At 39.4% G+C, this 110,804-nt stretch overlaps 4 protein-coding genes and 1 pseudogene across 4 annotated transcripts; all 5 read left to right on the top strand.

Annotated features, from left to right (window-relative positions):
- Nucleotides 1-11,079: 11,079 nt before the first annotated feature.
- On the top strand, nt 11,080-23,742 carry LOC117057604 (vomeronasal type-2 receptor 26-like). Its single transcript, XM_033168448.1, has 8 exons — nt 11,080-11,119; nt 14,047-14,138; nt 14,241-14,425; nt 15,412-15,703; nt 16,712-17,578; nt 18,036-18,263; nt 21,867-21,993; nt 22,838-23,742. Exons 1-8 carry the CDS (start codon nt 11,080-11,082, stop codon nt 23,740-23,742), a joined length of 2,736 nt encoding a protein of 911 aa, XP_033024339.1.
- An 11,039-nt stretch (nt 23,743-34,781) lies between these two features.
- LOC117057603 (vomeronasal type-2 receptor 26-like) lies at nt 34,782-36,951 on the top strand. The gene is made up of 2 exons (XM_033168447.1): nt 34,782-34,800; nt 36,050-36,951. The coding sequence occupies exons 1-2, from the start codon at nt 34,797-34,799 to the stop codon at nt 36,949-36,951; spliced, it is 906 nt and encodes a 301-aa protein (XP_033024338.1). The 5' UTR covers nt 34,782-34,796.
- Nucleotides 36,952-41,387: 4,436 nt separating this feature from the next.
- On the top strand, nt 41,388-50,767 carry LOC117057602 (vomeronasal type-2 receptor 26-like). Its single transcript, XM_033168446.1, has 6 exons — nt 41,388-41,536; nt 42,769-43,060; nt 44,555-45,421; nt 47,996-48,223; nt 49,168-49,294; nt 49,866-50,767. Exons 1-6 carry the CDS (start codon nt 41,388-41,390, stop codon nt 50,765-50,767), a joined length of 2,565 nt encoding a protein of 854 aa, XP_033024337.1.
- Nucleotides 50,768-59,351: 8,584 nt separating this feature from the next.
- On the top strand, nt 59,352-68,623 carry LOC117057601 (vomeronasal type-2 receptor 26-like). The gene is made up of 5 exons (XM_033168445.1): nt 59,352-59,500; nt 61,293-61,584; nt 65,796-66,023; nt 67,025-67,151; nt 67,722-68,623. The coding sequence occupies exons 1-5, from the start codon at nt 59,352-59,354 to the stop codon at nt 68,621-68,623; spliced, it is 1,698 nt and encodes a 565-aa protein (XP_033024336.1).
- Nucleotides 68,624-71,850: 3,227 nt separating this feature from the next.
- Nucleotides 71,851-82,156, top strand: LOC117057600 (annotated as a pseudogene).
- Nucleotides 82,157-110,804: the final 28,648 nt, after the last annotated feature.

Here is a 110,804-nt window from a genome sequence, read left to right as displayed (position 1 = left end):
AGACACACCTACCCAGATGTTTAGAATGTTGGTGCATGTTTTCATCCGTTTTTAGTTTATGGTGGTTTAATGGTGTTAATTCATTTTGTCAATACTTTCATTATCTTATCTTTCTTATAAACCACTTTGAATATTTGTCTTTACAATCAAGTGGCATATAACTTTTCTGAAATAAAATAAAATAAAATGTTTTTTTGAATATTAGGTGGTCTACTTTGAATAAAATATAAAAATAAATACCATTTGGAATTAATTATGAACTGCTGTTTTCCCCCCACACTCAGATTGCCAGTTGTGTATTAGCTCCACTGATGAGACTTGGACCCCAGTTCCCTTCTTTCTATCGGATGGTCCCCAATGAAGCATATCAATATAAAGGGATTGTCTACCTACTTCTGCATTTCCATTGGATTTGGGTAGGGATTGTTGCATCAGGTGACGACAATGGGGAAATTTTTGTGCAAACCTTGATGCCAATGCTTTCACAGCATGGTATCTGTACAGCCTTCACTGAAAAAACACCCCCCGTATCTCAAACAGCAGAGAACCTGGGTTCATTAGGACTATTCCGGGCCAAGTCCTTTTCTATGACCATCTCAAAAATCAAAGTATTGGTTGTATGTGCAGAACAACAGACCATTACAGCTTTAATATGGATGATATATTTCTTTTCATTATTAGAAGGTACCACTGAAACTTCTATGGGTAAAGTGTGGATTATGACTGCCCACTGGGATTTCTCCTTAGAAAGTATGCACAGAGCTTCCGATATCCAAGTCTTCAATGGTGCCTTGTCTTTTGTAATAAACTCAAAGGAAGTTCTGGGGTTTACACAATTCCTGCAGAACCTGCATCCTAATTCCGCCAAAGGAGATGGTTTTATCAGAATCTTCTGGCAACAGGCATTCAACTGCTTATTTCCTGATTCCAATGAGCACAGGGAAGAGGCTGATTCTTGTACTGGACAAGAGAATCTCAAGAGCCTCCCTGGAACTTTATTTGAAATGAGCATGACAGGCCAAAGTTACAGCATCTATAATGCAGCCCAGGCCATAGCATATACCTTAAACAGGTTAAATCTATTCAGGATAAAATATGGAGCAATGGTCAATGGAAGACTAGATCCTCAAAATTTCCAACCTTGGCAGGTGAGATTGGACATTCAAAGCCACCTTCTTGTCATGACTTTTCTGATATTTGCACAGAGTGCTTCAATAGAACAAAATTGCATAGACTATCCAACTTTCCTAAAGTTATGCTCCTTTTGTTGTCAGACACATACAAGTCTTATCCTGTTACCATGCCTTGGTACACTGGCTTGTACACAGCCTTGTGCACTGATTGAAAGGGAAATTAGCAATACAACATCCAGACTGGCCAAAAAAGTATAATTTGTATAAAACAGAAGATCAGACACCACCCTTTCTGCAGTAAACCTTTATTTGACCAGTTCTTTAGAAAAACAGAGGTGAGATGCAGATGGAGGTGGGAAATTATGCTGCTGCTGTTTGAGGAAAGCAAAGGGATTTAAGAAATCTGACAGACTGCTTTGGAAACCCAAGCAAGATTGGGTACCTCATGATGTAAGCGAAATGGTTTTGAGAATTAAGACAGTGATCACAGGAAAAGAAAAATAAATAAAGAGCTAATGCCATGGCTGAAGAATTTATTGCCAGCTTTTCCAGGATGGACAGAAGGAATTGTGAGGAATTTCCAGGGATGCATCCAAATTGACATACAGCTAAGATTAGTGTTAAATACTGGTACCAGGATCCTTGGAGAGCTTCAGTATAAATTAAGAGCATAATAATAATTCCTTTATGTATCAAATTTCTATACTGCCCTTCATCCGAGGTTCACAGGGTGGTTTATAATATAAAAACACAAAAATACACAGCATAGTAACAAAAAAATGAAATATCCCTCCCACAGTTTAAAAGGCCATAGATTCTCGTGGGTTGGAACCAAGAGCCATCTACTGCAGCCTAGTGTTCTGCTGAAATAATGGGCAGATACCTATGAGAAGCCGACATACAGGACTTCAGCAGGACATAACATTCTTCCATTTGCTAACCAAGGTGCTGTCACTCAGCAGCAGCATTCTTGCAATATACAGCCATTGTGAATAAAAGCCAATGACAGCCCATAGATTTATCTAATCACCACCTAAAGCTGTCTATGTTTCTTTCTTTTCATGTTTCTCTGACTATCCCCTCTGAGTAGTACTGAGAGGTTTTTCTGCTAAGACAAAGTTGGATAGCCAAAATAGGAAAATATGTTTTCCACTTTCATCTTTTTACAAAACGTACGTTTAATTCTTTCAATTTAGCTTAACCTTTTCCTGAAAAGCATCTCATTTAACAACAGTGGAGGTGATACCATTTCTTTTGATGAGAATGGTGAATTAGCATCTGGATACGATATTGTAAATTGGGTGATTTTCCCAAATCACTCCCTTTTCAAGGTGAAAGTAGGAATGATGGACCCATGGGCATCACCAGGCCAAGAATTCAGAGTGAACGAGAAGGCCATCACATGGCACAGCGCATTTAATCAGGTGGGATTATTTGCATATTATATGCATTATATGCATATTATATGTATATACATAGAAATGTCTACCCTCCACTAGTTCCTAGAAACTTGGGTCCTCGTGTGTAGAAGCCGAAGCCCATAATCTCAGATGCTTGCCCTAGTGCATGAAGGGAGGGTGTGTAGCAGAGATCTGTGTTATTACAGATGGGACCAGAAACAGCCCCTTAAATTAAAAATAAATCCACCATTCCACAGTCTGTCCATACCCCATCTCCCCAGTGGAAGAACACCAGTTTTAAACTTGTTGCTAAAGACATCTTAAGCATTTAGATTACAATCAAGGGAATGATTCTTTTGAATCCTAGTTTTGATTTCATACTGATCCCCCCCCCCATCTTCATTTAACAACACGGGGAAATGTTTTCAACAGGGAATCTATGTTAGTATTTCACCCCCTCCCTTTGTGAGAATCGTGTGACTTATGGTCTGAGAGAAGGGGGAGGGAACTGAGTCTTTGATCTCTTAATTAACTTCTCTGTGCCAGACAGAATGTGACCTTCACTGTGTGTGTTAGACAGGGTTCGTTCTGTAGATAAGATGTGTGGAAGAAAACCTAGCCACACAAGCTGTATAGTTATGTATATATTGTAGCTTGTAGAAAAATAAAGAAGAACTGTTTCAAGTTAAAATAGCCAGCGCTTTATTCGACCTCTGAGGAAGTGAGGGTGCTCATGACAGACAGTCTTGAGTCCAGATATTTATGATTGAGCTGTAGGTGTTCCAGTCTTATCGCCTGGCCCAGTCGGGGCACGAAGTGGGGCACAAGACCTGGATAGATCCTGGCTTAAATCAACATATGGTAGCAGAGGCGGATGGCTTCGTTCCTCCTATGGTGGCAAGCGGCTGGTTGGCGTTCCTCCTGTGTTGCAGAGCGGCTGGTTTTCGTTCCTCTGCAGATGAAGGCGGACAGTTTGCTGTTTGGCTGCTTCATTTGGTGAGACAGTTCGGCTGCTTCATTTCGGAGCTGTTTTCAAGCTACAGAATTGATTTACAATGGTATGCTGTTTAGCTGCCAGAACAGATAGCAGAGACGCTTTTCCAGATTCCTGCTAATTGCGCTGAGTTTGGGGGAGTGAAGTTAAAGGGAGTTAAGGCTTATTTTATTGCATGAAGAAGTGGTGTTTGCTACAGTTAAAAACGCAAGCATGTCTTCTGCACAGTTTGGCCAGATATCTCTCTCTTTTCCTCCTCTTACGCCAGAGACTTACCCTACCTGGCAAGTTAGAATGAAAGCGCTTTTACAAAGGGAAAGGCTTTTCCATACCATTGAGGATGATCCCCCACAGCAAGATGACGATGATTGGGCTGCCTGGCATGAAGCTGATCAAAGAGCCAGGGGGACTATTGTTCTGGGCGTTTGTGATACCCTGTTGGTTAGTTTAGAAGATGCTGAAACGGCAAGAGCTGTTTGGGACAAACTTCGTAATTTGCATCTTAGGCAGGGAGCAGGGAGCAGTATTCTTTTTTTCAAGAAATTGTGTAAACTGGAGTTGCAGAAAGATGGCGATTTGCCCAGCCACCTGTCCCAATTACAACGTCTTAGACAAGACCTCATCCAAAGAGACTTGACTTTTTCTGATGCTGTTTTTTCTATGCTAATGATTAATAGCCTGGATGAGTCATATGATGCTATTGCTTCTCAGTTATCAGCATTGCCTAATGATCGTTTAACACCGGATCATGTATCTGGCGTGCTCTTAAATGAGTTTGACCGCAGACAGACTGTTAAAGAAAGCCGGGGCAAAGCTGTTGAAAATGTTTCTAAGCCTTCAGCAGGAGAAAGTGAAACTACTGCAAAGGCACTGAAGTCAGTACGTTGCTATGGCTGCGGAGAGCTAGGTCATTATCGGAGTAATTGCAAGAAAGCTTCAAAGAAGAAGGGCAACTTCAAAGGTGGTGGAGGACGACGCAGACCTCAAGGGCCAGCTGCACAAAAGGCTTTGATCTCTCGTTGTACTGATAAGGACGCATACTCTGTTTTTGTTGTAGATTCTGGGGCCACGCGCCATGTATCTAACGACAGGAGTATTTTCATTAATTTGCAGAGACAGGAGGGCCGAATTCAACAGGCCGATGGGTCAGAGATAAAGTCTCCTGGCCAGGGAACGATTTCTCTGCAGAATCTTAATGCAACAGTTAAGAATGTTATGTATGCACCTCATTTGCAGGACAATTTGTTGAGTGTTTCTCAGCTTACTTCTCAAGGTCTCAAGCTGGTGTTCACAAAGTCCCGATGTGACATTATTAGAGACAACAAACTCATTCTTTATGCCAAATGTGTTAATGGTTTATATGTATTGCCTTTTGTTACAGGTGCAACAGCTGGTACAGCTAAGAAAACTAAACAGGCCCACTGCAACATATCAATTGATAAGAATGAGAAGTTGCATAACCATTGTATTCATGATTATCATCGCTTGTTTGGCCATCTTCATTTTCAGGCTTTAACAAAAATGCAAGATTTGGTTGATGGTATGAAGGTTAAGAAGTGTCCTTACCACATGAAATGTATCTCTTGTGCAGAGAACAAAATCAAACAGGCCTCCAAAGGTGCAGAATCAGGAAGAGAGGTTACAAAACCTTATGAAGTAATTCATGCTGATTTGGTGGGACCTCTAGCGCCCTCTAGAGGAAATTCACGGTATTTTCTAGTTCTGATTGATTCATTTTCCAGATATGTCTGGGTTTATGTGTTGCAAAAGAAATCAGAGGCTTTTCAGAGATTTAAGCAATTCTGTGCATGGCTTAAGAATGTGCACAATGAACATGTACGCTGTTTTTTTTACTGACCGGGGTGGTGAGTTTTGTTCAGAAGAATTTGAAAGTTTCCTCTCTGAACAGGGAATTGAACATTTGACCGCCACACCCAGGTCACCATGGCAAAATGGCCTGTGTGAGAGAATGAACCAAACGTTGCAACAAGGGATAAGAACTCTGTTGCATGATTCAGGCCTCTCTAACTCTTTTTGGGGGGAAGCTCTGTCTTGCTTCACTTATGTCTATAACAGGAGATTCCACTCAAGTATTAAGAGTACTCCGTATAAGATGCTGTTTCAGAAGAAACCATTTGTAAAACATTTGAAAATTTTTGGTTCAGAAGTCTGGGTACACACTGTGAAAAATGACAAATTGAGTAAGTGTGGTCAACATGGTATCTTTCTAGGATATGAGAAAGGTTCTTATCGTGTTCTGATGACAGACACAAAAGCAATAAGGTTGACCAGGAGCATAGACTGCAATCCTAAATGGGACACAGTTGGTATTTTCCAATGTTACCCACTGTCTGATGATGGAAATGTAAAACCAAAACCAGAAAAGAAAAAGGTTGAGTCTGATGATGCTGATTCTAGTGATGGTGGAGAGTCTGATCCAGATACAGACCTTCACAGTGCCCAAGCCTCAGTTAAAGATGAGCCAGAGGCTGGTGCAGATGAACAACCTTTGTTCACAATAGATCCTCATTCTCCTAAAGAGGAAGTGGATCCAGATGATCAGGAGACTGTAAGAAGGTCCGAAAGAACCACCAAGGGAAAACCACCAAAGCGTTTTTCCGTTGAGTTTGCCAAAACTGCTGTTACTGCCAGTAATTCAGATTCTGTGTTTGAACCAACCAGTTACAAAGAGGTTCAAAACATGTCAGCCAAAGACGCAGAACCTTGGCTTAATGCCATGAAATCTGAATTGAATTCCCTCAAGCAAAATGAAACGTGGGAATTGGTTCCACAAGAACCAGGCATGAAATTGGTAGATAGCAGGTGGATTTTCAAAGCCAAAACTGACAAACATGGTAAAGTGGTCAGACACAAAGCTAGACTAGTAGCTCGTGGTTTTTCTGAAATTCCTGATCAAGACTATCACGAGACATATTCACCAACAGTTAGGTTTGAAAGTGTCAGACTGTTGATGAAACTTGCTGCTGAGGAAGGCATGACAATTTCACACCACGATGTGAATACCGCATTTTTATACGGTGTTCTAGATGAAAACATTTATATGCAACCACCAGATGGTGTACAAGTAAAGCAAGGAATGGTGTGCAAGTTAAAAAAGTCTTTGTATGGCCTCAAACAAAGTTCTCGCTGTTGGTACACAAAACTTACTGAAATACTGTTTTCCTTAGGTTTTGAACAAGGGAAAGCCGATTCCTGTGTTTTTGTAAAAGAGCACAAGCAACAGAAGTTGTATTGCATCTTTTACGTTGACGATCTCTTATTCTTTTGGAAAAATGTAAATATTTACAAAGACACACTCACGAAGTTGCAGAAACATTTTGATATGAAAGATCTGGGAGATGTGACTAATTACTTGTCATTAGAAGTTGAAAGGAATGACAAAGGTGATGTTCTGTTACACCAGACATGCAAAATTAATGATTTGGTCCAGAAATTGAGACTCACTGAGTCAAATGCAGTGGACACTCCCATGGTCACAGGGTACCAACATGACACAACTGCTACAATGTTTCCTGATGTCACATTGTTTCGGAGCATATTGGGCAAGCTAAGTTTCATAGCTAGATGTACCAGGCCTGATATTGCCATTAGTGTAAATCTGCTCAGCAGATATTCAAACAATCCCACAGTGCAAGACTTTAAAGCGCTCAAACGCATTGTGAACTACCTTAAAGGTACTATGCACTATCGCTTGCGTCTTTCTAGCCAGAAGTCAGGTGGTCTAGAAATTTACACGGATGCCAGTTTTGGAAGTGACGCAGTTGATGGAAAAAGCACTTCAGGTATCTGTTATATGTACAACCAATGTGTTTTTGATTGGGCATGTAAAAAGCAAGCGACTGTAAGTTTGAGTTCATGCGAAGCAGAGCTCAATGCATTAACTCACTCACTTATGGACATTGAGTGGTTACTGCAGCTATGCCAAGACATTAGACTGAAAGTTACTTGTCCAGTTAATGTATACCAGGACAGTAAATCTTGCATAGCACTGATACATTCTGAAGGTTGCAAGCAAAGAACAAAGCATTTGCAGATAAAATTACAACGCGCCAGAGAATGTATTCAGAAAAATGTTGTGAAGGTTTCATATGTACCAGGGAAGGAAATTCCTGCTGATGTGTTGACTAAGGCTGTGAACAAGGAACAACTTGGTATATATGTTAAACAGTTAAAGTTATGTTAGATTCTCCCAAACCTCGGGATGAAATGGGGGAGTATGTTAGTATTTCACCCCCTCCCTTTGTGAGAATCGTGTGACTTATGGTCTGAGAGAAGGGGGAGGGAACTGAGTCTTTGATCTCTTAATTAACTTCTCTGTGCCAGACAGAATGTGACCTTCACTGTGTGTGTTAGACAGGGTTCGTTCTGTAGATAAGATGTGTGGAAGAAAACCTAGCCACACAAGCTGTATAGTTATGTATATATTGTAGCTTGTAGAAAAATAAAGAAGAACTGTTTCAAGTTAAAATAGCCAGCGCTTTATTCGACCTCTGAGGAAGTGAGGGTGCTCATGACAGACAGTCTTGAGTCCAGATATTTATGATTGAGCTGTAGGTGTTCCAGTCTTATCGCCTGGCCCAGTCGGGGCACGAAGTGGGGCACAAGACCTGGATAGATCCTGGCTTAAATCAACAATCTATGCATAGCCCTCTTGAGATCTATGGGACATCCTTGGCTGTTTTCTTTACGAAACTACTTAGTAAAAATAATTTACAGGACCATTGAGACAAAATAATTCTCTTTTTATGAATAGGTGCTGCCCCTTGCCAGGTGTAATGACCACTGCCATCCTGGCTACAGCAGAAAAAAGAAAGAGGGGAAGCCATTTTGTTGCTATGATTGTGCTCCATGTCCAGAAGGGATGATTTCAGACCAAAATGGTAGGAGATGTACTGCAACCATTTCCCATAGCAGCAACTCAATTCACCAACACATATTGCATAACTACAAACATTTGTTTAATTTATTTGCTTGTTTAATTCAGACCTGAGTACTTGCTTCAAGTGCCCAGAAGATTGCTTTCCAAACAAGGAACAAGATCAATGCATTCCTAGGCTCCTGAATTTCCTCTCTTTCTCAGAACCTTTCGGTATCACTTTGTCTCTCTTGGCTCTGTCTTTTTCTTTGATCACTGCTTTTGTGCTCAGAGTCTTCACTAAGTATCAAGACACTCCCATTGTCAAGGCCAACAATCGGGACCTCACCTATGCTCTGCTCATCTGCCTATTGTTCTGCTTCCTCTGCTGCTTCCTATTCCTTGGCTGGCCTCACACAGTGACCTGCTATTTAAGACAAACAGTTTTTGGAGTCATCTTCACTGTGGCTCTTTCAAGCATATTGGCAAAAACTATCACTGTGGTTTTAGCATTTGAAGTCACCAAACCAGGATCCAGGATGTTGAAATGGGTTGGGAAACAAATTTCCCACTTCATTCTCTTTGGTTGCTCCTTTGTTCAAGTGTGTATTTGTACTGTATGGCTATGTACTGCTCCTCCCTTCCCAAATTTTGATATGCACTGTCTGGCAGAAGAAATAATAGCAGAATGCAATGAAGGTTCAGTTTTTATGTTCTATTGTGTCTTGGGATACTTGGGATTTCTGGCCATTGTCAGCTTCACTGTGGCATTTCTGCCAGGAAGTTGCCAGACAGCTTCAATGAGGCCAAGTTCATCACTTTCAGCATGTTGGTGTTTTGTAGCGTTTGGTTGTCCTTTGTGCCCTCCTACTTGAGCACAAAGGGGAAATACATGGTAGCTGTGGAGATCTTCTCTATCTTGGCCTCTAGTGCTGGGTTACTGGGTTGCATATTTGCCCCTAAATGCTACATAATAATTCTGAGGCCTAATTTGAACACCAAGGACCAGTTAACTTGGAGAAAATATTAAGAATCTAATCATTTTTAAATACTATATGATCTTAAAATGGTGGTATTTATTAAAGAAAACAAAAATACTAAAATATATAACTTACTCCTTTGTTTTTTCCAAATATTATTTACCTCACACTTAGCCAAGGCTTTGATAGCTCAGTTGGTTAGAATATGGTGCTGATAACTCTTTGATTCTATGATTCAATGCTTCCTTTATTCTCCTCTTTATGTGGGCTTCTGAAACTGTATATGTCATACAAAGTTTATCTATGATGGGTGAAGAGGCTCCCCCATTGACACCCCATTGGGTGACATCCACTGAGGCAAAACTTCATCTGTCCCCTCAACTACCTATGATAGCTGAATTTTGTAAAATTGTGATAGCCTTGTATAGTATTTTCAAAGCATGAGAATCATAATACTGGACTGCCACATGGCCAAAAATCATTTTGGAAGGACCTAGTTCTGCCGTGATTATAGTGAATGATAGTGAACTTGTCAGAAAGTAAATGTACTGTGACACACTTTCTATCTTTTATAATAAAACATTGTTTTAAGAATATGTACTGCACATGAGTTTTTGTAATTTTTAAAAGTTATGTTAGTTTGAAAATGTAATAAGTACAAAAAATATTTATTTGTTTATTTATATTATAATTCATCAGCATCCATGAAACTTCTATTCCAAATAAGCAGGCTTTCTGTCTCTATCCTGGAGTTCTTCCCTTCTTTTGCACATCTCTCTCTGGGCTCCTTTGAGAGGGGGTTGGCAGGGGGTTGGACTGGATGGCCCTTGTGGTCTCTTCCAACTCTATGATTCTATGATTCTATGAGAGCTCATGTAACTTGTCTCACTATCTTAAAGTGAGACCTGATATTATTTTCCAGGCAGGGAAAACATATTACATCTTTCAAAACAAAACAAAACAAAATCCTTCCCGTAGCACCTTAGAGACCAACTACCGTATTTTTCGGTCCATAAGGCATTCCGGACCACTAGACGCACCTGTTTTTCTAAAGGGGAAAAACCAGGGGAAAATATTATCCTGGTTTTCCTCCTCTAAAAGGCAGGGAGGGGTGCGCTGGAGGGGGAGCCCTTCACAGCGGCTCATCCCCGCTTGCTTTAAAGGGACATGGGGACGAGGGGAGAACGCTCCGTTTCTCCCCTCGTCCCTTTAAAGCATGCGGAGATGAGCCTGCTTTTGGCATCAGCACGCAGGGTGGTGGAGAAAGCAGCAGCATCCCTGCTGTTTTCTCCACCACCCCGCACCTTTGGAATCGGAGGGCAGCGCGTGGGGTGGTGGAGGAAATCCTCCACCAACCTCCCTGCTGCCCACTGATCCCCAAAGCAGGCATCGCAGCTGCCTCCCCGCACCTCCCACCGAACACGGTGGGGGATGGGGAGAGGCAGCAGGAAGAGAAGGGGATGTTGCTGGATCGTGCCCAGCACCTGCTGCCTCCCCCCATCCCCCGCCGCGTTCGGCGGGAGGTGAGGGGAGGCAGCGGAGATGTTGCTGGATCGTGCCCAGCATCTCTGTTCGCCAAAAGAAGCTTCTTTCAGCGAACGGAGGTGCTAACACTATCCAGCAACATCCCCGTCACTTCCTGCTGCCTCTCCCCATCCCCCGCTGCGTTCGGTGGGAGGTGGGGGAGGCAGCGGAGATGTTGCTGGATTGTGCCCAGCACCTTTCAGCGAACGGAGGTACTGGTACGATCCAGCAACATCGCCGCTGCCTCTCCCCACCTCCCACGAAACACGGCGGGGGATGGGGGAGGCTGCGGGAACGAAGCCTTCGCTCCATAAGGCGCACAGGGATTTTCCCTTCCTCTTTAGGAGGGAAAAAGTGTGTCTTATGGAGCATAAAATACGGTAAGTTTGTTCTTGGTATGAGCTTTCGTGTGCACGCAACTTCTTCAGATACATTGAAACAGAAGTCACCAGACCCTAATATAGAGTGTGAGAGTGAGGAGGGGTATTACTCAGAATTGCATACACACACAATTGTATGCAATCAAATGCCGACAGTGCCCTTCAGCTCTCTATATTGGACAAGCAGGCCAAACCCTACGCCAAAGGATAAATGGACATAAATCTGATATCAGGAATCACAAGACAGAGAAACCAGTAGGAGAACACTTCAATCTCCCAGGACATTCTATTGTTGTTGTTGTTCAGTCGTTCAGTCGTGTCCGACTCTTCGTGACCCCATGGACCAGAGCACGCCAGGCACGCCTATCCTTCACTGCCTCTCGCAGTTTGGCCAAACTCATGTTAGTAGCTTCGAGAACACTGTCCAACCATCTCATCCTCTGTCGTCCCCTTCTCCTTGTGCCCTCCATCTTTCCCAACATCAGGGTCTTTTCCAGGGAGTCTTCTCTTCTCATGAGGTGGCCAAAGTACTGGAGCCACAACTTCAGGATCTGTCCTTCTAGTGAGCACTCAGGGCTGATTTCTTTGAGAATGGATAGGTTTGATCTTCTTGCAGTCCATGGGACTCTCAAGAGTCTCCTCCAGCACCATAATTCAAAAGCACCAATTCTTCGGCGATCAGCCTTCTTGATGGTCCAGCTCTATACAAGATCTCAAAGTAGCTGTCTTAATACAAAGGAATTTCAGAAATAGACTGGAAAGAGAAGTTGCTGAATTGCAACTAATTACAAAACTTAAAACCATGGAGAGACCTGGTCTGAACAAAGACATTGGATTCTTATCTCATTATACAGGACAAAGCTATCTTTAGCCATCTCAGCCCTTGCTTTTTCCTTTAAGACTAATTGCAGTCGTTAACAGTCATCAACAGGTTTTCCACACCTATCAGCCGATCACCCATTCCCACCACCCTTCTGAGTAATACCCCTCCTCACCCTCTCACTATATATAAGGGTCTGGTGACTTCTGTTTCAGTGTATCTGAAGAAGTGTGCATGCACATGAAAGCTCATACCAAGAACAAACTTAGTTGGTCTCTAAGGTGCTACTAGAAAGGATTTTTTTAATTTTTAATTTTTTAATTTTGTTTTCACTATGGCAGACCAACACGGCTACCTACCTGTAGCTGAACATATTATATATTTGTTACTCTACATACACTGCTTTGCTTTATTAGTTCCTCAGATAGCATAGAATGTCATCCCCGCTGCCCACCAACCACTTGAAACTTTTGGGGAAAAACTTTCTTTTTCTAGGCATTTATAATTAGCAATAATCTTAACTGGGGTCAGGAAGAGTCGGACACGACTGAACGACTGAACAACAATAATCTTAACCCCATCCCTGACCCCTATTGTACATTTCAGATGCTGAAGCTCCACAGATGCTCATGTAGAATGACCTACTTGTTTGTTGTAAGAATGTTGAAGAATTATATTTGTTATAATTAAATCCATAAATGCCATTCAAATGTTTGAACCCCTAATTTCAGATTTGACCTTTTCACTTTGTGACCCACCCTGAAAACCAATTGGTCACATTGATCATATGTTCACTGGATGGCTGAATAAGTGTTTAGAGGTAAAGGTAAAGGGACCCCTGACCATTAGGTCCAGTCGTATCCAACTCTGGGGTTGCAGTGCTCATCTCACATTACTGGTCGTGGGAGCCGGCGTACAGCTTCCGGGTCTTGTGGCCAGCATGACATAGCCACTTCTGGTGAACCAGAGCAGCGCACAGAAACGCCGTTTACCTTCCCGCTGGAGCGGTACCTATTTATCTACTTGCACTTTGACGTACTTTCAAACTGCTAGGTGGGCAGGAGCTGGGACCAAGCAACGGGAGCTCACCCCGTTGCGGGGATTCGAACCGCCGACCTTCTGATCAGCAAGCCCTAGGCTCTGTGGTTTAACCCACAGCACCACCTGCATCCCAGAATAAGTGTTTACAGGAATATTAATAATTTGATCTCAAGTATCATTGATGTACTCATACTAGATCAAGTTTTTCATTTGGCTTTGAACCAACATCAGTTTTATTTCAACCCCATGATGATGGGGTGTGTGTTTTTGAGTTGGTAGTTAAATAGTATTTTAGAGCAAAGTGGGCTGGAAAGAAGAAGGGGAGACCAAGGGGGAGATCCATCTTGGTCAGGGTGCCTGAAGGCTGGCTGGGAGAGATACCTTGTACTCCAGTGCTGCACTGCTGTGGGGTACAAATTCCTCTTGAAACTACCATGCTGTAAGATTAGGACTCCATGCAGATTGAAGGTGTAAATATGTGAATAAATTATATTTCTTAATGCTACAACAGTTTCTGCCTCATCTTCAATTGTCCAAAGGAGCACAAACCCCAGGAGAGTGCCTGCACTCCTTTGGGGAAATTCATATCCTAAATAGACAGTACCCTGCCCTATTTCCATCCTAGGGCCCTACACATCTCTCATCACTTTTGTCTCATAACCCTACTGAGTGCACATGCAACATTTGTCCCACATACATTGAAATCTGCTAACTTTTTTCTGTTCCTGAAAATTATGTTTGTATAGGAAAGTACTCTGAAAAAATTACTTTGGACCCTGTCATTTATACTAAATTACTATGATTCCTCCTGTACTTTAGCAAACACCCCATGGATTTGTCAAGCTACAGTGGTAATCAAAAACAATCTGAAACCCATATAGACTATATCTTTGTACAGAGCTCGATGACAGGAAGAACCATGCCAGCCTAATTGACAAGTTCACCTTATCAAAACAATCTGGAGCCACAGAAAAAGACTGTGACAACGAAGTGGAAGGTTCATAGCAGACAGAAAACACAATTCTTCGTTGATATTTACCCTAAGAAACAAGAATGTCTATGTGGTTACTATTCCTCTTTCTGTGGCTGCAGTTGCCCTCAGCTGATGGAAAGGAAGACAGTGTTATGTGTAGCACGACTGATCTCTTCCAGCTCCCCTATGAGTATTATCGGAAAGGGGATGTACTTATTGGAGAGATGACTTCTCAGCTTGGTTGTATGATGGATGAAATATCTTTTAGTGAACACCCTAAAACAAAGTTTGCAGATCAACTTCTGTAAGGACTCTCCCCCACCCACCTGCCCAAATTGACACAAGATCAGGTCATATACAATCTAAAGAAGCCATACAAGTACCTGCACTTAATATGAATGGATTGTTCAAGGGTGCATAATGATATCCCACCTACACTATATTACTGGTATTCATTTGCATCAGTTTGCTTTACCACATATGAGTGGAAAGCACTTTTGCTGCACATTGCCTTAGAGCAGCACACAATGGAGGAACTGGGTTTTTTAACCATTCCCCCCTCCTTTTTTAAGTAATGCAGGTTTCAATTGGCAGACAGGACTCATATTTTTGCACCATTGAAGTCTGGGCATTAGGATTTTTGCTCGCAAAATAAAGAGAAGACAGGCTGACAGACTGAGCTCGGCTACTGAATGTGAGCAACCTATGGCCAGTACGACATATCCCAATATTGTTTGCTCTCATCATCTTGTCATCTGCAGAAAACAATCTATGTGCTGTATTTATATACTAGTAATGCTTGGGTACTGAGCATATTATATACTCAATCATCATTGCTAGGACGGCTTTTTAAAAAAACAAAAACAAAAAACCCACCCTCTCTGAGTTCAGTGTGAAGCAAATTACTTCTATGGTACTCCAAGTTTGGCTAAATGTTTTTCCTCTCTTACCCACCCATGATTGCCTTATTTTGTTTGCTGCACTGATGCATGTTTGCTGGCCATAGCAGATGCCTTGGCAGCATGTTCCAGTATTAGATAAATTGTGCAACTGCACATTTTGTATCAGATGTAAGTAGAACTTATGCCATATTATAATGACAACTGCCAGAATGTTTATCTACAGTATCAATATATACTTATTTTTCTTGTAGATTTGAAAATGTGGCAACTTAAGACCTAATATGTTTGCTGAAAAATGATATAAGCAAGGTAATTCTCACAGACAGATGATAACATGAAGGGTTGGGGGTTAGATATCTGTCTTACGCAAGATGCAATTTTAATTTAGTGCCACACCGAAGAACTATCAGCATGTCCTATCCTTGGCACTTGCTGTGGAAGAGATCAATGAGAATCCAAAGATCCTATCAAACGTCAGCCTGGGGTTCCACACCTATGATAGCTACACAAATGAAAGGATGACCCATCAGAACACCCTGAAGCTTCTGTCCAGCACAGAAAGAATTGTCCCTAACTTCATATGTGACAGGAAAAAGAATATGATTGCTGTTATTGGGGGACAAGACTCTGACATCACCCTTCACATGGCTATTATCTTAGACATCTACAAGATTGCACAGGTAGGATGAGTGTGTGTGCAATGAAGCTTTTTTTGAATCTAGTAGAATAGCCCTTCCCTGGCATTTTCTAAACTTTATTTCTATTACATTCTTCTTTTATGAGTGAGAAAAACATTACATGGGCAAAACGTGTAATTGATTCCAAAGCCCAAGTCTTTGCTTATATTTTATCACAGCATCTATGGAGTAAAAAAATAAAAACCATGTATACTTCTTTTCATTGTGTCCGTATATGTTGAGCAAGGAGCTATACATTTCTTTCATGTTGTTTGCAGCAGCATATCCAGCAATGGAAATAATTTCTAAGATGTTTTTATCTTATGATCTGCAAAGATTATGGGGGATTGATTCTTACGTTTTTTTTAATAACCAATTGATTTGCTGTATGCATGTTTCTAATATGGATGCCTCAAACCATACATATATTGTCCAAGGTAGGAAGGAATTATGTGGAGAGAAATGATCAACATTTAATTATGTATCTGTAACCTTCCTCCAAAAATAAAATATCTAATGGAGGGTCTCACATAACTTTTGGTGTTGTAGTTCTGCAGGCCAATAAGAGAAAGCATATAAATATTAATGAAGGGATAATTTGAAATTTATTTTGTCACATGGGGAAATGTTTGAGTGGCAGGGGCAACCCAGTCAGATGGGCAGGGTACTAATAAAATAACAAAAAAAAATTATCACAACACACACACAAAAGTAAGGCAACATACATTTTGCACAGGTTGCCAAGAGACCAACATAATTCAAAATAAATATTTCCTATCTGATATTTTGACAAAATAAAAAGAAGATGGAGTTTAGTAATGGCAAAAGTACATCAGTATGCAAAAATTGAAACAAAGCTTTTTACATTTTCACTTCTTATATTATGAGAATAAATACTGAAGAATATTTCTATTTTGGAAAATTATCCTGCCTTCTGATATTTTGATTAAATCTTGGCAGTGTAGTTTGACTTCTGATCATCATGTTGAAATTAATCCAATTTGCCCTTAGGTGGCCTACTGCGTACTAGCTCCAGTGAGGAGTATTAAAGCCCAGCTTCCTTCCCTCTACCGAATGGTTCCCAAAGAAATCTATCAATACAAAGGGATTGCACAACTACTTCTACATTTCCAGTGGATATGGGTGGGGATTATTGCAACAGATGATGAGAGTGGAGAAACATTTCTGGAGATCTTGATCCCATTGCTCTCTCAGCATGGAATCTGTACAGCCTTCTATCAAAAAATGCCATCCTTATCTCAAGCTATGGAGAATTTCAGTTCATTAGACGTCATTCGGTCCACATCTGTTCGCTTCATCACTTCAAAAGTCAAAGTACTGACTGTATGTGCAGAACCTAAGACCATTGCAGCTTTGATATGGATTATATATTTATTTTCCTTATTAAAAGGCATTAGAGAGACTTCTATAGGAAAGGTATGGATTATGACAGCACAATGGAATTTTTCACCAGAATTACTGCACAAAGATTTTGATATACAGGTCTTTGATGGCACATTGTCTTTTGCAATCCACTCAAATGAAAGGCAGACTTTCACAAGCTTCCTGAAGACATTGAATCCTAATACTGCCAATGGAGATGGTTTTCTCAGGATCTTCTGGGAGCAAGCTTTCAACTGCTTCTTTTCTGATTCTAATGAGTACAAGGAAAGGATAGACAGTTGCACTGGCCTGGAAAAGCTGGAGAGCCTCCCTCAGACTCTGTTTGAAATTAGCATGACTGGCCAAAGCTACAGCATCTACAATGCAGTTCATGCCATCGCACATTCTTTGCATAGGATGCACTCATCCATGTCAAAACACAGAGCCATGGCAAAGAAAAGTAAACTAGATCATAAAAATCTTAAATCTTGGCAGGTGAGATTTCACACCCAGAACAATCATCTGGTCAGTTGGAATACATCAACAGGAAAAAAAAAACCAGCACACAATATTCACCTCTGTTTAAAACTGCTACCACTTCCAGCTTGTTCATTTTTGTTTGCTTGAACATATTTTATTTTAACTACTGTTTTGTGTTTGTGTATTTATCCATTATGTTTTCCTTGAAAGGCAGCATAAAAATATTTTAATAACAAATATATAAATACATATTATCTATTTCTGAAAATTGTAGTGTAGACACACCCCTTTTCTGAAACCTATTTAACGAAGAAACATAACTTTGTATTGCTTGATTCTGCATATTATTTACTTTGAAAATTCCATTGAGTGAACTTTGTAGTCCTCTTCCCCACCATAGCAAGAAAAATGTATTCTTGTGTTGTCCCTTTTGGTCATTTAATAAAGTCTGCTTTTTCTTCATTCTGCATAGCTTCACTATTTCCTGAGGAGCATCTCATTTAACAACAGTGTTGGTGAGACAGTTTCATTTGATGAGAATCGTGAACTAGCAGCTGGGTTTGATATTATGAACTGGGTTACTTTCCCAAACCAATCCTTCTTACGAATGAAAGTAGGAAGAATGGATCCACAGGCATCACAAAACCAAGAATTTACATTGAACAAGGAGGACATCATGTGGAACAGTGTGCTTAATCAGGTGAGACTGGACTGCCAATTTTTTTAAAAGAGGGACATGTATTTTAAAAATGTGGATTCTAAAATACAATATTCTATAGTAAAGCATTCCAAAATTTTGCTACACTGAAAAAAACAAACTGCATTCCATAGGACTCGAAGCCAGCAGATTATTATGCCACCCAATGTTTCTTATGAAATAGATTTGGATAATTGCTTGGTTCTACAAAAATATGAGTTCCAAATATTTGTACATTTACTAAAAACTAAAAACTAAAAAAGTAAGCACTCTGTGACATAAAGCTGCAATCCAGGAGTTAGTTTACTTGAATTGAATCTGCACTATACATTTATAACAGTATCGTACCACTTTAAGCAGTCATGGCTTAAACCACTGACTTGTGATGTGACCAGAAACCAAAACAGTGGCTGACTGCTGGCCAGTTTTTCTCTTTTCTGCAGATGGCAAGGTTATTTATATGCTCTGATAACCCCTAGCAAGCAACATTGTAAAATATTATGAGGCCAGGATTGTAAATTACCCTAACTAGCTAATCAGCCTCACAGCCTCTGTTTTGACCTCCTGGTGACTATATCTCTGTGCTTCAAAAAAAATGTTTGCAGCCTTCTCTCCTTTTAAAATTATAAATCTATTTAAAGTTTCAAAGCTTATACACCTCCTCAACCCTCTAAACTTTTTACATAATACAAACTGTAGGAGTGGTGCAATAGAGTGCCAAATTCATCCAGAATAGTTACTATTCCTACATAGTAACACAACTCTGTTGAATAAGGAGTCAGGCTATCTGGTTTAACTGGAAGTAGCCTTTGAAGGTCACAGGAATATATCTTACCCAGCTTTTTCTGCCTGAGAGTCGTCTCAGTGGGGATTGAATCTTCCTGTTTGTGCACCTTGAACTTTGGTGCTCCCCACCACACCTTTGGAATACATCCTGAATCAGAAGTAAAGGTAAAGGCAAAGGTACCCCTGACAGGTCCAGTCGTGGACGATTCTGGGGTTGTGTGCTCATCTTGCTCTATAAGCCGAGGGAGCCAGAGTTTGTCTGCAGATAGGGATGAACAAATATGGCAATTTTGGTTTTTTTTGCATGTTTAGACCTTTTACCTTTCCCCAAATAAATTCACACAAGGGTCAAATATTTGGTTTGGATTTTGGCAGAAATTTAGGCCACAACTTTACTGATTACAACCAAGTGAGTGGTTGCATAGGTTCTGGTTCGACTATCTCCCTGCGCTTTTGCAGGCAGTTCTGCAGTGGCGGTGTAAGGCTCCACGGTACCCGGGGCGGCAAAGGGAACGCCCCGGGGGCGGGACGCCATGACATCACATTGTGACGTCACAACACCCCGCCCCCGGGTGTTTCCAGGAGTGCCACCGCTGCTTCTTCAGCCCCCTTTTAAGCCGAAGAGCCCCCTTTTAAGCTCTGCGGCTCAAGAGGAGGCTGTGGAAACGGCGGTCAGACGAAAGAGTGCGACTGCGCGAAATGTTGCTGAGGCGCACTCCGTCGTCAGGCTGTGCACTGCCGCTCCCAGGGTGATGGAGGGAGCAGCGGCGTGTGGGAATGGTGAGAGGGGTGACACGCGCCGCCGTTCGCTCCGTCCCCCCGGGAGCAGCAGCGCACGGTGTGTGCGGTGCTGCTGCTCCCGGGGCAATGGAGCGAACAGCGGCGCATGGGGGTGACAAGCAGCAGCCCCTCCCGCCACTCCCCACACATGGCCGGACACCCCGGGAGCAGCAGCGCTGCACAGATGGGGTGCTCCCTCGGCCGTGCGCTGCTGCTCCCGGGGCGACTGAGTGAGCGGCGGTGCATGGGGTGACAATTGGCGGCCCCTCCTGCCACTCCCCATGCTGCCGGTCACCTCGGGAGCAGCAGCGCTGCACGGACGGGGTGCTCACTCGGCCGTGCGCTTTTGCTCCTGGGGTGACGGAGGGAGCGGCAGCACTTGGGAATGGCGGGAGGGACTGCCACTTGTCACCCCCACGCGCCGCCGCTCGCTCCGTCGTCCCGGGAGCAACAGCGCACGGCCGAGGGAGCACCCCGTCCGTGCAGTGCTGCTGCTCCCAGGGTGACCGGCGTTGCATGAGGAGTGGCGGGAGGGGCCGCCGCTTGTCACCCCCACCCGCCGCTTGTCACCCCCACCCACCGCTTGTCAACCCTGTCACCCGGGGCGTACCACCCCCACCGCACCCCCAAAGCGACGCCCCTGCAGTGCTGTCCCAGAGCCACGTTCGTAGGGCAGCCAAGAATGAACACCAGGGACAGCTGCTGGTAGGAGCGCCAATCAGCCTACCTGATGTCCCCTGGACTTGGGCACGGGCCGGACCCCTTTTGGGGAACGCCAAACCAGTGAATCCCTGGATTCCTCTACCAGAATATCCTTCATTTGCATAGGCGTGGCCACGTCCCGTGCCATGCCTATCACCTGAACCAGAGCCTATCCGCAACTTATAAGTTGTGACTATTTGCTACGTGGCAGGCAAAACCTGAATGGCACCAGCCAATCAGCGAAGTGGGGAAAATTCTTGCCGTACCCCTGCCCCAACGGCAGACACACAACAGCATAGCAAGGTCAAGCACAAGCCCTAAATATAGGGAGAGGTGGGTGGGTGTTCCGATGCAAAAGTCCCAAAGAGGAAGCTCAGTAGCCTCGCATGGGCTTAAATAGGTCCTGCTCCGCTGCTCTTTCACAACACCCCATTGGTCAGATTGCACTCCAGCAACCCGGGATCGACCTATCGGGGTATTGGCTGATTCCAGATTACCCCCCACAACACCAGTCAGGTGGCCAGGTCGCACCGCAACACGTGCCCTCTTTTATGGAGGACACGCTTTCTCAATATCTCATATCTCCAATCTTGAGTTCAATTTTCCTCATTTTCATTCAGTTTGCTTTTAAAAAATTCTCAGGAAAACAGTTTATAAGTAAATTTGTATTAATATACATATGTGCATTCTTGCCAATGTAAATATTTTGGAAACAAATTTCCCAAATGCCATGCACTTTAATGTTATTTTCACTTATGTAGCATTTATATGCAGAATTTACATTGGTATATGTCTTATTGTACATAAGTCATGGCCTGTGAAACTGCATTGCAAAATTCAGAGAAGTGCAAATGTCTAAGGACTTCTGTGTGAGAAGTAAACTTAATTTTCAATGCAAATTAAATTTATTCATCATCCCTAATCAGGACTCTTTGCTATCACTTGGTTAGATCTTAACAAATGTTATTATAATTGGAAAACCTGTTTCCATTTATACTATGAATACAATGAAATATTTATAATTTTGGCATTGTTGTAAACAATGTAAATATGTAGCCTAAAGGAAACTTGAAAACTTGGCAAGTCCTCTGCCTCCCTTTTCTGGAGAATCTTGGGGGGGGGGGGAATTCCACACACTTTCACCTGAAACGAAACTCCAATTTTTATTATTAGTTACTTGTCCAATCAATAATTTTCCAGGATTCTGCCCATCTGCCTACTGTCTAATTCATGATTTCTTCTCATCAGTCCCAATACCACTTCTCAAGATCAGAAACATTGTTGTTGATTGCTTTGTTTAAAAGCTAAAAACACACATTATCACCTTCTTATGAATAGGTGCCGCCTTTTGCTCTGTGTAATGACCACTGCCATCAGGGATATGTGAGAGAAAAGAAGGAAGGGAAGCCATTTTGTTGCTATGACTGTGCTCCATGTCCGGATGGGATGATTTCAAACCAAAAGGGTAGGAGATATCATGTTTAGTGGTATAAGATACTCCATCTTATATTTAATATATTCTCGTGTAAAAGAGGCTCAAGTTTTTCTTTCACATTTTCGGAGTACTTTCCATTTTTCTTGACTTTTATTCAGCATGTTGGTGAGTCCAGTATTGAGCTTACTTTTTCACTGTGAGCTAGGTTTGGATAATGGATGCATTTTTATTTTTATTGAACATTTGTTCTGCATTCTGCAGCCACTTTCAAACACCTCTTTTCAACTTTGAAAACAGTGGAGGCTGGTAAATTACAATAAATAGGGCACTGCCCTACGAACCTTAGTTTTCCCTTAGTCAGCCCCCCACCTGCCTGCCTTCTAACTTCCCTCTAGTCCAGGGGGTGGTAGCACTAGTTGTCCATGTCCACTTAGTCTCAGTGTTGCTATTGTAGAACACAGCAAACATACAAGTTGTGCATTAGTGAAAGCAATTTATGCAATCTCAAGCTTTTTGGGATGTAATCCTAGACATGTTTACTCAGAGAAACATACTCCAAAGTAAGTGAGTATAGGGTTGCATTCTACCTTACAGATACCCACTGCGTTGTTTTTTTAGTTTATTTTATAAAATGTCTAGGGTATTTAACTGATTTTCACTTACCTAATATATATATTTTCTTCTTTGCTATAGTTCATGTATGTGTCTTGACTAACTAAAATGAAAATGAAAATCAAACACAGACCTGAACAACAGAGCTGAAATTGGAAATTGATGTAATTCACTTCATTTTGCACTGGGCAATAAAGGTCAGAAGAAGAAGAAATGAAAAATGCTTCTGAGAATTAATGCCTCTTTTATTTCATTTTTTCAGATATGGATAATTGTTTCAAATGCCCAGAAAATCAATTTCCAAACAAAGGCCAAAATCAATGCATTCAAAAGGCCTTCAATTTCCTTTCTTTCTCAGAACCTTTAGGGCTCACTTTAGCTTTCATGGCTCTGTCTTTTTCTCTGATCACAGCTTTCATACTTGGAATCTTTACCAAGCATCAAGACACTCCCATCGTCAAAGCAAACAATCGGGAACTCACATACTTTCTCCTCATTTCCTTATTGCTCTGCTTCCTCTGCTCCTTCCTATTCATTGGGTGGCCTCATACAGTGACATGCTACTTACGACAAGCTGCTTTTGGTATCCTATTTTCAGTGGCTGTTTCATGCATATTGGCCAAAACAATCACTGTGGTTCTGGCTTTCTTGGCCACCAAGCCAGGATCCAGGATGAGGAAATGGGTGGGGAAAATACTTACATATTTCGTTCTTCTCGGTTCCTCCTTTATTCAGATGAGTATTTGTGCTGTTTGGATATGCACAGCTCCACCATTCCCAGATTTTGACTTTCACTCTCTGACTGAAGAAATTGTAGTTGAATGCAATGAGGGGTCTGCCACAATGTTTTATTGTGTCCTGGGTTACCTGGGTCTCCTGGCCTTTGTGAGCTTCACCATGGCTTTCCATGCCAGGAAGTTGCCAGACAGTTTCAATGAAGCCAAGTTCATCACTTTCAGCATGTTGGTGTTTTGCAGTGTTTGGTTGTCCTTTGTGCCCTCTTACTTGAGCACCAAAGGGAAGCACATGGTGGCTGTAGAAATCTTCTCCATCTTAGCCTCCAGTGCTGGGTTATTGGGATGCATATTTGCCCCTAAATGCTACATAATTCTACTGAAACCTAATTTGAACAGAAAAGACCACTTATTTAGGAGGAATTGGGAATGATCTACTAATTTCACATCCCCCCAATTAATTTTTATTACATAATTTTTTTGAATGTAAATTGTGATGCTTCCTGGAAGAAATACATAAATAAGCACTTCTTTTTCCTGTTCAATGAACTTTTGATATTACATCTCTTTCTAATTAACTTTGTCTTGTGGAATAATATACTTCAGTCTTTTGAAAAACAGCAAATCTCATATGCAAATTATAAAATCATAGAATCATACGTGGGTTTCCACCCTCCCTAGCTGGGATTATAGTTTAAAAGACAATATCCATGTTTTAGGGAAGGGGACATTTAGAATGGTAGTTGGGAGTTTTGCAACATGGTTAGCAAGTCATGAACTGAAGGGAGATGTGGTGGCTCCATGTTTGTGGAATGCTCTCCCCAGGGGGGGCTCTCCTGGTGCCTTCATTATATACATTAGGCACAAGCATCAAAGGGAAGCACATGGTAGCTGTAGAGATCTTCTCTATCCAGGCCTTCAGTGCTAGGTTACTGGGTTGCATCTTTACCCCAAGTGCTACATAATTATCCTGAGGTCATATTTTGAACAGCAAACATAATCTAATTGAGAGAAATTAGATTACATTTACTAGTAATTGAGATCCTTTTATTTGACTTCATAGGTGACACTGTGGGATGCGGGTGGCACTGTAGGTTAAACCGCAGAGCCTAGGGTTTGCCAATCAGAAGGTCAGCAGTTCGAATCCCTGCGACAGGGTGAGCTCCTGTTGCTCGGTCCCTGCTCCTGCCAACCTAGCAGTTCGACAGCATGTCAAAGTGCAAGTAGATAAATAGGTACCGCTGCGGCGGAAAGGTAAACAGCATTTCCGTGCACTGCTCTGGTTCACCAGAAGAGGCTTAGTCATGCCTGTTTAGCGAGGCTTTTAATGTTTAATAGATTATTGCATTTTAGTGTTCTGTTGGAAGCCACCCAGAGTGGCTGGGGAAACCCCGCCAGATTCCTGGGGTATAAATAAATCATCATCATCATCATCATCATCATCATCATTACTATGCTGGCCACATGACCAGAAGCTGTATGCCGACTCCCTCGGCCAATAAAGCAAGATGAGAGCCGCAACCCCAGAGTCATCCACGACTGAACCTAATGGTCAGGGGTCCCTTTAGCCTTTACCTTGTTTTTGAAAAAAGATAACAAAAATATGCATATGCTAATATGACTTCCATGCGAGCAATATTGAGTGGCTTTCCAAAATTACTTAAGCTCTATACCACATCAACAATTTTTTATAAAAAAAAATCTGGATTCCATTCAACGTCTACAGCACCTATGTCAGTCTTATAAAACATATGTAGGAGAGTGGAGTGAGGTCCTTCCATCAGTGGAACTGCCATAAGCTCAATGCAAAACAGATAACCTGAGCACAAATATCTTTTGACTACTGAGGAAGATTTGGCTTGAAATTCTCTCTCTCTCTATTTAAAAAACCCCTAACAACAATAGTGTTTCAACCCAATGCTACTGCTGTTTCCTGGATAAATATGGAGGTAAGGGATATTGATATGTTCCTACTTCTATCAAGAAATAAGTGTACTGAAAGAAGTGGACTGCTGCCTGAAAATGGAAATGAAGTTATAAATATTAACAGAACAACTAAAGCTGTTGAATGTATGAGATCCAACTGAATATGAATATACAGCATTACTGAAATTCATTAACAGACGTGGTTAAAATTGGAAACAAAAAGACACAATATAAGACATCAATGTAACTAATTTCCAATTGTGTGATTATATTAAAGTAAAAGTTAAACCCAATGACATCTGGGCATCCAACTGAAAGCTTTAATATTTGTGTACCACTTTTACTATGGGCCTGAATAATCTCTACACAATAAACACTGCCCACTCAGTTCCAGTGAAATCTGACAAATACATACAATCATTTTGCTCTGTTATTTTACACATAACAATGCTGAAGGCTAAGATGTTGAACCCTGTCATCATCTCAGATTGCTAGGATTCATTCCCCCTCTTTTCAAATCCTATGTGGATTATCTGAGTCAACAGATATCAATAGTGCAGTCAGAAAACTTACATAAGGTATATCTGTGCTATTCTGAAGTAGGGTGAGAAGCTTTGAACAGGCAGGGCTGCTCTGATTTGAATTTCAGCAGGATCCCTTTCCAAAACAAAAGCAAAACCCAGAGTCACTGAATTGGAGGGCCTTTTAACCTGGCTGATGGTGAATTTCAGGTAGAAACAGGCGCTTATGTGACAAACATTACCCCAAGATGGCATGGATATTTCTGCTGCTGCTGCTGCTTTCACTGTGGCTAAAGTTGTCTCAGGCTGCGTATACTGTACATTCTGTTATGTGTACCATGACTGATTTGATCCATATCCCACACAGGTATTATCAAACAGGAGACTTCATTATTGGAATGATTGCTTCACAGTTTGGCTGTGTATTTGATGAAATACCTTTCAATGGACATCCCGGAAGAAGGTTTACAGCTGAACTCATGTAAGGAGATATTTTGTTCTCTGCATAACGTGCACTAAATTAGAACTATATATTTTTGATAAAAGAAATGGTATGTTCCAGAAACAGCCAGCTTCTGACTTTTTTAAAATTGCATTTAGACTGATTAGAATTACATACTGAATACATATCATTGTGTATTGGTTGCATTTTCCTCATTTTAGATTTATTTTCTTTATCTATAATCTGCTTTTGGCTGCTTACCCAGCATCCAGGTGGGCACTAGTTGCAGCTTATCATGTCAGACCTCCAGCCTCACAGTACAAAGGCCTTTCCATCATGAGACCAGACACCAGGGGAATTCCCCAGCCAGCTGCAGAGGTGGCTGGGATATTCTGCCACTCATTGGTCTGAAAATAAGTCAATCTTTTCTCTTGCAAGAAATGGGTGTTGGCTGAATTACCTATGTAGGGGCATCAAAATTGGTTGCAGCTGTAGGTTGGTTTGACGGTGAGGTGGCAAAGGAGCTGTCTTGAGTAGTGAATAAGGCATTGGGTGGAATTCTTAGTCAGGGTGAAGTGGTACAACACCTCTATCCCAAAACAGGTACGATCACGGTTGACAATGTTGACTCTACAAATGATACTTGCAGACAAGGCCATCAACACATAACACATATAAGACTTTGGGCTGGAAGCTGAAGGGACTTAGGGCACAGGTGGTTTTTACGGGAAGAGAGTCAGTAATACTGGAAGTAACCCACTGGCTGCACAGACGCTGTCATCAGGAAGGGTTTGGCTTCATGGACCATGGTCTCAGCTTCCTTGAGGAAGGACTTTTGGCAAGAGATGGCCTGCACCTCACAGCAATTGGCAACAATGTGTTTGCTAAGAGTTTCACAAACCTGTTTAGGAGAGTTTTAAACTAAAAAGAGGAGGGAAGGAGATAATATGACAGACAACAGAAGAACACCTGGTACTGGGGTTCTGGTACTTCATTGAGGCACGGGAAACTGAGGCGGTGCTCCAGAAATCTGCTAAAGAGCAAGAAACTAAAAGAAAGAAGCAGCTGGAGGGAATGACTCATGGTTTCTGTTGTCTTCTTGCACAGAGTATGGGAAATAAACAAATATGGCAAGTATGACCTGGTAGACATTACTGAAACCTGGTGGGATGAGATTGATGACTGGGATGTTGAAACTGAGGGGCATAACCTCTTCAAAAGGAACAGACCAAACGGGAAGGAAGGAAGAGTAGTATCATATGCACATGATATGTACAATTATGAAGAGATCCGTGACCTGGATCATGGAATGCAGATTGAGAGTATATGGATAAAAATTGTAGGAGAAAGAAACAACAGTGACCTTACTGTGGGTGTCTGTTATAGACAGCCAAGCAAGACTGAAGACTTGGATGATGTCTTCCTAGAGCAGATTATGAAACATTCAAAAAGGAGAGAGATAGTAGTCATGGGAGTTGTTAAGTACCCTGATATCTGTTGGAATTCAAACTCTGCCAAGAATATGAGGTCTAACCAATTCCTCCATTGGCTCACTAACAATTTCATTTCCCAAACGGTAGAAGCAGCAACAAGGGAATCATCCATCTTGGACCTGGCCCTCACCAACAGGGAGGAACTGATCAATGAAGGGGAAGTACAGTACTGGGGAACTTGGGAGGAACCTTTTATTAAGGTTTTTGGTACACTGAAGTGGCATGGACATAGATGCTATCATCCATCCGTATAGAAAACAAGAATATATTTTCTCAGTAACTCTTGGTTTTGTTTTATTACAACATGTAACATTGTAAATGTAATTTCTTCAGAATGCATTAACAGGGCTTTACACAGATTCTTCTCTGCCCTTCAGACAATTATCCCACAACATTGCCTTTCGGTTATCCATATTCTTCTGTTCCCCTTCTTGAGTTCTCTAGTTGAATTATAATGTCACAACATTAGTTTAAGATATTACTGGAAATTGTCACATAATGCAAAATCCCGGCTTGAATTAAAACTCATTTGTCATAATTGCAATATAAGATTGTCTGTAAACTATGCTGAAATTCAATAAACATGTTTTCTTTGCTTCTTTTGCTGCAAAAGGTATCTTGAACAATGCAACTCTCTTGGGAAACAGACCAAATAGTTAATTATAACTATTTACTTGGTATCATCCATTTTGCCAGACCCTTGTGAATTAACAGCACAGATTGAAGGTTGACGTAAAATATCCCAGAAAATTTGAAGGGAAATTCCATATATCAGAAGCATATAGACCTATTGACAAAAGGTGTTTGTACCAAGCTGCTTGCTGAATTATTGATAAAAACTAGATATTCCTCACGAAGAAGTGGTCAAAGATGATTAGGGCATTTCTTTTGCTAGGGTTCAGTTTGTGGCTCCCTCAAAAGGTGTGCAAGGCATACAATGCTATTTGTAGCTTGAGTGAACCCTTCCAGCTCTCACATCAGTATTATCAGACTGGTGACTTTACCATTGGAACAATTGCAACTCAGTATGCCTTCATATTCGAAGAAATAGGTTTCAAAAAAATCCCCACGATAAAGGATATTGATCGACTTATGTAAGGGAATTTTCTTTCCCTCTACATGTGTTAGAACAGATTGGAACAGCAGCATGTAGATTATATGCAGTGCTTTTTCCCCAGGGGGTACTCATGGGTACTCAGTACCAGCACGTCTTTGTTGTTGTTAAAAAGTGTGGCACTTACTGTAACAACTTCATGGTAGGTACCAGCACCTATTTTTTCTAGGGGGAAAAAGCACTGATTAGACATATAACCACTTTCATGAGCTATGTGAGGATGATTTCTTTAAAGATATAACTAACAGGTTTCTTGCAACCCTGCATACTCTCTTCTACGTTATTTGCTTAGCATTTCTTCAATATACTCCCCTCTCCACCTCACTCTGAGTGGTGTGTATTTTTGTTTATACATTAAGTAGTAGTGATGAAAGAAGTAGTAGAAGAAATATTAGCCAGCTTAGCTTCTGAATCACTTGCTTATTTGGGGAGGGAAGAGCCTTCATTAGGCATTTCTAAGTGATGCTAAAGTCCTTTTACCTTTTACAAAGAAAAAAAGAAAACCTCTTCTGAACCCCCCCCCCTTTATTTTTAAAATAATAGGAAGGTCCAAGGACATAAAGGAACCCAGGCATACTGATATAACACACAGAAAAACACAGTGACACAGCAGTACAAAGCATTGTGGTGACCCTTATCCAACTTGGGTTACTTAGTTGGCATTGTAGCTCAAACTGTGTAGGGATACAGTCACCCCATATTTGTGTGGTTGCACACTCCTAAAATTAATCCACACTCTATTTTTGTCATTCTGCTGGATTCTGCTGTGTTTTGTTAATTTGCATTGTATTTTTAGCAGTCTTTATAATATTCCTTTTTGTTCTAATCAGAAAGGCTTCTTATATGGGTTTACTACCTGATTTGACAGGTCACCTGGATTTTTGTACATGCAGTTATAAATCAAAATGAATCAAACCAACCAAATTTAAAGGCTTCTTGGAATGATTAATTTAATGCAGAAATATGTGTCAATTCCTTTATGTTCCCTCTGAAATAAAAATAGTAAGATGTTATATAGTATTCATTTCGTATATCGTTGAATGTACTGAAATGAACTGATATATGGCTCAATATATTTCTTAAACATAACATAACTCTTCCTTTAGAGCAAGGCCTAAGTATTACCAGCATGTTCTGTCCTCAGTATTCGCCATCAAGGAGATCAATGAAAACTCCCAAATCTTACTGAATGCAACCTTTGGCTTCCACATTTACGACAGTTATATCAATGCAAGGATGACTCATCAGAACACCCTGAAACTTCTTTCCAGCCAGGAAAAGATTATTCCAAACTTCAAATGTGATAAGCAAAAGAATCTGATAGCTGTCATTGGGGGACTTGACTCTGAAATATCCCTTTACATGGCTACTCTGTTAAGCATCTACAAGATTCCACAGGTAACATGCATGTGTCATACACCTTAACCTAGTGTAATGTGATATTTATTCTTGTACTGTTTAGTTTAAAACTCAATGTCTATTGTCTCCATTTGTTTTCTTTTTTGTAAGCAACTATTAAGCCCGTGCGAGAAATAGATAATTGTGTTTTTTAATCTATTGTACATTTAGATGGAGATAGTGAGATATTTTGAAATCACCTGCCAAATAAAATGGTCATATGTGGGTGTGCAGGTGTGGGAATTTACCAAGTCAGATTACAATCAGAAAAACAGTTAAGGGGTAAGAAATGGTGTCCCAAGACTTGCCTTAGGCGTCTTGGGCTAGAATCCTACAACACCTTGAAGGCTACAGGTTCTCTATGTTTACAATACTTTCTTAACAGGGAAATGTGATATCTTCATCCAAAAATAATGGAGTCATTTAGAGACTTGAAGACCTGGATATTTTCTTAGTTTAAAAAATTTCTATAAGTGGCATGATTAATACTTATTCCATTCAGTAGTGTGGGAACTGAGACACAATGTTAAAGGTATGTGAAGTACTTTCTACAGTGCTCAAGTACACCACAGAACCATATTATACATTGCAAAAAGCTGGTTTAAAGGATGCCAGTGTAGACTACGCTGGTGTAAGGTTGTAGTAGATCCAAACCCCATTAAGCTGTTCCAGCTGCTGGCAGATGGAAATCAAGACTTTAACATAGTGTTTTATGCTGGGTTGCCATTTCACATGACATCATTTATGTAATTGCACTATTGTGTTGATTTTTAAAGATTTTCCTCCTTTTGCTTAGCTTGCCTATTGTATAATTGCTCCAGTGATGGATGTTAAAAACCAGCTGCCTTCATTTTATCGAATGGTGCCGAGTGAAGAATATCAGTATACAGGGATTGTCCAGCTTATTCTGCATTTCCAATGGACATGGGTTGGGATCCTTACAATGGATGATGATAATGGAGACCAATTTGTACAGACATTGATGCCAATGCTTTTGCAGCATGGAATCTGTATAGCCCTCAATGAAAAAACTCCACCTGTATCTCAGGCTATAGAGAAGCTTTCATTTGATTCCATTTTGAAAAGGGCTTGCTATCTATCCAACTCTAAGATCAAAGTGCTGATCGTAAATGCAGAAAATCCCACCATAACATGTTTGACATGGACAATATATTTATATGTTACACTGAAAAGCATTACAGAGACATCAGTAGGCAAAGTATGGCTTATTACAGCTCAGTGGGATTTCTCATTGGATACAATGCTCAGGGCTATTGATATACAAGTTTTTGATGGTACCTTGAGTTTTGCAATACATTCAAATGCAGTGCCAGGGTTCAGAAAATTCCTTCATCATCTACAACCAAACTCAGAAAAAGGAGATGATTTTATTAGGATCTTCTGGGAACAGGCTTTCAGTTGCTCGTTTTCTGGTTCTAAGGAGGTCAAGCAAACGTCTGATAGTTGCACTGGTGAAGAGAAGCTGGACAGCCTCCCTGGGACACTCTTTGAGATGAGTATGACTGGCCAAAGCTACAGCATCTACAATGCAGTCCATGCCATAGGACATAGTTTATATAAGATGTACTCATCCAGGTCAAAACACAGAGCAATGCAGAACAGAGCTAGACTGCATGTTTCAAATCTGCAATCTTGGCAGGTAATGTTTCAAATAAAGAGTACTCTTCTAATAGCCAGTTTAGTGTATGATGGCACACAATTCAGTGCATACCTAAGAAAATGTTTCACTAGCTGGCTTCAGTACTACCAACTAAATGATAAATTTGTGCATGATAAGAAAATTTGCTTCTTGAAGGAAGAGTCTAAATTTCAATCAGAAATTCTACAAAACACAAAGAAAAAACTTGCTAAAATGTGTAATTTGTTTCTTGAGTGGGAATTAAAAGATGAACAAAAGAATTTATGATAAAATGGGGACAAGATCTGGGCTATGCAATTTGGTTTGAGAGATGGGAAAAGTTATGGAAGAATGATATAATTTTTTCTGTGTGTACTATTATTAAAGAAAATACCATGAAGATGTTCTATAGTTGGTACATGACCCCGGTTAAATTGGCAAAAATCTATAAATTGCCTTCAAATCTATTTACAGGTAGCTAGATGTGTTGGTCTGCCATAGTCAAAACAAAATAAAATAAAAAATCCCTTCCAGTAGCACCTTAGAGACCAACTAAGATAGTTCTTGGTATGAGCTTTCGTGTGCATGTATCTGAAGAAGTGTGCATGCACACGAAAGCTCATACCAAGCTCATACCAAGAACTAACTTAGTTGGTCTCTAAGGATTTTGGTCTCTGGAAGGATTTTTTTATTTTATTTTGTTTTTTCTTCAAATCTATGCTGGAGATGTAAAAAGGCCGAAGGCTCGTTATACCACATTTGGTGGAACTGTGTCAAGATTAAGTCCTTCTGGAACAATATTTACAATGAATTGGGGGGGGGGATCTTTAAAATAACCTTCCAAAGAAGACCTGAGGCGTTTCTTCTTGGACTAGTCTCAGAAGACATTCCCAAGGATATAGTTAGAGGTTTTTTTGTATGCTACAGTGGCTACTAGAATACTGGTGGCCAAAAATTGTAAGAGTGAGGAGACTCTTTCATCTGAGAGTGGCAAATTAAATTTTGCGAATATATTGAACTAGCCAAGATGACAGCATCACTCAGATTGCAATCAAAACAAAAATTAAGAAAGGAATGCAAATGTGTTGAAGAATATATTGTACAAAATCATTCTATTAGAAATCTCTGGCTATCACATGGCACTACATAGACTGAACCCATTAAGTTAAGAAGTTATGTTTTCTTCTTTTTAAATAGATGAATGACTATTGCAATGAACAAAAGTGAACACAACGTTAGAGGTTTTTATTAAGTAATAAGTTGGATATCATGCATGTGGGTAAAGGAAGTCACATGGGTATTTGGGTGTAAGGGGAGGTGGTTGCAGGGTTAGATGTGGGGAATTTGCAGAAATAATATATTCATGTTATGTGCAATGTTGAAGGTGTATGGCAATTAACATGTAATGTGAATTAATTGAAAATAATAATAAAAATATTAAAGTGGGAAAAGAAAAGAAAAAGAAATCAAAAAAAGAAAAATGTTTTTTTTCTTGAATGGCTGATTTAGAGCCCTCCAGAAGTTACCTGACTTTAACTCTCCTCAGCCCAGGGAAGAAAGGTCAATGGTCACTAATGATGAGGATCATAGTTTCAAAAGATATCCCCCCCCAAAAAAAAATCACTCTGTGAATTATTATGGCCAAATAGAATACTCTGTTATTGTCATTGACATCTAATGGCATCTAATGATTTCAGGAATGACCATGTTTACAGGCAGCAAACATAAGGACACCCCATTCCACTCCATTCTGCACTTTTTGTGTCATTTTCATGACATTTTCAGGTGATTTCTGGGATTGGTGCCATGCACACATGTGGTCATGCACATCTCAGACATGCCTAAACTGGTCGCTGCCTGTATAGTCTGCATTTTCCCTCTACAGAAGGGACTGGAGCATATTAGAATTAGAATGATATATTAAAATGATCTTGTTCCATGTTTATTATTTTGTAAAATCTGCCTTCAATTGTTTTCATTCAAGATTCACCCTTTCCTGAAAAGCAACATATTTAACAATAGCGCTGGAGATAAAGTGTCTTTGAATGAGAAGGGTGAATTAGCAGCTGGATTTGACATAATAAACTGGGTTGCTTTCCCAAACCAATCGTTTGCAAGTGTGAAAGTAGGAATGATGGATCCAGAGGCTGTAACAGATCAAGACTTCACAATCAATGATAAGGCTATCACATGGCACTACACATTTAATCAGGTGGGATTCAAACATAGTTATTGCAGAAAATGTCAACAGGGAAAGAGTTCAATATTTAAAATTTCCCCCATGGTGGTGATCAATTAGAGGGGAAAGCAAAACAGCAGACAAGAAAAAGCTTATGGAATACCAAATAAAAACAAATTTAAATGCTGTCCCCTTACCTTCTGACCAGCTGACAAGAGTCCAGCAGGGATATGGGTTTGATAGGCTGTCTATAATTGATCCTAGCTGTTCCCTACCTTTCTGCTTTCCTTTGTCTAAAATTTAAATTATACTTTTCTATATTTTCTTGAAATATGAGCTAAAATGGGTTAAAACCACTTTTCTCATGCTAGACAGCCATTCTATCCATCCTTGAAATCTCACTAAATATGAAAGTTATCTATAACAAGATGCCTTTGCAACCTGAAGCCTTTTCGTGAGTTCTTTTTTTCAGTAATGAGCAAGGTTAGAAACTTTCCATTTACTTACAGTGAAGTGCTGTAAAAGCATTAAATGTGTATAGAATGGCAGCCTCAAAAACCTCACTTCTATTATAAACAAATTTCTTTACACCACCACAGAGTACTTGAATACAACAGCAATTTGTTTCCCCCCACCCTCTTTTTATCAATAGGCGCAGCCCCTTGCAGTGTGTAATGACTACTGCTATCCAGGATACAGCAGAAAAAAGAAGGAAGGGGAGCCATTTTGTTGCTATGATTGTACTCCATGCCCATATGGGAAGATTTCAAACCAAATGGGTAAGGGCACACAATGTCTAATGACATAAGTAATGCACTGCATCTTTCAATAGATTTACTTTCAGCTCTGCAAAACAGAAAACAGATTATGATAATCAAGTTATGAGGCAGATTCCATACATGTTACACCAGATAGACATAACTCGATAAAATTGTGTTTATAAAGCACAAGCTATGGTAATCTTTGCTATCTATTGTAGAAAGAGAACACTTAGCAATGTTATGACATGGTATTGTCTAAGGAAATTCTGAATCCTGGAAAAGTCATTGCATGGCTGAAACGTAGACCTCTGAGTCATATAACTGCACCCCCTCTGCTCCCCACTTCCTTGTATTTTACTTTTACTTTTCAAAAATGAAAAATAAACTTGGACTAAAATAAAGCAAAATTTAACACCATTGGAAGGGCCCACTTTTGTCTGGAGTGCTTTAAAACAGAGTTTGGGAGGAGTCCACATATCCAAAGATTTCCACATTTCATCATCATTGGGCTGTTCATTGGGCTGTTATTCATCAGCTTTCACACTTCCCCAATCTTCGGTAGCAGACCTTAGCTCAATGTCAAAATTATTGAATCAAATTGAATCCAATAAAGTTTATTGTGAGGACTAAGCCTTTACATATATATATATATACATAATAATGTTAAAAATTTATTACATGTAGCCTAAACAATGGCTTTGTCAGATAAAAAGGTACAATATAGACAGATTATGGAGACGAAAAAGGGACCTTATCCTTACCGACCAAAAATCTTTCTCTGGCATTCTGGTCCACTTCTACTCTTAGGAAAGCTGCTGGGGTTCCTTGAGGGAGGCCTGGGATTTTTTTTTTTAAAAAAAAAGTTCTGTAAGGTTTCGAGCCGATCTAGCAGCTTCTGGTTCCACCCCAGAGTTCTACCCCGTAGAGCATCTGAGGAATCACCTTACCAACGAAGGCTTTTAGTGCCGGAATCACTAGTTCTTCTCCCCTCTTATTAAAAAATAAATAAATTAAGCAATGCACCGGAAGTCCTGTGTGTTAGGAGGGTTATGGCCTTAATATGGTCAAGCCAGCTTGATGTAGCCTGAAAAGTGACGCCAATATATTTAAAGAAAAGACATTGTTCAATGTCAAAATTAGTTGGCTTACAAAGTGTTCTTTCAAATAATAATAGTTAATTACCCATTCCTGTATTTTAGTGAACGCAGCAAAGGCTATCTTCCTCTGAACAGTGAGGAACTAACAACAAGTTTGCTTCATTTTTCAGATATGGATTACTGTTTCCAATGCCCCAAAGGCCAATTTCCAAACAGCAACAGAGATCAATGCCTTCCTAAAGCCCTAAACTTCCTGTCTTTCACAGAACCTTTGGGGATCATTTTAACCTTTTTGATTTTGTCTTCTTCTGTAACCACAGCTTTGGTGCTAGAAATTTTCATCAAGCACAAGGACACACCCATTGTCAAAGCCAACAACCGGAATCTCACCTACACTCTACTCATATCCCTCTTGCTCTCTTTCCTCTGCTCTTTGCTATTCATTGGCTGCCCTCACAGAGTGACCTGCTGTTTACGACAAACTGCCTTTGGCATTATCTTCTCTGTGGCTGTTTCTTGTGTTTTGGCAAAAACTGTCACTGTGGTCCTGGCTTTCATGGCCACCAAGCCAGGATCCAGGATGATGAAATGGGTGGGGAAAAGTCTGGCCAATTCTGTTGTATTTAGCTGCTCCATTATTGAAGCCATCATTTGTGTTGTATGGCTATGTACTGCTCCTCCATTCCCACATTTTGACATGTATTCTCTCACGGAAGAAATCATAGTGGAATGCAGTGAAGGATCTGTCATTGTGTTTTCTTGTGTTCTGGGATACTTGGGATTTCTTGCCATTGTAAGCTTCGCAGTCGCTTTTCAAGCCAGGAAGTTGCCAGATAGCTTCAATGAAGCCAAGTTCATCACTTTCAGCATGCTGGTATTTTGCAGCGTTTGGTTGTCCTTTGTTCCTTCTTACCTGAGCACAAAGGGGAAATACATGGTGGCTGTGGAGATCTTCTCCATCTTGGCCTCCAGTGCTGGGTTACTGGGTTGTATCTTTGCCCCCAAATGCTACATAATTATCCTGAGGCCTTCGTTGAACAGCAGAGAGCAGCTTATACGTAGAAATACCTAGGAAATAAATTGTTTTGCTTTGTATGTATTATTCCATTGAAATGATTATTCAAAGGTACCCCTGAAAACACGTTAAATAACTTGGCCTTTTCAAGTAACATGCTTCTGTGACCCTCAATATTCTACATTTCTTTTCTTACTTAGTTTGATATTCCAAATCTCCCTACTCCCCTTAAATGGAAGAGTGGGGTATACATTTTTCTGAGGGTCATGTTTTCTCTTGTCCATTCGTTTGAATGTAGAGTTTTGTGGCATATATTGCTTATTCGGATACAGCAATCCTGCCTCTCATTGCCCCCCCCCCAGTGTTTTTACTGAATACATTATTTTATCAAAACAGGCCAAAACTTTATTGGTTACTTGTGTATAAGTGATTTTGACTGAGGCATTGGTTGATTAACTACATAGAACGTCTGCTGACTGCTTCTCAGGGGGGTCACTTCTGGGATAGAATTGCCCTAGGAAGTATATCAAACAGTAGCAGCCCACCAAAACCACTGCTTTGGGGCTTATGGACTTTTCATTGCATCCTTTTAATGAAATACCCCAATTCCTGGAAGGGGAAGGCACAACCATACAATTCTTCCAATTAAATATCATGAATCCTACCCAATGCCTAACCATCAAAGTTGTGATGAAAGCTGTGAGGGAGTCAAAAACCGCAACACTTGCCAATTTGTTAGGAGATAAAATTGCTTCCTGATCCCAAATACAGTGATTCCTTGGCAAGATCAAGAAGCAAACAACAAAGCATCACAACAGGTAGCCACAAAATTTTAGGGTTGGAAGGTAGGAGACAAAATGAATCCAAAATTTAGTTACAAACAATAAATAACAATAACATAACAGAGTGTAATAAAACATCATAAAACCATCCAAAACCTGAGTACAATATTTCCTTTAAATTGACTTTTTTAAAAAAAAAAATCCTTCCATTTTCCAAATCATGTGGGAGATAACTTTAAACACTTTCATTATCACAAATTGCAAAATGTCATCATTCATCTTGCCAATTCCCACATGGATTTTTGTGAAATCGCAAGCACAATAATTAACAGAAATCTAATATTAAGTGTCTGTGAGTTTCCCTTTATCAATTTTTTTATAGCCTTTGAAAAGTTTTGTGGTGTATAACAGATTGAACATGGGCATTCTGCATAACAAAGTATCTCACAATGATTGTGGTATTTCTTTTGCCTCTTCTCATACTGTTACTGCATGTACCTCAAACTGAGTGTGAGCCACATGCTGTTATGTGTGCTGTGGTAGATCGTTTCCAGCTCCCATATCAATATTATGAGATAGGTGAGCTAACCATTGGAGCAATTGTTACTCAGTATGGCTGCATATTTGGAGAAATATCATTTAGTGAACACCCCACGACAAAATTTCTAGATGAACTGAAAGAATTTGCATAAGGATGTGTTCCCCCTCTGCATGTGTTCTGTCAGATCATAAGTACTAAGGAAGAGGTAATGGAAGGGAATGTAGTGGTTGTAGACTAGGGATTGAGAGCAAATTTATGGCCCTCCAAACTACAATTCTCATTGTCCCTGATGATTGACAAACTGTCTGGAGCTGTTGTGTGTTTGAGTCCATCGACATCTACAGAACCATAGGTTCCTTCTCCCTGTTGTAAACACATATGTAGGTCCATAGCAAATTCATAATTACCTTTGAGTAACTTCTACAAATTTAATTCTTAGGAAGGAATGAAGAACAGTATGATATAATGCTATAATCTTAGGAGACTGTATAAAACCCTAGTACGTTGTAATCAAAACAGCTTCCTACCATACATTTATCAATAAAAATGAACCAGGAATTCAAAGATTTCCCTACTCATAACTAACACTGAAGAAGTGGCTAAGCAGTTACAGGTGATGAGCCTAGGACTCCCTGAACACTGGAACGATGCACTAACAGGACTAGCAATCAATTAATCTGTTAATATGCTTGCACCATACAAGCATTGACAGTTACAGGAACCAGTACATTGACCCTTTGGATAGTAATTTTGGCTTAGTACCAGGCAAAAAGATGCATATAGTCTTTCTTCTATGTAATACACTTTATATTTGCTTGTTATTTTGGTTTGACTTGGTTTGGCATGTTGTTGTTTTTTGTTTCTCCTAATCATGCTGATTCTATATTCCACATGTTGCTTTGTCACATCATAGAATCATAGTATTTTAGAGTTGGAAGGGACCATGAGGGTCATGTTGTCCAACCCCTGAAATGTAGGAATCTTTTGCAAAACATGAGGTTCAAACCCATGACCCTGAGATAAAGAGTCTCATGCTCTACCTGACTGAGCTATTCTATTATTTCATGTAATTTATCACTTACTTCTTTCTCCCTCCTCTCAGTCTTTCCATACTTTCCTGTCCAGCCGTATTATTATTTTTTGTATCTTCCCTTCGAGTTCATTTCTTTCTATCTCCATTTCATTCCTCACAACACCCAAGATTTCTCCCCATTATTTTTCTCAACCAAAGAAACATACTGTGTAATGCTCATATCCATTCAATTTTATGGGCAGCTTTTTAAATAACATTTACTTATTTATATTGATTGATTGATTTAAAAATGTTCTATAATAGTAATTTCAGCTGTATCTCTGATTTTGCTGTTTAAAGAGGTCCATTGCTATTGGAGTGTGACTTTAGATGTGGATTTAGGCTATTACTACTGGATCCACCACACTGGGCACCAAGCTTAGGGTGCATTGGAATGCATCACAACTAGTAATAGTTTATTGGTGTCTGGGTGATAGATTTTACCGAAAGTTGGGTTCAATGTGGATTTCTTGAGCACCATATTCACAGGCACCACAGTCTGTCCCACTGTCAAACATCTCTTACCATCAGAAAGTTCTTCCTAATGCTTAGTTGCAATCTCCTTTCTTTTAATTTGAAGCCATTGATTTTTGTCCTACCCTCCGGAGTAGGAGAAAACAAGCTTGTTCCATATTCTGTGTGAAAGCCTCTGTAGATATTGAAAGATGGCTATCATATCTCCTCTCAGTCTCCTCTTATCCAGAGCTTTCACACATCCTGCATTTTTCAGCAATTGGTTTGGAGAAGCCTTACTGCCTCCAACCATGGAGGCTGTGTATAGACATGACGAGTGGCCATTTTGATCACCTAATTCTCCATGAATTTGTTTAATCTTCTCTTAGAGCCATTCAAGATACTGGCCATCACTGCCTCCTGTTCCTTGAAACCATGCAGGATGTGGGCTGGGCTGGGGCCTGCTCTTGTGCTTAAGTCCCGCTTGTGAGTGTAAAAAGTCAAGGACACTTCAAGGAATAAGAAGAGAGGTCCTCTTGTGGATTACACATTCCTTAAGTTTCAGCGAGCGAAGAGTAGGAATTAATTGAGAGTTCACCAAATGGACAGAAGTAAAAAAAAACTGGAGTCCCCCAAGGATCAGTATTGGGATCTGTGCATTTTAACATAAATTATCTAACTCTAGATTAATGATCTAGAACTTTGGAACATACACCCTTAGGAGGCAGCAATGAACACAAACTTGGAATACCTTTAAAAGAGGATTGGACAGGTTTTGGGAGGATAAGTCTATCAATGGCTGCAAATCAAAATGGCTATGCTCTGCATTCATGGGCAGAGTGAGTAAAGATTCTAAATATCAGTTTCTGGAAGCTACAGAAAGGGGAGAATGCACTTCCAATTGAATCTTACCTACTAGTTTCTTCCAGGCATGTTGTTGGCTACTGTCAGAACAGCATGCTGGATTACATGTGCCATTGATGTAATCCAGAAGGCCATTCTTATGTTCTTTGCTCTTTAGCTAATTAATCATCTACCCAAATGACCTCAAAGTTGGGTTATGCTATCATAAAATTGTCATAACAGTCCTTGAAATAGAGTGGAATATCTCCCTAGAATGCAGAGTAATCCAGAAACTCCAGTAAAACATAAGTTATGCTCAGTATCCTAAAGCTATCCAGCTGTCATAACAAGCAGGTAGGCTTATCTATTGAGTCATATTTAATGATAATATTTTATTCTATTGTTCAGCCACAAGCAATGTTTTGCACAATGCAATACACTGAGGAGACATCATTGAAAACTTTGATTATCACAAATTGTTAGTTGTCCTCATTCATATTGCCCAATCCCATGTGGATTTTCACAGAGCAAAATCACAATAATTAACAAACTCTGAAAGTAGATATTGAATATTCAGTGCTGAGATGTTGGGTGGGGTAGAGGCAGGGTTACAGGTGTCAGATTGCCTTCATCAGAAAGGGTCCATAGCCACTGAACAGGCTGGAGGTTTATTTTGGATTGATGCTGGGCATTCTGCATGAATATGTGGCTCAAGATGACAGGGTTGCTTCTGTTGCCTCTGCTTCTCTTGTTTCTGCGACTCCCTCAGACTGATTGTGAGTCACATGCTGTTATGCGTACCATGGTTGATTCCCCCCACTTCCCACATCAATATTATCAGTCAGGGGACCTAACGATTGGATTTATGGTTACTCAGTATGGCTACTTAATTTATGAACTATCATTCAGAAGAAATCCCACAACCGAGTATCTGGAAGAACTAAAACTTATGTAAGGAGTATGTTTTCTCTGTGTACTTCAGGCCAGGTCATAACTATTACTCCTTGAAAAAGTGGTTTTAAAAAGTCCTTAATGAATTCTGGGTATGTTATTCACATATATCACCAGCTTGATCTACTCAACAAACCCCTGCAATGCCCTCCATATTAGCACACAGGGTTTTCCCTTCACATTACACCTTTCCAGTTGCATTTCTGTAGCCACTTCTATCTTCTGTAATGTAGCCCTACTTTGCACTGATTCTCACGTATTCAAAACCAGGTTTGCGTGTGAGGGGTGGGGAGAAGCTGCTTTTCTCAGCTAAAGACATTTGAGTAAATGGAGGTGAAGTGAGGCTGAGAAAAAATTGTCTTAAAACAACATGTGGGGAGGGGGGGCACTTAGGGATTTTTTAAAAATAAATAAATCAAACCAACCACTTTTGGCCAGGAGAAATAGCAGCTATGGGTAGAACACAGAAGCTGACACTGCAAAGCTATTGCAACAGAACTTTTCCAAGTTGCTTTCTCACTGCACTCATATTTTGTTTTAAACTGTTGCTCCCCAGCCCGTTGAACCCTGTTCAGTCTACTGAAACCTCTGCTTTCGTTTAAAATCACCAGATAGTTATTCAGTGTTCCCTTCTGATTGCACTCAGACTTCTCTGTCTTTCATTCCTCAGCATCTTCGTCTTTGAGAGATAACTAATGCAGAGCAGCCAAATATTCCATAGTACTCAAACCTATGTCTTTGGCAATTTTCCGCACAGTTCCTCCCAATCCTGCTTTATTGAAACTTCTACCAGTGTTTAAAACACAGCTTTCCCCCTTGCCGTTTTTCTCCCTTCTTGCTCCCTTGCCAGGGCCACTGCTGTTGTGCAACCCGCCTTCAGCTTTGTTTCCCAACCCCACTCTGGTTTCATGCAAAGCTAGGATTGTAAAACATTGGGTGGGGCAGTTGTTGGAAAAATAATATGCATATTTAATAAACATTTATTAATAAAAAGGGGAAATGGATCCATAGATATTATACCAGTGATCAACATTTATTAATTGCAAAGTTTTCCGATTTCTGGCTATTACCGTGCTAGCTGCTGTTAGTAAATTTGTTAGTAAATTCTTAATTACTAAGCAGGCAGGATTCTTTCCTAATATTCCTTCCAATTAGATGTAATCTAGCAAATGTTTTAAAAACTGATGGTTGATGAAGTGCTATATATCTGCCTTAATTAACTCTTTCTTCAGTTCTAGGACAAAGAGCTACCAGCGGATCTTGTCCTTGGCATTTGCTGTCAAGGAGATAAACGAGAACCCCGAACTTCTACCAAATGTCACCCTTGGCTTCCACATTTATGACAGTTATACAAATGCGAGGATGACTCATCAGAACACCCTGAAACTTCTTTCCAGTCATAAAACTGTTGTCCCCAACTTCAAATGCAATAAGCAGAAGAATCTGATGGTCGTCATTGGAGGACTTGACTCTGAAATCTCCCTTTACATGGCTACTCTTTTAGGCATCTATAAGATTCCACAGGTAAAATATTTGGATTGGCTATGCAGCTTACCCACATGGAAACCCAGCAAGATGGGTGGGATATAAAAAATAAAGTTGTTGTTGTTTTGTTGTTGTTGTTGTTGTTGTTGTTGTTATTATTATTATTATTATTATTATTATTATTATTATTATTATTAGAGATAATATTTACCTTTCTACTCTTGGCCTTTGAAGTTTCTCTTTTGTTCTTTTTGGAAAGAAAGTGTGAGTCAGCAAATAATGCATGTGTAGTTAACACAACTGGCCCCCTTTTCATGCAAGAGGAAAAGTGAACAATTAATCCAATTCTTTATAGGAAGGCAAAAGTGGTAACCCTCCCACCCTCCCAAAAACAACTACAAAGAGAATTGCCACCACTCAAGGGTATGTCTTGCCGCTGGGCCATGCTGCATTTGTAAGAACTTAACTATTTAGTGTGACAACACCTACGCTCAGGAACACCCTATCTATTGAGATCAAGCAGGAATCTTCACTGTATTCTTTTTGGCACCTGCTAAAAACATTCTTGTTTAGACAAGCCTACCTAGATGCTTAGAAAGTTGAGGAGATTTTAATGCGTTCTAGTATTTTAACTTTTCCATATTTTAAAGTAGGCTTGTAAATTTTCTTGTTTGAGATTTTATTTAAAAAACAACAACCAAGCAGTGTATAAATCTTGTGAAATAGATAAAAACAGGGACAAAGTGTAGCCAACCAAAATTGGGCAGGGATTCTTTATAAAGTGCATGCAATGTACCTACACAAAGTGCAAATGCACAATTACAACATGACATTTGGTAGAAGTTCAGGGTTCTCGTTTATCTCCTTGACAGCAAATGCCAAGGACAAGATCCACTGGTAACTCTTTGTCCTAGAACTGAAGAAAGAGTTAATTAAGGCAGATATATAGCACTTCATCAACCATCATTTTTAAAAACATTTGCTGGATTACTTCTAGACAAATGCTTCGTGCCTCACTCAAAAGTTCCATCTACCAATTCTACCCTTTAGCCCACAAAAATTACCACAAAAGCGTTCATTCATTGGAGAACACTGAAAGGAAAGAGCCTCTTTCATGTTCTCTGAAGAGGGTATCTTTAGCATTATAGCATTTGGTGGGAAGCTGTATACCATTTCTGGACAGCAACACTTCCAAGAATGCTTTGACAGGAGTGCAGCATAATATAAGGCGATGTTTTTCTCAAGTCAACCCAGCATATGTGCGCAGTGGAAAGCTGAGTAACAAAGCTTGAACTTTGCAATGCAAGGTGGTTTTTTAAAAAAGTAAAATAAAATAAAAAACAAGTAAAAAGTGGAAACTATTTGGCTACTTTGTAAGGTAAATGAAGGTCAGTGGCAAGTCCCTGCTATATAGTTTGAAGACATTTGTTTTCTCCATTATGACTTTTCAGGAGTATCTTATGTCACCCCCATGAACTCTTGAAAAAAGACTTTTCTGACATTTTACTGAAATTTACATGTCTTTTTACTTAGATTGCCTATTGTATAATTGCTCCAATGACCGATGTTAAAACCCATCTCCCTTCATTCTACCGGATGGTGCCCAATGAAGAATATCAGTATGCAGGGATAGCTCAGCTTCTTCGGCATTTTCAATGGACCTGGGTTGGGATCCTCACAATGGACGATGATAATGGAGACAAGTTTATCCAGACCTTGATTCCAATTCTTTTGAAACATGGAATCTGTATAGCCCTCAAGGGGAAAATTCCAGCCACTGCTCAAGCGGCAGAGACATTTACTTCCTTTGAATCCATCTTGGACGAAGCTATTTATCTATCAAACACCAGTGTTCAAGTGTTGGTTGTAAATGCAGAAACTATTACTATCTCTTTTTTGATAATTAAAATATATGCCTATGCAGAAGTGAAGGATACCCCACTATTGGCTATAGGGAAAGTATGGGTCATGACAGCCCAATGGGATTTCTCAGTAGACACAACACAGATGGATATGGATATGCAAGTCTTTGATGGTGCCTTCACTTTTGCAATACACTTAAATAAAGTGCCGGGGTTCAGAAAATTCCTACAGACCCTTCGTCCTAAATCAAAAAATGAAGATGGGTTTATTTTGCCCTTCTGGGAAATGGCATTCAGATGCTCATATAATGATTCTATCGATGGCATGGAAAATAATAATGGCTGTAGTGGTGAAGAGAAATTGGAGAGCCTCCCTGGGACACTTTTTGAAATGAGCATGACCGGCCAAAGCTACACCATCTACAATGCAGTCCATGCCATAGGACATAGTTTACATAAGATGTACTCATCCAGGCAGAAACACAGAGTCATGCCAAACAGAGGTAGAGTGAGTCCAGTAAAAGTACAAGCTTGGCAGGTAGTGTTTCCCAACCAAAGTTAATTTCTTTAAAAGCTATATGCACATATCTGCTAACAATGTTCTGTGTTCCTTGAATACTTTGCCCACTCACGTGACTTCTTTTCTCCTTGAGATTTTTAATTCATAATACAAAAGGTGGATAGAATTCCAGAGTTAAAAGATAACGGGGGGGGGGGGTTGCTGGTTTATTTATTTGGAGCAAACAAACTTTCCTACCCTATTATAGAGAAACATAGTTATTATATTATATAATCCATATTAGGTCAACATATTCATTAGGCCAACTAAAATGTTGCAAAACATGATCGCCTAATAAAGTATTGGCCTACTATGGATTTTGAGCATTGGTTTTTCTTTTTATAATTGTCCCACACAAGTAGCTTTCTTTTTTTTTCTTTTTTTTATTACTTTACATGTAATGATTTAGAGTCGCTAAGTATAATATTTTACTGCTGAAATATGCTGGATGTGATTAATTCTACAAGTGCCAATTGTATGCACAAATTGAAGAAGTTTGCAAAAAGAAGCAGTAAACTCACTATTTCCTTTCCATTCACATCACCAGGCAAGGAAGGCAAGACAATGGCAACAGAAATCTCTGGTTAGAGAGAGGGTTGAAAAGTCTTACCACATTTATGAAAAGGAAATTACAGTTGTCTTTTATTATTTTATTGAAATTTATTGACATAAGCATATACAAAATGCAGTAAAAATGATGAGTGTAGCAAATAAGAATAAATATAGTGTTTCAAAAATAAAATGAAAATACAGGGGGAAGAGCATAACCAAAAGCAAATAACAGTGCAATGCATACAACTATCACATATGAGAAGTTAGGCAGTTGAATTCATTGTATTCATTCTCATCTTAGAAACTCTGTCCATCCTATTCTTCCACAAAATACTATTGGATTTTTAAGAACGATGTCCCGCACATATTATTATTATTATTAGAATTTATATATCTCCCTATACCCAGAGGTCTCAGGGTGGTTCACAGAAAACATCAACATAAAAACCACTATATATATATGTAATCAAAATAAAAATAGCACCCCAATAACATCTCCCCATTGTTCCCATTGGTGCTTGTAACTTTACAAATGGCAAAAAAATTTAACTTCCGTTTTGACGTACAGGAGACGTAATGGGCTGCTGTTTAGGAACTGAAATCTCCTTATAATGTTTATCTAATTTTATATCCTTAATAAGTCTTTTATTGTTACCAATTTTAAATCAAACAATGCGTGTGTATTTGCCTTGTATTTTTTCCCCGTTTTTAAGAAATAAATTTGATTGATTGATTGTTCCCATTGGTGCACTGGTGGGCATTGTTATTTTGTAGGATGTTCAGAAGAGTTGGGTTTGGGGGCATTCCCACCACATGTGGAGGTATATGCCTGTGGAAGTGCAGCCTCTCTAGCAATTTGGTGAGGTTCTTGGGGGTACCAGGGCCAGTTTCTGTGGTCTTAACCACGATCTGTAAGTGAGTTTCATAGTGAGTTCTTTTATTTTCACTGGCATGGATTCAAAGGGAGGTTTAGACCACATTCTAGTCCATTGGGTGGTGTTAATTTCATAGCCTATGCCATCCTCCCATTGTTTTTTTTTATTGTGTTGTAATCATATAAATTCTTTAATGAGATTTTTTTCAATTTTTTAAGACAATCAATGGATAATAATAATAATAATAATAATAATTTATTCAGACCCACCGATCTGGAGTAAGGAATGAATAAGAAGTGATTAAAATATAGATGAATAATGAGTGATAATGGTATTAATTAAATAAAAGGGGCCATGTGTATATAACTAAAAAAGAAAAAAGAATGTGGGGAGGGGGGAGGGAACAAGAAATAGAGGCAGTTTTAATTCTGCTGTGGAGCCCCCGGGGCTTGGTGTTGGGTCCCTAGATCAGGGTTGAGACCGCAGTTCCAGGAAACGGCCCCAATGGTTCAGGTCTCCTACATGGGCACTGCCATTACAGTTCTTCAAAGGGTTTTGAAAATATTGATAATAAATGAAATGAAAATTAAAAATTAAAATAAATTAAATTAAATGAAAATAAATGAAATGAAATGAAAATTAAAAATTAAAATAAAGTAAGTTTTTTGTTGTGCCTGTCTGCACTTCTCGGTTGGCGGGGGAGGGCCCATGACTGGGCCCCAGTCTGATCTTTTGCACCATTTTTCAGGGATATTGGCTTGGCGCCAGGCCTGGGCTAGGCCGCACATTCCCTCACAGCCTCACGGACTTTCTCAGTCCCCTCCTGACATTCTCACATGGCGGTGGTGGTGGTGGTGATGGCAGCAGTAAGTTGGAGGCCTCCAGTCCAGGAAATACATTCAAGATTGTCGGGATGTGGGTGTGTGAGGCTCCGAGCTGCCTCTTCACTTGTCATTTTAGAATCCCGAGTCTCCCGTTTGAGTGACAGTGGTGTGGGACTAGACAAGCAGCTTGGTTGGTTCTGGTGGTAACTAGGAGTTCAGTGTGGTTATGGCGCTCAATATCTTGTCTTGCCAGAAGTCCCTATTTTTTAAAATTTTTGTTTGCATTTTTTTTTTCATTCCAGCTTCACTCTTTCTTGCGAAGTATCTCCTTTAACAACAGTGCTGGTGACAGAGTGTCATTTGATGATAATGGTGAATTAGTATCTGGATTTGATATTGTAAACTGGGTACTTTTCCCTAACCAATCGTTTTTACGAGTGAAAGTAGGAGGGATGGATCCACAGGCTTTACCAAATCAGAAATTCACAGTGAATGAAGAGGCTATCACATGGCACAGAACATTTAACCAGGTGGGATCCAATTACAGAAATAAGATAAAACTTAAATTAGTAAGGGGTACAATAAAGAACCATGCCAGGTGATTCCATTCATTAGGAGAGTCAATCTATCTGTCTACTTATTTATATGCATATGGCAAACGTAAGAGAAAGTGCTAAATGGGAAGAGTTCCAACAATGAGCCTTGATAATTCTTCCCATCCGGATATATTATTATTCTCAGTAACATATATGCGTGACTAAATCATAGAGCAGAGTGATTGACTAAATGATTATTTTCTCTCTTATTCATTAAGTTATATACTGCCCATATATACATTTAAAAAGTATAAAGGCCTATCCAAATTTTAAAACATTGTAATAAATAAATGTAAGTCAGTGCAAGAGAATGTAAATGTAAAACTGCTGCCATACTGTATTATTTGGACAAATTGATTTTGCATATGTGGCTTTCAGACAAATTGATTCAAGCTCATTATCGGCCAGCTCTTGAAGTTGCTGATTTCTTCACAAGTTGTTTCTTTTACCTTTCAGTAAGATTAGAAATGAGAATGCAAGACCAGTGAAAAGAACAGAGCAAGGATACAGGACACTAGAAACATTTTTTGATATTCTGTTCTTAATTATGGTTGGTTGTGTCTAAGAGAACTCCTAACATAGAACTAAGAATGGCGAGGAGATCGCACCAGGACTTTATTATAGAAAAAAAATATGCTCATTAGGAAAATGGCCCTTTGAAGTTGATGACTTGTTCACTTTTTTCATTTCCCCCCATTTCCCCTTTCTATCTATCCAACATTAATGTACAAAATTCTTGTGGGATTTGATGATTTTGAATCACTTAAATCTCATTTACCGTGGGACCCAATGTTCTCAACAGCAGCACTGAGTGTGTGTGGTTTTTTCCCTTTTTGTAATGGTACATCAATGTATTTCTCTTCATTTTTAATTGATAGGTGCTGCCACTTGCCAGATGTAATGATCACTGTTATCCAGGCTACAGCAGAAAAAAGAAGGAGGGGGAGCCATTTTGTTGCTATGATTGCACTCCGTGTCCGGATGGAAAGATTTCAGACCAGAATGGTAGAAGACATAGTGACCTAAATGATGGATTGAACCATTGAAAGCCCTTTTCCCGCTGTCAATCTAGTTCCCTAAAACAGAACGTGGATTACAGTTGTCTATTTCTGACATAGATCCATAACATTTTACATCAAGTACAGATAATGTGTTTGGTATACTGCCAAATTTCATTACCATTGCCATGTTTTTCTAGAAGGGATTTCCATCTCTTATTCCAAGTCAAATGATCTGTGTGTTTTGGATGTATATCTTGATACAAAACAAAACATTCATATCATGGGTGTAGTTTTAGTCTCTGGAAGACAGAGATTTGTGAAAATACAACAAATAAGGTCTACTCTGATGTGTGTGTGTGTGTGTGTGTGTGTGTGTGTGAAAGATGAATGCTGAAATGATGTAGCTTGCTTAATCCCAGCTGGATGTTCTGAGACCAAAAGAGCAATGGCACCAATGTAGAGGAAGAAACTTTCAGAAAGTGTTCCCATTTACTCTTATTTAATCACCCAGTTCTGTGCTGAATTTGTAGTCTTTGATTATTGAGCGATTGATACAAACTTTCTCCCATTTTCAGATATGGACAACTGTTTCCAATGCCCAGAAGGTCAATTCTCAAACAAGAACAGAGATAACTGCCTTCCTAAGACCCTTAACTTTCTCTCTTTCATGGAGCTCTTGGGGACCACTTTAGCCTTCTTTATTTTGTTTTCTTCTCTAATCACAGCTGCAGTGCTGGGGATATTCATTAAGAACAAGGACACCCCAATCGTCAAAGCCAACAATCGGGAGCTCACCTACTCTCTTCTCTTCTCTCTGTTGCTTTGCTTCCTGTGCTCCTTGCTATTCATTGGCCGACCTAACATAGTGACCTGCTATTTAAGGCAAACAGCGTTTGGTATCATATTCTCCGTGGCTGTCTCCTGCATTTTAGCAAAAACCATTACTGTGGTTTTGGCTTTCATGGCCACCAAGCCAGGATCCAGGATGAGAAAATGGGTGGGGAAAAGACTGGCCATTTCTGTTCTTCTTGGCTGCTCCACTATTCAAGCCATTATATGTGCTCTTTGGTTATGTACTGCTGCTCCATTTCCACACTTTGATATGCATTCTCTGACTGAAGAAATCATACTGGAATGCAATGAAGGGTCTGTGACTCTGTTTTATTGTGTTCTGGGGTACTTAGGATTTCTGGCCACTGTCAGCTTCGTTGTGGCTTTTCAGGCCAGGAAGTTGCCAGATAGTTTCAATGAAGCCAAGTTCATCACTTTCAGCATGTTGGTCTTTTGCAGTGTTTGGTTGTCTTTTGTTCCTTCTTATTTAAGCACAAAAGGAAAATACATGGTGGCTGTGGAGATCTTCTCCATTTTGTCCTCTAGTGCTGGGTTACTAGGTTGCATCTTTGCCCCCAAATGTTACATAATTATCTTGAGGCCTTCCTTGAACACAAAGGACCAGCTCATAAGGAGGAATATCTAGGAAAGTAATTGTTTGGATATTTATGTATACAAAGATATTCAACTGAGACATTTATTCAAAACAAATATATGTTCTAACTTCTTCAACTTTTCAAGTCTTCTCCATTGAGTGCTTTTGTAGTTCTCAGCATGAGGCCTAGAGAGCCAGTGTGGTGAAGTGGTTAAGAGTGGTAGACTCATAATCTGGTGAACCAGGTTCGTGCCTCCACTCCTCCACATACAGCTGCTGGGTGACCTTGGGCTAGTCACACTTCTCTGAAGTCTCTCAGCCCCACTCACCACATAGAATGTTTGTTGTGGGGGAGGAAGGGAAAGGAGAATATTAGGGGCTTTGAGACTCCTTCAGGTAGTGACAAAGCAGGATATCAAATCCAAACTCTTTTTCATCATCATATTGTACTTTTGATCTGTAAATTGTTGTTGTTGTTTGTAAAAAAAAGATTGTACAACAATTAGGGATTTTTAAAAATGCTAAGCAGTTTAAAAATGCTTTGGAATAACTAAAATATTGACCTAACGGGTCAAGTGTTTCACATATGTTATAGTGAATTCCAACAAGCCTAATTTCCTCAGCAGTAGACACCCTTCTTGCAGACATGCATTTTTCCATTATGCCAGTAAATTAAGTGCAAGCCAAGTTATGCTGGCAGTACAATTTTGTCATGTCCTAGGTGCTATCTTATCTTTAAACTAACTGATTGAAATTACCTTCCTAGTTTTTTATTCATCTGAAAATTCAAATAATTTATAAAGTATTTTGATATTGTGTTGGTAATCTGTTTAGGGTGTGGGTAGGAAATGTGGTGTTCAGGCAAAAAGGCATCCCAAGTATTTTCAGTCTGTCATTGGAGAACACTCAATGAAGGGAGCAATCACACCCTCTGTGTTCCGTGAAGAGGAGACAATTAACCTTCATAGCATTTGTCAGGAAGTGAAACTGGTGAGAAATTGGGAACCCTTTCTGGCCAATGACACATCCAAGAATGCCTTGAATTGCCCTTTGAATTATATGATATAGTAGCAGCTAAACGAAACCACTGCTTTTGGGCTTTTGGACAAAAAACCTTTTCCTCAGATCTTTTTAATGAAATACTCCAGTTCCTGGAAGGGGAAGGCACAACCATACAATTCTTCCAATTAACTTTCATGAATCCTACCTAATGCCTAGCCATCAAAGTTGTGATGAAAGCAGTGAGGGAGTCAAAAACCACAAGACTTGCCAATTTGTTAGGAGATAAAATTGCTTCCTGATCCCAAATACAGTGATTCCTTGGCAAGATCAAGAAGCAAACAATAAAGCATCACAACAGGTAGCCACAAAATTTTAGGGTTGGAAGGTAGGAGACAAAATGAATCCAAATATGTCAGGGGCTGGTCTGGATCGGACGATTGGAGAATGCAATCGCAGGAAGATCAGCTCCTAACAGAAGAGTAGGGGGAATATTTGCCCCACTCCCTCTGCTTGCCAAAATGAATCCAAAAGTTAGTTACAAACAATAAATAACAATAACATAACAGAGTGTAATAAAACATCATAAAACCATCCAAAACCTGAGTACAATATTTCCTTTAAATTGACTTAAAAAAAAATCCTTCCATTTTCCACCAAGGAGTGATGTCTTACAAAGGACAAATCATGTGGGAGATAACTTTGAACACTTTCATTATCACAAATTGTGAAATGTCATCTTGCCAATTCCCACATGGATTTTTGTGAGATCGCAAGCACAATAATTAACACAGTCTGAAAGGTAATATTAAGTGCCTGTGAGTTTCCCTTTATCAAATTTATTAGAGCCCTTGAAAAGGCTTATGGTGTATAACAGATTGAACTCGGGAATTCTGCATAACAAAGAATCTCACAATGATTGTGGTATTTCTTTTGCCTCTTCTCATACTCTTACTGCATGTACCTCAAACTGAGTGTGAGCCACATGCTGTTATGTTCGCAGTGGTAGATCGTTTCCAGCTCCCATATCAATATTATGAGATAGGTGAGCTAACCATTGGAGCAATTGTTACTCAGTATGGCTGCATATTTGGAGAAATATCATTTAGTGAACACCCCACGACAAAATTTCTAGATGAACTGAAAGAATTTGCGTAAGGATGTGTTCCCCCTCTGCATGTGTTCTGTCAGATCATAAGTACTAAGGAAAAGGTAATGGAAGGGAATGTAGTGGTTGTAGACTAGGGATTGGGAGCAAATTTGTGGCCCTCCAAACTAAAATTCTCATAGTCCCTGATGACTGACAAACTGTCTGATGCTGATTTCTTAGGAAGGCATGAAGAACAGTATGATATAATGCTATAATCTTATAAACTGTATAAAAGCCTAGTACGTTCTAATCTAAACAGCTTCCTACTTTCATAAGCAATTTGCCTTATACTTGCTTAAATGTCACTGATTGAACTTTGGACTTTTGAATGCTTTTCCACTGAACTGATAAGATCTAAGCTTTGTAACAAAACATGCTTAAGCACTACTTCTTATCTTAGGCTAATATTTACTTTTGATATTTATGGCAAATAAATATTTATGTGTGACTTCAGAGGTGGGTTTAGGTTAGTACTACTGGATCCACCACACTGCGCACAAAGCTTAGGGCGCATTGGAATGCATCACAACTAGCAATAGTTTATTGGTGTCTGGCTGACAGATTTTACTGAAAGTTGGGTTCAATGTGGATTTCTTAAGCACCATATTCAAAGGTACCACAGTCTGTCCCACTGTCAAACATCTCTTACCATCAGAAAGTTCTTCCTAATGCTTAGTTGCAATCTCCTTTCTTTTATCTTGAAGCCATTGATTTTTGTCCTACCCTCCAGTGTAGGAGAAAACAAGCTTGTTCGTTTGGAGAAGCCTTACTGCCTCCAACCATGGAGGCTGTGTATAGACATGACGAGTGGCCATTTTGATCACCTAATTCTCCATGAATTTGTTTAATCTTCTCTTAGAGCCATTCAAGTTACTGGCCATCACTGCCTCCTGTTCCTTGAAACCATGCAGGGTGTGGGCTGGACTGGGGCCTGCTCTTGTGCTTACGTCCCACTTGTGAGTTACCTTCAGGTATCTGGTAGGCCACTGTGGGAACAGGATGCTGGACTACAAGGGCCATTGGCCTGACCCAGCAGGCTATTTTTTATATTTTTATATTGTCTTATATTCTTAAATGGACCGTTCTTTGAATTAACTGTTGTGTAAAAAGTCAAGGACACTTCAAGGAATAAGATGAGAGGTCCTCTTGTGGATAACACATTGCTTAAGTTACAGCGAGCGAAGAGTAGGAATAAATTGAGAGTTCACCAAGTGGACAGAAGTAAAAAAGTGGTGTCCCACAAGGATCATTATTGGGATCACTTCCTTGAATAACTCTGAGAAGCTATGAGCTATGACGTGCAGGGCCACCCAAGACAGACAGGTCATAGTGGAGAGTTTTGACTAAACGTGATCCACCTGAAGCAGGAACCGGCAAGCCACTCCAGTATCCCTGCCAAGAAAACTCCATGGACAAAAACAACAGGCATATAAAAGTTATGACACTGAAGATGAGCCCCTCTGGTCAGAAAGCGTCCAACATGGTACTGAGGAAGAGTGGAGGACAAGTACAAGTAGATTCAGAGCTGATGAAGCAGCATAGCCAAAGCTAAAAGGTTGCTCCGTTGCAGATGTGCCTGGAAGTGAAAGTCAAGTCCAATACTGTAAAGAAAAATATTGCCTAGGAACCGGGAATGTAATATCCATGTACAATGGTAAGCTGGATGTGGTCAAAATTGAGATGGTAAGAATAAATATTGATATCCTGGGCATTAGTGAACTAAAATGGATGGGAATGGGCAAATTTAGTTCGGATGATCATCATATCTACTACTGTGGGCAAGACTCCCATAGAAGAAATGGAGTGGCCCTCATAGTCAACAAAAGAGTGGCCAAAGCTGTACTGGGATGCAGTCTCATAAATGATAAAATGATCTTGATATGAATCCAAGGCAGACCTTTTAACATCACAGTAATCCAAGTTTATGCACCAACTACCGGTGCTGAAGAAACTGAAATTGACCAATTCTATGAAGACTTACAACACCTTCTAGAAATGACACAAAAGAAGGATGTTGTTCTCATTATAGGGGATTGGAATGCTAAAGTAGGGAGTCAAGAGATAAAAGGAACAACTGGCAAGTTTGGCCTTGCAATTCAAAACGAAGCAGGGCAAAGGCTAATAGAGTTCTGCCAAGAGAACAAGCTGTTTAAGACTGTAATTCTTTACAGAATTGATATTACAATTGGAATTACTTACGAGTAAACGTATGCTTTTTGGTTAAAACTTTAGGCCAGAGTTCTTATTTGGATTCATTACAGTATAAGAGAACAAGCTGATCATCACAAACTCTCTTTTCCGACAACACAGGACATCACCAGATGGACAGCATCGAAATCATATTGATTATATTCTCTGCAGCCATAGATGGAGAAGTTCTATACAGTCAGCAAAAATAAGACCTAGAGCTGACTGTGGCTCTGATCATCAGCTTCTTATATCAAAATCCAAGCTTAAACTGAAGAAAGTAGGGAAAACCACTGGGCCAGTAAGTTGCAATCTAAATCAAATCCCTTATGAATACACAGTGGAAGTGAGGAACAGTTTTAAGGATTTAGATTTGGTGGACAGAGTGCCTGAAGAACTATGGATGGAGACTCGTAACATTATACTTGAGGCAGCAACGAAAACCATCCCAATGAAAAGGAAATGCAAGAAAGCAAAGTGGCTGTCCAATGAGGCCTTACAAATAGCGGGGGAGAGAAGGCAAGCAAAATGTGAGGGAGATCGTGAAAGATACAGGAAACAGAATGCAGATTTCCAAAAAAATAGCAAGGAGAGACAAGAGGGCCTTCTTAAATGAGCAATGCAAAGAAATAGAGGGGAAATTATAGAATGGGGAAAACCAGAGATCTGTTCAAGAAAATTGGAGATTTGAAAGGAACATTTTGTGCAAAGATTACCATAATAAAGGACAAAAGTGACAAGGAACTAACAGAAGCAGAAGACATCAAGAAGAGGTGGCAAGAATACACAGAGGAATTATACCAGAAAGATATGGAGGTCTTGTACACCCCAGGTAGTGTGGTTGCTGACCTTGAACCAGACATCCTGGAGAGTGAAGTCAAATGGGCCTTAGAAAGCACTGCTAATAATAAGCCCAATGGAAGTGACGACATTCCAGCTGAACTATTTAAAATTTTAAAAGATGATGCTGTTAAGGTGCTACACTCAATATACCAGAAAGTTTGGAAAACTCAGCAGTGACCAGAGGATTGGAGAAGATCAGTCTACATCCCAATCCCAAAGAAGGGCAGTGCCAAAGAATGCTCCAACTATCGCACAATTGCACTCATTTCACATGCTAGCAAGGTTATGCTTAAAATTCTACAAGGCAGGGTTAAGCAGTATGTGGACCGAGAACTCCCAGAAGTGCTGGTATTGGTAGGTTGGGAAATCCCTGGAACTTTACAGTTGGGAACCAAAGCTTTGCAGGCGACACTTATTATAACAAAGTGCCTGAACAGCAGGAGATCCAAGTAAGAAGCTAATCCTTCTTTGAGAAGTAACTGTTGAAGACCAGGGAAAACAAAAGACCTGCATCTGAAACATCTCCTCTGCTAGGAGGCAGATCTCATTGGTGTTTGGATTTACAAAATAAGGCAATATAATCGGAAGAAAATTTGACTGCACTTCTTTTATTTCTGACAACTACCTTATTGACCAGAAAACTGGAGAAGTTCTTAAAAAAAAAAAAAAACTTCTTTATGTGTTTGATTGAGCTTTCTTTTTCTTACCTTTTTATCATTATTTTAATTTTCATTTGTAAAATATTTGAATATGGTGTTAAGAATTTAGAAGGTTTAAAATAAGTATATATATTTTTGGCCTATTGGTTTTTATCATATTTTAATGCTGTTGAGAAATTAGGCTTGCACTGGGGGGGGGGGTAGGTTTGTAAATTTTACTACATGTACAAAGCAATAGAGGGCTAACTCAGGGGTGGAATTTCACAGTCACTGAGTAAGCCTGGGAAAGAGACAAGTAGTACTAAGCTGACCTTGACTGTACAGGAATAGAGATATCTATGAGTAAAGACATAGCAACGCCATCCATAGCGACAAGAAAAAGAGCAGCTGCTGCAGTTGCTGCTGCTGCTGCAGAAAAACAAAAGGCCACTTGCTACAGGATGATCAAGGTGCCTCAGATAGGATTGGGAGGGCTGAATTGAATGAAATTATATCTTCACTATTTGATAATTTTAGAAAAGATATGTTAGAAGCGATGAAAGAATTGATGAGAGAGTTGATGAAAGGGCTCTCTCTGCAAGTTAAAGCTGATATTGAACATAGTATGTCTGTTATCACTGAAAGATTTGGAAAGTTAGGAGGGTACAAAACTTAGAAGGTAAAGTGGAAAAATTAGACCATGTGATGGCACCAGTGAAAGAGCTGAAAATGGAGCAAGAAAGCACCATGGGAGCTGTGGGGGGCATCACTGAAAAACAGATAGACCTGGAAGATTTTGATGGGATAGTTGAAACAGAATGACCGCACGGTGAGAATAAGAGGTTTGCCGGGGGGGGGGCTAGAAATCTGACCTTATATTTAGCCAAAATTCTTGCAGAATGGATGGGTCAGGAGGAATTATGGTTAGAGGAAGTAATAGAAAGCTGTTTCAGATTAAGAACAAGGGAGTCCAGAGATCAAAGACAGCCAGGAGACATTCTTATGACATTTGTGACAAAAAATGAAAGATGCTATCCTTCAAAAAAAACTATGAGGAAAGTCTCCTGGTGGATAGAAGGAGAGTGGATATTTTTAAAGAAATTCCATTTAAATTGAGTTAGGAGCATAGCTGTCAACTTTTCCCTTTTCTTGCGAGGAATCCTATTCGGAATAAGGGAATTTCCCTTTTAAAAAGGGAAAAGTTGACAGCTATGGTTATTAGACAGAAATTCAAATTCCTGGCAGTTGCACTTAAAAAAGCAAACATAAACTACAGGTGGAAATTTCCTTTACATTCAAGAAAAAAAGAACTAGAATAACATCAGAAAGCCAGGAACATGACTTTTGGGAGAAAAATAAGAGAGACTTTGAATCTGGACAGGCAGATAGTTCTAAGAGCCCTCTAAGACAACAAAAAGAAGCAGTAGTACTCCTGGAAGAAGCAGTGGGAGGTGTAGACAGCCAAATAGGAAAATTAACAAAATCTCCAAAATGGAAAACCTTAAAATAATTAGATGGAATATAAAGGGCTTAACAGCAAGGCCAAGAGAAAAAGAATTGAGCATGTAATCCTCAAACAGAACTTTGACATAATTTGTTTACAGGAGACACACACAAAAACATAAAAGAATCCTAAGTAACAAAAAATTAGGTTTGGACTTTATAGCAGCAGATGATACCAAGAGGGGGGGGTGGTATTTTATATAAAACCTGCACTTGAACCAAAACTGATTTTAAAAGATGAGAAAGGAAGAACGTTAATAGTACAAATCAAAGTAAAAGGAGAGAATTTCATATTAGTAGGTATCTATGCACCAAATGAGAATAAATTGGAATTTTTTAAAAAGTTGGAAACAGAGTTGTTAGATTATGCAGATGAAAAGATAATATTGAAGGGAGATCTAAATGGTGTTCCCTCGTTAGATTTGGATAGGACAGTTAGAAAATTGAATCAACTGCTAATCAAAATGGCTATGTTCTGCATTCATGGGCAGAGTGAGTAAAAATTTTAAATATCAGTTGATGGAAGCTACAGAAAGGGGAGAGTGCACTTCCAATTGAATCTTACCTACTAGTTTCTTCCAGGCATGTGGCTGGCTACTGTCAGAACAGCATGCTGGATTACATGTGCCATTGATGTAATCCAGAAGGCCATTCTTATGTTCTTTGCTCTTTAGCTAATTAATCATCCACCCAAATGACCTCAAAGTTGGGTTATGCTATCATAAAATTGTCATAACAGTCCCTGAAATAGAGTGGAATATTGCCCTAGAATGCAGAGTAATCCAGAAACTACAGTAAAACATAAATTATGTTCAGTATCCTAAAACTATCCAGATGTCACAACAACCAGATAGGTTTATTTATTGTCAGATTTTTTTAAAATAGTATTTTATTCTATTCTATTGTTCAGCCACAAGCAATGTTTTGCACAATGCAATACACTGAGGAGACATCTTTGAAAACTTTATCACAAATTATTAGTTGTCCTCATGCATATTGCCAAATCCCATGTGGATTTTCTCCGATCTCAATCACAATAATTAACAAACTCTGAAAGTAGATATTGAATATTCAGTGCTGGGATGTTGGGTGGGGTAGAGGCAGTGTTACAGCTGTCAGACTGATCTGTGTCAGATTGCCTTCATCAGAAAGGGTCCATAGCCACTGAACAGGCTGGAGGTTTACTTTGGATTGATGCTGGGCATTCTGCATGAATATGTGGCTCAAGATGACAGGGTTGCTTCTGTTGCCTCTGCTTCTCTTGTTTCTGCGACTCCCTCAGACTGATTGTGAGTCACATGCTGTTATGCGTACCATGGTTGATTCCCCCCACTTCCCACATCAATATTATCAGTCAGGGGACCTAACGATTGGATTTATGGTTACTCAGTATGGCTACTTATATGATGAACTATCATTCAGAAGAAATCCCACAACTGAGTATCTGGAAGAACTAACACTTATGTAAGGAGTATGTTTTCTCTTCGTACTTCAGGCCAGGTCATAACTATTACTCCTTGAAAAAAGTGGTTTTAAAAAATCCTTAATGAATTCTGGGTATGTTATTCATATATATCACCAGCTTGATCTACTCAACAAACCCCTGCTATGCCCTCCATATTAGCACACAGGGTTTTCCCTTCACATTTCACCTTTCCAGTTGCATTTCTGTAGCCACTTCTATCTTCTGTAATGTAGCCCTACTTTGCACTGATTCTCACCTTCATCTTCAAAACCAGGTTTGTGTGTGAGGGGTGGGGAGAAGACGTTTGAGTAAATGGAGGTGAAGTGAGGCTGAGAAAAAAGTAGTAGTCTTTAAACAACATGTGGGGAGGGGGACGCACCGAGGGATTTCTAAAAATAAATAAATAAGTCAAACCAATCAATTTTAGCCAGGAGAAATAGCAGATATGGGTAGAACACAGAAGCTGACACTGAAAAGCTAAGTCAACAGAACTTTTCCAAGCTGCCTTTTCACTGCACTCATATTTTGTTTTAAACTGTTGCTCCCCAGCCCGTTGAACCCTGTTCAGTCTACTGAAACCTCTGCTTAGTTATTCAGTGTTCGCTTCTCATTGCACTCAGACTTCTCTGTCTTTCATTCCTCAGCATCTTCGTGTGTGAGAGATAACTAATGTGGAGCAGCCAAATATTCCATAGTACTCAAACCTATGTCTTTGGCAATTTTCCGCACAGTTCCCTCCAATCCTACATTATTGAAACGTCTACCAATGTTTAAATCACAGCTTTCCCCCTTGCCGTTTTTCTCCCTTCTTGCTCCCTTGCCAGGGCCACTGCTGTTGTGCAACCCGCCTTCAGCTTTGTTTCCCTACCCCACTCTGGTTTCATGCGAAGCCAGGATTGTGATGTGTGTCATTACAATTCTGCCATAGGGGCTGAAAAATGGCGTTTGTGTGTGTGTTTTTGGGGGCAGTTGAGTTTAATTCTTTGAAAATGTATATGAGCATTGCAGTTTCTAATCAAAACTGACTGAGAATACATCTTGTGTACCTTCTCGTGTGCATATTGGCATATTCTTGTTTGTACACAACTAATATGATTTTGGATTTATTAATGCTTTCTCTTTGGAATCTTAAGAACTGTGGTTCAGAGCAATAAATGTTTAAGCACTACTACTGCACATCTTAAGTTATTATATTTATTTATTTATTTATTTATTTATTTATTTATTATTTATTATTCCTCCAATACTGCAAAGTCATATAAAGTGTATATAAAGTATATATATATATATATATATATATATATATATATATATATATACTATATATATATATATATATATATATATATATATATATATATATATATAGTATATTGTGCACAAGATCTCATTTAAAACCAGTTCAACATAGAAAATATAATACATCATATTTCATATATTAGAGAAACAAGCATACATAATGTATTACCTGACAAGAAAGTTATTAAAATATTGGGTGGGGCAGTTGTTGGAAAACTAATATGTATATTAATAAACAATTATTAATAAAAAGTGGAAATGGATCCATAGATATTATACCAGTGATCAACATTTATTAATTGCAAAGTTTTCCAAGTTCTGACTATTACCGTGCTAGCTGCTGTTAGTAAATTTGTTAATAAATTCTTAATTACTAAGCAGGCAGGATTATTTCCTAATATTCCTTCCAATTAGATGTAATCCAGCAAATGTTTTTAAAAAATGATGGTTGATAAAGTGCTATATATCTGCCTTAATTAACTCTTTCTTCAGTTCAAGGACAAAGAGCTACCAGCGGATCTTGTCCTTGGCATTTGCTGTCAAGGAGATAAACGAGAACCCCGAACTTCTACCAAATGTCAGCCTTGGCTTCCACATTTATGACAGTTATACAAATGCAAGGATGACTCATCAGAACACCCTGAAACTTCTTTCCAGTCATAAAACTGTTGTCCCCAACTTCAAATGCAATAAGCAGAAGAATCTGATGGCCGTCATTGGAGGACTTGACTCTGAAATCTCCCTTTACATGGCTACTCTTTTAGGCATCTATAAGATTCCACAGGTAAAATATTTGGATTGGCTATGTAGCTTTCCCACATGGAAACCCAGCCAGATGCGTGGGATATTAATATATTATTATTATTATTATTATTATTATTATTATTATTATTAATATTTACCTTTCTACTCTTGGCCATTGAAGTTTCTCTTTTGTTCTTTTTGGAAAAAAGTGTAAGTCAGTAAATAATGAATGTGTAGTTAACACAACTGGCCCCCTATTCATGCAAGAGGAAAAGTGAACAATTAATCCAATTCTTTTTAGGAAGGCAGAAGTGGTAACCATCCCTCCCTCCCAAAAAACATCAGGAACACCCTGTCTATTGAGATCAAGCAGGAATCTTCACTGTATTCTTTTTGGCACCTGCTAAAAACATTCTTGTTTAGACAAGCCTACCTAGATGCTTAGAAAGCTGAGGAAATTTTAATGCATTCTAGTATTTTATCTTTTACATATTTTAAAGTAGGCTTGTTTGAGATTTTTTTTAAATCAAGCACTGTATAAATTTTGTGAAATAAATAAAAACAGTGCCAAAGTGTAGCCAACCAAAATTGGGCAGGGATTGTTTTTAAAGTGCATACAATGTACCAACACAAAGTGCAAATGCACAATTAGAACATGTAAATGGGAACAGGAATAACACGCTAGACAAATGATTCCCTACTTACTCAAAAGGTCCCTCTACCCCCCTCTACCCCTTAGCCCACTCTCATTCCCTAGATAACCACAAATGTGGGCAGTGGAAAGCTGAGTAAAAAAGCTTGAACTTTTTTTCAAAGTAAAATAAAATAAAATAAAAAAACAAGTAAAAAGTGGAAACTATTTGGCTACTTTGTAAGGTGAATGAAGGTCAGTGGCAAGTCCCTGCTATATAGTTTGAAGACATTTGTTTTCTCCATTATGACTTTTCAGGAGTATCTTATGTCACCCCTACTCACCCAATGAACTCTTGAAAAAAACTTTCCTGACATTTTACTGAAATTTACATGTCTTTTTACTTAGATTGCCTATTGTATAATTGCTCCAGTGACCGATGTTAAAACCAATCTCCCTTCATTCTACCGGATGGTGCCCAATGAAGAATATCAGTATGCAGGGATAGCTCAGCTTCTTCGGCATTTTCAATGGACCTGGGTTGGGATCCTCACAATGGACGATGATAATGGAGACAAGTTTATCCAGACCTTGATTCCAATGCTTTTGAAACATGGAATCTGTATAGCCCTCAAGGCGAAAATTCCAGCTACTGCTCAAGTGGCAGAGACACTTATTTCCTTTGATTCAATCTTGGATGGAGTTAGTTACCTATCGAACACCAGTGTTCAAGTTTTGGTCGTAAATGCAGAAACTATTACTATCTCTTTTTTGATAACCAAAATATATGCGTATGCAGAAGTGAAGGATACCCCACCATTAGCTATAGGGAAAGTATGGATCATGACAGCACAATGGGATTTCTCAGCAGACACAACACAGATGACTTTAGATATGCAAGTCTTTGATGGTGCCTTCACTTTTGCAATACACTTAAATGAAGTGCCGGGATTCAGAAAATTCCTACAGACCCTTCGTCCTAAATCAAAAAATGAAGATGGGTTTATTTTGCTCTTCTGGGAAAGGGCATTCAGCTGCTCGTTTTCTGATTTGATGGATGGCATGGAAAATAATAATGGCTGTAGTGGTGAAGAGAAATTGGAGAGCCTCCCTGGGACACTTTTTGAAATGAGCATGACCGGCCAAAGCTACACCATCTACAATGCAGTCCATGCCATAGGACATAGTTTACATAAGATGTACTCAGCCAGTCAGACACACAGAGCCATGCCAAACAGAGGTAGAGTGAGTCCAGTAAAAGTACAAGCTTGGCAGGTAATGTTTCCCAACCAAAATTAATTTCCAAAACAATTTTGGTTAATTTCATTGTACACAGGTTGTACATTGACAATAAAGGTATTATTATTATTCTATAAAAGCTATATGCACATATCTGCTAACAATGTTCTGTGTTCCTTGAATACTTTGCCCACTCACATGACTAATTTTCTCCTTGTAATTTTTTTTATTAATAATACAAAAGATGGATAGAATTCTTACTATGGATTTGGAGCATTGGTTTTTCTTTTTATAATAGTCCCACGCAAGTATATGTCTTTATTTTTGTTGTTGTTATTTTTATGACTTTACACGTAATGATTTGGAGTCTCTAAGTATAATATTTTACTGCTTAAATATGCTAGATGTGATTAATTCTACAAGTGCCAATTATATGCACAAATTGAAGAATTTTGCAAAAAGAAGCAGTAATCTCACTATTTTCTCTCCATTCACATCAGCAGGCAAGGAAGGCAGCACAGTGGCAACAGATGGACTGAGAAATATCTGGTTAGAGAGTGGGTTGAAAAATCTTATTACATTTATGAAAAGGAAATTACAGTTGACTTTTTTATTATTTTATCAAAATTTATTAACATAAGCATATACAAAATGCAGTTAAAATGATGAGTTAGCAAATAAGAATAAATACAGAGATTCAAAAATAAAATAAAAAATACAGAGGGAAGAGGATAACCAAAAGCAAATAAAAGTGCAATGCATACAACTATCACATATGAGAAGTTAGGCAGTTGAATTCATTGTATTCATTTTCATCTTAGAAACTCTGTCACTCTCATTCTTCCACAAAATACTATTGGATTTTTATGAACGATGTCCCGCATGTATTATTATTATTATTATTATTATTATTATTATTATTATTATTGGAATTTATATACCTCCCTATACCCAGGGGTCTCAGGGTGGTTCACAGAAAAGATGAATATAAAAACGGCTATATTTATAATCAAAATAAAAAATAGTACCCCAATAACACCTTCCCATCCCATTGTTCCCATTGGTGCACTGGTGGGCATTGTTATTTTGGAAGATGTTCAGTAGGGCCCATTATGGGGTGACCTCTAGTACCTGTTTAGTCATTTTGCTTATTTCTTGTATGACTGTTGTCCAGGTTTTGGGGCATTCCCACCACATGTGGAGGTATATGCCTGTGGAAGTGCAGCCTCTCCAGCATTTTGGTGAAGTTCTTGGGGGTATCATGGCCAGTTTCTGTGGTCTTAACTACGATCTGTAAGTGTTTCATAGTGAGATCTTTTATTTTCACTGGTATGGATTCAATGGGAGGTTTAGACCACATTCTAGTCCATTGGGTGGTGTTAATTTTATAGCCTATGCCATCCTCCCATTGTTTTTTTATTGTGTTGTAATCATATAAATTCTTTAATGAGATTTCCCCCCCAGATAGTCAATGGTTAATAATAATAATAATAATAATAATAATAATAATAATAATAATTTATTCAGACCCCACCAATCTGGAGTAAGAAATGAATAAGAAGTGATTAAAATATGGATGAATAATGAGTGATAATGGTATTAATTAAATAAAAGGGGGCTTGTGTATATAACTAAAAAAGAAAAAAGAAAGCAGGGAAGGGGGAAGGGAACAAGAAAAAGAAGCAGTTTTAATTCTGCTGTGGAGCCCCCGGGGCTTGGTGTTGAGTCCCTAGATCAGGGCTGAGACAGCAGTTCCAGGAAATGCCCCCAATGCTTCAGGTCTCCTACATTGGCACCGCCATTACAGTTCTTCAAAGGGTTTTGAAAATATTGATAATAAATGAAATGAAAATTAAAAATTAAAATAAAATATTATTTGTGTGTGCCTGTCTGCACTTCTCCGCTTGCAGGGGAGGGCCCGTGACACCTTTGCCTTTCCCCCGTGTGGTCCCCACTGGGACCCAGTCTGCTCTTTTGCGCCAGTTTTCAGGGATACTGGCTAGGCGTCAGGGCTAGGCTAGGCTGCACATTTCCTCACAGCCTCCCTGCCATTCTCACTTGGTGGTGGTGGCGGTGGTGATGGCAGCAGTAAGTTGGAGGCCTCCAGTCCAGGAACTTCATTGAGGCTCTCTTGGTCCCAGTGGGATCAAGATCGTCAGGGTGTGGGAGTGTGAAGCACCGCGCTGCCTCTTCACTTGTCATTTTGGGCTCCACAGTCTCCCGTTTGAGTGACAGTTGTGTGGAGACCAGACAGGAAGCTTGGTTGGTTCTGGTGGTCCCTAGGAGTTCAGTGCGGTTATGGCGCTCACTATCTTGTCTCGCCAGAAGTTCCTCTTTCAAAAATAAAATAAAAAATTGGTTTGCATTTTCTTCCACTCCAGCTTCACTCTTTCTTGCAAAGTACCTCCTTTAACAACAGTGCTGGTGACAGGGTGTCATTTGATGATAATGGTGAATTAGTATCTGGATTTGATATTGTAAACTGGGTACTTTTCCCAAACCAATCGTTTTTACGAGTGAAAGTAGGAGGGATGGATCCACAGGCTTTACCAAATCAGAAATTCACAGTGAATGAAGAGGCTATCACATGGCACAGAACATTTAACCAGGTGGGATCCAAATACTTACTTATCAAACCTTTATTAGGCATTTACAAGTAAAATCATGAGAAATAAGATAAAACTTAAATTAGTTAGAGGTGCAATAAAGAACCATGCTAGGTGATTCCATTGAGTAGGAGAGTCAATCTATCTGTCTACTTATTTATATGCATATGGCAAACGTAAGAGAAAGTGCTAAATGGGAAGAGTTCCAACAATGAGCCTTGATCATTCTTCCCATCCTGATATATTAATATTCTCAGTAGCATATATGCGGGACTAAATCATAGAACATAGTGATTGACTAAATGATTATTTTCTCTCTTATTCATTAAGTTATATACTGCCCATATATACATTAACACCTCATTTAAAAAGTATAAAGGCCAATCCAAATTTTAAAACATTGTAATAAATAAATAAATGTTAGTCAGTGCAAGAGAATGTAAATGTAAAACTGCTGCCCTACTGTATTATTTGGACAAATTGATTTTGCATGAGTGGCTTTAAGACAAATTGATTCAAGCTCATCATCGGCCAGCTCTTGAAGTTGCTGATTTCTTCTCAAGCTGTTTCTTTTACCTTTCAGTAAGATTAGAAATGAGGATGCAAGACCAGTGAAAAGAACAGAGCAAGGATACAGGACACTAGAAACATTTTGATATTCTGTTCTTAATTATGGTTGGTTGTGTCTAAGAGAACTCCTAACATAGGACTAAGAATGGCCAGGAGATCGCACCAGGACTTTATTATAGAAAAAAATATGCTCATTAGGAAAATGGCCCTTTGAAGTTGATGCCTTGTTCACATTTTTCATTTCCCCCCATTTCCCCTTTGTATCTATCCAACATTAATTTACAAAATTCTTGTGGGATTTAATATTTTTGAATCACTTAAATCTCATTTACCATGGGACCCAATGTTCTCAACAGCAGCATTGAGTGTGTGTGTGTGTGTTTTTCTTTTTGTAATGGTACATCAATTTATTTCTCTTCATTTTTGATGGATAGGTGCTGCCACTTGCCAGATGTAATGATCACTGTCATCCAGGCTACAGCAGAAAAAAGAAGGAGGGGGAGCCATTTTGTTGCTATGATTGCACTCCGTGTCCGGATGGAAAGATTTCAGACCAGAATGGTAGAAGACATAGTGACCTAAATGACGGATTGAACCACTGAAAGCCCTTTTCCCGCTGTCAATCTAGTTCCCTAAAACAGAATGTGGATGGCAATTGTCTAGTTCTGACATAGATACATAACATTTACATCAAGTCCAGATAATGTGTTTGGTATACTGCCAAATTTCATTACCATTGCCATGTTTTTCTAGAAGGGATTCTCTTATTCCAAGTCAAATTATCCATGTGTTTTTTATGTACATCTTGATACAAAACAAAACATCCGTATCATGGGTGGAGTTTTAGTCTGTGGAAGACAGAGATTTGTGAAAATACAACAAGAAAGGTCTACTCTGATTTTGTTTGTTTGTGTGTGTGTGTGTGTGTGTGTGTCAAAGATGAATGTTGAAATGATCTAGCTTGCTTAATCCCAGCTGGATGTTCTGAGACCAAAAGAGCAATGGCACCAATGTAGAGGAATAAACTTTCAGAAAGTATTCCCATTTACTCTTATTTAATCACCTGGTTCTATGCTGAGTTTGTCCTCTTTGATTATTGAGCAACTGATACAAACTTTGTCCCATTTTCAGATATGGACAACTGTTTCCAATGCCCAGAAGGTCAATTCTCAAACAAGAACAAAGATAACTGCCTTCCTAAGACCCTTAACTTTCTCTCTTTCACGGAGCACTTGGGGATCACTTTAGCCTTCTTTATTTTGTTTTCTTCTCTAATCACAGCTGCAGTGCTGGGGATATTCATTAAGAACAAGGACACCCCAATCGTCAAAGCCAACAATCGGGAGCTCACCTACTCTCTTCTCATCTCTCTGTTGCTTTGCTTCCTGTGCTCCTTGCTATTCATTGGCCGACCTAACATAGTGACCTGCTATTTAAGACAAACAGCGTTTGGTATCATATTCTCCGTGGCTGTCTCCTGCATTTTAGCAAAAACCATTACTGTGGTTTTGGCTTTCATGGCCACCAAGCCAGGATCCAGGATGAGAAAATGGGTGGGGAAAAGATTGGCCAGTTCTGTTCTTCTTGGCTGCTCCACTATTCAAGCCATTATATGTGCTCTTTGGTTATGTACTGCTCCTCCATTTCCACATTTTGATATGCATTCTCTGACAGAAGAAATCATACTGGAATGCAATGAAGGGTCTGTGACTCTGTTTTATTGCGTTCTAGGGTACTTAGGATTTCTGGCCACTGTCAGCTTCGTTGTGGCTTTTCAGGCCAGGAAGTTGCCAGATAGTTTCAATGAAGCCAAGTTCATCACTTTCAGCATGTTGGTCTTTTGCAGTGTTTGGTTGTCTTTTGTTCCTTCTTATTTAAGCACAAAAGGAAAATACATGGTGGCTGTGGAGATCTTCTCCATTTTGTCCTCTAGTGCTGGGTTACTAGGTTGCATCTTTGCCCCCAAATGCTACATAATTATCTTGAGGCCTTCCTTGAACACAAAGGACCAGCTAATAAGGAGGAATATCTAGGAAAGTAATTGTTTGGAGATTTATGAATACAAAGATATTCAACTGAGCCATTTATTCAAAGCAAATATATGTTCTAACTTCTTCAACTTTTCAAGTCTTCTCCATTGAGTGCTTTTGTAAAAAAATACTAGGATAAAAATGTAATAGATTTAAACATCTTGTTGTGTACAAAATGTGGATTACAGTTTAGAATAGTGGTTAATTGCCATTGGTTATAAATCTGACTCAATTCACTAGCCATTGTCTGTTGCAAACTATTGTCTGTAATTTGTGCAAGTCAGCATTTTTGAAGAAGTTCTCCTCTAGGCTATACAGCAGGAAGTGGAAAAGTGATGAAGCAATAAAAAGGCCAATAAGCACAATAACAATTATTTATGGTCATGAGAAGTTTACTGGAAAATATGTTAATATAATACAGCAACAAGCCATTTCCTCTCATTTGAAAAAATCCAGTACTTGGTATATTGAAGTGCTAGTTTCATAAACAAAAATAAGAACTGTTGTTGGGGGCATTAACAGTGATGCTAAGTTGTATTTTTGTTTAGAAGAAAGATGGGAAAAAAGTTTATTTACAGACATGCTTACATTATGTTTCTTCATGTATGATAATATTTCCAAGGACAAATTCAAATTTTCACATAGTTATTATCATAAATAACAAATTCCCCAGATCTGCCATGTATTTTCTGCTATATAATCTCAAATTGCAATAAAAAAATCTGAATTAAATTATCGTTATTGTTATCATCACCATCATCATCATTTTTCACACACAACTCTACCCTTTCTCCTATGGTTTCATTTTATTACCACCATATTCTTCCTTTCCCCATTGAATGAAAGGGTATGATATATTTTTATCCAAGGGTCAGGTTCCCTTTTGTATGAACTTCTTGATGTAGATTTTCAGATGCACATACTCCTTCATTGGAAGAAACACAATTCTTCATCCTCTGGTTAGAGTAAAGCTCTAACCAATACTACGTTTATTTAGACATGGCAATTGCATTGGAGAAGACTCCACCCCCATCAGCCAGAATCTCTTATAAACCCATCAATGGGATGTTCTGCCTACATGCGGAGCTAACAGCTTCTTTAAGGGATGATAGCTTTTCCACAACCAGCTTAATAAGAAACCACAATAAGCTAACTTTAGAGGGAAAACACAAGAAAAACAGCATTGCTGAAATCAAAACCTCCAACATTCTGTACATCCTTTGTTCTTTTACCTTCTCTGACACCTTCATGCTAACTTTCTTTTTGCATCTAAGAGAAACATGCCCTTAAGATGGAAGCAAGCTCAGGCCTATTACAGGCCCAGTTTTTTGCAAACCCAAGACCCATATATTCAGCTTCCACACTTTACAGTGCCATGTTGCAGGAACGTTTCTCGCAATGAACAGTGATTTTTAAAAATTATTCCTGGGATCATATTCCCTAATTTTTTGAACACTTTCCCACCCTATTATATTGTCTTTAAACTGTATCTTTCAATCATATTGTACTTTTGATCTGTAAATTATTGTTGTTGTTGGTGATGGTGTTTGTAAAAAAGATTGTAGAACAATTAGGGATTTTAGAAAATGCTAAGCAGTTTAAAAATGCTTTGGAATAACTAAAATATTGACCTAACAGATCAAGTGTTTCACATATGTTATAGTGAATTCCAACAAGCCTAATTTCCTCAGCAGTAGACACCCTTCTTGCAGACATGCATTTTTCCATTATGCCAGTAAATTAAGTGCAAGCCAAGTTATGCTGGCAGTACAATTTTGTCATGTCCTAGGTGCTATCTTATCTTTAAACTAATTGATTGAAATTACCTTCCTAGTTTTTTATTCATCTGAAAATTCAAATAATTTATAAAGTATTTTGATATTCTGTTGGTACTATGTTTAGGGTGTGGGTAGAAAATGTGGTGTTCAAGCACAAAGGCATCGCCAGGATTTTCAGTCAGTCATTGGATAACACTCAATGAAGGGAGCAATCACATCCTCTGTGTTCCGTGAAGAGGAGACAATTAACCTTCATAGCATTTGTCAGGAAGTGAAACTGGTGAGAAATTGGGAACCCTTTCTGGCCAATGACACATCCAAGAATGACTTGACAGAGATTTAGAATGATGTGATGCTCCTCCAAGTCATTCCAACTGCGGAACGCTGAGGAACACATATTGAGCTGCTTGAAACACAAAATAATTGTATTTTATTTTTATTTTTTTAAAAAAGGTTGAACAGGAAGTAAAAAATCAAAAACACTTTGCCACTATGTAAATTTGTCACATGTCCTTGAACTTAATATCTTTTCAACATGTTTCACTTCAGTTCCTCAGACTCCATTACTGAGAAAGTGAGTAAAGTCATAGGAATCTTTTAGCCAACATGTCACATGTGTAATATAAAAATTGTGTTTATAAACTGCACTGGGTGATATTAAATTAAGTTTTAGAGTAGAACCATTAAAGTAAATGGCCCTCTTGTTTATTAACTTCAGTGACTCTATTCTGGGTAAATTTTAGTTGAAGTTTAATTGTTATCCACAATTTTCTGCCTCTTGGCTTTCAACATAACCTCATAGGCATCAACTTTTGCCACCACATTATTCAGCAGTCACATAATGTTGCCATAAAATTACAACATTGTGTCCCTGGTATTACATTGGCAGGTATTCCTAGATGCTGCCATATGCTAAGGCTACACTGGAGAAAAGTACTTGGTCAGTATCCTGAGGCTCTCCAGCTGTTGTAACTGGAGTATAAAGTTGCTTGGGAAGCTATGCTGAGCTAAAACAAACATTATTTTTTCTGCTGCAAGTGTTAATGTGCACAGTGCAATACAGTTGGGAGGTGGCTTTCAAACCTTCAATTATCACAAATTACTAAATGTCACAATCTAGTTTGCTTAATCCCAGCTGGATGTTCTGAGACCAGAAGAACAATGAATAATAGAGACTGATTGCTATTCAAATATCCTGGTCACAATTAGTACTGGGATGTGGGATGGTGGAAAAATAGGGTTGCAGCATTCAATCTGATATTTTGGGGGTCCTTTTTATCGAAAGAATTCAGAGCCATTGTTGTAACCAGGCTGATGGTGGATAGTAGATCCAAGTGGACATTCTGCATCAATAAGTGTTGTGGGATGACAGGGGCACTTGTTCTGCTCTTGCTCATTTTGTGGCTGCAACAGCCTCACACGGAGTGCAGGGCAGACCCTTTTATGTGTACCATGAATGATCCTTTCCAGCTGCCATACCAGTATGGTCAGATAGGGGACCTCACTATTGGAGCTATTACAGCTCTGTATGGCTGCATTTTTGATGAAATATCATTCAGTGAGCACCCGACAACGAAGCTGGTAGATGGACTTTTGTAAGAAACAATTTTTATCCTATGCATGCATGAGTCCCGGTCATAATTGGTGCACATAAGTCCCATGAGCATTGGCTTGGTCAGAAAGAACTGTAGTTATCAGATTACCTTTTCTGAACGTGTGTTTAGACTTATTTGTAGGCTTTAAAAAAATTCTGGTTTTTCTTCTGCCTGATGTACTTTATATATCAATTGTGTTTTGCTTTCCCCATTTTTATTCCTTGTGTTCATTTTTTATTCCACATTTCACTTTTTGAAACATTTATAAATGCATATAACAAGAATTGTGACTGGGCCACTAGATTTTATATCTGCTGATATGAGTCTATGGATCAGAATGAGTTAATTCGGCCAAGATAAAACACTTTTTTAAAACCAATCATTTCAATTGTGGAGGTTAAGAGTTTCCTTAAGCAATATGATTTAATAATATGTAATTATAAATAATATGCAATAATATGATTGAGATGAAGTTGTCTTTATCTGCATTGTGGCTACGCACTTTGTTTAAAAACTTTGTTTAAAAACCACAGTTCTGCATTCCTTATGTTGCAGCAACAACTAAAAAGAAAGCCCAAGAAGAAAAGTAGGCCAGATATTGTCCCCCATACTCCAAAATGGGGATGCCAAATAACAGTTTAATAAACTGCAACTTTATTTCCCACCCAAGTGATCAGAGGGAAGAGGCTTCATGGGTGGAAATACTGCACTGAAAGTATTTCCCTCTGAAGGTGGTTTTTCTATGTCTTAACACTTAAAAATGTGGTCCTAGTTCAACACCAGCTTGTATTTCTGTCTCTTTATTTGGCCATCTGGTCACAGTGGAATGATTATGCTATTCAGTCAGATGAAATTTAATAGATGCATTTAATAGGGATATGCTTGTATCCAGATTAAGCTAGCTGTCCCAAGTTCTCTTTAAAAACAATGGTATATGACTAAATCGTGAATTGCTTTTCCTGTTGATTTCAGTGGGATTTATGTATTTTAATCCATCATTCTTTCTGAGGCACAGTCCAATGTATATAATCCTAATAACAACTGCAGTGTTGGCCGTGTATAAAGTGGCATCCTGTCAAATAATTATTATGAAACAGGTGGTTGATGAAGAACTGTATATCTGTCTTATGTTTAAGGTAATTCTTTCCTTAGGGCAAGTCCAAAGTACTACCAGCATGTTCTGTCCTTGGTATTTGCAGTGAATGAGATGAATGAGAACCCCAGACTCTTTCTGAATGTCAGCCTTGGAGTCAAAATTTATGACAGCTTGCTAAATGCAAGAATGACTCATCAGAACACCCTGAAACTTCTGTCTGCCTCTGAAAGGACTGTTCCCAACTTCAAATGTGATAAACAAAATAATCTGATAGCTGTCATTGGAGGCCCTGACTCTGAAATCTCCCTTTACGTGGCCACTCTCTTAAGCACCCACAAAATACCACAGGTAGAGTGAGCTGGCAGGCAATGTAATTTTTAATCATTTATATCATTTAGAATTATTTCTCTTTTATTTATTTTTTAAAGTGACTGTGAGCTAGCAAGAGATGTAAGTTTTTAAAATGTTTTTCCATGTTTTCTTTTATGTTTTGTGTTACGTTTAATTGTATTGTTTTATTGCTTTGTTGCTTGCTACATTGTGTGCCTTGTGGGGGATGGGAGGCATATAGATGTAATAAATAAATGTACAAAATATATGAGGCTGATATACTGTTCATGTTCCCTAAGAAAGAAAAAAGTCCAGGGTCAGGAAAATTCAAATTGTCCAGTTCTTGTCACTATGTGCTTGTAAGGCAAGCAGTTTATTGTGATTTTATTTCCAAGATTAGCAACACATCTAAGAACATATTAACAACACATCTGAGGTGCACAGTTTTAAACCGAGACCACATAACACCGGTCTTGAAAGACCTACATTGGCTCCCAGTACATTTCCGAGTACAATTCAAAGTGTTGGTGCTGACCTTTAAAGCCCTAAGCAGCCTCGGCCCAGTATACGTGAAGGAGCATCTATACCCCGATCGTTCTGCCCGGACACTGAGGTCCAGTGCCAAGGGCCTTTTGGCGGTTCCCTCGCTGCGAGAAGCCAAGTTACAGGGAACCAGGCAGAAGGCCTTCTCGGTAGTGGCACCCACCCTGTGAAACGCCCTCCCACCAGATGTCAAGGAAATAAACAACTATCTGACTTTTAGAAGACATCTGAAGACACCTGTTTAGGGAAGATTTTAATGTTTGACAGACTATTGTATTTTAATATTTTGTTGGAAGCCGACCAAAGTGTCTGGGGAAACCCAGCCAGATGGGCAGGGTAGAAATAATAAATTATGTTGTTGTTGTTGTTGTTGTTGTTGTTGTTGTTGTTATATAAATAACTATAACAACTGATATATATACAATCAACCTGCTGAAAGTGCAGGTCGGCAGAAGTGCCATTGCTGGTAGTCCATGGAAAGCCACAAAACAGCATGATGTGAGGAGCGTGAGAGGGTGAGCAAGCCAGGGCACACTGGAATCCTGAGCTGTTCACACTGCTGCCAATTGATGGCCACATGCCCAATCTTGGACAAAGCACTATGCCAGGCCCAGGCTGGCATAGCCTCGAACAGTCATTTGCCTCTTTCCTGCCTTTTGCCCCAGTGACCATGAGTAGTGGGGGCTACTGGACAGGGTTTAAATTAACCTTCCATATATTATAGTGGAAACCATCTATTACATTTGCATGAAACTGTAGAATGAGTTCATCATGAAGAAAAAAAGTGCACACAAAAATAGCAGAAATAATTTTATCATGAGCGAAGAAAAGAACTACAGATGTTAATACTATGAGAAACTAAGCTCGTAGTTATTAAACTATTTTAAATATCTACAATTTTTAAAATGCACCAGCATTTTTAGATTTAGTTAGCATTCCTTTTTTATCTTAGCAGATAATTACAATAAACCGTTGCATGTTTATATTTTTAATGCAAACATATTCCAATTGAATTAACGACCTCTTTAATTTAATTTAATTTAATTTCCTCCCCTTTAGATTGCCTATTGTGTAATTGCTCCAGTGGTAGATGCTAAAAGTGAACTGCCTTCATTGTACCGGATGGTTCCCAATGAAGACTATCAGTACGCAGGGATTGTCAAGCTTCTTGGACATTTCCAGTGGACATGGGTTGGGATCCTTACAATGGAGAATGATAATGGAGACAAATTTGTGCAGACTTTGATGCCAATGCTTTTGAAGCATGGAATCTGTATAGCCCTCAATGGAAAAATACCAGCTATATCTAATGCTATAGATACGTTGAGCTCATTTGACATCATCCTGAACATGGCAAGTTATCTATCCAACTCTGAAGTTCAGGTTTTGGTTGTGAATGCAGAAAATCCCACCGTGCCATCTTTGAACTGGACAATTTATTTATATGCAATGTTGAAAGGTATTACAGAGACATCAATATTTAAAGTGTGGATCTTTACAGCTCAGTGGGAATTCACATTAGAGACAATGCGCAGGACTTCTCAAATACAAGTCTTTGATGGTGCCTTGTCCTTTGCAATACACACAAATGAAGTGCCAGAGTTTAGAGAATTCCTTCAGACCCTGCATCCTAATTCAGCTAAAGAAGATATTTTTCTCCATATATTCTGGGAACAGGCATTCAACTGCTTCTTTCCTGATTCTAAAACAGCCAAGGAAAGTGCTAGTGTTTGCTCTGGTGAAGAGAAGTTGGATAGCCTCCCTGGGACTCTCTTTGAAATGAGCATGATAGGCCAGAGTTACAGCATTTACAATGCTGTCCATGCAATAGCACATAGTTTACAGAAAATGATTTCATCCAGGTCAAAAGACAGAGCAATGCCAGATGGAGCTAAATTGGATCTTACAAACCTGCAATATTGGCAGGTAATGTTTTACATGAAAAACAGTTCTTTTTGCAATAGCTTTTCCAGTGTGGGGTGGCACTCAGTTTACAAAGTAAGCCTATACACCACACACTTCATTTCTTTTCCTTGAATATGTTGATTCTCCACTCCCACCATTCCTGTATGTCTTTTCTCACGTGAAGGCACAGCAAGGGGGTGGGTCAAGTCAAGATATTCCATGTGCTATCCCTGCACTTGTTTCCCCACACTCTGGCTTCTTCCACTCTCTTTCTAGGAACATTGTACATGTGACTATATATCAAACGAGTCACTCATCCATATGCTTTGCAGATCAAGGGTAGTACCTCTTGCACCCGCCCACCTTCCAATGTGTGTGATTTTGCCCTGGCCTCCAGGGAGGAAGAAGCACCGATTTCCATGACAGTGAAGGGATGCTTCACCCACCTAGTATTTATTGTTTGCTGGAGAAGGGATATACAGCAGGCCCAATGTTTTGTGTTGCCCAAGAGGTATAATAGGGAATCTAAAAAATGGGATTTACATTCAGGTATGAGTTCACAGTGTTGCAGCCTTAGTTTGGGTCCAACTCATATTTCAGATGTACAATCATTCTGACATTTTAAAACTTGACTTCCTCCCCCCTCTTTTCTGTGGTTCTTTAAATTTATTTTTAATATCTTCTGCATATCCAAATTAACTTAACTTGCTCATTTATTTATCTTCTTTAAATGTCACCACAGTTCTTCAGTGTCTTTCCATCCCTTCAAATACGACTGATGCCAACCTGGTTTAATTTTAGGTACCATTTAAAAACATGCATTTTCACCCTGACCTTTGGTACACTATGAATTCTAATGTTTAAGGCTAAGTGGAAGCTTTATTATTATTTAGTGAGCTGACTGCTGCTTCACAGGTAAGATTCACCTTCCATTGTGTGGGCAGGGCGGTCCGTCCCCTTACCTGGCCAATCCCCTGGCAACACCTCCCCAGGCGGGATTGGGAGATTGGCTGAGGTAGGCGGAGACCTCCAGGTATCCAGTCTGGGGAGGATGAAGCCAGCCTGAAGTACCAGGAACCGTACTGGGATCTGGGGGGCTGCGTGCAACTATGCAAAAGGTGCCCCCCATTTGATATGGGGAGCAGTCATTATCTGTTTTAATTTTTATTGTAACCTGGTCTGGGATCATTATCTAAGGAAGGATGGGATGAAAATTCAAATAATCATATAAAATATGTTTTTGTCTCTTTTCATTCTAGCTTCACCATTTCCTAAGGAGTATCTCGTTTAACAACACTGGTGGAGAGACAGTGTCTTTTAATGAAAATGGTGAATTAGCATCTGGATTTGATATAATCAATTGGGTTACTTTCCCAAACCAATCTTTTTTAAAACTGAAGGTGGGAAGGATGGATCCATGGGCTGATCTGAGTCAAGAGTTCACTATTAATGAGGTTATCACATGGCATTACATGTTTAATCAGGTGGGGCACATGTATCGGTGTAGGAGGAAATATTACAGTGCCATTTAATATCTACATGAAACCATTGCGGGCAGTCATTGGAGTTTCAGGGCGAGATGCCATCAGTATAGTGATGACACTCAGCTCTGTTTCTCCATAACATCTGAATCAGGAGAGGCTGTGTAGTTCCTGAACCACTGCCTGGATGCAGTGGTGAAATGGATGGTGACAAAGAAGCTGAGCATGAATGTTAGCAAGACGGAGGCGTTGTGGGTGAAGAGCTCCCACTTCTGAGAAATTGGCCAGCTGCCTACCCTCAAAGGGGTTACACTGCCCCTGAAGGAGAAAGTTGACCTTTACTGATGCTTCTGTATCCAGTTCTGTTCTGTCACAGGAGGCTCAGGTGGCCTCAGTGGCTAGAAATCCCTTTTACCAGCTACAGCTGGTTCAACAACTACAGCCAATGCTGGATCAGAAAAGCCTTGCCACAACAGCTCATGCATTGGTTACTTCAAAACTGGGTTACTGAAATCAGCTCTATCAGGGGCTTGCCTCACACTTGATCTGGAAGCTGCAGTTAGTGCAGTATGCTCCAGCATGATTGCTGACAGGAGGGAAGCATTGTGCCCACTCAGCTTCTTTGATTGGCAGAATCGGCACTGCTACAGGTGCCACATAATACCCATCCCTTAATCATTTAGTGTGGCAGCAGTACACTTTGGAACTCTCGGCCTATTGAGAGCAAGCAGGTAATGTAGCCTTTTTTGCCCTGGATACACGTTGCACCCTCATGAAGAGACGAAGGAGTCAAGACGACACCGTGGTTGTAAAGAGAAAGAGTTTATTCTGACTGCCTAGGACAGCAGAAGGCACTTGCGTGCTTGCACACTGCAAGTCCACCGAGCATCAGTTACACACAGTTTATATATCCTTTAGACCCCTCATTCCCCCTCCCCAGGAATCTTGTACGTCACACCATTAGCACCATCCTTGAAAATTCCTGTTCTTACAATCTTATCTTTAAGCCAAAAGGTCACTTGGCTTTGAGTTCGCTCCTGGTGTCTGCCTGTCTCCATATGTGCTTCAGACAAACCATCTATCAAGGACTTATCTTGTCTGTGGCTTAGACAGCCCTTACTCCCTGTGTAATGTTCACATTCCACTGTTATCTTTAGGTACTAGTCACAGCCATTCCTATCTCCCTGAGTGGGCCCCTCTTGATCTCTTCCTTTCCTGGCTTAATATGCCAGTAAGGAATGCACCAAGAGCAAGTTGCACAAAGAGAGCTTTGGGGGGGGGGGAACTAAATATTATGCCAATAACATAAAAAATATAAATGACCAAAAAAATAATATGAAACAAACAGGTAAAAGGTAAATATCAGATAAAAGGACTTATCACAAAGAGAGCTTACAGGAAAAGCAAAATAACTTTTAGAAGGGGCTTGCCTAAAGAAAAGGAAAGTCAATTTCTTAAAGGCTTTAAAAGGGAGAAGAGAGAGGGTAAGAAGGGGGGCTTTAAGAGGGGATATGAAAAGGACTTAAAAAGAAGATCAAGCTGTCCTAGAGGCTTCTAATAGGAATAAAGGACTCACTTGTACAGAGAGGAGGAGGTAGATTTTCAGCCCAGTGAATCCAGAACGACTTTCTCTCACTCTCTCCCTTCAGAGAGGTTTGAGAAAAGGCTGACTTTCAGTGAGAGCTCAGCTTTGAGTCTCTAGCAATGCCAGTTATAATATATAAAAAAAACTTTCCCTTCAGAGAAGCTAGGAGCGCTGATCCAAAAGGGGGCCTCCGTGTCACGCAGAACCAGGAGAGAAAGAGATAAAGACTTTCCCTTCAGAAAAAGCTAGGAGCGCTGGGGCCTCCCCTTGCCTTGCAGAACCAGGAGAGATAGATAAGGTGAGGAGTAAGTAAGAGTAAGGGGATTAGGGACCCACTTAACTGCTCACTGTAATTCAAAGTATGTCAGTAAAGAATGTATGAACCAGAGGTAGAGTGTTGGCACAGAAAAACTCAGTTAAAAAAAACTCATATAGGTCTTATAGCTAAATATCAAGTGTTCTTTGCAAGTTATGCAGAGAAGTTATAAAACTAAATTAAAAGACTAGAATAAAACTAGAAAATTAAATTCTCCCTCTTCAGTACCTTCACTGTACTCCTTTTGGTGTCTACTAAAAACCTTTTTGTTAAGCAAGCCTACCGAAATGGTTATAAAGTTCAGGTAATTTTAATCTGTTTTAGTATTTTAACTTTTGTATGTCTAAACCACTGAGCCTAGGGCTTGCCAATCAGAAAGTCGGTGGTTCGAATCCCCGCGATGGGGTGAGCTCCCATTGCTCCATCCCTGCTCCTGCCAACCTAGCAGTTTGAAAGCAATTCAAAGTGCAAGTAGATAAATAGGTACCGCTCCGGCGGGAAGGTAAATGGTATTTCCATGCGCTGTTCTGGTTTGCCAGAAAGCGGCTTAGTCATGCTGGCCACATGACCTCAGCCTATAAAGCGAGATGAGCATCGCAACCGCAGAGTCGTCGGCGACTGGACCTAATAATCAGGGGTCCCTGTCCCTTTACCTTTACCTTCAGTAGTACTCTTAGGCAACTAGAGTCTTTCACCCCCAATTCTGTTGCAAAAAAGAGGAAAAAATGTTCTGCCAAAATTGTTCATGAAGGTTGATTAATATTTCAAATGTGCTGGGCTCAGTGAACATATTTCAATAATGTGCAGTTGCTTCCTGGAGGGGGGGGGTACAAGACATTTTTAGCAGGTGGCCACTATGGGCTTACCAACGCCTCCAAGAAGCTGTAAAATGTCAAATAATGAAAAAGTTGTCCTTCATGCCGCCTCACATTTACTTGTCTGTGTACATAAAACCAGAGAAATTTTTTAAATGATTTTTCCTTTTAAAAAGAAAAGAAAAATCAATCCACAAATGGTATGGATGGATCTTGTTTTGGGCACACATACGTAAACCCTACTGAGTATATAGGGACTTAACACCAAGTACTGTGCAAAGGACTGCAACCTTAGAAACCTTACTTCTCATGAGAAGCAACATCCTTTAAAACTTTTTTCTTGCTATTAACCAAATATATCAGAAATTAATTTCCCCTTTTCTTTTTATGGCTAGGTGCTACCCCTTGCCAAGTGTAATGAAAATTGCCTTCCTGGTTACAGCAGAAAAAAGAAAGAGGGGAAGCCATTTTGTTGCTATGATTGTGTACCATGTCCAGATGGAAAGATTTCAGACCAAATGGGTAAGAGAAACAAAATGTGAACATACTATGCAATATTAAGACCAACCTTGTGTTGTTGATAGTCTCTCAAATTCCTCCCTCATTTACATCCAATAAATGGTAGGGGGGGGGGGAGAGATATTCTATTCTTGGTAAAGATTCCAAATCATTTTTTTTTCAGATACATGAATGTTTGTTTTGCTCTTTACACTTCAAGATATTTTCTGTGCACACTTAACTTTGGTATCTAACTTAACTGCTAGCCAACTTCGGTCGTCCCCCCCCCCCCCGCATTATAATGTGAAATTTACAAATGACTATAACTCCCTCCCCTTCTGGCCAAAGTGATTGGAATTTGCAGGGGCATCAACCTGCAGGAGTAGATTAAGCTGGCCAAATTGCAGAGTAACAGTTATTGAGTGGATTTGTTTGGGAAGTAAGGGATATTCACTTCCCTGCGTAATCCCTTGTAGTAGGATTTGACATCTGCAAATCCTATTGGAGCACTTACTGATATATACTTAGAAGTAAATTGGTGTTAGACACTTAGTGGGGGTTATTAATCATCTCTATAGATGCCTTCAGGAGAATAAGACATTTCTGTATACATTTTCATACAGAAGCTGCAGATGTGGGAAAATATAATTGTACAGACAGGAACAGACACAGAATTTGTTCTGTTTTTCAGATATAGATGACTGTTTCCAATGCACAGAAGATGAATTTCCTAACAGGAACAGAGACCAATGCCTCCCTAAGTCCATGAACTTCCTCTCTTTCTCAGAACCTTTGGGCACCACTTTAGTTTTTTTTTATATTGGCTGCTTCTTTCACCACACTTTTGGTACTAGGAATTTTCATCAAGTACAAGAACACTCCCATTGTCAAAGCCAACAATCGAGCTCTATCATTCTTTCTCCTCATCTCCCTGTTCCTCTGCTCTCTTTGTGCTTTGCTATTCATTGGCCAGCCTCAGTGGGTGACCTGCTGTTTACGTCAAACTGCTTTTGGCATCATATTTTCAGTAGCTGTTTCTTGTTTGCTGGCAAAAACCATCACCGTTGTTCTGGCTTTCATGGCAACCAAGCCAGGATCCACAATGAGGAAATGGGTGGGGAGAAAATTGGCTATTTCTATTATTCTTGGCTGTTCTCTCATACAAGTCACTATTTGTAGTATATGGCTATCTACTGCACCTCCATTCCCAAATTTCAACATGAACTCTTTGGTTGAAGAAATCATAATAGAATGTAATGAAGGGTCAATCACAATGTTTTATTTTGTTCTGGGATACTTGGGATTGCTGGCTTTTGTCAGCCTCATTGTGGCTTTCCTAGCCAGAAAGTTGCCAGACAGTTTCAATGAAGCCAAGTTCATCACTTTCAGCATGCTGGTGTTTTGCAGTGTTTGGTTGTCCTTTGTACCCTCTTATCTGAGCACCAAGGGGAAATACATGGTGGCTGTGGAGATCTTCTCCATCTGGGTCTCCAGTGCTGGGTTAGTAGGCTGTATTTTTGTTCCTAAATGCTACATAATTATTCTGAGGCCTTCCCTAAACACCAAGGAGCAGCTAATAAGGAGGAATATGTAAATGTATCCCTTCAATTGCAAGTAGTAAGTAAGTGTGTCTTATATGTGTATAATGAATGCCTTATAGGTCTTTCCATGGTATTTTTAGTGGAGGTTGACCCATTATGGCAAACAAGAATGAGGCCTCCCAACTGAAATGCCAAGCAAAATGTGTACACATTATCATACAATCTCAAACACACACTCTTTCTTGTTCCACATGTCTCTCCATAATCCATTTGAGCTGTCAGTCCCTCTCATCCCGCATACTGGTGAGTCAGCAATCTGCACCACACGACTAAACTCTGCACAAAAACTTGCTTGCTGATCCATCTTTGGCTCTTCTCTCCTTAGAGAACAATGCCATCCCCTCCACCACACATAAAAACCTAGCCTTAATGTTGCTAGTGGCTGCCAGTTCTTCATTGGAAGTCTCCTGATGCTTTAATGTGTGAGGCATGGTTCACCAATGTCTGAAACATCACTTTGTCAGAATACTTGAACAGACAAACATGGGTGGTCTAGGGAGAGGCTAAATCTGATAATCTTGATGTAGATTGTTTTCCCTTACTTGAACATACTAACAGGAAAGGGGTCTTCCCATAGCCCTCCAGCTTCTCATTCTTTGTTATGGTTGGGGTATTTCAATATTCATGCAAAATAGTAATTTGGCACACTGGTTTGCTGTTATTATTAAATTTTGGAACTCTGCATTACTTTTTCTCTGTTACTTATATGTATTTTTCAATAAACAGATAAATACAAAGCATTGCTATAGTCAAGATTTCTCACCCATCTGTCTTTGGCCAGAAGAAACCATGTAATAGTAAAGTTGTGTGTTAACGGAGTTACTGGCTCGCTGTCCTGTTGTCAGACTGGCAATTTAGGCACTGAATCTAACCCATAGCAGTTCTACTGTTTGGGTGGACTCAGTGGGAGGAATAGTCTTGTTCTTCTATTTCCGCTTCCTCTAGTCAGTGTTTAACTGAGAGGTGTCAGATAAACACAGCTACGGGTGAACTTGATGTGGATATGAGTTTCTCCTCCTCCTTCAGGTTTTTAAAACATATATTCCACCCACAATCACACTGTAATACATTTTATTGTAATATGCTATATTGTAAGCCTCCCTGTGATCCTCGAATGAATAGTGGTATAGAATTAATGAAATAATAATGCAGCCGTACCTTAGTTGATGAATGCCTTAGCAGCTGAAAGTTTTGTCTCCCAAACGCCGCAAATCCGGAAGTGAGTGTTCCAGTTGGTGAATGTTTTTTGGAAGCTGAACATCTGATGGGGCTTCCATGGCTTCCAGTTGGCTGCAGTCAATCAGAAGCCGAGCCTTGGAAGTCAAACGTTTTGGAAATTGAATGGACTTCCAGAATGGATTCCATTCAGCTTCCAAGGTATGACTGTAATACTACTACTACTACTACTACTAATAATAATAATAATAGCCTGGCAGGATTGCTTTGTAAGGATTGCTGAGATATATCGAACATATTTTCTTTTCTTCTGGTGCAAGTCATGTATTGTACAATGCAATACTTTTGGGAGATTAGTCTGGAACCTTTAATTATCACAAATTACTCAGGGACACCATCCATCTAGTCAAGCCTCCTATGGATTTCGGAGCTCACAAGCACAATCAATAACACAGTCTGAAAGCTGATAAAAAATACCCAGTCCTATTAAGTGCTGGTGTGCTGGTTGGTGAACAGGCAGAGCTGCAGCTGCCCATCTAATCTTCAGTGATGTATCCAGTCTGGTAGCAGATAATAGATCATTTCTGGGCATTCTGCTTGATGAATTCACCCAAGATGATAGGGGTATTTGCTTTTCTGCTTCTCATTTTGGGTCTCCCTCAAATTGACTGCAAGGCGCCAGCTCCTATGTGCACCATGATCGATCCATTCCTGATCCCACACCAGTATCATAAGAAAGGGGATATAAACATTGACATGATTGCCACGCTGAACACCTTCATCTTTGATGAAATACCATTCAACAGCCAGCCAACAACAAAGATGACAGATGAACTTATGTAAGGAATTATGTAAGGCTGAATAGAATCACATATGTTATACAAGCAGCAACATGATCAGAGAGCAGGGTTTTTTGTATTTATCTTTAATAGCAGATTTATTAAATTGTATATGGTTTTTCCTTTACATGATGTGCTTGACATTTCTGTGTTTTTTGTTTTTTTTTGCTTCCGTTGCTTTCGTATTCTTCATGACCATTCTATATTCCACATTTTCCTCATTCACATCATATTATTTAATGGCCTTTACAATCCCTCCCTATTTCTTCTAATAAGTATTACAATACATTGATATGAAATTTAAAAGCTGGGTATAATAGAAGTTTTTAGAAGGGTGAGATGAAAGAAAGGAAGGTATCATTACATATAGATGTATTAATTTAAATCAGTTATAAGGGGTTGTTTCATCTGACATTTTAATTCCAAAATTGAATGGGCATTGCAAGGCACATCTCTCCATAAACTTGTTTTGAAGATTATATTTTATAGTATTTCTATTGTATGTCAGCTTTATCACCATAAACTTATCCCAAGTTTTCCTCAGTCATTCTACAGTTATGGGGAAATATTTGTTTCTCCATTGCTGGGCTATACATAGTTTTACCATTGTCAACATGTTTATTGCTAGTTGTAGGTCAGCATTTACAACTTCAGAATGCATGCAAAGGGGATCATGGTAATACATAATCATGCAGAATTGTAGCCTCCAAATGTATTGCTTTAACACAGTTCCAAAATATGTATAAAGTCTGTAGTAGTTCTTTTACATCTCCAGCAGTACATATTTTGACTGCATCTTTTGCTCAGTTTATGTTGTGAAATATTTCCCTTTTTCCTTTCAAATTAATGCACTCTAGCATAGCTGGAATATTTTTAAATACCAAGCAACCTTCTGCCTGTGACATTGTTAAACTGAATTTCATTGCACAAAATTCCTATTTCTTCTTATTTGATGGTTGTGTTTCTGCCCTTTTTATCTGGGAGATAAGCATATTTTTCTACTAACATTCTTGCTATCAATATGTGACAAAAGATTCTCAAATGGGATTTCGGGAAAGAGTATTCCATGCTTTATCTGCAGTTGTTCCACAATGGAACCAATCCTCTACAAAAGAAGCTGGCATAAAGCACACCATTACAGTAAATTAAGACAGAATAAAGTTCTGTGCTTAAAGCTGGTGGTGCAAAAACAAGCCTTTAAAAGAGGTTTCTATGCTGGGTTTCCAGGTTATGTGAGCAATCAGAAAGGACCTAGGATTCAGCCTCTACACTCTCCGCAATCCTACCTACTCCATATTCCCAAAACTCTTCTTTTGGATACTTGCAATGACCTTGGTTCAGTCAACTAAGCCCTGCCTGACATGGAATAAGCCAGTTACACTGACATATCTTTGGCTGAGCTGGGACTTAACGTTAGTGACCTAGGAATCAGCTCATAAGCCCAAAATCATGAAAATGAGAGATTTCTGATTTTACATGGCATTAAACGCAGGCACAGCTGGCAGTGTAATTCCTAGAAAAGGTGCATCCTCAGGGTATCCTGCCTAAACCATTGTTTAAAGATTGTTTTTTTATTTGTTTTTTTTTTTTTAAGATAAGGCCTTGTCAAATGCATTTTTGCCCAAAACACAATGGGCACACTGAATAAATAAATGACTCATCCCTGTTCTGAAAAGGATGGTTGATCCTTTATTATTAAAAATAACACACATGATGCGATTCTTTTCTTTAGGACAAAGTCTAAGAACTACCAGCATATCCTATCCCTGGTTTTTGCAGTGAACGAGATAAATAAAAACCTGAAGACCATACTAAATGTCAGCCTTGGCTTTCACATTTATGACAGTTATCTAAATGCAAGAATGATCCATCAGAATACTTTGAAACTTCTTTCCAGCCAGAAAACAATTGTCCCCAACTTCAAATGCTTTAAGCAAAAGAATATGATAGCTGTCATCGGAGGACTTAGCTTTGAAATTTCCTTTTACATGACTACTCTTTTAGGCATCTACAAGATTCCACAGGTAGAACGAATCACCTGACCATATAGGTTTCCCATAGATTGTATTATGTTTATCTAATAAAATATGATAGTGAACTATTTATCCTTCACAAATAGCTTCATTTCAGATGGTTTGTGGACCTGTTGCAGGGTCACTGAAGAAGATCTTATTGCATTGAGTGGTTTATTGGGCAAGCTGTGCCCTCCCCCCATTGTTGATGGTCTCTAATTCCCATCAGCTTCATCGAGCTTTGCCAATAGATAGGGATATGGTAGTTATATTGCAAAAATTCTGGAGGATCATAGACTCCCTATTTCTGGGCTAGAAGATGCTCCCTCAAATATCCTTAATCCAAACTATGTAGGGCTCTAATGGTAAGCACCAACACTTTGAACTGTCCTTGGGACAATTTATTATCATGCAATTCCATATATGCAGCATATGTGTTCATATGTTCAATGTTTTGCCAAGCTTAGTGGCATAAGTGCTGCTTTTACTGCTAAGTAGTGTTAGGAACTAAGACAATGTGGGAAGGTGTATGAAGTGCTTACTTCCTATTGCAGAGAGTCACAATTTTTGATACATAGAAAACCTGCAAACTGTCAGGGACTTGGTAGCTTGACGCTTCCAGGGAGGAGGAAGACAGTTTAGAATTACAACAGGGGGTTGAGGGAGGTCACAGCTCAGAGGCAGGTGAGGGGAAAAGTTGGGAAATAATGGGAGAGGAGGAAGAGGAACACCAGAGGGGTGACAGCTGACAGACACAGTGTCTTTAGAAAGCATTCCAGTACCCCCCCTCTCCCAGAACCCAGCGATCCTTGAAAGTAGGAGAGCAAAGAGCTCAAAGGCAGAGGACACTTATTAGCACCTATAGAGGTGATTGATAAATGAGACAGGGGTGATTGATAAACGTGGAAGAGACAGGGGTGGAGATTCACTCGGGATATTGCCATTATCCATGTTTTAATGTATTTTTAATCTTTTGTTGGAAGCCGCCCAGAGTGGCTGGGGAAACCCAGCCAGGTGGATGGGGTATAAATAATAAATTGTTGTTGTTGTTGTTGTTGTTGTTGTTGTTGTTGTTGTTGTTGTTACTGAATCAAAAGTGGACGGTAAGAAACATTTCCTTGTCTTTGTACATTCCTGGCAACCGCCTGTTGCTGGCAGCAGCCTGACACAAACTAATTGACATTTCACATGCATGCCACAAGCAAATAGATCAAGTATGAATTTGACATTTAGCATAAAATGAACTGAAATAATCTAGTACTCTACAGTTAAACTACAGAATGAATTCATGAATAAAAAAATGTGTATACAAAAATGAGAGCAGGAAGTCTGGCAACAAGGAAGGAAAAAAATGTGGTGTTATTACATTATTAATCTAATTGCATAATGTCTTTGTATGATTATTTTTTGATGAATGTATAATTTTTATTTGGCTTAGATTGCCTACTGTGTGAATGCTCCAGAGATGGATAATAAAAGCCAGCTCCCTCCATTCTACCGGATGGTGCCCAATGAAGAATATCAGTACGCAGGGATTGTCAAGCTTCTTCTTCATTTCCAATGGACATGGGTTGGGATCCTCACAATGGAGAACGATAATGGAGAGAAATTTCTGCAGACTTTAACGCCGATGCTTTTGAAGCATGGAATCTGCACAGCCCTCAATGAAAAAATACCAGCCACAACTCATGCTGTAGATATGTTGAGTTCATTGGACTCTATGCTTGACAAGGCCAGTTATCTATCCAATTCTGAAATCAATGTATTGGTAGTAAATGCAGAAACTGGTGTCATGACATATTTGACATGGGCAATGCTTATATATGCAATGCTGAAAGATATAAAAGTGACATCCATAGGTAAAGTGTGGATAATGACAGCCCAGTGGGATTTCTCAGCTGACGTGATGCACAGGGCTTTTGACATACAGGTGTTTCATGGGTCATTATCTCTTGCAATACACTCAAATGAAGACTTGGGTTTCAGAAAATTCATTCAGGTCTTACATGCTAAGACATCCAAAGACAATGATTTTTTGAGGATCTTCTGGCAGCAAGCATTCAACTGCTCATTTCCTGATTCTAAGGAGGAAGAGATGAGATCAGTTACTTGCACTGGTGAAGAGAAGTTGAACAGTCTCCCAGGGACTCTCTTTGAAATGAGTTTCACTGGCCAAAGCTATAGCATCTACAATGCTGTTCATGCCATAGCACATAGCCTCCAGAAAATGTACTCATCCAGGCAAAAAACACAGAGCAATGTTGGACAGAAGTAGATTGGATCTTCCAGAAGTGCAACCTTGGCAGGTAATTTTCATATAAAACTAGCTCTCCTGTAATATGTAGTTTGTTGTGTGATGCACACAATTAAGGAAATCAAGACCCATGCAATATGTTCCTTATTCCTTGAATACACTGGTCGCTCCTGTTCCCAGACATCTTTCTTTATCCACCACCTGAAAGTACAGCAGAAGTCATCAATCTATTGAAGGTCAATTCATTTCGCCCCCTAAAAGTTATTAATGCTAATTGATGAAGATTCAGGAATTGGATGTTACTATAGGTTGATGAATGAAGAAAGATGTGTTAAGAGAGAATAAGAAAAAGATCTCGTATCATATTGCCATGTTGACACTGAAAGCGTCTTCTTGGGACACATCACTGTAAAGTTACATTTTAAGTGTGTGAATAAGGAGGATAATGTTTGGCGTCTGATATATGCTGGATGGGATGGATTTTGTAAGTGAATGAGCTATTCTCAAAGTAAATATTTCTGAAATGAAGTGGTAGAATAACGTTTAATAGCTTTTTCATGGACATTGGAGGAGGTGGGAGTGGGAAAAGAAGAGCTGAAATCAGTGGGCCATTGGGTAGGGCACTGAATATTCCTAAGAATTTTGGGTTGAGTATCAGTGGTCTTTCCATTTTCTTAATACAAAAATACTTGTTTTGTAACAGGTGTTGTTTTTTTTTTTTAAGGCACACATTATGGCAACTTTCCCTTTCCTTCCTGCATTTCATTCTGGTTGACATAGTTTGGCTCCCACAATGCACCCTTGGAACTCTAATTTTTAAAACCAGTTAATAAAGTGGTGGTCTTTTATTAAGCCAATTCCCACTCCACTTCTGATTTTGCATTACATGGCATGCTTTGCAGCCTGGGGTTGAAGCCCCAACAACTATCTGCCTTAAGAACAGATTGCCGTCCACATGCAGTGTCCTGTGCATGGCAACATGGAGGGTGGGGCAACTGAGTGCATTTAGGCTCAGAATGCTCCTGCTCTCATTCTTCTTTTTCCCATTCCACACACTGACCTTCCTTGTAGTGTGGCTAGGGTGGTCACTTTAGGACAAAGTAGGATTTTTTTTTTTTTAAAAAATGTTCCTTATTAAGCAATCTATCACTTTGCAGAGAAGACAAGATCTTCTCCATCTGTTCACACCTCCTTTGGACCTAGGTGTGTGGAATGTGTTTCTGCCCCCTGAGAGGTGGGTATGGAAGGCAGAGCATCCCCTTCCGGGGAAATTCATTTTGTTAGTTTGGGCCCACTTCTCCAATCTGTTAAGGTCATTTTGAATCCTGATTCTGCCTTCTGCAGCATTAGCTACCCCTCCCACTTTGGTGTCACCTGCAAATTTGATGTTTTGTTTTTGCCTTTGCCACTTTTCATTCTAGCTTCATTCTCTCCTAAGGAGTACCTCATTCAACAATGGTGCTGGAGACACTGTTTCTTTAAATGAGAATGGTGAATTGGCAGCTGGATTTGATATTATAAATTGGGTTACCTTCCCAAACCAATCTTTTTTACGAGTGAAAGTGGGAGAGATGGATCCATACACAACACAGGGTCAAACGTTCACCATTAATGAAGGGGCTGTCATATGGCACAACACATTTAATCAGGTAGGATAAAAATAGAGTTAGAAGAGAAAATATTACTTGGGCATAGTCTTTGGTATCCAATTCTCTTGCAAAAAGATACTTGGTTATGCCTATGAAAGAACCTGAAGAATGATTTATAAAGGAAATATTATTAATTGAAATTAATGTTATTGTTGTTATTTTATCACTATTTACAGGATCAGAAAACTTCTAGCTTGCAGGCCTAATTTTGTCCATAAAGCCATTCCTCACTAATGATGCCACATGTCATCACATGTCAGATGTGATGTCAGGTCAGGTGCAGGTACTGATGTGGCTACAAAGGAAGAGAAAAGATTGTAAAGTCAGCTACCAGCTGTACCTTTTTCTTTTTTTATCAAGCCACACTGTCTGTTGGCTGATGGGCAGTGGGATCATGCCTTGGTCAGGTGCACAATGCTGTTTGCACTGAAACTACTTGCTAACATGGTGCTTTTCCTTTCTGTTTTAGCAGCAGTTTCAGTGGGAAACGGTTTAGGCCAAGAAGTACAGAAGGCAATTATATTGATACAAACAGTATCATTTCCAGTATTTTTCAAATTAATAGTGCTTCATTAAGGAATAATTAAATGAGAGGGATTGTGCATATCTACTGTCATTTCTTGAATGACTTGCTCCAAAAGGAGCAACTACTAAATGATCCTTAGAATTGTACCAGTAGGAGAGTATTTTCACTGGACTGTTTGGATGCTGAAGATTATTAATAGTGATGCAGCATGTGATAAGTTTCTTCAAAATGTGAGTCCCATTTTTACTGAGTATGAAGTCAATAACCTCCTCATAGGGAATTTATTCTAAAGGTCTCAAAATATTATGCCAAAAGTAGTGCTCACAATTCAGTGAACTAGGTTAAAACTTCTTGGAATTTACTTACTGAGATTCATGACTATGACAAGTGTGGTTTGCTTAGTTAATCTAGGCTCAGAATCACCCAGTTTATGAGCAACTCAGTTAAGAGCACTAACAACGATCATAAGATCATATCTATTTTCAAAGCCGATATGTTCTGTACAGAAGCATTCCTTTAAAATGGTTGGCTCCTTTAAAGTAGCTGATTTTTTGCAATGCAAACTCAGCTATGTCTACTCAGATATAGCATAGCAGCCTTAGAAACCTCATGGCCCATTATAAGCAATACCACAGTATTAATTTTAAACACCCTAGTATTAATTTTTTGATTATATACAAGAGCAATTATTCTCCTCTTTTTGTGGATAGATCCTGCCAACTGCCAAGTGTAATGAAAATTGCCTTCCTGGATACAGCAGAAAAAAGAAAGAGGGCAAGCCATTCTGTTGCTATGATTGTGTACCATGTCCAGATGGGAAGATTTCAAACCAAAAGGGTAAGAAACAATATGTTCAATTTCGTGAGCATAATTTTTCTTCATTTTTCTTCTGCCTCCAGTTCAGCTCTCCCAAAAGAATGGTGATGATCCAGTTAGAACACAAATTGCTAATTTGTTATACACAGTACAAATGTATTGAATAAACAACAAAACTTCTTAACCCTGTATGTTAGCAAAAAAAAACCCCTGTATGTTCAAAATAAGCCTCATACATCAAATATATAGTGATTTATTTCCATTTTTTACTGTACTGTTGTACAATCTGATTATGCCTCCACTAGCTAAGCAATAAAGGAGTTGAATTTGATTAATATTAGAACCATTGTAGCGGTAATTGATCAATTTTGCTTCTTTTTCATTCCATCAAGTTTATAAATATTATTTTATAAGTCTGAGGAATGATAATATACCAAACAAGCTTTCTTGACACATGCATTTCTGATGTATCATCTACAGCTCAAGAACAATGGTATTTACAACATTAGCAGTGAACACCATGACCCTTACGAGGGTTTTTTTAAAAATCTTTTTTTTCTTTATAAATTGAAGTGCTACTAAGAATAGACTAAGCAGACAACCAGTAGATTATGTTGTCTGCTTGTGTTTGAAAAAAAAGATGTAGAGTTTTTGTTATACATATATATTGCCTCTTACATGAGGGTTCGGTTGTGGTGGTCCACACATAAACACAAAAATATATAAAACCAAGAATGCCCTGCAAGGTGGAGTGCTGCTTACCCATCTGTGGGAAGGCAGCATGAGGGCTCCAGCAGTGTCCTAGAGACCTCACCCCTGCCTTCCCCATGACTGGTAAGTGAGATACCAGACTTTGAGGAGGAGGCACAAGAACTCTATCACACTTCTAGAGCCTTCTCAAAATCCAGTGCCTCATTTACTCAGTTTTGGGAACACAGAGCAAGGGCTCTGGTATGTCGCCAAAGCCCCCACATTGCCTTCTCAAAGTCAGGTAAGCCTATGATTGCAGTTGTGGGTGGGGTAAATAAATAAAGGGAGAGTGACTTGTCTCCACTCTCCATTTATTTATTTATTCCCCACGGATGCAAAGCTGCAATCATATTAGTATACTAAGTGTAAGATGTGTATTACCTGCATATGCTTAGGGGCTGTACAACTCCCTTCACCATAAGGCTCAGGTTCTGTCCCCAAAAGGGATGCTAGATAAAGGGAGCAATAAAGGGAAGCAACCAGAGATCCACTGTATCCTAAGCTGGATACATCCTGCTTGACCTACAGAGTCACTCTCAGTTGACATTTTTGCATTAGAGTTTGCTATGGTGTTTCTGAGATGAAAATAGGTGTCATGGACTCAGGAAGAATTTTTTATTTTTATTTTTTGTAAATAACGTTTGGGATGGGAATGCAATTTTTCTGATTACTAATTACTGAGGGATTTCCCCCCTGTTTTTCAGACACAGATAACTGTTTCCAGTGCCCAAAAGATCAATTTCCGAACAGAAATAGAGATCAATGCCTTCCCAAGCGACCAAACTTCCTCTCTTTCACAGAAGCTTTGGGAATCTGTTCAGTTTTTTTCAGTTTGTCTTCTTCTTTCATCACAGCTTTGGTGCTAGGAATCTTCATCAAGCACAAGAATACTCCCATTGTCAAAGCCAACAATCGGGAACTTACATATTGTCAGCTAGTCTCCCTATTGCTCTGCTTCCTTTGTGCCTTGCTGTTCATTGGTCGGCCCAATGCAGTAACGTGCTACTTAAGACAAATTTCTTTTGCCATCATTTTCTCAGTGGCTGTTTCTACCATATTGGCAAAAACAATAACTGTGGTTGTGGCTTTCATGGCCACCAAACCGGGATCTAGAATGAGGAAATGGGTGGGGAAAAGTTTGGCCAATACTGTTCTTCTCAGCTGCTCCCTTATCCAAACCATTATTTGCACTGCATGGCTCAGTACCACTCCTCCATTTCCAGATTTTGACATGGACTCTATAGCTGAAGAAATCATAGTGGAATGCAATGAGGGATCTATCACAATGTTTATTGTGTTCTGGGATACCTGGGATTTCTTGCCAGTATCAGCTTCACTGTGGCTTTCCTAGCTAGGAAGTTGCCAGACAGTTTCAATGAAGCCAAGTTCATCACTTTCAGCATGCTGGTGTTTTGCAGTGTTTGGTTGTCCTTTGTTCCAGCATACCTGAGGCACTAAGGGGAAATACACAGTGGCTGTGGAGATCTTCTCCATCCTGGCCTCTAGTGCTGGATTACTTGGTTGTATCTTTGCCCCCAAATGCTACATAATTATCCTGAGGCCTTCCTTGAACAGCAGAGAACAGCTAATAAGAGGAATATATAGGAACTGAATTGTTAGGATAGTTATTCTTGCACTGTATTCATTTGTGAACTTTAATCAAAACAAACCCTTAAAACATATTTCCTGGCTGTTGCATTTTCAAGTCTCCTTTTATTTTCACACAGTTCTGCACTTTCACTGTAGTTTATTTTGAACACCCAAATATATATTACACGTGTATTACACATATATAATTAGACTTTGTATCTCTTAAGATGGTCAGGTTTCAGTGCTCTGGTTCAGATCTGTACATCACAGGATGTTTGTGAAACAGACCATTTTATTCTTTGTTCAATAACTGAATGGGCAGCAAAACAATGGTTTCTCATTCATCTCATGTTGCAGACAAGAAACAAGAGACCCCGGTGGCAGGTTTCACATGTCTTTTTATAGATTCACATACATACCTTAATGTTCCAGCTATATGTAAAGATTACAGGCCAATACAGTCATACCCCGGGTTGTGCATGCTCCGTGTTGCATACGTTCAGGTTAAGAAGCGTTCCGGAGCACAAGTGACCCATGCGCGACCCCCAGATGCGCCAGAAACGCTTCAGCGCACTTCGCGCATGCGCAGAAAGCACTCAGATCATGCTACTGGTTTTTTGGGTTTTTTTGTGCGTTCGGGATACGCACGCTCGCGTTATGCATTGCAACCCGGAACGGATCGTGTGCGTGACCTGGGGTTCCACTGTAATAATATTTAAAAAACCTTCACCAGACACTTTTCAAAGGATTTCTATTACACATTTCTGTTTCTGCTTAGCTCTCCCCAGCTCTTTGTGGTCTCTTCAACTTTTGACACCCTGGCTCACCCATGATTTTGTGTGAAGCTTCTGGTGGAGAGAGTTTCCTGGTGTCAATAATAGAATGCAGTTAAAACTTATAAAAAACAGGGGTTCTGTTTTTTTTCCTCTCTACTAAAAATATTCTAAAAACAATTGAAAACGTCTTTTTAAAAGTTACATACTCTGAGAGGTATTCCCTAGAAGAACAGATCTTTCACCTACCCACTGCCAGGAACAGATTTCAACTTCTTGACACATTCTAATGCCAAGTAGAGAATGTTTTCTGGTGAATTCCCTTCCTGCTCTTAAATCAATATGGCAAAATGTCAAAGTCATTCTGAGTCTGTTTTGATATCCAAAGACAAGTTTTCTATGGGAAAGAGATCATATGGAGGCTCCAGTATGAAAATGGAACATAATTTATCAACAAGTTATTTAGAGTAAATCAGGGCATTAATTGGAACATATGGTTTCTTTGTAAACCATGCTGAGAGGCAGCAAACATGTTTTCTTCAGGTTTTTTCTGATGCAAGTAAAGTCTTCCAGAATGCAATACTCTTGGAAGATGGCTCTGAACACTTCAATTATCACACATTACCACATGTCATTATGCATCTTGTCAAACCCCATGTGGACTGTAGAGTTCACAAACAGAATTAATAGCATAGTCTGAAATCTGTTATAAAATTTTCTATGCCATTTAGCAATGGGATGTTGGATAGACTGAAGCATTAACTCGGGTATGTGGCAATTCCCATTGCAAAAGGATTTGGAGCCATGGATGTAAGCAAGTTGTAACAACGCTGATGGTGGATAATAAATGGAACTGGGCATTGTCCAAAATGTTGAAGGAATTTCTTCTCCTGCTTATTTTGTGGCTGCAACTTCCTCAAAGTGAATGTGAGACACCCAGTGTTATGTGTACCTTGACAGATCCCTTCCAGCTCCCATACCAGTATTATCAGAAAGGAGACATCACCATTGGAGCAATTGCTACTCAATATGTCTGCATATTTGATGAAATTTCATTCAGCGAACACCCAGCAACAAAGTTTGTGGATGAACTTATGTAAGGTATACCCCCTACCCCAGCTCTACTGTTTTAGGCCAGCTTAGAAGTGCCTTGTGTAGGTGGTACAAGCACTGCAATGACACAAAGCAGGCTGCACAAGCATTTAATCTTATTAGCAGGTTTTTTAAATCTATGTGGTCTTTGTTCTAGATCAGGGGTGGCCAACTCCCAAGAGACTGCAATCTACTCACAGAGTTAAAAACTGGAAGTGATCTACCCCCTTTTTCGGGGTTCAGGTCAAAGTTGCTGACCTTTTTTTTTTTTTAGTAAGGAGGAAGGCCTATTTTGGGGGAGGTTCGGGTCAAAGTTGTTGAGTTTTTCAGGGAGGAGGTAAAATGTTGAGCTTTTTTTTTAAGGGGAGCTACAGTTGTTCAGCTTCTTTGGGGGGAGCCAATGATCTACCAGTCATCTACTGCAGACATCCAGTGATCTACCGGTAGATCATGATCTACCTGTTGGACATGCCTGTTCTAGATGTTTTGCTTGATAATTTGTTCATTTTGTTTCCTTTTCTCTCCCCTCATGACCATCTACAGTAATATTCCACATGTTCCTCTTGTCACGTTATCCCATGGTTTATTTCAAGCAATTCTATACCCTTATGTTGTCAGTCATAATTCCTCTATCCTTTTATTTTTTATTTTATTATATTTTTTATTTCCTAACATTTATATCAGGCTTCCTCAACCTTGGCCCTCCGGATGTTTTGAGACTACAAGTCCCATCATCCCTGACCACTGGTCCTGCTAGCAAGGGATCATGGGAGTTGTAGGCCAAAAACATCTGGCAGGCCGAGGTGGAGGAAGCCTGATTTATATACTGCTTGAATGTAAAAAAAAGAAAGAAACTCAGTTTACAATAACTAGTTCATGAAAAACAGAATAAAATATCTGTAAATCAGTTATAAATAACTAATTAAAACCTTAAATCGTAAAACCAGTATTAAACTAAAAACAGATTCAAACACATATCAGCATTTTACATATTTGGGTAGACTTGTCTAAACAAAAAAGATTTTAGCAGGCACCAAAAAAAGTCTGGTGAAGGCACCTATAGATGTCCATATTACCGGTATTTCTATTCTTATTTTTAACTCACTTCTTAGTTTCAGTGAGAAGTAAAGTCCCCTTGACCTCTGTCTTTTTAAAAATACAAACAATTCTTGTATATTATATGCATATACACTCCAGAGTTCCTGAAATAACAATCATCTTAACATGTATATACACAATTCATAGAGCTGCATGCAATATATGTATTGATTATAGATATGCCACAGAAACACAAATGCCTGAAAGAATACCTCCTCCCATACAGAGCCTCTTGGGGCCCTTTGGGTAGTTCCTCTGCACATAGAAGCTCAGGGGGTGGCAGCCCAAGAGTGGACATTCTCTGTATCAGCTCCTAAGTTGTGGAACTCTATCCCCATTGGCACCCATCCTGGGACCTTTGACTGAAGAGAAAGCAAATTTTGCTGCTGGTGAAGATATGAACATTTTAAACATGTTCATGAATTCCCAAACTTTGTGCCATAGGAGCCAACTCCTAGGCGTTTAGGCCCCTTTGCCCTCCTCAATAAAACATTTGAGGGAGCCAGCCCCCCCAAAAAAGTTGATGGGCATTGCCATTCATATTGTGTGTGTGTGTGTGTGTGTGTGGTGATCAATTATGTGGGGCAGGGCTTACCTGGGCCCCTCAATATTTTATTGAAGTTGGTACTCCTGCTTTGTGCTACTTAATGAGTTCATTTAATGGAATTTCCCCTTTTTTCTACAAGTAAGGAAAGGTGTGCAGTTCAAACCTAATCACATCCTGCTTGGCAGGGGGTTGGACTGGATGGCCCTTGTGGTCTCTTCCAACTCTATGATTCTATGATTCTACATCTGCAGCCATCTTGATGTCTCCAATAGTGTCATATCAAAAATAGATTATCCAATAGATGGTTAGATAGGGCTCAATATCTGTCTCACACTTAGCACTACTCTTCATTTAGGGCAAGGACAAAAAGCTATCAGCATGTTCTGTCCTTAGTGTTCGCAGTGAAGGAGATGAATAAGAATCCCAGTATCTTACCAATATAAGTCTCTCGGCTTCCACATTTACGAGAGTTATTTCAGTGCAAGGATGACTCATCAAAACACCTTGAAACTTCTTTCCAGCCAGAAAGCAATTGTTCCAAACTTCAAATGTGATAAGCAACGGAAGCTGATATCTGTTATTGGGGGACTTGACTCTGAAATCTCCCTTCACATGGCTACTCTATTGGGCATCTACAAGATTCCACAGGTAATATAAGCCATTACGAGAGAAAATAACAGTCACAACTGCTTTTCCTTCCAGAAAATACCAAAATGTAGAAAAAGTCCCCTGTCTCCAATTTCTCACCATTGTGTGCTTGTGAAACAGAGCTCAACAGCACATCTGAAAATGGAAACAACCTGCATATTAATCTTTGGATGGTGAAGAAAAGAGACTTTTAAATATATATGTACAAGAGGGTGGGCTGAGGAACCTTGGTTTTGGCAAGTTCTTTGCCTATTGCACCAGTGGGCAATGTTTCTGGAATACAACACTTAACATCTCCAGCCAGCATGGCCAGTGTCCAGGAATGACAAGAGTTGTTGTCCAGAGTTTCTCTACTAGTGCTCCATTGTCTAAAGAACATTTTAATCATAGGCAACAGGTGAATGTCCAGTGGGAGACAGCTCCAGAAGGGGGCACTACAACCAAAATGACCCATTTCCCCATTGCCAACCACCTCCTTATGGCTAGTGGGGGCACCAGCAGGAGGACCTCTGAGGAAAATCTTAGTGCATAGACAGGTTAATGGGGTGAAAGGTGTTGTCTCAAATAGCAATATTCCAAGCTGTGCATGCTTTCAAAGGATGAGCACTAGCACATTAAATTATACTTTGAAATGGTGGATAAGAAACAATTTGGATTTTTTCAAGAGCGGGTTGGATGTGCTCTAGATACTTGGTCTACATTGTTTTGTTTTCGATCTACAATAACTTCAGTTTTTAGGAAATCTTCAACAGAAATCTCACTATAATATATTGTTACCTTAGCGGTATGGTTACTTCTTCTGCCACAAAGTTAACAATGGGAGAGTGCTGTTTAGTTCTAAAGCCGTGGCATAACTGAACATGAAATTCAGCCTGGGGGGGGGAGAGATGGAAAGGACTACACATTTCACCCTCAGAAACAAAACAGGACTAGAGTTCAATAGTTAAGTATAAAATCACAAGAATTCATCTATATTCCCATTATCAAGCTGAAAAATGAGTTCTCTGACAATAAAATTGTGTGTGTGTGAAGGAAAGAAGACAATATTATGGGAAGTGCTTTCCCCTAAGAATAACCTCTTTTTCAGTTAAGCAGATAATATATTCACTTTATTTTAATGGTGATATTATCTTATCAATATATTAAACATTAGTATTACTGATTTTCTTAATTTTATTCCCCTTAGATTGCCTATTGTGCATTTGCTCCAATGATTCATGTTAGAAGTAAACTCCCTTCACTCTATAGGGCAGTTCCCAGTGAACAATATCAGTATGAAGGGATTGTCCAGCTTCTTCTGTATTTTCAATGGACATGGATTGGGATCATTGCAATGGATGATGATAATGGAGACAAGTTTATGCTGACCTTGATCCCAATGCTTTGGCAATGTGGAATATGCATAGCCCTCAGTGAAAAAACACCAGCCATAGCTCATGCTATAGATAATTTGAGTTCGTTTAACTCTATTTTGCACAAGGCCAGCTATCTATCCAACTCCAAAGTTAATGTTTTGGTAGTAAATGCAGACTATGCCACCATAACATGTATGACTTGGACAATATTCTTATTTGCAATGGTGAAAGGCATCGAAGAGACATCTATAGGAAAAGTCTGGATCATGACAGCTCAGTGGGATTTTTCTTCAGAGACATTGCACAGGGCATCTAATATCCAAGTCTTTGATGGGGCCTTGTCTTTTGTCATACACTCAAAAGAAGTGGTGGGCTTCAGAAAATTCCTGCAGTTCTTACATCCTAAGTCACCCACAGGAGATGGTTTTCTTATAATCTTCTGGCATCAGGCATTTAACTGCTTTTTCTCTGATTCAAATCAGATCAGCAAATGCAGTGATAAATGCAATAATAATCATTGCACTGGTGAAGAGAAGCTGGAGAGCCTCCCTGGGACTCTTTTTGAAATGAGTTTTACTGGTCAAAGCTATAGCATTTACAATGCAGTCCATGCCATAGCACACACTTTACACAGAATGTTCTCATCCAGGTTAAAACACAGAGCAATGCCAGACAGAAGTTGGTTGGATCATCTGAATGTGCAACCTTGGCAGGTAATTTTTCACATAAATTGTGGCTTACAATGGGCAGCTGTGCAGAGATAGGGGGAAGGAGCTATGCAAATATTAGTTTCTAATGGAATGACTTTTTTATTGGCAATGGTTTGCACAGTTTGGCTTGGCATTGGCATGTATCCAAGTATCCAAAAACCTGATTGGTGACCACCATTCAGCCAGCATGCTGTGGAGGTTCATGGGGGTAGAAGGAACCTCAGGCTCATATGAAGCATGAATCAATCACAAAGGGATTTGAAGTGTTGTGACCGATTCACATAATATCCTATATATACTTTTCATTTCCATACCTGGACACAACACATCCCTTTTCTGAAGCATATAGTTTTAGAATGAAAGACGGGGGAGAGAGGGGTTGCACTTTTGTCATTTTGTAAAATCATACTTGCACCTTATAGAATCTCATTTTGTCTCTGTTCACTCTAGCTTCATCATTTCCTAAGGAGAATTTCATTTAACAACACCGTTGGTGATACAGTGTATTTTAATGAGAATGGTGAATTAACGGCTGGATTTGATATAATAAACTGGGTTACTTTCCCAAATCAATCTTTCTAAAAGTGAACGTGGGAAGAATGAATCCACATTCTGTGCTGGATCAAGTGTTCACAATTAATAAGGAGGCCATCACATGGCACATGGCATTTAATCAGGTGGGTTCAAAACAGAGAAAACTAGGAGAAAGTACCCAGCATTTCTCAGGAATACTATGAAAAACAACAAGAAGAAAATAACCTGAGTTATATAAATGGATAAATCTGGTTCTCACAGTGACCAGCCAGATGGAACCTGCAAGTACAACCTGAGCAAAAGAGCAATGATCAGAAGGTTATAACATGGTATCCTTTGAAAATCAATCTGTTCTCTATTAAAGTTGAAACCTTGCTCATATTTTCCTAAGTTCTCTGCACCTGACTAGAATTTGAGATCTAATCCATTTGATTCTCTTTGCAAGTACAGTTCCCTCGAGAATCAACTTTGTAAGAGCAGCATAGGGTACAGTAAAGGTTATCTTAAGATGAAAGAACTGTGCAATTCTTTCTGTTGTCTTCTTTCTTTCTTTCTTTCTTTTTCTTTCTTTTTTCTTCTTTTCTTTCTTTCTCTTTCTTTTCTTTCCCATCCTTTCTTCTTTCTTCGCCTTTCTTTCTTTCTTTCTTCTTTCTTGATAGGTGCTGCCCCTTGCCAGATGTAATGAAAACTGCCATCCAGGTTACAGCAGAAAAAAGAAAGAAGGGAAACCGTTTTGTTGTTTTGATTGTTCTCCTTGTCCAGATGGGAAGATTTCAGACCAGAAGCGTAGGTGGAAAATGTTTAGGGTCATGAATGACATGCCACCAGTGCTAGCACAATCCTGTTAATGCCTATTTGATACATATGTGGTGATTTGGACCCAGGTACAGTGAAGGCTGTGCGGGATTATGCAATATAGTACAACCAACAGAGGAAACATGTACAGTCATACCTCGTGTTGCGTTAGCTGCGGGTTTGCGAATGGCGCAGGTTATGAGTGCGCGAACCCGAGGTTCTGGAACGGGTTACTTTCGTGTTTGGCAGTTCGTGCATGTGCAGACTCATCAAATGAGGCACGCACATGCGCAGAAGCAGCGCTGCAGGTTGTGGACTGCTCATGATGCGAACGGGGATCTGGAACGGATCCTGTTCGCATCCAGAGGTACCATTGTATCGGGATGCATTTAGGCCACAACTTTATTGATTACAGATGAAAGCAAGTTTGTTGGCATGGATTGTACCTAAAAAAACACCCAATCCACCTTGGATCCTCTGTTTATAACAACTGTTAAGGGGACAGGCTATCACAAAACTGGGTGCTCAAAAGCTTGCAATGGTTGCCTATACTCTACTGGTCAGTGTTCAAGATTCTTGCATTAATTTAAAAGACCCTTAACAACTTGGGTCAAAGATGCTTCGGAACTGTTAGATACCTTATATCCTTCCCATCACTGAGGTCTTGGGGAGAATAGTCTTCTGGGATGAACATATACAAAAGTGACATGGTCTAGAAATACAGATTCGCCATCTGTAGCCTGAGTGTTTGAAAAAAACTATGATTTTAATTGGTCAAGATCTTTTAAAAAAATGCTGAAACAACAACATAGAACTATTGTGGGTGGGTGAATAAGATTGTTTTCGAAGAGTAATGTCTTATAATAATTGACAGTTCATTTTTGTACTGAGAATAGCACAGCTTGCCCATCATTAATTACTAAGGGACTAACACAGCATTTGTTCTATTTTTCAGATATGGACTATTGTTTCCAGTGTCCAAAGGATCAATTTCCAAATGAAAACAGAGATAAATGTCTCCCTAAGATACTGAACTTCCTCTCTTTCACAGAACCTTTGGGTATCACTTTAGTTTTTTCAGTTTGTCTTCTTCTCTAGCAACAGCTTTGTGTTAGGAATTTTCATTAAATACAGTAATACTCCCCTCATCAAAGCCAACAATCGGGTCTCACCTATTGTCAGCTCATCACTCTATCCCTCTGTTTCCTGTGCTCCTTGCTATTCATTGGCCATCCTAACACAGTTACCTGCTACTTAAGACAAACCACTTTTGGTATGATCTTCTCAGTGGCTGTTTCTTGTATTTTGGCAAAAACAATCACAGTGGTTCTGGCTTTCATGGCCACTAGGCCAGGTTCCGAAGAGGAAATGGTTGGGAAAAGGATTGGGAAACTCTATTATTTTGGGGTGTTTCATTATTCAAGCCTTTATTTGTGCTGTATGGCTCTGTATTGCTCCTCCATTCCCAGATTTTGACATGTACTCTCTGGCTGAAGAAATCATTGTAGAATGTAATGAAGGGTCAGCCATTATGTTTTATTGTGTCCTGGGTTACCTGGGATTCCTGGCTATTGTTAGCTTCACTGTAGCTTTTCTAGCCAGGAAGTTGCCAGATAGTTTCAATGAAGCCAAATTCATTACTTTTAGCATGTTGGTTTTTGCAGTGTTTGGGTGTCTTTGTTCCTTCCTATAAGCACCAAAGGAAAATCCATGGTGGTTGTAGAGATCTTCTCCATTTTGGCCTCCAGTGCTGGATTGCTAGGTTGTATCTTTGCCCCTAAATGCTACATAATTATTATGAGACCTGAGCTGAACAGCAAGGACCAACTAATAAAAAGAAAGTAACAATCTACATGTTTTGTAAGGGCTTGTGAAATTGCTGCTGGTCATTCCTCTTATGGTTGATTCCCCACCCCAGAAATTTGTGCAATAGTTGTAACTTTGGTGAAATGTCTGTGTGTGTTGTTAGTCAGCCATATGTACTTCAGCCTAAAATAGGCTGTGTGATATTGTACAAAAGTCAAATTTATTAATAAAAGTAAAATTTCATGTAAGGTTCTCCATGCTGTAATTCGTACAAGGGCACACAGTACAATTTTGCTGTTTTTACAAAAAGTAATTTATTTTGCTGTTTCTAAGTAATAAATAGAAAATTAATGAATGATTTGTGAATAGAAGTTATACAAAAACTGTTATGGACCAAAGTAACTGGGCTGTCTAATGGACCCTTTATTGCCACATCCTCTAAATTGTCATTAAATTGGTGTTAAGTAATTGGAGTCCTGTGCACTCAAGGCAGAAAAAAAAATTAAAGGCACGTTTTTACTGCCATGGGGTCAAACAGTAATCTCCCAATGCCACTTCTCAGAGGAAATGACCCTGCAGGGAAGAGTCTTGTCTTGTCTGTTACGCCTAATAAAGGTTATTGAATTAAACTGAAGAGTAGAAACAATATTTCAACAGAAACTCACTTCTCAGCCCACACATTTAATCTAGTAGGATCCCAAGGTCAACGGCATCAAAAAATGTTCTAAGGTCCAGGAGAATTACCGAAAAGCAGCCCCTGCCCATCGTTCAGTGCAACCAAGGCTCTTTCAATCCCAAACCCAGGCCAGAAGCCAAATTGAAATGGATCAGGATAGTCAATTTTCTCTTGAAACTGCCCAACCACCACCTTCATGTGAACCTCCCCCACCCCACCCCCCGGTGCCAATGTGCCTCAGCACCAGTAACTTTTTAGGGGTTAACAAAACCACCCTTTCCTCTCCGAACAGTAACTGAAAGATGTTCACCAACATCACTTTCTGTTTCCCTCTTTAATACACACTGTTCCTGCCAGTTGTGACCTACTGATTTAACCACAGATTCATGTAGCTGACCCATGTATTCCATCTGGTATAGGAGGTCGCTATTCATTCAACATTGCTTTGTTGAGTGGGCAAAAATATTTGGGACATAGGGACAGAATTCTTACTCTCCCCCCTTTTGGAGGCAAATAACTAATCCCACTGTATAGGTGCCAACTGGCCTTGCAACTCCTGTAGGAAGGCAAATTACCCAGCCTTTAAAGTCAAGCTGTAACCTTTTCCCACTGGCCAGCTTGCATGAGATATGTGCCCCTCACCACTTCTTCTGGACGTGCAGAAGACCAGCCTTCCACTCACCCACAATGGGAAAGAACTGCACACTATCAAACATGGATTTGAATGAAATATTTCCTATAAGTGGGATCATCTTTAAGGATGATCCTGGTTGTGGGCAGGCCCCCAGGCTGGTTCCTCCCCCTCTATCATGGGCGGAGTAACGCCATCATGCCAGAGTGGCACCATGATCACCCCGGCTTCTTGGCCAATCACTTTTGTGTGGGGTGATCGTGGGGGGATATAAAAGTGGCAGCGTGATGCAAGTCAGGCACCTGCTTCGTGCTACTAAACACACACACACCATTTATTTTAGATGTCCTCTGGCCTTGCTTTGGACTTTGGTTGGTCGCCTGTCTTGGGACGGGGGTCAGGTAGGAATTTTTCCATTTGGCAGATTGGCACTGGCCACTTGGTTTCCGCCTACCTCTTAGCAATTGTCACAACTTTGTAAGGTTTGGTGGTTAGGCATTGGCTCATTGATTTGTGGGGGAGGGGAGGTCAGCCATCGCCTACCCCTTCATTGACCAAGGATATTCCATTAAAGGAATCCAGGGCTTGGATCCTGTCCGAAGTCCGCTTGAGGGGCTAGGGCCATGCCAGGCCTCTGGGGACACTGCGGAGAGCTACAGGCGGGTTCCCCCGATATGGTTTTCTCTTTGGGTGGTTTACCCTTACTGACTTCCTGCAAAGGGGGCAGGAGTCCGATATAGTCCTTTGCCAATGCCTAAGCCAATACCACTCACATTTCTGTAATCAATAAAGTTGTGGCCTAAAATTTTGCCCAATAACCTTAAACCAAAATTCTGTGTCAGTGTGAATTTTATTCTAATGGGGGGCTGGTTTGGGGGCCTTGCCACACAACACAGCCTGCTCTCAGCACCATTCCAATATATCACCTCTGCACATATTTCTCTTATCCCTACACTAATCAAGGTACAATAACTCTTCTATACAAGCTGCAAGTTGCAGCTTCTGAAAACCAATAAAGACTATATTTATTGATAATATCTCAAACTACTTGAATCTGTAGCCACAATGCAGCAGTCATAATGAAACAGAATGTCATGAATGTATCACTAATTTACAGTGAATTCTAGCCATGTTTTGGCCTTCTGCTGCACAGCACAATACCCCAGGGGCATGACAATAAACACTAGAATTATCTTTAAAAAAATTACTTGAATTCATTCTCCCATGTAATTTCCCTCATATATATTAAATGCCCTATATTTTAATATATGAATAATATATTAGAAAGCGTATTTAAAATATCACTACGATGGATTGTGATCAAGCAGAGAAATACCAATCTGATAGTGGGCAGTTTTGTTTTATCAAGAGAAGCTGGAGCCACTGAATCTTGTATCTGAGCTGATACAGATTGAATATTCTGAGTCAAGGTTTACCCACAGATGGCAATGCTACTTTTTTTGCTTCTGATCTTTCTGTGGATGCTGATGCCTCCAACTGAATGCAAGGCACACAGTCTTATGTGTTCCATGATGGATCCCTTTCACTTCCAATATAAATATTATCAGACAGGGGACTTAATCATTGGAGAGATTGCTACTCTGTTTGGCTTTATGTTTGAGGAAATAACCTTCAGTGAACACCCAACAACAAAATTTGTAGATAAAATTGTGTAAGGGGATGGTTTTTGTTGTTTAAATTTTAAAGATGCAATAGATCATGTCACCATAATTAAAATAGTTTGTAGAAAAATATGCATGTTCAGAAAATATTCTGTGTGACGTATTTAATAGAAATATTAATGAATATAAAACACATAAAACACATACAGTGTTACATAAACTTACAGATTGAAAGATGATAAATTAAAAAGAGAAAAGATTAATGGAAACATCTTTTAATTGAATTCATGGAAAAAGCATGAACATTGAGGAATATAATAGATTTTTGTCCTTATGGTAAATTAATATTTTTTAAAAAATATTCATTGGATTATATGATATAGAAGATGATTGATCACCACCTGAAAAAACTTTCTAATCTCAATCAAGACTCTTCAGAAGAATGTGTCTATTTAATATGTTGATACCCTCCCCCAATATGCACATCTATGCACTTGTGTGTGTGTGCACGCGTGCATTAATGTACACTGTGGCATTCTTTCATATATGCTTCATGGGATGTTGAATATATGTTTGATTCACAATACAACTTTTATTTTAGTTTAACAGTGAAAAACTACCAGCATGTCCTGTCCTTAGTATTTGCAGTGAAGGAGATCAATGAGGATCCAAAAATCATACCAAATGTCAGCCTAGGGTTTCAAATCTATGACAGCTACACAAATGCAAGGATGACTCATCAAAACATCCTGAAACTTCTGTCCACCTCAGAAAGGACTGTACCCAACTTCAAATGTGACAACAAAAAGAATATGATAGCTATAATTGGAGGACTAGATTCTGAAGTCTCCCTACATATGGCTATTATCCTTGGTATTTACAAGATTCCACAGGTACAATGTGTGTGGCTCTTGGTTATTGTTTTAATGGGGTAACATTTTACAAAGGGGTAGCCAATGTGGTGCCTTCCAAATATTGTTGGACTGTTACTTCTATCACCTCTTATCATAGTGGATATGCATCATGGTGGGTGTGGCTGAGGGCACAAGGTTGGCTACTGAAAAAAACTTTTAACGCATACTCAAAACTTTATTTTTCTTTGCTCTTCTTTGAAGGAGAGATGTGTAACTGAGAACACATATTTTGAAGATGCCCTGCTTAGGTATAACAAAGCAATGATTCTCATTTATTTCTGTCCAAGAAGTTGAGCTATTGCACCTGGCTGGGTGCTTCCTCCAGGCCAGCAGTTCTGGAGAGAATGGAGCAATGTCACATTTTACTAACTGTTGGTAATGCTGCTGGGAATTTAAGTCCAATGACAACTAGAGGCCACCCGATTGGAGAAGTTTACAATATCCTATGAGAAACCACTGACTTTTTACTGCGTGACATGGTTTCTTCATCTCCCATGATAACAGAGTGTGTTCATCAAATTACTTTACTCATCATGTAGCTGCTGGTGCTGATTCCCATGATTACTGGCAATATAGATAACAAGGAAATGAAATGTTAAGTCATTGAAAGTTGTTACTTTGTATGACACACAGAGAGAAACCTTGCTTGGTTTAAAAATAAATTCAGCATTTCTCCCCAAATTAAAGTAATATGTATTAATTTATCTCACAACCAGATGCCCAAAATAAAACTAAATAATTAGTTCATGAAATTCAACAACAGAAATAATCTCTCGCTATGAAGAGGTAAAAAGTGTCCATAGGTTTCTATCTTCTTTTTTATCAGAAGTAAGTTCTGTTTTGCTCAGTGGGATTTAATTCCAGATAAGAGTAACTGCCTAAAGTAGCAGTTTAATCTTGAAAGATTGCAAGGAGGTTGGCATAAAATTTGGAAAGCTTTAGGTTGTGAAAGATAATAAACCCAATTCAAAAACATTGTTGAGTGAAGCCTTTCACATTTCCCCCAAGTAATAACACTTGGATACTTTAAATCAGGATTTTCTACTTGCCTTTTCTTATTACACATTTGGAATAATAATTGTATTTTACGAAAATTTTATTTTCTAACAAATTTCTGTGCTTAGATTGCCTATTGTGTAATAGCTCCAGTGATTTGCATGAAAACCCAGTTCCCTTCTTTCTATCGAATGGTGCCCAATGAAGAACATCAGTACAAAGGCATTGTCCAGCTGCTCTTGAGTTTCCGATGGACATGGATTGGGATCATTGTATCAGACGATGATGATGGAGAAAAATTTCTGCAGACCTTGATGCCAATGCTCACTCGGCATGGAATCTGTACAGCCCACATAGAAAAGGCAGTAACTATTTCACAAAATATAGAGGCAATGCAATCACCAGTTGCCATCCAGTCCAAGGCCACTTCACTAACCAACTCAAAAGTCAAAGTATTTGTTGTAAATGCAGAGCCTCAGACCACTACATGGCTGATGTGGTTCGCATATTTCTATTCAGTACTGGAAGATATATCAGAGGCATCAATAGGCAAAGTATGGATTATGACACCCCAGTGGGATTTCTCATTGGAGTCTTTGCAGAGGTATTTTGATATAAGGACATTTGATGGCACATTATCTTTTGCAATTCACACAAATGAAGTGCTGGGATTAGAGAATTCCTTCAAGCATTACATCCTAACACAGCAAAAGGAGATGGGTTCATTAGAATTTTCTGGGAAAGTGCATTCAGCTGCTTATTATCTAAGGAGAACAAGGAAAATACTGATCATTGTACTGGTGGAGAGAAGGTGGAAAGCCTCCCTGGGACTTTTTTTGAAATGGACATGACCGGTAAAAGCTACAGCATCTACAATGCAGTCTATGCCATAGCATATGCTTTACGTAAGATGTTCTCACCGAGATCCAAACACAGAACAATGGTGGACAAAGGTAGAACGAGTCTTCCAAATTGTCAATCCTGGCAGGTAATGTTTCACATGAAGTCATTCTTCTGTCAGGCTGATATGTAATGATTAATTGAGTATAGTAAGAGAAGGAATTCTGCACAAAATATGCTACATCTCTTTCTTTAAAAACTTGGTTTTTCTCATGTTCTGATGCTTCCTCTTCTTCACTAATTGAGCAGCAGTGAGATCATGTAAATCCATAAATCATATATGTCCCTTTTTCTTTGTATGGTCCAGTTGGAAGTAGACATTGGATCTGCTTAATTTGTATAATTCCAGTTCCTTTCCACCAATATTCAAAGTCCATTGTTGATAGACTCATGACTGCAGCTACTTTCCAAACAAATATCAACACGGTGGGAGCTATAATTCCATTACAGAATCTACATGACATTACTGTCATCACCCCATCCATATTTGCTCCAGATTTACCCTTTCTGGGTGAAATGCAATGTTAAAAAACACAATTCCCAGCCCAAATTAGCCAGTTTTCAACACCCATTTACAGTAGTAAGCCTCTGACTAGAAGCATGTGAAGAGCTTGAAAATCAAATACCCTTACAGAAAGATGCAGCTACTCACAAAAACCAAGCACAACAGAGGATCTGCAGCAGGAAGAAACCCACATAACTCTGTGCTTAATTAATGGCAACTCTCTCTCATTTGTGTTTGACTTTTTCAATATAGCTTCACTCTTTCCTAAGCAAAATCACATTTAACAACAGTGCTGGGGATACCATCACGTTTAACGAAAATGGTGAACTAACTGCTGGCTTTGACATTATAAACTGGGTTATTTCCCGAAACCAATCCTTCTTAAAAGTGAAAGTGGGAAGGATGGATCCACAATTGTCACAAGAGCAAGAGTTCATTCTGGATGAAAAGGCTATCAGATGGGACAGAACATTCAATCAGGTGGGATCTGACTGTATAGTATAGTATAGTATAGTATAGTATAGTATAGTATAGTATAGTATAGTAGTATGTATAGTATAGTATAGTATAGTACTGTGTGTGTATTGTCACGGACTGGGCAGAGGAGAATGGTGGGATGTGAAACCTTCCAGAAATGAAGAAGACAGTTCAGAATTACAACAGGGGTATGAGGGAGATCACAGCTCAGAGGAAGATGAGGGGGAAAGCTGGAAAATAATGGGAGAGGAGGAGGAGGAGGAGGAAGCACCAGGGGGGTGACAGCTGACAGACACTGTCTTTAGAAAGCGTTCTAGAATCTCCCCTCTCCCAGAACTCTGTGAGCCTTGAAAGTAGGAGAGCAAAGAGCTCAAAGGCAGAGGGCACTTTTCAGCACCCGTGGTGATGACGCATGAGGAAGTAGAAGAGATGGGGGTGGGGGTGGAGATTCACTTGGGACAACACCATTATTCCAAGAGGCTACATTCTCAAGCCTATCTCTGTAAATATTGTATAAAAGCAGATAGTAAGGACTTGTCCATGCCATATCTGTTCCTACCAATCTGCCGTGGGGGTTGGTCTCTCTGCCGCCTGATAGGTATAGCAGCACACTACAATCAATTAGCAATACGTACATACACATACACTCAATATGCAAAGCTTAAAGGAAATCAATATGAAACTCTCTCTCTCTCTCTCTCTCTCTCTCCTTCTATATATATATATATATATATATAGCTGACCCGGCCACACGTTGCTGTGGCTTATTGTGTGAAAGTTGGAAATGTGTTTCTTGTGTTTGTAAGCGTCATCCTGATGTGTGGTTTCACGTTAATCTGGTGTTTCCTTGGTATGAATTTGAGTCATTCTTTGTCTTTGTTGTTCATTTTGTGATGAACGCTGTTCCTGAGTTTGTTTAGTAATTACACGTTGTGTTGCTTTTGTTGGAA

This window comes from Lacerta agilis, chromosome 14, assembly GCF_009819535.1.
Source record: "Lacerta agilis isolate rLacAgi1 chromosome 14, rLacAgi1.pri, whole genome shotgun sequence".
In the NCBI taxonomy this organism is placed as follows: domain Eukaryota; kingdom Metazoa; phylum Chordata; class Lepidosauria; order Squamata; family Lacertidae; genus Lacerta; species Lacerta agilis.
Note: the sequence above shows the minus strand (reverse complement) of the source record. Positions and strands in the feature narration are given on the sequence as shown.

What these genes read in the sequence shown, in the direction of transcription:
- LOC117057604 (XM_033168448.1), top strand. Translation starts at nt 11,080, where the DNA reads ATGTTGCTGGATTGTGCCCAGCACCTTTCAGCGAACGGAG. An exon ending in AAAATCTTAAATCTTGGCAG is followed by an intron (nt 17,579 to 18,035) that starts GTGAGATTTCAC and finishes CATTCTGCATAG; the next exon opens with CTTCACTATTTCCTGAGGAG. An exon ending in GGAACAGTGTGCTTAATCAG is followed by an intron (nt 18,264 to 21,866) that starts GTGAGACTGGAC and finishes TCTTATGAATAG; the next exon opens with GTGCCGCCTTTTGCTCTGTG.
- LOC117057602 (XM_033168446.1), top strand. Translation starts at nt 41,388, where the DNA reads ATGGTTGATTCCCCCCACTTCCCACATCAATATTATCAGTCAGGGGAC. An exon ending in CTGGAAGAACTAAAACTTAT is followed by an intron (nt 41,537 to 42,768) that starts GTAAGGAGTATG and finishes CTCTTTCTTCAG; the next exon opens with TTCTAGGACAAAGAGCTACC. An exon ending in GCATCTATAAGATTCCACAG is followed by an intron (nt 43,061 to 44,554) that starts GTAAAATATTTG and finishes CTTTTTACTTAG; the next exon opens with ATTGCCTATTGTATAATTGC.
- LOC117057601 (XM_033168445.1), top strand. Translation starts at nt 59,352, where the DNA reads ATGGTTGATTCCCCCCACTTCCCACATCAATATTATCAGTCAGGGGAC. An exon ending in GCATCTATAAGATTCCACAG is followed by an intron (nt 61,585 to 65,795) that starts GTAAAATATTTG and finishes CTTCCACTCCAG; the next exon opens with CTTCACTCTTTCTTGCAAAG. An exon ending in GGCACAGAACATTTAACCAG is followed by an intron (nt 66,024 to 67,024) that starts GTGGGATCCAAA and finishes TTTGATGGATAG; the next exon opens with GTGCTGCCACTTGCCAGATG.